The 141,616-nt window shown below is 40.9% G+C and overlaps 9 protein-coding genes across 18 annotated transcripts in view; 7 read left to right on the top strand and 2 right to left on the bottom strand.

Annotated features, from left to right (window-relative positions):
- Window positions 1-19,290, top strand: part of ubr5 (ubiquitin protein ligase E3 component n-recognin 5) — a 32,961-nt gene extending 13,671 nt beyond the window's left edge. For 2 of the 7 annotated variants that reach the window (XM_022753274.1, XM_022753272.1), the window contains exons 21-57: window positions 1-126; window positions 327-478; window positions 1,577-1,672; window positions 2,004-2,127; window positions 2,257-2,354; window positions 2,693-2,850; window positions 3,292-3,383; window positions 3,517-3,663; window positions 3,860-3,978; window positions 4,157-4,283; window positions 4,686-4,815; window positions 5,077-5,237; window positions 5,430-5,669; window positions 5,938-6,061; window positions 6,226-6,337; window positions 6,463-6,594; window positions 7,664-7,921; window positions 8,041-8,309; window positions 8,720-8,931; window positions 9,332-9,565; window positions 9,994-10,067; window positions 10,310-10,482; window positions 10,953-11,102; window positions 11,473-11,690; window positions 12,605-12,725; window positions 13,348-13,720; window positions 13,894-13,981; window positions 14,072-14,216; window positions 14,406-14,536; window positions 14,735-14,795; window positions 15,522-15,703; window positions 15,829-15,913; window positions 16,018-16,173; window positions 16,493-16,606; window positions 16,732-16,876; window positions 17,028-17,113; window positions 18,535-19,290. The exon at window positions 1-126 is cut by the window's left edge and continues 1 nt beyond it. In XM_022753274.1, coding sequence (XP_022608995.1) covers window positions 1-126; window positions 327-478; window positions 1,577-1,672; window positions 2,004-2,127; window positions 2,257-2,354; window positions 2,693-2,850; window positions 3,292-3,383; window positions 3,517-3,663; window positions 3,860-3,978; window positions 4,157-4,283; window positions 4,686-4,815; window positions 5,077-5,237; window positions 5,430-5,669; window positions 5,938-6,061; window positions 6,226-6,337; window positions 6,463-6,594; window positions 7,664-7,921; window positions 8,041-8,309; window positions 8,720-8,931; window positions 9,332-9,565; window positions 9,994-10,067; window positions 10,310-10,482; window positions 10,953-11,102; window positions 11,473-11,690; window positions 12,605-12,725; window positions 13,348-13,720; window positions 13,894-13,981; window positions 14,072-14,216; window positions 14,406-14,536; window positions 14,735-14,795; window positions 15,522-15,703; window positions 15,829-15,913; window positions 16,018-16,173; window positions 16,493-16,606; window positions 16,732-16,876; window positions 17,028-17,113; window positions 18,535-18,747 — 5,626 coding nt within the window. In that variant the 3' untranslated portion in view covers window positions 18,748-19,290. The remainder of the gene's footprint in view (window positions 127-326; window positions 479-1,576; window positions 1,673-2,003; window positions 2,128-2,256; window positions 2,355-2,692; window positions 2,851-3,291; window positions 3,384-3,516; window positions 3,664-3,859; window positions 3,979-4,156; window positions 4,284-4,685; window positions 4,816-5,076; window positions 5,238-5,429; window positions 5,670-5,937; window positions 6,062-6,225; window positions 6,338-6,462; window positions 6,595-7,663; window positions 7,922-8,040; window positions 8,310-8,719; window positions 8,932-9,331; window positions 9,566-9,993; window positions 10,068-10,309; window positions 10,483-10,952; window positions 11,103-11,472; window positions 11,691-12,604; window positions 12,726-13,347; window positions 13,721-13,893; window positions 13,982-14,071; window positions 14,217-14,405; window positions 14,537-14,734; window positions 14,796-15,521; window positions 15,704-15,828; window positions 15,914-16,017; window positions 16,174-16,492; window positions 16,607-16,731; window positions 16,877-17,027; window positions 17,114-18,534) is intronic. The other 5 variants (XM_022753279.1, XM_022753277.1, XM_022753276.1 and 2 more) reach the window with 5 other exon arrangements.
- A 1,125-nt stretch (window positions 19,291-20,415) lies between these two features.
- Window positions 20,416-27,984, top strand: LOC111227904 (protein LYRIC-like). 2 transcript variants are annotated; one of them, XM_022753648.1, is made up of 13 exons: window positions 20,416-21,062; window positions 21,295-21,414; window positions 22,125-22,206; window positions 22,621-22,794; window positions 23,178-23,228; window positions 24,103-24,243; window positions 24,447-24,527; window positions 24,643-24,711; window positions 24,811-24,956; window positions 25,543-25,659; window positions 25,763-25,870; window positions 26,093-26,219; window positions 26,968-27,984. In XM_022753648.1, the coding sequence occupies exons 1-13, from the start codon at window positions 20,727-20,729 to the stop codon at window positions 27,030-27,032; spliced, it is 1,617 nt and encodes a 538-aa protein (XP_022609369.1). In that variant the 5' UTR covers window positions 20,416-20,726; the 3' UTR covers window positions 27,033-27,984. The 2 variants fall into 2 exon arrangements, with proteins under 2 accessions (XP_022609369.1, XP_022609370.1); XM_022753649.1 differs by having other exon boundaries at window positions 20,418-21,062; window positions 24,811-24,932.
- Window positions 27,985-30,346: 2,362 nt separating this feature from the next.
- On the top strand, window positions 30,347-43,030 carry laptm4b (lysosomal protein transmembrane 4 beta). The gene is made up of 7 exons (XM_022753515.1): window positions 30,347-30,556; window positions 31,536-31,647; window positions 34,103-34,176; window positions 34,585-34,707; window positions 34,923-35,021; window positions 36,910-37,005; window positions 41,804-43,030. Exons 1-7 carry the CDS (start codon window positions 30,461-30,463, stop codon window positions 41,882-41,884), a joined length of 681 nt encoding a protein of 226 aa, XP_022609236.1. The 5' UTR covers window positions 30,347-30,460; the 3' UTR covers window positions 41,885-43,030.
- A 4,100-nt stretch (window positions 43,031-47,130) lies between these two features.
- On the top strand, window positions 47,131-56,334 carry matn2 (matrilin 2). The gene is made up of 13 exons (XM_022753524.1): window positions 47,131-47,257; window positions 47,388-47,960; window positions 48,067-48,189; window positions 50,337-50,459; window positions 50,632-50,754; window positions 51,298-51,420; window positions 51,971-52,093; window positions 53,435-53,557; window positions 54,440-54,562; window positions 54,653-55,063; window positions 55,163-55,315; window positions 55,741-55,833; window positions 56,279-56,334. The coding sequence occupies exons 1-13, from the start codon at window positions 47,131-47,133 to the stop codon at window positions 56,332-56,334; spliced, it is 2,274 nt and encodes a 757-aa protein (XP_022609245.1).
- A 569-nt stretch (window positions 56,335-56,903) lies between these two features.
- LOC111227748 (skin secretory protein xP2-like) lies at window positions 56,904-64,834 on the top strand. Of its 2 annotated transcripts, none has more exons than XM_022753441.1 (4): window positions 56,904-57,252; window positions 60,291-61,409; window positions 63,165-63,230; window positions 63,529-64,834. In XM_022753441.1, the coding sequence occupies exons 1-3, from the start codon at window positions 57,165-57,167 to the stop codon at window positions 63,224-63,226; spliced, it is 1,269 nt and encodes a 422-aa protein (XP_022609162.1). In that variant the 5' UTR covers window positions 56,904-57,164; the 3' UTR covers window positions 63,227-63,230; window positions 63,529-64,834. The 2 variants fall into 2 exon arrangements, with proteins under 2 accessions (XP_022609162.1, XP_022609161.1); XM_022753440.1 differs by having other exon boundaries at window positions 60,288-61,409.
- A 699-nt stretch (window positions 64,835-65,533) lies between these two features.
- rida (reactive intermediate imine deaminase A homolog) lies at window positions 65,534-70,236 on the bottom strand. Its single transcript, XM_022753491.1, has 6 exons — window positions 70,072-70,236; window positions 69,030-69,135; window positions 68,769-68,823; window positions 68,590-68,658; window positions 66,078-66,133; window positions 65,534-65,976 (listed from the first exon to the last, which is right to left on the bottom strand). The coding sequence occupies exons 1-6, from the start codon at window positions 70,134-70,136 to the stop codon at window positions 65,917-65,919; spliced, it is 411 nt and encodes a 136-aa protein (XP_022609212.1). The 5' UTR covers window positions 70,137-70,236; the 3' UTR covers window positions 65,534-65,916.
- Window positions 70,237-70,491: 255 nt separating this feature from the next.
- Window positions 70,492-80,549, top strand: pop1 (POP1 homolog, ribonuclease P/MRP subunit). 2 transcript variants are annotated; one of them, XM_022753399.1, is made up of 16 exons: window positions 70,492-70,577; window positions 70,814-70,943; window positions 72,645-72,785; window positions 73,085-73,260; window positions 73,384-73,644; window positions 73,765-73,852; window positions 74,073-74,251; window positions 74,458-74,732; window positions 74,857-74,950; window positions 75,053-75,161; window positions 75,258-75,377; window positions 76,904-77,025; window positions 77,136-77,327; window positions 78,104-78,258; window positions 78,900-79,130; window positions 79,833-80,549. In XM_022753399.1, exons 2-16 carry the CDS (start codon window positions 70,817-70,819, stop codon window positions 80,530-80,532), a joined length of 2,970 nt encoding a protein of 989 aa, XP_022609120.1. In that variant the 5' UTR covers window positions 70,492-70,577; window positions 70,814-70,816; the 3' UTR covers window positions 80,533-80,549. The 2 variants fall into 2 exon arrangements, with proteins under 2 accessions (XP_022609120.1, XP_022609121.1); XM_022753400.1 differs by lacking the exon at window positions 70,492-70,577 and adding an exon at window positions 70,583-70,592.
- A 31-nt stretch (window positions 80,550-80,580) lies between these two features.
- nipal2 (NIPA like domain containing 2) lies at window positions 80,581-108,778 on the bottom strand. The gene is made up of 11 exons (XM_022753401.1): window positions 108,524-108,778; window positions 97,822-97,890; window positions 96,629-96,797; window positions 89,010-89,069; window positions 87,606-87,727; window positions 85,441-85,537; window positions 85,017-85,152; window positions 84,650-84,738; window positions 82,768-82,831; window positions 82,580-82,677; window positions 80,581-82,392 (listed from the first exon to the last, which is right to left on the bottom strand). The coding sequence occupies exons 1-11, from the start codon at window positions 108,602-108,604 to the stop codon at window positions 82,286-82,288; spliced, it is 1,092 nt and encodes a 363-aa protein (XP_022609122.1). The 5' UTR covers window positions 108,605-108,778; the 3' UTR covers window positions 80,581-82,285.
- Window positions 108,779-117,687: 8,909 nt separating this feature from the next.
- Window positions 117,688-119,235, top strand: kcns2 (potassium voltage-gated channel modifier subfamily S member 2). The gene has a single exon (XM_022753578.1). The coding sequence runs from the start codon at window positions 117,688-117,690 to the stop codon at window positions 119,125-119,127; it is 1,440 nt and encodes a 479-aa protein (XP_022609299.1). The 3' UTR covers window positions 119,128-119,235.
- Window positions 119,236-141,616: the final 22,381 nt, after the last annotated feature.

The raw sequence follows: 141,616 nt of genomic DNA, 5'->3' as shown, positions 1-141,616 counted from the left end.
AGCTGAAAGGTCGGAGAGAAACACATTTGCAGAGCGGCTGTCTGCTGTGGAGGCGATTGCCAATGCCATCTCTGTGGTTTCAAGCAACAGCTCTGGAAATAGGACTGGCTCCTCCAGCAGCAGAGGGTAAATAACCATTCGCACTATTTTGCTGAATAGTCTGTACAGAAAACTACAAGTGTCATTTAATACACATACCAGCTCCTTAGAAGAAAGGAATATCTTTGCTTCATAGTTTCACTGAGCATGTTTTCCAGTGATATCAAAACACCAGCGCTGCTGATTGTAATTTCCCTGCCTTGCTTTACTTTGTGTGTCATCTTCAGGCTTCGTCTGAGGGAGATGATGCGGAGGTCTCTAAGAGCAGCAGGTCTTGGCCGCCACGAGTCCGGCCCGTCATCCAGTGACCATCAGGACCCTGTGTCGCCACCCATTGCCCCACCAAGTTGGGTCCCTGACCCCCCACCCATGGACCCTGGTCAGTGCATCTTAGCAAGACTGTAACATTAGTGGATTATCTATGTGGGTTACTTTTGTCATAGTGTAATGTAGTTTGGGCGATAGGACAAATATATCTGCTACTGGAGTTCATTTACGATCTTTGTTTTTTTTTTTTTTTTTTACAATTTAAAATAATTAAATTAATATTAATAATTAAAGCGCAATTCAAAGTGTGCACTAATAGTAACTGGCTTGAGTTGGGCTGTATTATGCACGTTCTTGTTGCACTTATTAAGTTGTATTTAGTGTTTGCTGTCCGATCGATAGGTGTTGAAAAGCAATGTCAATTCATAAATGATATTTGAGAACTTGATCAAAAAAATGTATGGAGGACTGAAACTGTCAAAGTCAAAAATAGATAAATAAATGACTCAATAATTAAATTAATATGGCACTAAATGGACCAAAAATAATATTCAAAATTATTAGAGGCAATAATTAAGTAATAACATGTGACAAACTGATGTTTCTGTTTCTAATTTCCTTCTGTGTTTATTGACCTTCGTATTAATTCCCCAATTTATTTACTTTCCTATTTAAATTGCCATTTACTTATTTGCTATTTATTAATCCAACCATTTGTTATTTCCTCTTTATAATATGTGAGCTTACACATATTATTAATTAATTTATCCACTAGCAATGGCTTGCCCTGGTCAATTAAATACGTGTAAGCTGACGCACCAGGTAGAAGCCTTAGTAGTGTGTACCTTGTTGCATTGTGCTGTTTTGCAAGCATCAAGCCACAGGGTGTGAAGGATTTCCAGAGCTGTACAGTCCTGACTCAGGAGTATAAACTGCCATGTAACTGGAGTCCTTGATTTCATCTTCTCACTGGTCACTGTAGCAGCCCACCCACAGCAGTGCAACCTTTTGTGTTGTTTTACCATAGTTGTCAGTCTGAAGGCTGCTTTACACAACTGTGTTGGAAAGTCTGCGCATGAACATGAAATTTAACTCTTTGCTTGCCTGAGTGAATTAATCTAAAACTTTGCAGTGAAATGTCTCATAAGGTCAGTGACATCTACAGTCAGTTTAAAGTTGTTTTTTTTTTTAATTTTTATTTTATCAACAGATGGTGACATTGACTTCATTCTAGCACCAGCTGTTGGCTCACTCACCACTGCATCCACTGGGACCAGCCAGGGACCCAGTACCTCCACCATACCAGGTAACGGCATCTTCACTGTGAGAGGACGAGTCTGGATGAGACCATATTTTTCCTGCTAGTCAAGATTTCTGGTGATAACAGGAAGTGCAGTTGTGGGTAGCACAATGTTACATTGATCTCAGATCACACTGCAAAATATGGTATTGTCTATATATGTAGCATTGATACATGAGAATTCTCAGTATGTTTGTATGGATAAATTGAGACGTGGTGCTTTCCAATATACATAATCTCAGCGTGATACGACTTCATCAGCTGGGTCTGGTATTCAGACATGTTTAAACACGCTTGGGGTCTGTCGTCTCATGGATTGTGTTCTCCATATAAACAGGGCCGTCCACTGAGCCATCTGTGGTTGAATCTAAAGACAGGAAGGCCAACGCCCACCTCATCCTAAAGCTGATGTGTGACAGTGTTGTTCTGAGGCCACACTTACGGGAGCTGCTCTCTGCAAAGTACGACTCTTTGTTTCTCTCTGCATGTTATTGTACATAAGCTTGTTCTGATTTATCTGCTGTTCGTTTTTTTTATTTGCCTGTCTTTCTAAAGTGCTCATGTGCATTGTTGTTGTGGTTATTCAACAGGGATGCCCGTGGAATGACCCCATTCATGCTGGCTGTCAGTGGGAGAGCCTACCCAGCAGCCATAACTGTTCTGGAGGCTGCACAGAAAATGGCCAAGGGTAAGTTGATATTTTAAGGGAGACTGTACTTAAATGTCTAGCATTGTGTACGTATACTCAATGCATGTGTTGTGATGTGGGGGGAGAAAGAAAGAAATTAAGTTTGCGTGACCAACCAGCCGCTGCCTCTGTGAATAAGTAGAAAGCAGCACAGTTATTGTGAATCTGATGTAATTTTAACTGGTTAGGTAACAGCTGGAACGTTTGGATCTTATCCATGAGTTATGTGAATCCTGACCTATTTTTCTTCACTGCTTACAACAGCCACCTATCATGTGGTAACTCGCATTTCTCTGTTTCCATGTTTCACTTTTGTTCCTCAAATGTCTTGTGCACAGTGGGTGACCCGGGAATTACAGAGAAGGAGGATGCAGACTCTGTGTTCATGGAAATGATTTGCCCCTCGGGGACCAACCCAGATGATTCGCCCCTGTATGTTCTTTGCTGCAATGACACCTGCAGTTTCACTTGGACTGGAGCTGAGCACATTAACCAGGTCAGACCTAGAGGATATCATTACACTGAAGAGTTTAGAGAAAAAGCGCCCGTCAGTTGAAAAGGTCAAATGTTGTAGACTTTGCTCAAGTCATGTACATGGGTGTCAGTTAGTAATGGCAATCTCATGTAATATATTACTATTTAGAAAGGCAGTTATGTAACTTGACAACCAACCAGCCCTAAAAAATTAATTTAGAAAGATGTGGCTTTTCGTACTTAATTAGTGCTGCTCACTAAGTGTAAGCAGCAGAATAAACTATTGCCAGCAAGCACCAAAGTAGAGAGCATGAATATATTACACACGTCAGGCCAGCTTCTGTGGCTTCAGGTGGTGTTCCTTCCTCTGCTTCAGTCATTTTAAAGACAGTTTTGTTTGTTAAACTCCTCAATATATAATGTTCACTTGAGAGTTGAGAAACTGACATGACTTTGTATTTAGGATATCTTTGAGTGTCGAACCTGTGGTCTGCTGGAGTCCCTCTGCTGCTGTACCGAGTGTGCGAGGGTGTGTCACAAAGGACATGACTGCAAGTAAGTCCTAGTTTTGAGTGTGACCTGATTCAATCTTTGTAACGGTTTCAATGTTTCTTTCTGTTGCTTTTCTTCACCTGCATTTAAACTAGGTCACATTTCTAATCATAAATGTGCCTCTGTTATTTCCCAGGCTGAAGAGGACCTCTCCCACAGCTTACTGTGACTGCTGGGAGAAATGTAAGTGCAAAACACTGATCGCCGGCCAGAAGGCTGCTCGTCTCGATCTGCTGTACAGGTTACTCACAGCCACTAATCTGGTCACAACACCAAACAGCAGGTAAGACCCCTGTGCTCTCTGTACTGGTCTATATCATTTGACTTCACATAGTAGGGTAGTTAGTAGTTAGTAAGCGTTTTAAATTAAATAAACATAACTTTATGATCTTGATATGCTACTATATAGCAGAAAAAGAAGGTACATATTTTGCGAGGTATATGTGATATTTGTGACTGATGTGTGTTTCCATCTGCAGGGGGGAGCATATATTACTGTTCCTGGTGCAGACTGTTGCCAGGCAGAGTGTTGAGCACTGTCAGTACAGACCACCACGCATCAGAGAAGACAGGAACCGCAAGGCTGCTAATGCAGAAGGTAGATTCACCATCATTCTCGCATTTCATCCACTCTAACCATCAGTACTGACAAATAATTTACACATTTCGAAAACATTAATTTGAGATAATCTTGTTCTTAACAGTACTGACTACTGACATTGTTTCCGGAAAGCATCTGGTGTATGAAAACATTCTTCTTCTTTCCTCTCTTTCAGACTCCGATATGCCGGACCATGATCTAGAACCTCCCCGCTTTGCTCAGCTGGCTCTGGAGAGAGTTCTGCAGGACTGGAATGCCCTCAAGTCTATGATCATGTTTGGTTCTCAGGAGAACAAAGACCCGTGAGTATCACAGCCAACAGCACCCCCAGCATTTACATTTGGTTTGTAATAAGAGCTTGAAAGACAGTGCTTAGTTTGAGATGCTTAAGTAACTGAAAATCCAACTGAAAAACAGCAATGTGTCTTTCCAGAAACAATATTTCAGGTCATTTGTCCACAGACGTCCATGTGAACAGTTTGCAGCTGCTTTTTTTATTTATTTATTTTTTTATACTACTCGTACACAAGTCCATTATAATTCATTCAATGTTGATACTGGCCTAATTGAATGGATTGGTATCATCCAAATGTGGCTGTGATGTCGTTACAGGCTCGTGTCATCAATCATTTCCGCACCGCCCCGTACAGATTAGTTCTCTGTAACAGACAATATTTAGAGTTTTGTATTTTCCTCTTTCCTAGACTCAGTGCCAGCAGCAGAATTGCCCACCTCCTGCCCGAAGAGCAGGTCTACTTGAACCAACAGAGTGGCACCATTCGCCTTGACTGTTTCACCCACTGCCTCATTGTCAAGTGTGCTCCTGACATCACTGTAAGTCCATTTAGTCTTTCCCCATGCTCTCTGGCTCGCTCTCTCCTATTTTGTTCCTTCAGTTTGTCTCTTTATTACACAGACTTCTAGTGTGCACACAATGTTAAATAAAATCCTAATTCACCAAACACCAAATGATAACGCTCTGAATGTTTCTAGTAATTATGTGTTTTCCTCACATTTTCTTTGCTGTTATCACACCCTTGCTCTTGGAAGTATTTTTGTCATGCGTGGGTATTTTTTTTCTCTCTCTTGTGTTAGTTCATAGACACTTTACTGGGCACACTGGTAAAGGAGCTGCAGAACAAGTACACTCCTGGCCGGAGAGAGGAGGCAGTCAACGTCACCAGGAGGTTCCTTCGCTCTGTAGCCCGGGTGTTTGTCATCCTCAGCGTGGAGATGGCTTCTTCCAAGAAGAAAAAGTACGAACATACAGCATGAAAGTTTTCATGTACAGTTTTGGACAAAGGCAATAGGAATTAATTGTAATCTGAGTTATCATTGGCCCCCCCTCTATTCTATACAGTCAGTCTACAGATGTTGGCTCCAGTTTTGACGTAATGTTTTGAATTGTTAAACACTGACTCCGTCTTCTCTTCATTTCCTCCACGTAGCAACTTCATCCCGCAGCCCATTGGGAAATGTCGGCGGGTTTTTCAGGCTCTCTTACCGTACGCTGTGGAGGAGCTGTGCAATGTAGCTGAGTCGCTGATTGTTCCAGTGCGAATGGGCATCGCGAGACCTACAGCTCCTTTCACTTTGGCCAGCACCAGCATTGATGCCGTTCAGGGCAGCGAGGAGCTCTTCTCTGTTGAACCTCTGCCCCCAAGACCCTCACCCGACCAGTCCAGCAGGTTGGTTGGTTTTAGTTCCTTCATTTTCCTGTCAGGTTGTTTTTTTTTTCTTTTTTTTTTTTGGTCTGTATTGAATCAGTGAGTTGAGATAAGAGTTAAGAGCCCATTTTACTGTGCTGCAGTAAAGAAATAACTTGAGGCTTCTCAAATCATCGAGTCATTCAGTAGAATTTTTCTTGGAGAGAAGAAACTAAAAGTAAAGAGGATGCTTGATTTTTCTCATTCACTAGAAATAAAGACTTGTGGGCTTGTGCTTCATTTTTTCCAGCTCCAGCCAGACAGCTGCCTCTTATATCATCAGGAACCCCCAGCCTCGACGCAGCAGCCAGTCTCAGCCTGTCAGAGGAAGAGACGAGGAGCAGGATGACATTGTATCAGCAGATGTGGAAGAGGTGGGGAGCCTCATTATAAAATCATTAAGGCCATAATGAGCTTTGTATTGCAAGCGATTCAGCAACCTAGAACTCAAACTGTTTATTTGAGATATTTAGATCGCATCTGTAATCTGCCTTGCTTCCAGGTTTTCTCTCTAAGGATATGATTGTTTGTCTCTCAGGTTGAAGTTGTAGAGGGAGTAGCAGGGGAGGAAGACCATCATGACGACCAAGAGGAACAAGGAGAGGAAAATGCTGAGGCAGAAGGACAGCATGACGAACACGATGAGGATGGTCAGACACGTCCTACTTTTTATGGAAATTAGTGAAGTTCATTAAGTTTGATGAATAATTATCTGAGCCTGAAAACGCAGCCAGCGATGAGTGAAGCTTCTGTATGTCGTTGTTTCTGATTTCAGGAAGTGACATGGAGCTCGATCTGCTGGCAGCAGCCGAGACAGAGAGCGACAGTGAAAGTAACCACAGCAATCAGGATAATGCCAGCGGCCGCAGGAGCGTCGTCACGGCAGCAACTGCTGGCTCTGAAGCAGGTTGGTCAACAGCTGTTTTTAATCTTTGACTTAAGATTTAATTTTGTATTTTCACTTAAATCCTCCATGAAACATTCTCCTCAGTTTCAAAGTACTGTTCCTTTGTTGAGTTTTTTAATTTTTTTATTTGTGGAAATGCGGTCACCTATCTCATTGACCTCCTTTAACTGAAATCTTTCCAAATGTTTGTAAGGCTCCAACTGCTTACTAAGTAGAAATTGGATTTCTGTCTCGCTGCACTGTGGTTTATTTTTTCCCTGAGTTACAGACTAATTCACTTCTTACAGAGTCACTAGTGCTTAACAGGCATTTTGGATTGTGGGGATTTATGTTTGGAGAGCTAATGATACAGCAGACAAAATGGTCCCTGGCTGAATACCCCATGTATTTCATTTGCAGGCAGTAGGGTGTCCTTGGCATTTCCTATTTTTGGTATGAGCTCCTCTTTACTTTAATGCATATACAGATGTCAGGGCAAGAGTGAATTTGCAAAGTGCATACACAGTTTCCTGCTGAGAGTTCCTTCAGTTCGTCCCCCTCTCACATTTCACTGTTGTTGTGTCAGTTTTGTGTCATTTTTAACCAATACTGTCCCTCATCACCAGCTTAGTCTTGTTCTTTCATCCCAATAACAAACTAATCAGATTGTAGCCTTTCCAAATGGTGTGGGTGTTTTTTTCTCCTTGGTCATTTAAAATGTGTAGTTCCTACTAATAATGTTGATGTTTCATTTTCTCTTAGAATATTCAGTACTGTTGAAATGTTGCTGTTCTGTTTCTCTAATGAAATTTCCAATAGTCTTAAAAAATGCAGAAGGCCAAACCATATATTATTTAGCACAAGTTGATGAACAGAGAGCAGCTGTTGTTTTGACTTGAAGCCTCATTGTTTTCACCGTCTATTAGTGTTTGGCCTTGTAGTGGTGTGATTCACTAACCCGCACTCCTGCCTGGAAAAATCTGATGTGAAAGACAAAAGAGAGAGAGATGAGATGAACACTCAAGCCCTGAACCTTTTCTCCCTTGTCTTTTTTCCTCATCCCTTCTCCTCCTCTCCCTCCTCTCTGAAGGTGCCAGCAGTGTCCCTGCGTTCTTTTCAGAGGATGACTCTCAGTCCAATGACTCCAGTGACTCTGACAGCAGCAGCAGTCAGAGCGACGATGTCGACCAGGAAACGTTCCTTTTGGATGAACCACTGGAAAGAACAACTAGTGCTTCACATGCCAACAGTGCGGCCCAGGCTCCTCGTTCCCTGCAGTGGGCTGTAAGAAACGCCCCCAGCCAGAGGGCCACTGGTAGTGCCCCCTCCAGCTCCTCCACACCAGCTGGTCAGTAAAGCTTTGTCCGTTTCTGCTGTTTTTATTTTTTAATGTTTATGTTTCTCTCTCCAGACTAGTGTCACAGAAAATGTGTATATTAATTGTAACCATTATGATCTTTTTCACAGCAAGCTCCACAGGCCTGATATATATTGACCCTACCAACCTGCGTCGCTCCAGTGCGATCAGCTCTAGTGCAGCAGCAGCAGCCGCCGCGCTGGAGGCCAGCAACTCCAGCAGTTATCTGACATCTGCCAGCAGCTTGGCCCGGGCCTACAGCATCGTCATCAGGCAGATCTCAGACCTCATGAGTCTAATCCCCAAGTACAACCATCTCGTCTACTCACAGTACCCTGCTGCAGTGAAGCTCACCTACCAGGATGCAGTCAGCCTGCAGGTAAGATACAGCGCCATCATGTGGTGATCAAAATAAACTCCACTCCTCCACCAAGGCACCAAAATACTGGTCTAAAATGTACAATATTTTTTAAAATGACTTTTCTGTTAAAAGTTGAAAATAATCACAAACCATTTACATAATGTATGTTTAGACATGAAGAAAAGCTAATCATGTTATGGTGAAACAAGGACATTGTTATTTAGTGTGACGTCATTTAGTAGAGAGACGACACAAATCAAATCTGCACATTCAGAATCATCATATGAGGAACTCCCTGCCTGTTCCCATCGTTATTAAATATTAAACCACAATATTATCCATTTCATTTGGCAACGGACAGCAGTGATTGTCTGATTATTGACACCTGTGCCCATGAATTGAGTGAGAGTAAATGTTTGTTGACACAGAACTACGTTGAAGAAAAGCTGATTCCCACCTGGAACTGGATGGTGTCCATCATGGATTCCACTGAAGCTCAGTTGCGATATGGCTCAGCCCTGTCATCTGCTGGAGACCCTGGTCACCCCAGTCACCCACTCCACGCCTCTCAGCACTCAGCTCGCAGGGAACGCATGACCGCTCGAGAAGAGGCCAGCCTCCGCACCCTGGAAGGGCGCAGGTAAAAGAAATAAACATTGGTTAACTTGTTAAGTTAATATTTGTAACGCTTCTTTTTTCACACTGCTTAGTTTGTGTAGTTGATTGATTTGTTTAAAAGAGCTATTTGTAAGTTTTGCTATTAATACATAGCTAACGTTAGCATTAACAGCTGTTTGCTTACCAGTCCAGAGGAAACGTTGCAAGTTCAGCATCAACTTTCATTCCTTTACTCACCAACAGCTGTCTCCAGTGGTGGAAAGCAACGCCAACCTTAACTCTTATCTCTATCACGTCTTTTCTTCTACTGAAGCTAGCATGCTAACCAGCTAGAACTAGCTAGCTTCATATTTGTGTGTTCCTGCATTTGTAAGGCAAGCAACGTTCTCACTCTTTCTGCATGTGTCGGGTATTTGTTGCAGGAGAGCAGCCACTCTGCTGACAGCTCGCCAAGGCATGATGTCGGCACGAGGCGATTTCCTGAACTACGCCTTATCACTGATGCGCTCCCACAACGATGAGCATTCTGACGTGCTTCCTGTGCTGGACGTGTGCTCACTGAAGCATGTGGCCTACGTCTTCCAGGCTCTCATCTACTGGATTAAGGCCATGAACCAGCAGACCACATTGGACACCCCACAGATAGATAGAAAGAGGTAAATACAGAAAATGAGGAAAAATCTTGTCTTTGTATTTAAAAACTGAGAATTTATGTCGAGGGAAGTGTAACTCTGGTTTGATTATAACCAAGGAGACACAAAATCCCACAACTGATGTTGCAACTGCCATTACTTGAGTTATGGATTTAATTACATTCCACTAGATCATTTAATTACTTACTACTATAGAATTTAATATCAATTCCACTGAACAAACCTCTAGAGACAGGTTTTCACTACTGTTAATGTTAATTTCATTGCACTTCAATTACTGGGGTTTTCCTATTAATTTATCTGGTATCCTGCTTGAGAGAGAAAATGGCAAGAATTACGGTTGCTAGGGTATTTGGTGAACCATTGCTTCAAATTGAAAACAGTGTTTGTGTACCTGTTGTTTAAACAGTATTCGTTATCCATATTTGTAGGAATCGAGAGATCTTGGAACTGGGTTTGGACAATGAAGATTCTGAACATGAGAATGATGAAGATACTAATCAAAGTAAGTCGGATAATTAATTGATAATATTCAATGCATAATAATATTTTTAAAAAAATAACAGTTGAGGCATCTGAAAACAGCCATAGAAGATGGGCAAATGTAGACAAAGGGTTTGTTAGAATAAGGCAGCTTGTTCACATTTAATATTGAATACTATTAATATTGAGTATCTGTCTTTCCACTATCAACCTATGATTTAGTGTTTTTGTGCTGAAAGTTGTTTTGTTTCTGCTTTACCTCAGGTTCAACTCTACAGGACAAAGATGAAGACCCGGTACCAGCTGAAACGGGTCAGAACCATCCCTTCTTCCGTCGCTCTGACTCTATGACCTTCCTGGGCTGCATCCCACCCAACCCCTTTGATGTTCCCCTGGCTGAGGCCATTCCACTGGCAGACCAGCCCCACCTGCTGCAGGTCAGACCTTGTCTCTCTGTGCCATCGACAGCATCCTCCTAAAAAAAAAAAAGCTAATGTGGAAAGAATAAAAGATACAAGGCCCACATTTTTCATTCATATCACTGAATGCTGTAATGTTGCTGACAGTGATGCAAGGGAAAGTATGTATGATGGGATGAAGGATATTTATCATTGGCAATGATTCATCTTTTGCCCCTATAAACATAGCCGTAGCCATAGCTGGTGCTGTCATTTGTTGGCATGAAGGTTTATCCACAAGCCAGTGAACCAAGCATGGACAAAACACATTGAAATCTGAATGCCAAAGCACCTTCAAGTTCTTTGCCATGTTTGTTTGTGCTGAACAGTTTGTAGTTTGTTTAGGTTTGTTGTGGAGATGATAGTGCTGGCAGGAAAGACTTAAGCACCTGTTCACGGCCTCTGTGGCGTCAACCTTAATTTACTCTCATTGTTACTACTTCTCACAGCCTAATGCCAGGAAGGAGGATCTGTTTGGTCGTCCCTCTCAGGGCTTGTACTCCTCCTCCTACATGGCAACCAAAGGCCTGGCTGAGGCAAGCATGGACAGGAACTGCCTGGAGGTAAACATGGGCTCCTCTCTACCCTCCCCCTCTCAGGTATACCACCCCTCTTCACTGAACAAACACTCTGGCAGCTGTGTACTAATATCCACACATAACAAGCACCATTGAAATGTTGAAGTAACTGCACTTTGAAATAGAAATCTATCCAGAATATCCAAATTCATAATTTCCTATTTATTATTTCCACTGCCTTTGCAGTCATGGGAAATGATAGATAGCAAATGATAATGGAAATGTTGGATAGTCTTTTTGCTTACAGTCACTTAAGTATGGATATTGGAACATAGCCTGCGTTCTGTGTCCCATTTCCATATTTCCATTCTTTCATCATCACACTGTCATCATCTGAAGACACACATCTGTTCACATTACTGAAGAACTACTCTGAACCCCACTAAAACAGATCCTGCCCACTAAGATGTCTTACTCAGCCAACCTGAAGAATGTGATGAGTATGGAAACTAGCCAGAGGAGCACTGAGAACCAGTCACTGGCAGAGCAGGAGCTGGAGGCTTCAAAACCAGGCCCTTCCCCCCACGACCTTGCTGCCCAGCTGAAGAGCAGCCTGCTTGCTGAGATTGGCCTCACTGAGAGCGATGGACCGCCTCTCCCATCATTCAGGTAAACATCTGGTCTGTGGCTCAGGCTACGTAGACACTAGTATGTTTTCATTTTTCAGCTCCATCCAGATGAGCGTTTTAGCTCCGTATCAGAAATAATTAACTAACACATACTGAAAACGCACATCACATGACCAATCACGTACACTGGGTATGCGATGTAAACAGGAAGCAGGTTGTTCACTCTGCAGTTTATTAGTTGCAGAGACTACGAACAAGGAACAGCAAAGACAGTTGTAATTATAAGATGCAGAATTAAACTGCACAACAGCTGCTAGCAAAGACAAGAAGGTCAGCTTGTAATTTGTTATCCATGTTGCGTTCACCACCACAACTGATGAGACCCAGTCAGGGAGCGAAAGTCTGTCATTATTTTCAAAAGTCTCAATTTTTACCCATTCAGACCACATTGCAAGCCTGGAGCTTTCAAACTAAAAGGGGCCAGCAGTGTTTCTAAAAGTCTCTGTTTTAGGTTCTCGTAAACTCTGGAGTAGTGTGGACACCAGGTGCAAAAGTGATGTGTCTTAAAACTAGAAAGTATTAGTGTGGATGTGGCCTTACACTTGATTTGAGGTTGCAGCAGAAATTGTCCTCAGAGATAAATAATTGTCAATGAAATTGTCAAAGGAAATGTTGTTTCTGGGTCTGTTTTTTTTTTTTTTTTAAGGACAATGATACTGAAGAGCAATACTTACTGTCTGAATTACCATATACCATTCACATTCTAACACTGTGCAGGGAGATGACTACTAATATAGTCAGAGTTAGATAATAAATGAATTACTATATTGTACCCCATGCCCTCAAGAGAGCCTAAAACACTATCTTCAATATGATATAATATTGTTTTAACATATTATTTCTTAAATACCATTAAACTGGATTTTAAAATATGTTGTACTTCCTTCTCTCCAGACCTCACTGTAGTTTCATGGGGATGATGATCTCACATGACATGCTACTCGGCCGCTGGCGTCTATCACTGGAGCTCTTTGGTCGTGTCTTCATGGAAGATGTGGGAGCTGAGCCTGGATCAGTACGTATCTATATACTTTCCAAACTGAATGTGACAAAGTTCATAAATACTGAATTAAGCTTTATTAAGATGTTTGACTGTTGAGGTGCAGAAAATGACTCAAATCTGACAGAAATGATCTGTATTAGCTCGTCCAAGTCTTATTGCTTATGTGTTTAACACTGTTAGCATTGTATGCATACCCAGCAGAAGTGGAGTAAAATGGATCAGTTCTGTCTCTTGCTACCTTTGGAATGAATGTCCAACATCTACTGGTGTTTTTATGCTGTTTGTTTGCAAACTCAGGGGAGGGGGTGGATATTTCTTTTCTCTGTACTTTGCTATAGATGTAACAATACTCACTAATAATTTCTCGGTGCCATTATGTGTTGGGCAGTTGGACTAAAAGTAACTTGTGTGGGCTTGTAAGTGGCACGTGGTGGCCTGCAGTTGGTGTCAATATTGGTGCCACATAAACCGGGGGGACTCAGTCACACAGACTTGCAAACCAGAACATGCGTCTTTTGCTTGTCTAGAAACTTAGTTAATTTGTTCAGTGTTCATAATGCGAAATGTTTTGCACTAACAATGGTGTTTTAATCAATGATGGAGGTTTAGAATAATATGTCTTTTTTCAACCCAGATCCTCACGGAGCTCGGTGGCTTTGAGGTAAAGGAATCCAAGTTCCGTCGGGAGATGGAGAAGCTGAGGAACCTGCAGTCCCGTGACCTGGCTCTGGAGGTGGACCGGGATCGAGACCAGCTAATACAGCAAACCATGCGTCAGCTAAATACTCACTTTGGCAGGCGCTGCACAACCACACCCATGGCTGTGCACAGGGTGAAGGTCACCTTCAAAGACGAGCCGGGCGAGGGCAGCGGTGTGGCGCGCAGCTTCTACACGGCCATCGCCCTGGCCCTCCTCTCCAATGATAAGCTGCCCAACCTGGACTGTGTTCAGAGTGTCAGCAAGGGCATGCAGGCCAGCAGTACGTGTCATCACGATTACAATTCAAGTATGACAATACATAGAAACTATACTGCATTATGGAACTTGATTTCATTGTTACATTCAGTCATGCTTTTGTTATGCTGAAAGCAGTTATTATATGAGTAAAGAAGAATTTTTTTTACATTAAAAACTGCCACTGAAAAGTTAACCTGCTCTATTCATTGTGGATCTGTGTAGATCTAATGCAGCGTTTGAGGAACAGAGACCGAGAGAGAGAGAGGAGAAGTGGAGGGCTTCGAGCGGGATCTCGGAGAGACCGAGACAGGTAAACTTCAGCTTTAACGCATTACCCTTTTATCATAAACCAAAATAGTCTATGCTGCGTGAGGCAAACCTGCGTGTTTGTCTTGTACAGAGACTCAAGGAGGCAGCTGTCCATAGACACAAGACCTTTCAGGCCTTCATCAGAGGGCAACCCCAGTGATGAGCCCGACCCTCTGCCTGCACACAGACAAGCCTTGGGGGAAAGGCTGTACCCACGTGTTCACGCAATGCAACCGGTAATGAAACAAATGCAGCTGTTAAAGCTCTGTTACCAAAACTGAGTTTCTCAACAACTAATGGGCAGATTTGCATGATACTTGCTTTGCACATTGACAAACCTGCTCAGAGCTTTGCATTCTGTTGAATACTTTGGATTTATTATGTTTCCTTGACTGGACTTTGACCAGCTGTGTTTGTCTCCTCAGGCGTTTGCCAGTAAAATCACAGGCATGTTGCTGGAGCTGTCTCCAGCACAGCTGCTGCTGCTGCTGGCCAGTGAGGATTCTCTCAGAGCCAGAGTTGAAGAGGCTATGGAGCTTCTCATTGCACATGGAAGGTGAAATAACCCAATCAGTCACACATCCATAGATGCCAGAATACAGTGGCCATTATTAGTACTTTACTCTGTAGTAAAACACATAAATGGTGTACAGGCATGCATTATGAAGAGTATTGCTTGTTAGTAAACAGAAAGAATTGAAGTTCCCACACTGCAGTTTGACAAACTAAATTCTCCTGTCTGTTGTCTTCCCAGGGAAAATGGAGCTGACAGTATATTGGACCTGGGTCTCCTGGAGACTCCGGAGAAAACACAAGTAAATTCAATTCTCTGTGTATTGTACTCTCCCAGCATGTAGAGTCATTCTTTTAATTTCTAACTGTTAGTTGTATCCTGAAACATCTGGGGCCTGTTTCTCTTCAAACTTAAGTAATTCAGGTTTATATGCTGATAAATAAATAATTCCTTTAATTCTCATCCAGCTTATTTGGTTCTTTGAAAGCATCTTTTTAATGTGAAAAATCTTTTATTTTGTTTAATATTCATCATGCATAAGTACGGGTAGTTAAATTGTGATAACTGCATCAACAGATCATAATGATTTCTCAATGACCTGAATGCTCTCATCGAAAATCATAATTATAACCACATTCTCTGGTCACATCACTATATTATGTCTAAGAAGTTAATTATTTAATTACTTCATCTATGGGATTCACCCTAGAACCTTTGGTCAATAAGCTAACTGTCAATAAGCCTGCACATGTTCAGGTTTGGGCCTAAGGACTTGTTGCTCTGACAACAACTCCAGATAAATTTTAAACCAGCTTCAAACCAAAACATCCGGACTTCAATCAATCAAATCGTCAACATTCTCATCTGGATAACTCCCTTATCCACGTAGGAAGAATGGGGCCTGGGCTGGTTTGGCATACTAATCCTTGAGACATATGATAACAATGAAAAAATAAACAGCCCTACATAACAGCTACTTTGCCATACTTAACACAGCCCTACCCTCTTCTTTTTTGTGTGGTTGTAGCAGCAGGAGAACCGTAAGCGTCATGGTTCAACCCGCAGTGTGGTGGACATGGAGCTGGATGACCCAGACGACGGGGACGACAACGCTCCTCTCTTCTACCAACCTGGAAAACGAGGCTTCTACTCCCCACGGCCTGGCAAGAACACAGAGGCCAGACTCAACTGCTTCCGTAACATTGGCAGGTAATGAACTGTGGTTGTTGTTGTTGTGTCACATGAAAGAACTGGACAAAGTTTGGGTAAATATATTCAAGCTGGAGTTAAAAGGGAAACAAAAAGTTGAATATTGTATTTTCTTCTCTGTCCAGAATACTGGGGTTGTGTCTGCTGCAGAATGAGCTCTGTCCCATCACGTTGAACAGACATGTCATCAAAGTGCTGCTTGGGAGGAAGGTAGGTTTTATAATATATTTCTGCACCTGTAGCTGAACCCTGCTCCATGTTGTTGGTTCTTTTCAGACTGAAGTTGCTAAACATACTTATGTTTGTTACTGCAGGTGAACTGGCATGACTTTGCATTCTTTGACCCAGTCATGTATGAGAGCCTGCGGCAGCTGATCCGCCATTCGCAAGCTGGCGAAGCAGATGCAGTATTTGCTGCCATGGACTTGGCCTTTGCCATTGACCTCTGTAAAGAGGAAGGGGCTGGACAGGTGATGGACTACATTGTTATTGTGCCCCCAATTATAGATTTTAGCCGCAAATGTTAAGAAAAAAGATTGAGCAGAAGACTGCATTTGCATATGGCCCATAATGCAGTAATTTATGAGGGAACTCGACCTCTGTGATTTGTTTTGATTTTTCTGTTTCAGTCATATATCTTAAATGCATAACTGAATCTGTTGAGGTTCAGATTTTGATAGCAGAATCTGAATAGTCTCAATACCACACTGGAAGAATTTCCGATGGATATGTTTGTCATTAACAATGTGATTGTTTGACGCCTCATTCTTCTGCCTTCTTCTGGTTCAGGTGGAGCTTCTGTCAGGTGGGGTTAATATGCCAGTAACTCCCCTCAACGTGTACGAGTATGTGAGGAAGTACGCAGAGCACAGAATGCTGGTGGTAGCTGAGCAGCCTCTCCATGTAAGTAAAACACCAAACTGAGAACTCAGTGTCTGTTTTATTTAATTTATTTTAATAAACACAGACAAATGTTTTGTCAGTTACCAAAATGTGTCTTAACTCGGATTCTGGGTCGTGTCTGTTAGGCAATGAGGAAGGGTTTGCTGGATGTTCTTCCTAAGAACGCCCTTGAGGACCTGACGGCTGAGGACTTCAGGCTGCTGGTCAATGGCTGTGGAGAAGTCAATGTCCAGATGCTCATCAGCTTCACCTCTTTCAATGATGAATCTGGTATGGTTGCTCTGTCTGGAACTTCTCTGCTCTATTTGAATCTGTCCCATTTTCCTGTCCTGTCTCTGTTTCCTGTGTTTTCTCAGTAATGAAAGATTTATTTTGTTTTTGATGCAATAAAGTGAGCAATGATTTGTTCTTCATCCAACAGGGGAAAATGCAGACAAACTACTGCAGTTTAAACGCTGGTTTTGGTCCATAGTGGAGAAGATGAGCATGACTGAGAGGCAAGATCTGGTAAGTCTCTTTTTCATTGTAAATGAAAAACACCTGAAAAATTAGTAGAGAAACAGAATGACAGTGCCCACATCCATAGGGCACGAGGGGTCACTGAATGGTTTGTATGTATGAAAAGGAAGATCATATGCCGTGACCACCACAGTCATCAGATGTCATCCCAACTGAACACCTATGGGAGATTTTAGACCGATGTGTTGGACAGCGCTCTCCACCACTATCATTAAAACACCAAATGACAGAATATGTTTTGGAAGAATGGTGTTCATCCCACCAGTAAAGTTTAGAGACTTATAGAATCAAGGTCATGGAGTATTGAAACTGTGGCCTAAAACTTTACTAAGACACTATGTTGTTTTTTTTTTATCACCTGTCACCTGTCTGTACTTCAAAAACAAAAACTGGCCAATTCAATATTCAACATGGTCAGTTACAAATGTTTGGCACATTACAATGGGCTCAAAATAGACTTAAAGGGATAGTTTGAGTGTTTGAGGGCTGTGTGAGGTAGTCATATATAGTCAGAACATTACCTACAGCAGATTATGATGAGCGCAGTCCCAGTCAGGAAAGCTGACCGGGGGGGAAAAGTTTTAAAAGATGTCCACTGAAACAATCCAATATCCGTTTAAATGTACATTTCGTGTAGAATATTTTCAGTGCTTTATGTCCCTGTGAAAACAAACCTTTCCTTGGCACCACATTTTTTCAACCACTGAATTACTGTATTCCTACACACAAGCGCACTACGGAGCGCACTGTATTACGCTGCTTTCTGATTCCCTCAGCTGACCTGCGGCTGCAGCTAAACAGTGAAGACCACTTTGGTCTGGTTTGGTGACTTTGAGGAACCCCTACCGCAGTTTTAAGACTTTTCCAAGTCCGGGTACATTGGCAGCATGTTAATGCATAGCCATCTTACACAAGACCCCCACTACAGTATGTAATGGTTGCACCTTTTGTAGCTTTAAATTCAGGATGTTAAAATTGAGAGCAGTACAGGAGCAGTTTGGTATTTGTAATTTAAGTTTCAGTTCTCTGTTTAATTTCTCTTCTCATTCTTTCTTCAGGCTCTGTCTTTCTTGCCTTTGCTCTCAGTGTCACCTAAATTTATTGAGTGCTAAAGACTGATGATAGAAGTGAATTCAATGTCTTTTTATAGGCTCCAACATCATTTTTATGTAGTAAAATATACTTGATACAAAAATATGGTGACATAAATGTGACGGAGTGGGAGCATGGTCTTGTACAGAGTCTGTGAATTTTTTAAGTGATGCATTTCTCTTTCAATGGAAAGATGAGTAGTAGAGTTGTGGCAGCATTGAACACCAAAGAGCGAGAACATATTCAATAATATCAGTCAAATGTTTCTGAAATCAAATAGAGCAGTAACTAATGTGACTAATTATGTTCCTCCTCAGGTGTACTTCTGGACGTCCAGCCCGTCTCTTCCAGCCAGCGAGGAAGGCTTCCAGCCAATGCCCTCCATCACCATCCGGCCTCCAGATGACCAGCACCTCCCCACAGCCAATACTTGCATTTCACGTCTCTACGTGCCACTCTATTCTTCAAAACAGATACTCAAACAGAAACTCCTGCTAGCCATTAAGACCAAGAATTTTGGTTTTGTGTAGAGGTTCAACAGAAGAGTTTAAAAAAGGAAAAAAAACATGTTTACTGTTGTGTAATATTTACCTAGCTCCATTTTTGTAGATTTATTTTTTGTCTATACAATTTTATGAAATTCGACATACTGTCGCTATCTCCCCAGGCGGTAATATTTGTTTGTGTTGTAAACACAAACAGCTTGTTATTTTTATTTCAATTTTTATTGCTTTCTTTCTTTTGTGTTAATGAAGAGGTATACAGTCCAGAACATTCCTGCATTGGCACTGTAAAATGTAAAGCCCACAGCTCTGCTCTATTGGCTTAAACCTTTGCTTCCCAGGAATTTGGTTTGACAGAAAGCTGTCTGCCGAAACCCAGCCAAAGATGACAGCAGTAGAAGTATTTAAAAGAAGAAAAGAAGACACACTGTGATTATAAGTTTTTTCCTTCCCTAGAAAAGTACTATCACTGACAGTTCACTGCTGCCTTTGTGGAAAGTCCTTTTTTTCTTGTACAGGGGGAGTAGGGAATTTCAAAATAAACTTGGATGCAAATAAATTGATCCAGTCTTTTTTTTTTTTTTTTTTTTTTTTTTTTCAATTGGTGTGTGAGGAAGGTGGTGTAATGAAAATTCTTGACTCAATGTTTTTATTTATGCTTTGAATAAAATCACAGAATATCTTGTGAATCTCACCATACATCTTTGTCAAATCTATTCCGCCCTTGTATACCAAAACAGACCTTCAGAATCAAGTGTAAGTGCAATAAATAATGAAGTAGAAGTTGTGTATATTTTCAGAAAATATATTACAAGTATAAACTTTTCAGATTAAACTTTATAGATTAATCAACAGAACCACACCTTGAAATTCAGCATCAATGCCACACACTGGCTTTGTTTTGCTGAGTTTTATAAATTCCCATTCTACAAGTTTGATCTCCAAATATAGATGTTAAAGGCTAATTTTGACCTGCTACACACCTGCCCTCCATAGGCAACTGGATAATAACTACTGTACTATCATTATTATTAGTAGTAGTATTTTGTTAATAGTGTTTCCTATTTTGCTGTGGATTTGTAGATCAAGGAAGTTTTTGTAATTTGCACTATATAGACAAAAAATATCAAATGTAGAAGAAAAATCTTACAGAGTAAATGATACAGTTGGAAAATAGAGCAAATGTCATACTCTGACAAAATAGACTGGAACATTTTTTGAACCGAGGATTTTGGCCAATCAGAATGGGACAAATAGTTTCCCCGCCCATCTCATTGGAGCTGTCACGGCCCGTTTTTGTTGCCTTCACAACTATTTGTGAAGAACGGAATTTAGTTAACCCGGCTAAGTTGATAGTTAGTTATAAATTGATAACTTTTTAATATTGATAGTAATGAATTTGTTGGGCTTATGGCACTTTGGAAACAACTGATAAGAAATGTGGACCAACAAATATAAGTAAATAAAAGCACTGCTTTATCTTGAGCATAGTCCTCCTTAATATATCAATGAGACAAATAGTAAATATGTTGCCTTCAAAAATGCAATAGGTATGAAAATAATACATAGTGTATAAAATGTTCTTTGGTGATTAGCCATAGACTGCTACGATACGCAATTGTGACTTACACGCTCGATTTTCCGATTTACAACCGACAGTGAAGGCAGCGTTTCTCCTCCAGTCAGACGGAGCCATATGAGGTGAACCTGCCTTATTCGCGGTCACAGTAGATGCATTGTGGTGGTCAGTTAACGGTGGCATACTATCTTGCGATGATATCAGCTAGCCTGCTGGCTAGTTAGCTAACTTGTTTTATTGCTGCAGCCTTTACAGGATTTAGCTAGCTAGCTGCCTGACAAGGCCGATGTTTCTGGTGGAGGAGGGGGTGAATATAGTGTTTTCCATCATGTCGAAGTCGTTCCGTTATTTTTAGCTAGCACTGCAGGCTAGCGCAGCTAATAGCGGCAAGCAAAGCGTGACTAATCTGTCTGTTGTTTGAAAATCAATGCAAATGGAGCAGTGGCAGGACGCGGCCTCTCAGCAGGTCAAGCTGCTTACAACTCGTCTGAATGAACTGTTGTCCAAAGGCCTGCAGCTGCTCCGCTCCGAGTTCGGCGTGGATTTGGGACTGAAGCCTGAGCTTATTCCGCCATGGGTGATCCTCTTAGCGGCATGTACCGGACTGGTGCTGATGGTCGTTCTGTGGGCCTCAGTCTGCCGGACTCTTTTCAAGAAACGACCCACTGTAAGCCCTGTGGACGACGGCATTGAAATAAAGCGCGGTGTCAGTAAACCTGTCAAATCTGAGGAGCCGAAGAAAAAGAAGAAGAAAGCAGAAAAGGTACGTAAACGAAACCAGTCTACACCCTCTCCCAGCTTGAAAACCATACCGTTAGCAAGGCTAGCTGTCATGCTAGCATCTCATTGACAACTGAAGCTAGCTTGCATACTTGCACCTCAGGCTGGTGTCCAAGTTGGCTATGCTAGCCTTTGGTGGCGTTAAATATATTGACTGTAACATAACTGGAGGTTGTAACGGCCCTCTACATTTTATCTTTACATGTTCTTTACAGAAAGCCCAGCCAAATGGGAGAGCTGTTGCTGAACCACAGGAAGAAGCCATAGTATCGGAAGAGATAGTGCCACATCACCAGCCGCTGCCACCAGAAGTCAAGGCTGAAAAGGTTGCAGAGGTAATTTGCTCTCCCAAAGACACATGGTAGCACATTCACCACAATATGGTGGTGTGACCTAAACATATTTTTTGTGTCCATTGTGATGCATGTTCCTTGGTTGTGTTTGTAAATGGTTGCACCTAAATGCCATTGCTTGAGTTATATCATTATCTTTGGCATCTCCTTCATTAAAACGCTGCTGAGAAAACGCCACGTTTTCTCACTGTCACCCTGCAATGATGTTACCGGGCCAGCTGCGAGTGTTAGGTTACAGTTTTTAACTTGCAGATGCAGCAAAATCCTTGAGGATGGCTCCTGACTTAGAACAACAGTACAGAACAGAACAGAACAGCCTTTCATCTGTATACCACAAAATAACCCAAACTGTGGTCCTAAAGATGCTGGAATCAGAATATGTAATTGTGCAGACATCAAGAGATTGAAATGGTGCTTACAAAAGAGGCATGTAACCGATTTAGAGAGAGTCTTGGGTGTAGTTTCACTTATAAATAGATGAGGCTTGAGCATGCTGATTTGATTGACTGGCCACGGTTCAGTGAGCGTGGGGTCCCTTGCCCAGTTGCTGTTCTTGGAGGTGAAGACATTTGTGGTGCATAGTATCTCCACAGTAGCACTTCCCTTATTTAAATAAACACAGTTCCAAGTGCTTTTTTTCAGGTACATTGGCTTTCATTTCTACTCTATGCCCACTATGTATCCTCTTCCAGGTAAAGAAGTCCAAGAAGAAGGCCAAACAGGCTGTAAAGGAGGCCAAGACCGTGACTGCAGATGGCAAAGAACCAGAAGAAGGTGAAATAATATTATGACTCTGTGTCATAATTAAGTTGTTTGGTCAAGGTGATGACAGAGTATAACCTCAATTATTTTAGGAGGTCTATTTTGATTAATTTTTCTTTGTTATTAAGCCACCATTTTCAGTAACAAGACCATTGCACCACATAGCAAGTGACTAACTTCTGCACTAATGTTGTAATGAATTTGAATGTGGCTTTGGTTAAAACTTGATTTATTCTGCCAGTCTCAGGCTGGTAGATTAGGACCACCCCGAAGCTCTTTTTCTCAGCAAAGTATATTTGGTGTTTGTTTGAACAGTTTCTGCATGTATTCCTTCATCCTGCCTAATCCATACCATATTTCCTCACTAATCCCACAATGAAGCCTTGCAGTGTTATGAAACTAATTCCTTACAATGTTACTTTTCAGGCACATGGGAGACCAAGGTCAGCAACAAGGAGAGGCGTGAACAACGCAAGAAGGACAAAAGTTCTAGTGATGGCTCAGCCAGTCCTGGCGGAGGGGACACACCCGTGAGCACTCCCCCTGAGCAGCCCAAGGCCTCTGCAGCCCCCGCAACTGCAAACCAGAAGAAGAAAAAAGGTGGTTGCTTTAATCTTGTATATTTTCAAATTTAGGTTGTGATTTGCTTGTTTTGAGGAGTTTTGAAATTGAGAAGAGGGAGGGATTTTGCAACTGTCTTGTCTTTTTTACTTGTAGACATGCACACAAGGCACAAAATCTCCCGACCATCTTGGATAAACAGCCTAATTTGGCATCTAGAGAGAGAGAGATCTGTATAGGCTGTTGTTGCATTCACACGGTCTCTTGTTGACAGGACAGGCTATATAAACGAGCATTAAGGGAATTGAATTGAGTCTCGAGTGAGCTTTCCTTTAAGTGTTAGAGCTGAGGTGTATGTGCTCTCTTCTCCCATGTGGATGGTGTTCTTGGCATAGTTTGACCTTCTCATCCTTTGTTCTCAGGAGAATCTGCCAAAGTGAAGGCGGAGAAGGTGGAGGCTGCTGTATCTCAAGGTAATTATCAGCGGAAAATGCTTCAGCCTTTGACTGATTACCAATTCAGAAAGATTACCCAACTACTGATATCATCTTTGTAGTCGTAGTAAATCAAAGGTTCACATGCTTCACTGGAAACTCCGGTATAAGATGTTAATTAGTTTTGAGACTCACTTCAGTAAGATAGTACAATCCTCCTTCTATCTGTTAATATCTGAGATTCAGAGACACAGAAACCGTCATACATGCTTTTATTTCCTCACAATTAGATTACTGTAATGGTCTCGTAACTGCCATAAATCAATTCATAGACTTCAAATAGTACAAAATACAGCAGCCTACTAACAAGAACTAAGAAAAGAGATCATATTACTCCCCTCCTAAGGTCTCTACACTGGCTACCAGTCCATTACAGAATCAATTTTTAAAGCACTTCATGGCCCCAGACTGTATTTCTGAATGAATTGCCTCTCATCAACCTGCATGTAGTCTGAGGTCCTCAGACAGGAACCTGTTGCTAGTTCCTATGTCAAGATGTAAGACTAAAGGGGAGAGAGCTTTTTCTGTCAGGGCACCACAACTCCAGAACAACCTGCTTAGACTTGAAAAATAGGTATCTTCTTTTAAATCACTTCTAAAAACAAATTTCTTTTACACAGTTTAAAGTAAAAGTCTCCTTTAAATATTTCACACATTTTTACATTTTCTCATTTGTGTGTTTTCATTTTGAGTAAAGTGTTTGCTTGTTTTGTTTTATCCTTGTGAAGCACTTTGTAATCTCTGATTTTTGATAAGTGCTACATGAATAAACTCTATCATTATTTATTATGTGTTGCCAACCTGAACTGTGTTTATTCTGGCTTAGTGTCAAATGTTTCTCTCTTGGTTTTAGTTAACAACAGAGAGGTGGCAGCAAAGACTGCTGGTGTGACTGATATGGCAGTCAAGGTTCCTGCTCATAGTGTTGCTCCGAAGTCAGGCCCGTGGACTACCAGCAGAGAACCAGTGTCACTGTGGAGAGCAGACATCGATGGTAAAAACTTTTATCTCTATTACTTAACTGCTTAGTTGTTGAACCCTACACACACTTGTGTAATATTTTAAAACTTTATGGCATAAAACAGTTAATGCCTGTTAACCCCTCTGTCAGCTGCAGTGTTAGAACTAGAGATACACTGATTAATACATTGATACCAGTAAAAGTTTCTAAGTCACTGTTATAAAACTATGTTTCAGAGTCGTGGACTGTGATTGACAGGGCGATGCCCACAACAGAGCTGAATCTGTCTTTTACTGGACTGGGAGTTGGTGCTGCTGGTAAGTGTACAGTAAACGGATCATGTGACAAGTAGCTCTCACCACTAGATGGCATAGTTTCCCAAAGGATCACATGTGCCAAGCCGGTTGAGTCACTGTCTCTTGTCTCTTGTAGAGCCCCACCCTGTCAGCGAGCTGCCCTGGCTCAGTCAGCCCAGAGTGGATGATGAGTGGTCTGGGCTCAGTAAGGAATTTTTTTTCAAACTGTCATTTAATGTTTATGTAACTTCATAATTATGACACTCCTTTACACTTCTGACTATTTTCTGGTGGTCTTTTCCAGATGGTGGTTCTGTTGACCCCAGCTCTGACTGGAATGCCCCCTCTGAAGCCTGGGGTAACTATGAAGAGCCCACTCCTGTGGCCCCTCCTGCTCCGGAGCAGCCGCTCCCTGAGCCTGCCAAGGTTAATCTGCTGATCAGAGCTGCTGTAAATATATCCAGGCTTGAGGCAAAAATAAGCATTATGGGAGTTACCTGGAAGTTTTAAAAATAACAACCTACTAGTTGATGACTCCTCAGGGCTCAGGCCCCAGGGCAGCTGTCCTGGTTCTTCGCCTGACTGTCAACCTGTGTCTCATAATAGTGACTCAAAAGAGTGAATACACAGGCATTTTTGTTGTTTTGCTCTTTATTTAACAATATTACAACCCCTACACATGCACAATACACTCACACAGTTCATTAACAGTTGCTGATTTGACTCTTCCCAGGACTATGGTTGTGTACAAACCATGCTTAATAAACTCATTTGATGGCAGACATTTTGACTTGATACAGCATAGAAAACACAGATATCACTGCTATAATTCATAATCATTAATGTAAATGTAGGTCTAGCACCATGCATTGCGGTCCTCCATTGTTATATTTTATATTACCACCAGATGGCGCCAAGTAAGTAGGAAATTCTATAAATCTGAATTGTTAAGACTTAAAATGTTGTGATTTGTTCACTGCTCTGTTTTGTCCTGCTTTCTCTCTGAGTATTTATTTCATACATTTATCTTCCTCAGGACAATGATGAGGATGAAAAGGACAAGGGAGAGACTGCTTCTGATGGAACATCTAAAACTAAAAAGAAGAAGAAAAAGAAGAAGAAGGCTGCAGAGGAGGGAGGAGCAACAGGCCAGGTAACTGCTAGTGAGGAGAAAAACACAAACACAATTTTCTACTATCTTCATGTTTGAATATTGGACATTTCTAAGATGTAAACTCAGCTTGTGTCCTGTGAAGGGCGAGGAGCCAGAGAAGGAGGCAGCACCTGCAGCCTCAGTGAAGAAGCAGCCACCTGGTCAGGAGAACGTTGCTGCCATCCAGCCTGTCAAAGCAGCTGCTGTTGAGGTCAGTGGAACTAATATTTAATGCAAATGATTTAATCAAAGTGTTTCTCTTCATGAACCACAGAACTCTTGCTGTCTAGTCATATTAAACATTAAGCAGTCTAGTTTAATGATGAAAGCATACATTTTCCTTGTTCAGTTTTAGCATTATTTGTGCTGATTTGTTTTTTTAAACTCCTTCTCTTAGCTGCAGTCATCAAAACTGTTTTGCTCTTTCTTTTAGGCGAGGGTGGAGCGACAAGTGAAGGACAACATATCCTCAAAACCCCCCGTCACACAAGTGCCACAGAAGCCCGTTGATGGAGAGCCCACTGCCAAGCAGAATAGCCTTCCTGCTCCAGTCCAACAAAGTGAGCACATTAGACAGTCAGTTGTAAAAAGCTGCCTGAGCACTGCACTGAACCATCTGGTGGAAATTAATTGTTACTATTCTGACTGAAATAGTAATTGTAATTTATATTGTGAATATTTTCTATTTATTAAAAGTCCAGCATAAGTGGTATATGTTGTCTATCAGGTATTACAGTGCAAAACTATGTCGGTCGATTCAGATGAAAAGTTGCTGTTACTTGTTGCCTTGTGGGATTGACAGTGGTTCCAACAGTTTTCATTTTCATGGCAGCCAGCGACTTAAACTAGCAAAAGTTTAGTGTATATTTAATAAGATATCACATCACTGACTCTCCTTCATTGTTGCCAGATATGTCAGTCTCAGAGGTGAATGGCCTTCTTTTTATCTGGTTAAATTTGTGTTTAACTTTTATGTGGTGAATGTTGTTACCATATCTCCAACCTATGTTTGTGTGCTGGGAGCAGGTTTATTACATTTCTCAAAGGTGTGTTTATTTGTTAACTGTGCATCATCTTGTCAGCTGTCATGCAAGGTTTAGATGTAAGTGAAAGAATACATAGGACAGACATTACCTCTCAACACTCATCACACTACCTAACATTTATATTAAGACTTGCACCCAGTTAAAATCATTAAATCTATTCTTAGCAGTAATCCCAAGTGAGATGTGACCTTTCTAATGAAAACAATGAATCACATTTAGACTTGTATGACTGACCTCCTTCTACCTCTTTGTGTTTCTACAGAAAAACCTGAGGAGAGCCAAGCGCCCAAACCAGCAAAGAAGAAGAAGGCAAGGAGAGAGACATGAGATCGAGTCCACTCTGCAGATTTCTGTATGCAAAAGACTTCATATCCTGTTTATGCAACACCTTTTGTGACAAGAACTTTGAACTAAGGTCTTCATGACGAACTTACCTTAAAACCTGTCTGGAAAATGAAAACAACTTTTATACACGTCGAGTGTCAGTTGGTGGATCGTTGAAAACTGAACCTAGATGCAGTGCAATCTAATGTGATGCGGTGTTAATGATTTTTAAGTATGCATTTGATACTTTGATTCTGTCTTCTAATTCTACTGAATCAAATAACTGAAGGAGCTGTATTGTAGTAATTAGACATGTAGAAAATACTGATCATGTTTAGAGACTTGATGTTGGGGTGGCTAACAGCTGGAGTTTTTAAAGGTGTAGAGAGTGAGAACTGTCGACATGCATCAGGTCACTGCACTGGGCCATAATGTTGAACTGGCCTTCGCTTTGCAGTCTTTTATTTTTGCTCTGACATTTGTGAGCCGTGATGGCACAGCGAGCACTGATGGGTGAGGAGTGCAGAGATCAAACGTTTATTTCACGTCAATGGTTATAGCTCAGTAGAGTGTAAACATTTGTGACATAAATGAGACATGAGCATCATTATGTGCAGAAAAGGGAATCATGTCTGCTCTGTATTTTTGCATTATAATGTGTGACTACAACATTTCATTAACTCAGTCCATCTGGTTTGTCCCCTTGTCTGACATTGTACTGCAGTGTGTCAACAACTGTGTCCTTGCTGTTTTTACTATCTGTGACTGCTTTGTGGCTGGAGCCGTGTGGGAGCCTCTGATCATAGGTGTACAATTGCAGTGTCATCAACCTCTCCACGATTTTCCACCTGTGGTTGAATTGGAAGTCTTCAGAACCTTTTGTAAAACCTGTTTGTAATAAAAGAAAAGCTAAAGCCATATGTAAAAAGACTAAATAAAGGCCAGTTTTTCTATATTTGGGCTTCTTTATATAACTGTTTTTTGCTCAACAAACCACCACCGTGTGATATCGTGTCTGCTAGCGCCAGATTAGTTGATACTAATAAGCAACAGCAGATTGTGATTTTTTTTTATTTCATTATTATTCATGTTGGACAATACCAACCATTCCACAACATTCTGGCAGGACAGAAGCAGTTACAGCTGCAGCAAATGTCTCATCTCACTACGCTGCAGAACAGAGAGGTTCAGGAGATCCTTTGTGCCCACTGCCATCAGGCTATACAACACCTCAGCCAAAGAAAGTGAATTAATCTAATTATTATTGTTTATTTGTTAACTGTTTTTATTATTATCAACAATGAGCTAATGGACGCATTAATTTCCCCTAGGGGATAAACTATCTATCTATCTATCTATCTATCTATCTATCTATCTATCTATCTATCTATCTATCTATCTATCTATCTATCTATCTATCTATCTATCTCATTTATTTGGCTACGCCAAAACAAATAGTTCCACGACTGTACTGGACTGTTGCTAAGCAACTGATAAACATTTTCCTGACCTGACGATGTCATACAAGTATCCAGGCTTCTTTCCTTCCCTTTATCATCTTCTGATGACCATATGCCATTTAATTCAAGTGTTATTTCTGAAAATATATTCATCGAATCTAAGCTGGGTAACGACTGTTCATGTAACGCTAATCAACGGCTAATAGAACACCTGCAAAGCGGAACGATACATGTAGTTAAAAGTCCCAGTCTCTCTCTCTCTCATTCTCATATATATGGAATGCCTCTCGTTCAATCAAATTCACTGTGGTGGAAATTACAAAACAAAATTCACTCAGGGTGTTTTATATTGGGACTAAAAGCAGGGAGTACTGTGGCAAAATACCTTGAGAAGAAGTTACTGTTTTTTTCAGAGGGAAAAACAACACCACAATGCTGTGAAAAGACACTACCTGTAATTTCTAATGTATTTAATCCTCTTCTCAATAACTTTCTAGAAATGACAGGTTACGTCATCAGATTTGATCCTATCTATTCCGTCACATGCTCCGGTGTTTATAATCAGCAGGACGACTGCCAAGTTGGCAGGGGTACTAGAATAAGACCGGAAGCAGGAACTTTTAGTCATCAAAATAATAGCGTAGTATCGAGCAGTTAGGGTTTTCATTGTGTATAGAGGGTTGAGGTTTATCTATCTATTTTTTTTTTTACAGATGCACAGAGCCTTTGATGGCCTGGTGTGACATTTTGCATTTTGCAACCAGTTAAAAAGAAAAGAAATGAGATAGATTTTAATAGGTCGATAAAAACATCTTCAATGAAGCTTCTCATTATTTACACATTTTCTGTCACATAAATACCTTATTTACACCTTTCAAAATGACTTTATTGAACAAATTGCACCAGATGTGTCCTGTTGCTGTGATGCCATCTACAGGAGAAATCATAATTTTGCAGGATTGATTGATTGATTGCACCTGTCTTCTTGAAGTGTATATTTATGAGTTGTCATAATTTGAATGGTGTCCACTAAGACATCCAGATATTTTATGTTTCAATTTATTAGAATGTTAGTGGAACAACAATATATAAACAATACATAAACTGTCACATGTATGACTGAATAAATGAAATAAAATTAAAAGGAAAAACATTCTGTTGAGTGAGGTAAACATTGGCAGAGGAAATAGAGATACCAAGACAAAAGGACAGTTACAGCAATACAGCCACAAGGAAATATACATCTAGTGTAGGCTACAAAATATTTTAGTTGGCATAACTAATATTAATATTCCTACAGGGATTTACAGTGTGTGGTGCTCAGCAGTGAGATTGCATAGTGACTTAATGACAGTTAGTTCCCGACCAAGTAATTTGATTGGACGAGAGACATTCCATGAGTGTTGATATACAGAGCCCTTGTATAGAGACTGTCTGCTGATATAGAGTATAACAGCACTGGGACTTTTAACTACATGTATCACTCCGCTTTAAAGGTGTTCTATTAACCGTTAATTAGCGTTACATTAACGATCGTTATATATATTATTTTATACATGCACTGCTTCAATGTTGGGTGAACGGAAAACGAACTTGTATCATCCATTTTGTGCTGGAAATCGGAAATAACTGAGGTAAGAGACAGTGCTTTTTGCTTAAAATATTCCCCTTAAAACTTAATTGTTATACTTCATACTAAAAAAACGTCAGAAAAAAATTCAGTATTAGTGATTTATTTTGAAACCGGACGTTACACTTTTACCTGACTCTGTCTTGACGCTGGCCGCTCGGTTGCATTAAGCTGCTGTCAGTGATAAGAAACGGTCAGGTCAGAGACAGTCGGTTCCCGTTCGTCATTCCTCGGCAAGCACCGACGCTCAGCGGACGTTCCCTGGAGAATCGGGGTCTCCCCCTGTACAAACACCGCCGTTGTTTCTAGATGGTCGAGCATTTGTGATAAAGCAAGACAAGATGATGATCTCCCCGTGGGACCGCTGGTACTCCACAAGCTGCTGTCTGTGCTGCCATGTCCGCACAGGAACCATCATCCTGGGGGTCTGGTACATGGTGAGCACCGCCTATAGTTTGTCACTCACTGGATCCAGGTAGACATCCAGAAACATCATCACTAGGGAAAACATGACCTCATCATCATGTATGGGGGATTTTATGATAATGCTGGGTTTTATTTTATTACATTATTTATTTTATTTAATTCCATTAATATCCAAATTCTTACTTTCAGTAAAGAACTGAATTACTTTACGTAAGGACCATACTCTAGCAGACTTTATCAGTTTGTTATACTTGAAGTATTGAGGTATACTTGACTTGTAGAGGTCTCTATACAAGGGATCTGTGAATAAATATCAACATTATAAGTTTTAGGTAGGTTTTTCCTCCTCCACATTGATTTTCAAAATATTGAGCTAAATGAAAACCAGAAAATGTATGTACCCTTTTTTTCCACTATTAAATCTTCATGAATTGTCAGCTGTGCTCATTGCACCAGTTTGTTGAACTGAATGTACAGGAAGGGGTTAATTAAACCAAACACCACATGTGGAAAAATCCTCTCTCTGCTCCCTATGAATAAATTAGCAGTGGGCCTCTTCAGGTAGCAGGTTTTTGTGTTATGCTGCCTATTGACTGCAAAGAATTTTCCATTGCATTCACCTGATCAGTGGGGATGTATGAGTCATCTGCATAATGAGTTGCGCCAGCCAGACCAAAACAAAGGCATATGTATGTGCCTGGACTTAAAAGTTTTACTGTAGCTTTGTAATTAAATCTATATAGCTGCACTCTTTTTAGGGATAAAGTTTAATTTATCATTTATAGATTTCTACAGTCACTGTTTATAGAAACGTGTTTCCTTTTTTACTCTGCAGCTTATTAAGGTGAATCCATTATATACCAGGTGACAGGTTTAGAGAGTTTAACATGTCAGATTACGGTCAGTATCTGCCCTTTTTCTTTCTCCTGCTCCACTATCCGTCTGTCCATATTGTTGCCTTTATCTGCCCATATGTCCTCTCTCCCTAAGCTCATCAATGCCGTGGTGTTACTCATCCTGCTCACAGCACTCAGTGATCCTGAACAGTATCACCTGACCAGTGCTGAGTTGGCTAATGACCTGGACGTCATGGATGATGCCAGTAAGTAGCCCAGAAGGCTGGTGCTTAACAACTTTACAGTAAATGTCCCGCAGGTAGTCTCACAGAGCTATAAACCGGTTTAGGGAGAGCAGAATACCAGAGACACTGTCAGTGGAGTTGTTATGATTTTAGTATGAGGATATACTTTATGATTATGTTGTACATATTTAAATTTAGTCAGCTTGTTTGTGTTCTCTAAGATAACCCCATTGGCCTCTGTGTTGTTTCCATTCTACCTGCATGTCTTAAAATTGACTGTGACAGATGACTTAATCTCTGCTTGTGTGGTGATAGGCTCAATAAGCTTGTCAGCTGACTAATAGAATGATTTATTGTGTTGTTGGAGGGACCTCACACGTTTGTCTAGACGGCAGTCAGCACGTCTTTTTAAATCAAACACCCAAAGCCACAGACATGCAAGCCTAATGTCCATCTGTGCAGGGCATTTGAAAAGCCTTCTTAACAGACCAGGTGTACACTGGAACAGTCTGACTGGAGGTTCAGTGTATGCTGCTCGTAACCTCCGATTGGGAATGACTGTATTGTCCCAGCTCCAGGGGATTAAGGCGTCCTATGATCCATAATAGCAGGCTTGGCCAGCTGCTGTCATTAACACACACACACACACACACACACACACACACACACACACACATTAGGAGCAAAAAAGACTTCTCATGGTGATGAAGAACACTGTAATGTTGTTGAGCAGTTTTGAATGGTCAGATCTGACAACAAGCTGAAGTGACAGCTGCTGTGGGGTTTTGAAATTTCTAAACTTCTGTTAGTCCATATGGGTTGGAAATATGCTGCTAATTTAATTGAAAAATAAATCTAATAACGAACTAAAAGTGTTTTTAGGCCTCGTATTATAGACATCTTCCCTGCCAAATAACTTAGCATATCTTTGATACTGGGTCTTTGTTGACAAAGGCACTAGTTATTATTTTTGGTGCATTGGCTCAAAAATAAAATTCAGAGCAGCATCAAAGCCTGTGCTGCAGCTAGTTAGGGCATCAAATCTTCAAAGCAGGACAGTGAGCTGTGAGATAGAGAGGATGAAAAGATAAGCCCACCAGGCAATTTCTACTTTATTATGTTACTCTGAACACTGAAAGAACAAAATGTTCAGTTATAAAACAACAGTTTGACATTTTAGGAAATATATTTGTGCTGAGGTAAATGAGAAGATCAATATCACTCTCATCTTCGTCTTCGTGTTAAATACAGAACTGAAGTTGGGAGTCAATTAGCTTAGCTTAGCTAGCATAAAGACTGGAAACAGGAGCTAACAGCTAGCATGTCTCTCACAAAAATTCATAAATACACCAATTAACATTTATAAAACTCACTAATAAACAGGTTCCATTTGAAAAGAAATAGTTACAGTGCATAACTCCCCATAAAACTACAAATTGTTATTGTTATATTTCTTTTTGTGTCCAAATAGGTGTTATGTGATAATAAGTTATCTTTGTGCAGAGCCAAGCTAGCTGTTTCCCCTGCTTCCAGTCTTTATACTTAAATAAACTAATCTCGCAACGTTTTGTAAACCCTCTGCACACTACCTGCTCAGCACCAAACAGCAAAGTTAGTAACTAGCTCACTAGCATTTGGCAGCAAAAGTGAACTCCCTCTGGATTTAGCGGAGACTAAAAACAGAGCTAAAAGGAGAATTAATATCGGACTTACTCTCAACTGGTGACCAGAAACATAATTCAAAATGAATGCTAATGTTGTATCTGGTGGATGTGTATATTTTGCTACCAAGTTTGCCTTATTAACTTAAGAGTTAAAAGGTATTTAAATGTTGTGTTTACACCTTATTTCTTTTAGCTTTTAATGGATTTTGGGGCTTGCTGTTTGTTTAAGTAATTGCTGTTTGATTTGCCATAGGTGTGATTCCCTTTGCCCTCATCATATTCTGCTAAATTAAACTAAATATATTGCCTCTCTATACACTTTCAAATGCCTTCATGAGCAAATGTGATTCATACTATGACTCAAAGCTGCAAAATATTCACTGTCAGTTTAAATAGAACTGTTTATGGCAGTTTAATGTGTCAGAGGACAGAGAAATGTTCTTCTATTAAATTCCCTGTTTTTCCTGGTACAGCCACATGTATTTTGGTTTAGCCTGGTGCTATCCTTATGTAACTGAATGATTAGTTCTGTTATGTTATGTTGAGTTGATATGAGGTCAGGCTGACATGAAGCGAATCACAGAGCAGAGGTTAATTCCTTGTCTGGCTGACAGATGCAGCATGTCATTTATCTTCTGCTCACAGTTTGGTTTCCCCAGATCAGCTGGACTTGATGTTGTAAACATTTTCAGAAATTTGATTTGGAATTGAATGTGTCTCAACCAAAGTGACCTTACACCGGCTGAAATAAACAGTGACAATAAAAACCAGTGTAGTTTGTATTTCTAACTTTGCTTTTCTTGCTGCTTCAGACATGTGCATTGCCTCAGCCATCTCTCTGCTGATGATTCTTATATGTGGGATGGCAACATATGGTGCATACAAGGTAAACTCATGATTTATTTGATTTTCTGTTCATACTTAAACAATGCTGCATATTAAAACAAATGTACTGTACAATTAGACACTGATTGTATTAGAGTGGAAATCAGAGAACCTTCAAATATTCGTGTTGTGAAACATTAATGACTTTTAAAACTTTTTTTTTTTAATGTTGTTAGTCTATTGCCATACACACTTCCACACACAACTATTTTTGCAGTCTTTGAAAACATAAAAAAAATCCAAGTGCCGTCCCTCCTGTTTCATCATTTTAAACACACCGTAATCTCCTTGTGACCCAGTTTGAGGATTGATGTCCACAGTGTTGGTTAAAGAGCTCAGCTTGATTCTCTGTTCTCAGATAAATATATCAGCCTATCCTAAATGCCTACAATAAATATCTCTGTTTCAGCTGCGTGCTGCTTGGATCATCCCATTTTTCTGCTACCAAATATTTGACTTTGCTCTCAACACCCTGGTTGCTGTGAGCATTGTGGTTTACCCAAACACGATACAGGACTACCTGCAGCAACTGGTGAGAAACCTCAAGTGTTTTCCTCTTAAAGTGAAGTTAGTGACATGTAACAGCAGGATATTGACTCTTTTGTGATTCACAAAGCTATTTATCATTTCACATATCATCATCAATGTATGGCTGCAGCTGCCTGTACTGTCTGAGGAGACAGTACAGGACTCTGCAGTAATGAACTCTGCTGCTCATTGGTTGTGCTTTTTCTGACTCCTGTGCAGCCTGATAACTTCCCCTACAAAGAGGAGATTGCCGCCCTCAGTAATGTGTGCTTGGTCCTCATGGTGTTGCTCTTCATTGGCTGTATTCTCAGCTTCAAGGTAATGTTTTCTAACCTTGATTTACATATGTTCTCCATATATTAAGTACTCATAGTTTTTTTCAGTTCTGCCAGGCAAGTTTTACAATAGAAAACATGCATTATGCAATTTAGCGACACAGGTTGGTGCTTTTTTATGTATCTTTCTGTCTAGTCGATCTACATTCCAACCCTCACTTTTACAGACTTTCCTCTGTGGGATGGATGGATGAATGGATGGATGGATGAATGGATGGATGGATGGATGGATGGATGGATGGATGGATGGATGGATGAATGATGTGACTTCATGATGATTTCAGTGGGGTGGAAATAGATTTGCTTTCTCCAATTCTGACCCATACACAAATGTAATATATGCACATATACTGAATTTCTATATATGACATATATGTACATATAGAATAAAAAATATTTGTAAAAATTGTATGTGAAACCTATTAGAAGTTGGAACCATTTCATATAATGACATATATTTCTAGCCGATACAAATGAGTATGTTTATGTACGTATGCTTGTATTGTATTGTATTGTTGACTGATATATTATGTAACTATATATCCATACCAAAGCCTCTCGCTATATGTTGATAGTAGGCAACCTGCAAAGGTGATGACAATCCCATCAGATTTAGCTACACTTTGTGTGTAGGTTAGCATGCAAACATGCTAAAGAAAAATGTGGCAAACATACCTGCTAAATATCAGCTTGTAACATTATCACTGTGAGAATGTAGAGCCTCACAGACCTGCTAGCATTGCTGTAGGCTTAGTCCTGCTGATTTCTAAGGGGTTTGTGTTGTGTAAATACAGAGGATCCATGTCAGATACTGTCTGTTGTGGTCGTGATGAAACTCTGCTGACACCCAAAAACATTCTGTATTAACCAGTGCTGTGAGATCATAAGGCAAACTGCAGCAGTTGACAATAATATTTTATTATTATGTTTATGTCTATTGTCGTAGATAGGTGAGGTTTCAAATGTGCAAACATCATGTAGTGCACTCAGAATCTGTGGATCAGCAGTGGTGTTTGGGGTCATTTTGGACTCAGGGAATGATTCATTTTGAGCAATGAGCATCATCAGCACACGTAGAGTCAGTGATCTGTCTCTAGGTTCCTGAGGAGGCAGTTAAAATAACTGAGCTGTCAGAGCTTTAAAGCAGCTTCTTAATTGGGTTATTAGAGAAGTTAGAGAGCTCAGTCTGGCTTTGGTTCGTGCTAATGGATGGATGAAATGGTTGTGATTGGCTGGGGAGTTCCAGTAGCAAACTGCCTGCTGAGAGCCAGATGATTGCTGGATGACAGATGACACTCTAAAGCAATGTATAATCCTGAGATAGACCCTGAAAACAGAGTGTGAATACAACAAGTGAAAGAATGAATTATAATTTACATTTGATGTGAGTTTCCTCAGTGTTAGTGTCTTTGAATAGCACACTGCTCGTGTTGGGATAGGACAGCCTCTTATGAGACGATGATGTGCATGTTATCATGGTGCCATCTGTGTTTGTCTGTATGCGAAAATACACTGCAGAGCTGCAACACTTGCACCACAGCTTCCCAGGGGACAAGATGACCTAATTATATTTTGGAACACAGTAATTTCCATAATAATGTGGAAAATATGTTTTTCATGAAACTACAATACAAAATACAAAACTGTGCTTGAAAAATGAATGCTTTGAAGTACACAGTTCACATACTGTAAACACCAGCCATCTGTTAGGTGAAGACACAAGTATTGAAATAGAAATATTGGAAAACTAATTAATTACTTTAATTAATTAAAATAAACAGTGAGTATCATTGATAGATGATATTAGATTTTTATGATATGCAGTTCAATCTTGTAATCTGTTGTCTTGTTTTCTTCCTGTCTGATATCAGGCTTACCTCATAGCATGTGTGTGGAACTGCTACAGATATGTGAATGGCCGGGGTACTTCTGAAATCCTGCTCTATGTTACAACCAATGACACCACGGTAAGTGACCTCTGATGATCTTCACTGTACCATAAGACCCATATTACCAGAGTTTAAAATCAGGTTTTAAAGGTTAAGGCTATTATCAAATAATTGTCATAAATAGGACTGCACAATTAATCGAAATATAATCAAAATTGCAATATGGCCAAGTGCAATATCCAAATCACTGGAGCTGCAATTTTTTTCATAAAGGGACTATTTTCAGAAGTGGATTAATACACATTTTGTGCACTACTGAGCATTTACAGCAGCAGGAAGGCGTATATGAAACTGAGTCAAAATAAATCACAATCATTGGACTTATCCTTTAGAAAGAGGTGGCATTGCACTGAGTCTATATTCCATGTAGTTGTTCAGTTTACTGGGAAGTTGCACAACAGTTAAACAAACACTGTAGACCACCTGAGAGTGAGCTGTTACTGACGTCTTTGTGAAAAAATCAACAATAGTCTGACACCTCTCACCTCATCAACATGTACAGTCCTCACGTGCAGTTTACAGTTTGTCAGCATTAACGGAAAGAGAAATATTTTCACAACAAATTCAAATGTCTGACAAGCAAATCAAACAATTTACAAGTCAGCAGATATTAATGAAACATAGACGTGAAGAGGAGCATATCAGAAATAAAATCATCACTGTGTATTTGTGCATTTTAACACACACTGTTTCCATATACACTGTCCTTTAAACTATCCTTTATGTCTATATTGTCGTCAAGAGATTCGACATAAAACAGTGTCTGATCTTGATTTGCTGCTTCTTCACTTCTTAAGGCAACAAAACAACTCCTGTGGAAAAATGATTTCCTTTTTCAATCCAGACCGCAAGTCACGTTTTTATCATCTGCGTAGGTTTCCTCTGTTCAGGCCAGTCTGGCAGCTGTAAAGTCATCATGTTGATGGGGGGGTGGGGGAGAGGAAGTGTAATGCTGGGCTGTCGTAGCAGGTCGTTTCATATAGGCTACATAAGCACGGATGAATGAACAGAGTTGGACGGAGAGATGAAGCTCCATCCTGGCAAAGCCATTATGATGGTGATTGAGACACAACAGTAGTACAGTGAGCTCTGTGTGTGATTGTGCTGGGGTCTCCTGTCGGTGTCCTGTTGCCCAGGTCTGGCCCTCGGACCGTGACTACGCTGCTGCCCACACATGTATTATAACTGCTTATACTCTGACAGAAGGGAGAAGAAAAATGAGATGGTAAAAACACTAATGACATCTCATGAAACGCAGAGCAGTTAAGATGTGAGCTGTGAGCAGCTGGCTCCATTAAGACTGATATCTGACCTTGCAGTACGCTGGGTTTCACAGGTATTTTGAGAAAAGACTCCTCTGAGTGTAACATTCCACACAGTTTCACACAATCCACTTCGCTCAACAGCTTTATACACTGCTTGGCTTTATGTGATGTTTTGGGGTTTTTAAAGAAACAGAAATGTCCACAGGCTCCTGATGCGTAAAACACCTGAGCTGTAAAGAGAGAAACAGGCAGGAGGGGGGGGGGGGAGACTCGTCCAACATACTGACATCATAAATGAGAAGTGCCAGAAGAACAGGAGTCTGGCCCTTTATTTCCTCACATCTGCCTCACCTCTGTAGGTGTGCTTTTGCAGTTAGAGCCAGGCGTATTTAATTAGAGCTCCCCACAGATCACAGGCAGCTTTGTGGCTTTTGGATAGCAGCATGCACGGCTGCATATCAACTATACAGTGGTTAGGTTAAAGGTCAACTAATGCCTTCCATATGAGCCAAACTCCTGCACATATGGAGAAGTGACTCACTCTCACACAGTCAGGTGCTTTATTTGGTATTAAAGGAGCAACATTAAGTTAAGTTAATAACCGAAATACCTCGTAGAACAATCATTTCTCTCTATGTCTGAAGGCCTGTAAAGGTGTGTCAACAGATTTATCGCAGCAAACCTGAGAAAAATGCAACAGCAAAAACGTTCTGTAGGAAATGTAATTGCGACTAGATTATTGTCTGTTTATGAGACTGAGGAGTTGTTGTGAATGTATGTATTTGGAATGTCACAAATACGTTGATACTGAACATAGAAGTAAAATGTTCAGGGAGAAATTATTTGTTTTCCGCCAAAATATCCGACAGGATAGCAGGATAGCATCCACTTGTTGTGACTACAGCATTGTTAGATTGTTACGGTTCTGTTTAAGAACTCACAGCAGTACGTGGGTTTGGTTAAATGTAGAAAAACATTTGTCTGAAGTCACTGTCAACTTATCTGTATATGAAACCAGACCATGATCTTTTCCTAACCCTTAACCAAACTGCTTTTGTTGCCTAAACCACCCACCAACCACCTCCTGGTGACTCCACTGCCGTTAAGAAATGTAGCACTACGTTCATTCAAAACATCTGAATATAATCCAGCCAGAGATTATGTTTCCCACAAAACTCATTAGCTGTTGCGGTTTAGTTGTATAGGAACGTAAGAAGGAGACAGGAATGACATCTGAGATCTTGAGAAATATGTTGTCAGTTTATAATTGTGTTTCCTCACAGTGGGACACAGCTCTAGATCTGTCATCTATCAGAGAACAGGGATCTGAGCAACACAAAGTGAGACTTATCTGTGATGCAGATGGAGATTCATTAACCAAATTTAGCAGCAGTGACCACTTAACCTACTTTTACTTTCAGTGTCCGGGATAAATAATGGAAATCTGCCCTCTCTAGTTAGATAATCTGTGTACAGCCTTTTAACTAAATCTGGACGCCTGCTTTGTTCTTTAACATGGCACAGTGTCTCATATCTCATTCATCACCCACTTTCTCTCCATGTATTACTTTTCCTTTTTGTTTTGAAACAGTTTATACCTGCAGACAACACACCCACAGATCCCTCATTGAATGGCTGAGGACCTAAAATACATCTCTGACCACTGATCATAATGGACTGTTTATTTCTGCTCTTGTCGCTCGGCACTGACCTGGTCATTGTTCCCAGAATTAAACCCAAATATAGTGATGGTGCCTTAGGCTACCATGCTGTGCAAACCTGGAATCAGCTCCCAGAAGACCTGACTTTTCTATTACTTTTAAATTAATAATAGAAAACAGTTTGGCTCTGGGGATGATAATGTCAGTTGGTTGGTCTACCTGACTGAAATACCTCAACAACTATTAGATGGATTACTATTAAATTATGTACAGACATTCATGCTCCTCAGGCAATGAAGTCCAATGACTAACAATCGTCTGACCTCCCCTCAAGGGCAGCCATGAGGTTTTGACATTTGTGGTTTTGGGTTAAATGTCTTTCCATTTTTTGGATGAATTTGCTATGAAATTTGGTAGACAACTTCATATATACCTTATATCTACCATTCTACTCCAGAATCAGCTGACTTTTCATATAGTGTCATCAGCAGATCAAAATGTCAGTATATCCACTACTTTGAGTTACTACTCTGAAAAATAACTGAAAAGTATTATATTTTGTCCTTGTTGGTTTGATCAATCATAAATATGCCACATTCAAATAACTCAAGTTTATTTGTATATGATTGGTTGGTCTGGTCGTATAAAAACTGGATACAGCAGGTCGAGCAGTTACTTCACTATCATTTCGATCGCGATCCCCGACCCAGTTGCACAAACAGTGCACCCCCAGTTTACCCCCAAGTTCAAAACTGACATTGTCAATTCAATTGAAGTGTCCCATTTAATAGAAAATATATTAGTAGACTAGAAAAATATACTGGATTAAGGCAGATAGCTCTGGCTTTAGTTTTAGATAAGATAAAACAATGCATGTTATAGCTTTCACTCCTAAAGAACGCTAGAGGACCTCAGTAATGAGTCCTGAAGTCAGGCAGTTAGTGACCAGTCAACATCTCTTAACTACTGCTGATTATTAACCTGTATGTGTAAGCAGCATCTTAATATTCTCATGATGGAGCTAATGTCTACCAACTTATACTGTTGGGAAGTAATCTATAAGAATACATATTTTATAAACAGATCATATAATATAGACATGAATCTTGATCTGGAAAGTATCTGGTAAATGTAGCTGTCAGATAAATATGGTGCAGTAAACAGGACAGTATTCCCCTCTGAGATGTGGAGTAGAAGTAAAAAGTAGCATGAAATGGAAATATTAACGTAAAGTAGAAGTATTTTTAAGGTCAATACTACAATACTGGTGCGCTAATTAGACAAAAATAGCATGCTAACACACTGAGATGGTGAACATGGTGAACATTATACTTACTTAGCATCAGTATCTTAGCATTATTTTGAGCATGTTAGCTCACTGAAGTTAGCATTTAGTTCAAAACACTACTGTACTTCAGTACAGTCTCATAGAGCTGCTAGCATGTCTGTAGACTCTTAGTCTTACTAATGCTACACTATCAGATTTACTGTTTTAGGCTCAAAGTGCCTCCTGTTTGACTGTGTATGAAATGTGGCATGCAAATAAGGTTGCCTTGCCTAACATACTTAGGTTGTACATATTACGTAATGGTATTTGGTCGAAATCCTGCAGTTTAGCCTGTTAGGAATCACGAGGGTTTCTGTGCCATTTGTTTTCTCTGAGCTTACATATTTCATTTAATCCAAAAGGCTGTTTAAACAATTTAATTCTTCTGTTTGGAGTTGCACCAAAGCCGGTGTAATATTACGCAACTTTAACAAAAGCAGATTCAGAGATTGACAGAGCTATCATAATATTATCATATATTGAATTATACCTGCTTGTTTGCAAAAGAGCAACTCATACTAACCACAAGCTGTTTTTTCCTCTTCTTCCCTCTTTACCTTCAGGTTCTGCTACCTCCATACGATGACAGTCTCAGTGTCCCTCCCAAGCACCCTCCTCCACCCTACACCACTGCCACAGCATGAAAACATTGCCAGGATGCTGCCGACTGGAACCTGTTGTCAATGAAACCCCAGCAGAATTTATGCACCTCACTGCCTCTCCGGTGTACAGTATATTCATGGATATATTGGAGCTACACACACATTACAGTACATCCATGCATGCACACATATGCACGTGCACACACAACAATCACCACCGTGACCTCTCGCCCCTCCCTGTTATTTATTGGTGAACTTGTATTCTTCCTATAACTCTCCCATGTATCCTCTCTGTCTCTGTCGGTATAACTCCAGAAATGATTCATGCATTTGAAACTGGGTGAAGTAACATATGAAAGCACTAGAAAGTTTGATAGATAGATTACATATATTTTTATGCTCTGTGTGTACTTGTGATAATATTTTGTGAGTCCTAACTTTGATATTCATATTTAACTTATGCAGAAATGTTATTCTTGCCCTCAGTAATGAGTGAAGAGTCATCATGTGTTTCCTGTTTGTCGTGTCTCTGCTCGTGATCAGGGTTGAATTGCCTTCATTCATAACTTTCTCTCTGATGGGGTGCACTTTATAGACCTGAGTGTAAAGTGTTACCTTGACTGGAAGTTCTCCCAAAGAAATGAATCTGCCTGTATTTTGACATGGTCCTAGAGCAGCCTAGTCTATATCGAACATATCACCTTCTTTTACTGTTTTATTCACCTGCGGACTGAGTTGTCGTCTGTTGTGAAAATCAGGAGTGTTGGGCTGTGCTGGTTGGCCCTCCTAACTTTTAAATGTAACTGTGTGTTTCTACTGACTGACAAGAAATGTCTTGAGCTGCTATTTATCTATTTTGACAGCACAGAAGTAACACTGATCCGGAATCAGTTTGCTCTTTGAAGTTACTATGAGTGAGTTGCTCGAGGGAACGTGTTGCAATGACTCTAGATCGGGCCTCTCTACATTTAGGGGCTCAGTAAATATGGACCCTGGTTGTGTTTTTTCAATTAAGCCAATGGGAGCGTCTGGTCTGTGTAAACACATGAGTCTATTCCACCAGATGCACTTATATTGGCGAGCTGCTCTCTGGACACAAAATGCCCTGCAAGGACACAGAAGTCAAAGTTGAAGACTGCTGCTGAATGAAAAATAAAGATGTGACATTTATTTGTCTATTAAAATCCAATTTCACCAACAAATGTTTGTGTTTTATTTTGAGCTTATGTGTGATGAAGTTGAGGCCAATTTCAGGTATATTATTTGAATTATACGTCCCACAACCCATTAACAAATGATTTAGCAGGAAAATGTGATTGTTTCTGCCACTGACTGTCCTCCACCCTGTGCCTGGAAACTGTTTCTAAGAGGTATATAAATGGGCTCATTGTGTGGTACGCAAGTACCACCAGAGTGGCTGGAATTGTGATGGCTGTACTTACTAGGTCTTTCCATAACCTGCTGCTTCATGCCTCCTTGACAGGGGATACAGAGAGTTCAACCAAGCTTCACTTGTAAACCTTACAATACACCTCTTTCACAGTTGCTGTGACATATTACACCAGAGGACAAATGGTTTGAAGACTTCAAACATGTAAACCCTCAAATACCCCAGCTTCACAACACAATTTCTTGTCAGAGATATAAGAGAACACAATCTAACACAAATGCAGATTCTGATCTTTTAAATGTTATCTTAACCCTTTACACTTAGTAGAATCAATGAATTCATCTCAAACCCAATTCATTTAATACAATACATTAAATAAACACATTGAATAAACAGCAATACACTACAAAGAACACGCAACTAGTGTGAGACAACTGTACACATTAAGAAAAGGAAAGGAAGGGGTGCAAAACAACTACTGTACCATATGTAACTATAATGAGAAGGACGATAACAGGACAACATGGACAACACTAGTGCAAATAAATAGTGTACACACAAATAAATAACTGACTACTCATTATGATAAAGAATCGGGTGTATGACAGATAGTCCTAGTGCAATAAACAAAACTTTTACATAATTATACAAACTTGCAAAAAAGATAAAACCATCATTGCATGATTTGTACACACACCCTATAATATGCATAAAGGATGTCAAAACGCTCTGAATATTTGAATTTAATGCCTCCAATGTCCCTGAATCTGAAATGATAAAGGACAAAAAACAAAAGTTTTTGTAATGTCATTAAACTCTTTAACATTCTTTAATGTAAGAACAAACTGTGGCGCCTCATGCTGACTCCACTTAGATATCAGTATGAAATGTTTCAGGGCTTTGAAGTTGTAAAATAAAGAGATTCAGTCCCAGCTACATGTTAGTAAAAGTATCTGAATGTGAACGAAATCCACAGTGACTTTTTTTTTTACCAATAGACGCAGCTGAACAAGAGGCGTCCCCGTGGTTGAAGTCAGAGTGGGAGTACACAGAAACAGAGAGTGGATGGAGTAAAGAGCAGAGCAATGAAAGAGCCTGCACACTTTGAAAAAGACAGCGCTGGGATATATGCATGATTACAGTTTGGAGCTACTGCACAGATTTTTCCTGCTGGAACTCCTCTTGACTCAGTGCTGGGATTTCTTCAGAGACTTTTATTGCAGGAATTGAGAAACAGTTAGCTTTCATAAAAAGGTAAGAGGTTTGATTTATCTTCCTGAAAACATGAGTCTGTTTAGTTGAAGATACCTGCAATATCTTTTTGGGGGCCTAATACTTTTTATTTAGCTTTTTCTAAACCATGGTAAGAAGAGGAATCACCAGCTGTCATCTGTTCTGTGTTTAGTTCAGATATAGGTTAGGAAACAACTTACTTTCCATCACTGCATCATGAAAAACCATCACAGTGAATGTGCATAACAGATCGGGTCCCATAAACCACAGGTACATGCTGTTTTTGTATTCCATCGTAAACACACCGCCTCGGCTTTAATTCATGAGGAAACGTGAGAGGGTTTGATTTGCGCTCAACCATTTCAGTCACACACACAACTGACAACAGTGGATTTACTGTAATTATTCATATTTATTTTAAAGAAAATGTAAAAGTTAACTTCATGTTCCTGCGCTGATGTATCAGTTGTTTATCATGATCACTTTTCATCTTAGGTTTAATGTTTTGGAAGATATTTTTTTTTCTCCAGCTGATATACATATAAAATGAATCATCTGCTGAGACATGCCAGTGAATGACGGACACCGTGGCACTGCACACATGTTGTACTGACTTGTACTGATAGTTGTTAATGAAGAAAACACTGTCAGACCTGTCTGTGGTACAACGGCATCAAACACATGTGAGGTCAAAGGTCAAAAGCTCCATGTGGGATGCAACATGGATATGTGACCCCTGCAGGTCTCAGGTCAGCAGCTACCATACACATAGTATATCCGTGTGGGACTGTTCATCCAGCAGAGCTGCAAACAGACCGAGCTCTGAGTCAGTGTCATCACATTGGACGGAGCTGATGGAGCTGTTCACAACTCCATCTAGAAATCCACAGAATCCAGTAACCTACATGTTGCTTCAGAACAAGACTAGACTAATGCCACGTCATTCTGGTTTTGAACATGGATTGAAAGACAGGTTTCAGACGGCAGCTCAGCCTGTAGTCTGAATATGACAGAATGGCTCTCCTGGGGACTGAATAGGGAAACAGTCTGTAGTACTTGTAGTAAATCACGTTACACCACCTGTGCAGCAAAACATCCAGAAACCCATGCATATGGAGTTTTGTCAACTTCATATGATGGTAGATGGGAAAACATGCCTCTCCTGTGTAACTAACACGTGTTCAGGAACACAGTCCAGGTGGAATGCTGCTTTAAATTAAAGAGGAAATATGATCCATTTATAAACACAATATCATATCTGGAATTTGTCTTTTCCCGTGGCTTTCCAAGTCCTGTGCCGTACTGAGTGTAATACAATTATACACACTAAAGTGTGAAATCTGAAGCTGGCAAGGTCAAATATGCAAGAGGTGAAAGTTCTTCCTATTTATATCCCTCTTCATCATTAACTTGTACGTCGCACTTCACTAGTCAACTTCCTGACACTGTCACTATATTTGTTTCCTAGGCTACACCAAGGAGGTGTTTTAGTCTTGTATGGTTATTTGTTTGTCTTATAATTAGCAAGATATCTCGAACAATAGTCAACAGATTTCAGTAAAATTTGGTGTTAAGTTAGATAATAGGAATAGGCAAAAGAATACTATATGCAGTAATATGGTCCATGATTTACAGTGTAATTTGTTATATGAATAAACTGAATGACTAAAATGAATAAACTGTGTCTGCAAAGGAGTAACAAATGGGGATTTTAGAATCAAGTTTTGATTCAGTTTTGTTTCCCAGTACTGTAACAGATCTAGCATTTACAAAAATGTTTTTCTCCTTTTCTCTACAATGCCCAGTTGTAACTCTCTTGTTCTCCATGGTCTTGTTTTCTTTCACTGCAGTTACATTAAGGACCCAGTAGGAACCAGAAACGTTTTATTGGTACCTGCTTCATACAACAAAATTACACGGTAAATCCCAGGCTGTGAGCCACAGCTAAAGTTATTAAAATTAGCCGCACCATGTGGCCCATAGTAAAGCATGTAACATTTTCATCCACAAATCTTGAACTGTGAGACACAGATGTAAAAGTGACTTAAAAGTTCACTTAAAAAACTGAAAACCTTTTTTTTCTCAACCAGCTTCTAATAAGTTGAACATGAAAACACAAATTCCCACCAGAGCTTGGAGTTTTAGTTGTTTTATATGAGAGATTTCAGTATTTTGTGATTATGTCTGTTCTCATCTCTCTGGTTTGTAGGGGCTGGGAAAAGGTGATTTATTCCTGTGATTACTTTTAACATATTCATCAAAATGTTATGATGGTGTTCTTATGTTGCCATCACTTCAACTCTGATCAAACCTCACCCTGATGACACAGATTATCTGAGTTTACAACTGAACTTCTAATTAACAATAACTTTATTTCTATTTATCTGAACTTTAACTTTGATTGTTGCTTATTTAGTCATGAATCTTTACAGTTCTTCTCCATTTTGAATGACAAAACTGTTCTTTCTAACATTACACCTGCGAAATCAGGCACCTAACTGGTACATGAAATATTTTTGATTAACCCAAATTAGTTGGTTTATTAGACAACTTGACATAAATACTCTCGTACTTTAACTGTGCACTTGCAGACAAATTTAGTCTCTACCAGTTCTTGTTTTTGTGACTTTATCTCTCTGTAAATGCTGCAGTTGTCACCGTCAGGATGAGGTTCCTGGCCTTTGGCTTCTTCTGCCTGTTGTGCTGTAATGCAGTTCAGCTGGACAAACGCCGTCCCAGACCCATCAGAGCCAGGAGGCAAAATTTGACTTCTGTCCAAATCAAAGCAGGGGGTAAGTGATTAGTTATTGTTTGTTTCATCAGTTGCATTTTTGTCTAAAATACAAAGTCAAAGAGATCTTCAAATCTGGTTCAGATTATGTCTTGAATTTGGTTCCCTGATCACAAACTCTTTCATCACAGAGAACCCCTGCAAAGCCGTCCCGCTGGATTTCTACTTTGTCATCGACAGCTCCAGAAGCATCCGTCCCAATGACTACGAGAAGGTCAAGACCTTCATCATCAACCTGATTCAGTTCCTCAAGATTGGCCCTGATGCCACACGGGTCGGTCTGCTCCAGTACGGCAGCGTGGTCCAGCCTGAGTTCTCCCTCAAGACGTACAACAATAAGGCTGAGGTGGAGCAGGCGGTGAGGAACATGGAGCACCTCGCCACAGGGACCATGACCGGTCTGGCCATCCAGTACACCATGGAGACTGCCTTCACAGAGGAGGAGGGAGCACGGCCAGCGAACCTGCACATCCCACGAATCGCTATGATTGTGACTGATGGGAGGCCTCAGGACACGGTGGAGGAGGTAGCAGCTCAGGCGAGGCAGGCTGGCATCCAGATCTTTGCTATCGGAGTGGGCCGGGTGGATATGAACACCCTGAAGGCCATAGGCAGCGAGCCGCACTCGGAGCATGTGCACCTGGTGGCCAACTTCAGCCAGATAGAAACCCTCATCTCCGTGTTCCAGTCCAAACTGTGTGGAGGTGATGAATCCCATCCACTTCTCTTTTGATTCTAGTCATTTATGCAAGCATGTGTGTTTCCATTTGTTTGAGCCTGTGTGTTGGTGTGTGTCCCTGCATGCATTAGGTTCAGAGATGTGTGAGGTTGTGGATCATCAGTGCCAACATATCTGTGTGAGCAGCCCTGCTTCGTACAGGTGCAAGTGTAGGAAAGGCTTCACCCTCAACCCTGATGGCAAGACATGTAAAGGTGAAGGAACTGTTTTTTTCTTTATTTTAAAGGCAAGTTTTTTTCAGCTAAAATCTTTTTTCTTCTTTTTACATTTGCACAGTCATCATCCTCTGAGCCTGTTCAGTGCAACCACAGTCTTCTTTTTACATAGCAGCTTCACTTTCTTTGACAACATGATAAAAACATGGCTATCAGGATTTGCAAAATTACACTTTGAACTGATTCATATATGGTAGAAGAGACAGTGAAGGTCTCCTGTTTTTACTTTAAAGGAGCTAAGCTTCAGACATGTCGCATTTACAAGACAGTAGGTCACAACACTTGCTCTGAGCAGCGTTACATCTTCAAGGCAGCCTGAACGACAGCAACTCAGTAACAGAAAGTGACAAGACGGGCTGGCTGGACTGGGGCTTGCTGGTTATCATGCTAACTTCAGTAGAAGAAAAGTGATGGAAATAAAAGAAAAACAAGAGTTAACATTGGTGTTGCTTTCCACTGCTGGAGACAACTCTAGTTGAGTAAAGGAATGAAGTCTGATGCTGAATTCGAAATGTTTTTCTAGACTGGTAAGTAAACAGCTATTAATACTAACGTTGGCTATGTAGCAATAGCAAAAACTTACATATAGCACCTTTAAATCTAGTATAATCAATGGAAACATGACATGACAAGAGGTCACTTGTAGCGACAAATCTCTGTAGTGACAGAGTTTGAATGTCCTTCAGCTCATTGTTTTGATTTTATCACCCACAACTTTACTGTTTAGCTTCACTCTCACGGCTCTCATCAACTGCAGAAGACTGGCAACAAAAAAGTCCACTGTACACTGGATGTAGCACCAAAGAGCAGACACAGTTAGAGCAATAGCTAAAGAGCCGAACAGCTGGTGGAGAACAAAACAGAGCTGATAGGAGAGAAAATATTGGAATTATCTTCATCCAGTGGGTGCAAACTCAAAACACATACTTCTCTGTATCTGCTGGACATGTAAATAAGCATCTGTTTGCTAAGAAATTATAATATGTCAGTGTTACAGTTTGTTTTGGCCGACGAAACAATCAGTTGTTGCAGGTTTAATTCTGTTAATTCCACAGTAGATGACAGAGGTTATGGATTTCTCTCCATGTTGTCGCTCTGTAGCTGAGGATATGTGTGCTGAGGTGGATCATGGCTGTCAGCACATCTGCGCCAACCTGCATGACGGCTATGAGTGTCGCTGCCGGCCGGGGTATCAACTCACCATAGACCTGAAGACGTGCAACAGTAAAAATACATTTTTTACGTTACCAGGAACTCTTCTCTTTCTTCTTCATCACTAGTGGCCTTAACCTCTGTCTTTACGTCCTCTTTTTTTTTTTTTTACTTCATTTTAATATGATTGTGTGTGTGGCAATAATCCAAACTAACCCTAACAAAAATGTTACTCAGTTTCATAGACATGAGAATATTTTTAGTATCATTGTATTTCTAATTCTGACAATGCACACACAGTGAGACGTAGACCAGTGGAAGCTGTAATGCAAGTCCATCAAAATGAGACACGTTGGACCAATCTTCTCTAGTAGACCACGATTTACTGTGCAGGTCTTACTCGTATCTACTTCCATACGTGACTTAAATCATCATGAAAACACAAAAAATTACAATTATCTTTTTAGAATAGTCTTTATGTGACATCATGGACTCCACCTTGAAGGCAAAATAGTGTAGAAAATGTTAGGTGAGTAACAATGCGTGTAATTTTGATGGACCTCCAATCCAAATGAGAGCCAGCATTCCTCCTACTAGTGATGTCCCTCCACCCACGGCTGGAAAACGTCCCTGTTGCTCCTCTGGTGGATATTAACTGATATTAAGTGTGGGAGATTTCCTGCAGGAAGTGTGCTTTTGCAATCATCAGAGCAGCTGGTGAAATGTGGAGGCGTATTCAGGGTGTCACAGTTTTGCCAAATCAAAACAAGAAGGGCTGTTTGATCTTGAGTTCACAGCGCTGCACCTTTACCAGAGTGACTATTGATTTTGAGTGAAAGAATGATAGATTTCTCAATGAAAGACTCTATTGTCTGTTGTGTTTGTGTATACTATGTGCGTTTATATATTTATATATTCTAGTTACTGCAGTAGCAGTAGAAGAAGTAGAATAATTGAGATTTATCCCCCTTCAGAAATAGACTTCTGTGACCTGGGGAACCACGGCTGTGAGCACGACTGTGTCAGCGTTCCAGAGTCCTACATCTGCAGGTGTAAGAAGGGCTACGTCCTCAACCTGGATGGCAAGACCTGCAGCAGTAAGTGACTGAACACACACCGTCACTCTACAGCATCGGCTGAGCAGAGAGAAGCAGGTCGCCTCAGTTTCTGAGAACAGACGAATACTAAATAGGACAAAGTCCAAGTCTGGCCACATTCTCATTCTCAATCTCTCTGCCCTTTTTTCTGTTTTTGTCTGATGTCACCCAGAGATTGATCACTGTGCTGATGGCACCCATGGGTGTGAACAGGAGTTTATTAATACAGAAGACTCCTGTGTGTGTAAATGCAGAAAAGGCTTCACACTCAGACCTGATGGGAAAACTTGCAAGAGTAAGTGTCGACAACTGCTGCTGTATACATTCATATCTGTAGATGTTCCACTGACCTAGTTTGCACACAGGATCTCTACCGTTTGTCTCTGAAGTGGAGTAAGAGCGCAGCATTAATACGGATAGAATACTGAAGTGTATATGAGGAAATGTGATGAATTGATGACTCGTGGAAAGACTTGCCTCAGATGCTCTTAAGGACTAGTATTGGGGCTGTACATGAAAACTAGTCATGCTGATCCAGATATTCAGTCTGGTGTTAGATTTCCTCTGTTTGTACTGATGCAATAGAATAATAGGAAGAATAGAAGAAGGGTGGAGTTCATCCTCTTAATAGATTTCATATAATCTATCCATAATATTTTGATATGTCCAATGCACGAATGAAAATCTTGGCCTGAGTTATAGCTCCACAGCGTCTAAGTAATTCCTCCTTAATCGCAGTAAAGTGACTACTCCCTGCAGAGATTGATTCATCCATTCACAGTGTAAACAAAGCGACAATCTCTCTGCTCTTTTTCTATTTTTGTCTAATGTCATCCAGAGATTGATCACTGTGCTGATGGCACCCATGGGTGTGAACAGGAGTTTATTAATACAGAAGACTCCTGTGTGTGCAAATGCAGAAAAGGCTTCACACTCAGGCCTGATGGGAAAACTTGCAAAAGTAAGTGTCAAATGCTTTTTTTTTTTTTTTTTGGCTTCCTTGCTGTTATTTCATAAAAGAGGTTCAAGGATTTCTTTACACTTTGAGACAAGACAACACTTTAAACCAGTGGTTATCAAACTTTTTCATCTCAAGGACCTAAACTGACACAAAGTAAACCACAGACCACCATCTGATAAGATTTTTGTTTTTAGATGTTTTATTACAGAAGGCGTTTGAAACCCAACATACTCATAATCATCATCATAACTTATGGATGGAATTATAATGAAAATAAATGATTCCCCTTTTTGCTGGGGACCCCCAGGAGCCCCCTCAAGGACCCCACTTTGAAAACTACTGCTTTAAACAATAATGGGTTTTTAATTTACATGATATGTAATGCTCTATACATTCAATACAATAGCTCAACAAGTTTTCTAAGTAATTCCTCCTTAATTGCAGTAAAGTGACTACTCCCTGCAGAGATTGATTCATCCATTCATAGTGTAAACAAAGCAACAATCTCTCTGCTCTTTTTTTTAAATTATTATTGTCTAATTTCATCCAGAGATTGATCACTGTGCTGATGGCACCCATGGGTGTGAACAGGAGTTTATTAATACAGAAGACTCCTGTGTGTGTAAATGCAGAAAAGGCTTCACACTCAGACCTGATGGGAAAACTTGCAAGAGTAAGTACCCTGTGCTTCTCTCCTTTTATTGCTGTTAATTCAATGAAGAAAGAAAGATTTTCATCAACACTTCTTTCACCATGAAGTTAGTGATTCACATAATCAATGCAACATGGATTAATATCTGTTGTAGATGTCCTTGAACCTATGTTTGTGCTACAGCACTGTCGGAACAATTAGCCCTTGTGGTTGAGTACAACATGACTGCAAACATGACCCTAAACCTAATTTACTTGTTGTTGATGTTGTGAAGTTTTAAAGTGGGTATGGATTATGACTGTACTAAATGTTATATCATCTCTCCATTAGATTTATATATACAGTATATATATACACATATACAAATAGAAATTTGGTCTGATGGTACAACAGAAAATTGCAGGAGGTCACCGAAAACATTATGATTCATCATTTGGGGGCAATGATAGAGTAGATCAGTGGTTGTTGAGATATCTGAACTTTGGACCAAAGTTTTTGCTGACACGATATTTAATTGTGGGAAGTATTTGTTGTTTATAAACTCTTGTACATTCATCGGTCACAAAAAGACAGATGCAACACACCATCACCATCTTCCTCTGCTAAAAATGATTCATTGCAGAGCTCGACTGCTGTGCCCTTGATGTATGGATGTAAAGAGGAGGATGAAAACACAGCTGACTCATGCATGTGTAGAAGTAGAACTGGCTCAGATGTAAATGGAAAACAAGAATGATGCCATTCATCTGTTTTTGACTGATATTATTAGGATGTAGACATGATGCATTTAAGCACCACAGGGGATAAATCCTTTGCATGGGTCCCCCTATAGAAATGTAATATATGACATATACGTCCCTATATGTCTCTATTTGAAATAGCTATAGTAAAATCTATATATTTAAAAAATCTTTATATGAGGAATTTTAATCATATATGACATGTTGCAACCATATTTGTTAACAGTATATATTCAATTTACATATGCAGGTTTATTAAAACAACATCAACATATAAAAAAATCTATATGCTTATGTATGTTTTTCTTAATTTCTTATACAATTTTAAACATATTTATCTTCCCATTCTGGGAAAGTTGTCTATGACTTTTGGATGCTACTGAATATAATATCAATGTATACTGACAGGCTTTGGGATGGATATATACTGTATTTATGTACATAAGTTAATATATGAAATTATTCCAATTTCGAATAGGTTTCATTTTTACATATGTGCTTTTATTTTATATGTACATATGTCATATATGGAAATTGAATATATGTTCATATATTAGAGAAGCAGTAAAGAGTTATTTTATTTTCTCAGTATTTACTCCTTTAATCTGACTGTTTGCTGCAGAGACTGATCACTGTGCTGATGGGAATCATGGCTGTGAGCAGGACTTCATGAGCACAGAAGATTCATGTGTGTGTAAATGCAGAGAAGGATACACACTGCGACCTGATGGCAAAACATGTCAGAGTGAGTCCGAGCGCTGGGATACTACTAAAGAGAATGATGTCATGTTGTAAAACCGACTAGCCTGACTTCAGTCTTCATATTCCAGTCAAAAGTATAAAAAGAAAGAGATAATATTTGTGTGAGGGAGAAGGAAGTATCAGCATGTTGCTCTGACTGCTTCTCTGCCCAGTTACAGTGTCTGCATGTTACATAATTTTGAATGAATTCTGACCCGGATGGGAGGTCAATGTTAATCCCACTGCTCACAAAAAATAAAAAAATAAAAATCCCCTCCCCCCAGATTTAGGCAATATTCTGTGTTCACCATGATGAAGCGTTCATAGCTTCAGATATTTACAACTATGATGTGTGTGTTTGCAGCCTTTTCCATGAATTACCCCTAGGGGATAAATAAAGTATCTATCTATCTATCTAGACATCTCTAACACTGATGACCATGACAGAGGAATCACAACATACAACAGGCAGACAAACCTCCATTTTAAAAATTGAAGGATAGAATAGTAAGAACTATATAGTATAGTAAGAATAAATAAGTAAAATGGTGTCAGTAATGCACATTAATAGTTCAGGTTTCAGTTTAAAATTCAGATTATGGCATGTAGTGCAATCATAATGTGAAGTTTGTTTAGTGTTCTTGTCTGGGTTTATGTAGGAGGTGGTGGGAAGGGGGGTGCAGGCGGGATTGGTGTGTGTTTGTGTGTATGTGTGTGTGTTTGGGCTGGAGAGGTTCATGTAGCAGAATGACTGCTTGGGGAAAACCTGATGGTGGTTCTTGATGATTACAACATCATCATCATCATCATCATCATGTTTTACAAATGTTTCACACTGAGTCAGATAAATAATTCATCAACATACTACTGATCCCGCTCTCTGTAGGTCTGGATCTGTGTCAGACGGTGGACCACCGCTGTGAGCATCAGTGTGTCAGCACCACTGACTCCTACATCTGCAGATGTTTTGAAGGATTTTTGTTGGCTGAAGATGGGAAGAGCTGCAAAAGTAAGATCTCAGAATTCTTTGATATAGACCATTGCCTTCAATGATTCATTTATATAAATAGATATAAAACATGTTTTTAATGTCTGGCAGAACCAGAGTGTGGCGATGGAGTCATGGATCTGGTTTTTGTGATCGACGGCTCTAAGAGTCTGGGGCCTACCAACTTTGAGCTGGTCAAACAGTTTGTAAACGGCATCGTGGACTCGCTGGACATTTCCAAGAAAGGAACGCACGTTGGCCTTCTTCAGTATTCCACCAAGGTCCGCACAGAGTTCACCCTGGGCCAGTACACTACAGCGCAGGGCGTCAAACAGGCCGTGAGCCGGATGCAGTACATGGGGAGAGGCTCTATGACCGGATCAGCCTTACGTCACATGTTTGAGTTCAGCTTCTCAGCCAAAGAAGGCGCCAGGCCGAACATCCCACGTGTCAGCGTTGTGTTCACTGACGGAAGATCACAGGACGATGTTTCTGAATGGGCAACTAAAGCAAAGAACTCTGGTACACTTCATTATGTAGCCTTGCCACCCACATTTGTTGCATTAGAGATTTTAATCAAATGAACTTTGATTTAGCTGTTTTCCGTTCTTTTTTTCACAGGGATCACCATGTACGTTTTGGGTATTGGCAAAGCCATCGAACAGGAGCTGAGAGAAATAGCCTCAGAGCCTGATGAGAAGCATCTTTATTATGCTGAGGACTTTGAAAAAATGGGAGAAATTACAAAGAAGCTCAAGTCCAGGATATGTACAGGTACTCAACTCACTCCGTCAAACAAGAAGTCTGTCACCAGAACAACACAACAAACAGAGTCTCCAAAGTTCTGTTAAACTGCTCTTAGTTTAAATAAAAATCAGATTACTAATAGCCCTGTTCACTGCCAATGTTCAGTAAATAAAATGGTGCATCACTGCCACCTACTGCTGCCATTATGATCACTGATTTTCTTTCTGCAGCAGCGCTATGCGGTTCTCCATATCATATAACTCATTTTCTACTCTGCAGCCACGTGCACTCCTGACTGTATCTTTTCTGCAGACAGAGACAGGGAGGGAAACCCACAGGGAGAGATTTAAAAGACAGGGTGAGGAAAAGGGTGAGAGCGAGAAGGTGAGAGAAGATAAAAACAGACCCAAGGACAAGAGGATTTTCTCATCTCATTTCTTCTTTCCCCACAGACAAACCGTCTGATGTCAACATGTGTCAGTGTGAGAACGTGATGATGTTTCAAAACCAGGTCACTGAGAAGCTGAAGAACCTGGTGCAGAATAATATCCTTTTCTGAATAGCTGTCGGCTCCAGATTAACCTGACATTCAGTGTGTTTTTTTTTTATTGATCTTGGGCAGATCTGCCAATGCTAAATATCTGTGCAGATGGATAGACAGCTACCTGTGGTTACAGTTTTAAGTCTGGGATGCTTTTCCAGGGCAGACTATACAGCAGCTGCAGCAAGTTATCTTTATAAGTGCAAAAATGATCCATATGTCATTTGTGTGCTGTGTTGTGCCTTTTTAAACTTTGAATCACACTGGAAAATAATACAGTATGGAACTATGATCGATTATTAGGTCCAATATAGGTTCAGCAGGGGTCACACACTGTACAATAATTTTTCTTTTCCTTGTGATTTTAGAGACAAACGTGGTGGGAGACATTTCCTAACCTGGTAGATTGTGTTTTCATTGGGATCCACATCTTTCCTTAACATGCCTACTTGAAGCCATGTCAAAGAAGCTGGAGACACTCGAGAGTCAACTTGTGCACAAATAAAAGGACTAGACTTGTCCGTCTGAGTCCGTCCTCTAACCTGCGGTGAAACGTTCACAGGATCCCTTTAATCGTCCGCAACAAACTATGCAAATGCAATGCTTTCTACGGAAGCTATTTATACACTTTTGTATCTAAGACAATGTATTCAGTGTCTTTTTGTCTGTAATGTTCTTTGTTATGTAATGCAAAGTCAAATAAATACATTTTTGAACAGGAAACTCACAGATTAACTCTTTACATCATGTTTTTTATCAGGTTTTGTGATGATATCGGAGACTTCTAAACTATTTCCAAGTCTTCTCATTGTCACAACAAGAATTTACACAGAATTTAATGAAAGCTGTTCAGTCAATATCCAAACAACATCCCTTCACTGACGCTATAAGAAGAAGAGGAGAAAAGATAAACTGTGCATGTGCTACTCTGGACATTGCCACAAGGTGGTGGATCTCCTCCAGAGGGGATCCTCCTCTGTAAAGGGGAGGACACACACTTCATGCACACGTTTGCCTCCTCCTCCTGTATGAATAGAGTGACTGTGAGCAGGAAGCAGTCAAGGAACATTCAGCTGTAGTGGCTGCACTGCTTAGCTGTGTGCTCACAACAGATCGTTGTCTGGGGCAAGAGGGCAGCAGGCCATGCATGAACACACAAACAGGGAGATAATGGTGTTCAGCTTCTCTTAGGAACTAAAGAGAGTTCAGCTGTCCATGTTTTCACTGCTAGGCGCTCTCTGTCTTTGCTAAAACAGAGCACTGGGACTTGTGTCTGCTCCTCAATAGGTTCCAAGTTTTTTTTTGTTGGTGCATCGCAGCTCGCTTTTGTCAAACATGGGGTGCTCCTCATCCAGTGCACAGACTGTGGATCAAGAGAAAAGACCAGGTACAAAGCCAGAGGAGAGCAATGGAGACACAGTAGGTAAGTAGTGATCAAACCTTTGTGGAGGTTAAATGTTTAAAAGTGTCATTAATCTTTGCTCTTTGTGTGTTTTCTGACTGGTGGATGAGCACGAAATATGATATATACATTTTCTCAAGATATGTACAGTAGTTTCTCTGTGACTCTGAGAGAGGTCTTGCTGAGGGGTGTGTGAGTGCTGCTGGTAGGTCTGGTACACCGTGTGCTTTTTCACTTACCCTGCAGCACAGGACACTGCAGTGCACAGAATTATTCATGCTGAGCCATTTTTTCATCAATGCACAGAAGTGGTTGACATTTACTTGTTAGTGAGTCATTTTATGCATGACATCCTCTGACAAAAACTGTAAACTCCACTGCACGATTTACTGATGAAATAGGACCTGAGGACGAAACTGACTTTCATGATGTTTTATTCTCTGCCTCATTCCGTAAAACACACCGGAGATTTAGATTAAACTACATTGGTAGAATTTATCTAGGACTTCAAGCAGCTCCTTCAGTAGCACTGTGTGAAAGCCGGCTGGGCATGTTTAGCAGTCGATTTACACCTGAGGCAAGAGTTGCTACCTGACTTGTTTGCTGCCTCTTCTGCAGTGGTCTGATTTTGAGACTTAAGATATTTTTCACACACACGAAATTGTTTATTCTCCACAAGATCAAAAGGATGAGATCCAGCAGACAATCTGCTTCATGCTTCCAAAGTTTGTGTGCAGAAACAAAAAGTCAGTCAGATTATCATCTGTGTATGCATGATAATGTGTGCTGGAAACTTGCTTCAGGAATTCAGAGCTCTCACACACAATAGATGCATGATAACAAAGGCAAAAGAGGAGAGGCCAGAAGATTGATGGCCCCAAATGTTTTCAGGCTGCTCTGGAATTCCTCTGCCTGTGACAGTAAAGTCTGTCCTGAGACAGTCCTGCGTCCAAACATGCTGGCAGGCTCTGTTGGTTTGTCTGACTTTACATATTTACTCTGTGTTTGAGCCTGTGCAGTCGCCCACCAAGAGGCCTGACACAGACCATGATTGTCCATTCATAGGTCCAACACCCTACTGGCACATGGCTGTGTCATACCAGGCACGGCTGCATGTACAGTATGCTGTCACTGAACCCCCCCCCCCACACACACACACAAACACACACACACACACACTCACACGCACATACGAACAACATGATAGTTGTTAGAAAATGTTTTCCTTTAGTTCCAGTCAAGTTAAAGATTTCATTTGAATAACTGTTAGAGACAGTAGCCTAAAGTGTTCTGTAGTTCTTACACCTGGCATAGTTTCCTCTGTGTCCATACAGCATTTCCATCTTCCACTATGTCTCTGTGTGATGTTTGTGTCAGGGCATTGTCTCTCCAGCCAGCTGTTGTCACCTGGAGAAGCTCGGGTCTCTTTCCAGGCCCTTACATCACCCAACAACAGAGAAACCACTTATTGTAGTCTTCTCTAAAAGTGGTTTAAATCATACAGTACACAGTCTGTTTAACAAACCAACTGTTTGCCATCCAAGTCACCACTGGTCCCATCCCCCCTCCGGGCCCCTTCCCCGTCCCCCCCCCCCCTCTTGTGCTTCTGGCCAGCCATGCCACTGTTTTGACTGGGATCTCTGTCATCTTTGGCTGCTAAATCATGTTGACACACAAGTCATCCATGTCTGGGGACGCTGTCTCTGTCTCGACCCAAACACATTCAGACCTTTCAGCAGCAGCTCTGGCCCAGTGTTCAGACAACAGCTTTCTATTCTGTGAGACGTTTGGCTGATTACAGGACAGGACACTGATGGAGAACATGTTGGAAATCTTTTAAAGACAGTCCACAAACTTTACAATGATTTAAAGGTTGTTTAAAACACCTCTACCTCAACATTGATACACTTTTAGCTCGAATGTGATATTGTATAAAGTGTATTTCACTTTACCTAAATACTGTTCTGTTTTTGCGTGTTCTTCCACTGGCTCATTTTCATTGGAGTTGCCAGGCCGTCACATTCCCTTCCACCCATCACTCTCAGCTCCTTTTACTCGTTCTGACGCACAAATAAAATCAGGAAGCTGCAGCGTCCAAACTGTCCACCCAGTCAGCCAACTGAACCCTCTGGTTTGTCTCATTTGTGAACAATGTGCCCCCAGTTATCCGTAAAGTGATAATACACACCAAAAGCTTCTGTTAGGTTGTTGCGATTCTTGTAAGTGAGATGTGCGCTGACATTTGAGTTAAAGTATCCAAGCCCACTATTTTTCCTCATCTACTATAGTTTTTCCCAAAGCCTGTTCACGCGCAAACCTATAAGAACAGGCATCAGGGGACGTAAACAAAAGTACAGTCATCTCTACAAAGGCAGCAGAGACACGGTCACGTGTATTTTATTTCCTTAGAGAGTGACTGTTTTGTCCTCAGGGCTTTAACCAAACACAGGTTTCAATAAACCATATTTTCAGCCACGGAAATGAAAGGATGTTTTCCTCAGCACGCTCCCTCTGTGCCCCTTATTGCTTATTTCCTATCTCCTGCATGCCAGGTTGAGTCAATATTCATGGGTTAGGGGGTTAAAGTAATCCACACTGATAAATGATTGTCCACGTGCATATAAAATGCATTGTTTCTGTTTAATGAAATACTTCTTTTTATTAGTGTATGATTTTAACAGCTTTTCAGGACATTTATTTTGAAATTAGTTTAATAAACGTATTTATTCAAGAAAGTAGTATACAGGAATATACATAACACCTTGTCATGTAGCACTTAATTATTGATAATTCAGCTGATGTTAAACTGATGAATTAATGACAAGTGTGGTCATTTGTTAATGAAACCATTCAGGTCAGTTCAAGGACTGACCCCGACCCCCCACCAAGTTTCCCATTAATTCAAATAAGTAAACTTCCTGAAGACTTTTTGTTGCTCAGTGTTGTCATGTGTTACAGATTAACAGGACATCAGCAGCTGAAAGGACTGATGGAGATTGATTAGTGTCACACGGTCATAAATCCTAATCAAGCTTTTGTTGTGCCTGTGTTGACAGCAGTCAGAAATGGTATCATCGCAGAAGATGCACAAACCATCGAGGACCAGATGCAGCTGCCTGTGCAGACTGCCTTACCAGATGATCTTCAACCAGGAGCTGATGATGAGACGGAGGCCGTGTTAGTGGCCCTGGAGGCCCAGGAGGATCTGGGCTCTGGAGAAGACCTTCTGGCGGCTCCTGAGCCGCAGCCAGAGCCTGCTGCCCCTGAAGAGCCAGCTCCAGAGGCTCCTGCTGCTGCTCCGGCCGAAGTCTCTGCTGAACCCGAGGCTGCTGTGGAGGCGGTGGAGGCTCCGCCCCCTGTGGAGGAAGTCGCCCCTGTAGAAACTGTAGTAGCCGAGGCCACGTCTGAAGTCGAAGCCGTCGCTGAGGCTACAGAAGAGGCCCCTGTTGTTGAAGTTGTTGCAGCGGTGCAGGCAGAGGCCCCTGCTGTTGTTGAGGAGGTCACTGCTGTGCCAACTGAGGCCTCACCTGAAGTTGCCCCCCCTGCTGTTGAACCTGTTATATCTGAGCCAGCAGAGGCCCCAGTGGTTGTGGAAGAGGCAGTAAGTGTGGCCGCTGAGGCCCCTGCAGAAGTGGCTGCTCCTGTGGAGGCAGAGGCTCCAGAGACTGCTTCAGCAACACCAGCTGAATCCTCAGAAGCAGAACCAGCGCCAAGCGAGGCTGTGGCACCAGCTGAAGCCGTAGTACCAGATGAGGCTTCAGCACCAAGTGAATCCTCAGCACCCGTAGAGGCTGCAGAGCCTGTAATAGATACTCAGATTGCTGCAGCAACTATTCCAGAGATGCCCGCATTATCTTCAGCCACAGTTGAGGCAAACACTGAGACTCAGCCTGCTGCTGAAGAGGCCACAGAACCTCCTGCAGCCCCCACTGACGCCGCCCCACCAGCAGAGACACAAGCTGAATCTGCTGCTGCCGAGCCGGTCCAGATGGCAGAGGCTACAGCATCCACTCCGGCCGTTTCAGAGACCCCTGCAGAAGTAGCCCCAGAAGCAACACCAGCAACTGTGACCTCAGAGCCCGTGGTGGACAATACAGCCCCAGCTGAGGCTCCTGTGGTTGAGCCCACCTCAGCACCAGCCCCTGCTGCTGACCCAGCCCCTGACCCCTCACCCAAAGGTATGAAACACCTCAAGATTACTCTCTGTCTTATCAGATCATACATTTTACATGGCTTCTTGTGGCAGGTTCAGATAAAGAAACAACTCATAGCCCCGTTTTCACTTGATCCTTCGACAACAAATATTGAAAAGTACAAAGATTCCAAGAACACAATCTATATTTAGAAGTGTAGTCAGCCATTTAAAGCTGTTCATCTTTCTTCATAGTCTACACACGACAGTGGACAAACTGCAATGCTATTAAGTCAGAGTAAAACTATTAATGAATGGTGACAATAGGATTCCAGTGGATGACGGCTGCCATTGTTCTGTATGTCTTGAGGGAGTTTATAAGTCAGTAATTTACTTAATTAAACACAGAATGGTTTCCCCGACAACTAGGTGTCACAGCCCATATTAACGTGCTTGTTAAAGCATGAATGACAAACTCTGACAGTTTTTGGGTGGAGGTCAAACTGTGCAGCTGAAATATTTGGGAAATCTATGCAAACATGCGTTAGGCACTGAGCATGTGCAAACAAGCAGAAAGAGGTGAGAGGGGAGGAAAAAGGGAAAACGTGAGCAAAGACAGACTCAGCGATGTGCAGCAGAAACATAAGATCCTGTTCACCTCTAGGTAAACAGTTAATAGACCTTCACATGTGCAAACAGCTGATCCATCTTCATATATAGCCGAAGTAAGAAAGAGTTTACAACCTCACCCCCTTAAAGGTGCTGCCATTGGTAACTAAGCAGATATCCAACACATACATAATTAGCAACTCCAAACTCTCAGTAAATCATTCAACTGTCTTTATTCTAAACAATCCCTCTTGGGGTCGGTTGGGGCAGGATGAACTGGACATTGTTAGGCCTGTGAGGCTGAACTGATAACATAGTGTGAGGCGCAGAAAGCAGCCATACACACTGTGGGTAGCTCGTCTTGAGTATGTCGATTATAGCAGGAACATATTGTCAGCACAACAGCTCCAGTCACGCAACACTCACTCATTGTGCTCTATTGTGAGCTGCCTACAGAATGATCAGGCTCTGCAGCTTCTAATTACAAGATACAATTAAAATACAATACAGGCCTGACTGGATTTCAATGATCAGGCAAAATTTGGAATTAAAACAAATTCAGCTGATTGCTCTGCAAGATTCTGACCTATTTTATCATCTGCATTTATTATATTTCCTTTATAACTTGGCTTTGTTGTGGAAGAAAACTCTGCTCAATGAAATGCTACTATTTTCACATTTTCACAAGAGCATGTTAACTCACTAAATGTACCTCCAGTGGTGCAGCACTGGATCTCAGTTCAGCCTGCACCCCACTCTTGACTGTCAGAGAACATGTTGTACTTTTAGGGCAGAGACGCCCCTCCAGGCAGCACGTGTGGAATACTGGTCCGGTGTGAAGAGACCTTGCGTAACTTTTATGAGACTTTCTCTCTGGAGGCTATGCAATGTGCACGCTAGACCAATTACCATACAGCAAAGTGTGTGTATATGTGTGTGTGTATGAGTGTTGAGAGGGCAGGTCAATCACTAGTAAACCAGTTCAGCAGAAGCAGATGTGGTTAAGGAGGAATGGTAGCTCCTCACTTCTCTCTCCTCTGTGGGCTGTTGTGACAGCACCCTATGTCTTCCTTTTGATGATGGTGAAGTCGTACGTCCAGCGAGCTCGTCGTGCCCTCAGCATGAAAGATGAGAATGTGGCTTGTGTTGAATGAAAATCTTACGTATTGATTTCCTCTCACTGTGTGTGCAGTGGTGTCTGCAACAGAAGCCTCTCAGGATACAGAGAGCAGCAAAACCAAAAAGGAGGACTGAGGTGGTAAGAGCACAACCATAAACCACACGAAATCCAGTGCAAACACTGCGGGATCAGACTCACTTACTTACTGTTGGAGGGGAGCCACTGCATGCATTACAACCCAGTAGAACTTTGTGTACCGTATAATACACAGTATATATATTTTTTGTTAAAACTAGGTGCATAGAGTACACAAATAATGTCAATTATTTGATATTTGCTAAGTCTGACGTCACATGGAATTCATATTTGAATATGAATAATAATAAGATCTGTATGTCAGATGTCTCAAGACTCTTATTCTCTTATTCTCTTTCAGGTGGAAGAAATCTAGCAACATAATGAAAACTCCTAAAACTACAAATGCAACGTGTACTGGAAGAAAAACATGACAAAGTGACCAAACAAACACTACATTTACAGAATTGTCTCATCAGCTCTCACCAAACCAAATTACACCAGATACATTAATATGCAAGGTGCCTTAATATCTTGTCTTGTAGGAGAGATCAGGATTTTTCCTACATTTGTAAATATAAACCTTTTACGATGAGTTTTCCTACTGAGACCGTGAAGTGCCTGGAGCCACATGTTGGCTTCTGTATGCAACGTGCTATGAAAACACTTAGGACGGGTTACATGAGACAAGAAGGTGCAATACTCTGTGAAATCTGTGAACTCTCGCTTTAGAGATTGTTAACTCATCAGTGACTAGAGTGGCAGTGTGTTGAAGTGTAGAGAACGATGCTTACAGGAAATCCTTGACTATTAAAAGTAGCTGCTTCTGAGGAATACAAGCCAAACACAACTGTGAATACAACTATGCAAAGAGATGGAAGTGACACCAAACTGTATAAGAACACCTATATGAAACTCACTTTAAAAACGATTCACAGATTTAATTTTTAATACAATTTTATGAAATGCATATTCTGCCGTAAATCCAGACTTTGATTGGTTATTACACATTATTTAATTGCTGCCTTGGGTTAATTGGTTCACTTAATCAAAAGGAATGACAGTACTAAGTGTTGAGTGCACAGTGTAATACTGATAAACACTACTGTAAGTCAAATCCATGCATTCTTAAAAAAAAAAACTTTTTTTGATATCACTTTAATGGTTTACATTGAAAAATCATGAGTAAAATGTGATTTGTGTAAGTGACATCATTGCCAGGTAGTACTGATAGTACTGATTTGTCATCTAGCTGTTTCATGAAGCCATGTTTTTGCAGTTGTACTATACCTGGTAGATGTTAATTAGTTCTCTTCCTGGAAATTAGGGAATTTCCAACTACAATTAAATGCATCATGAGGCCGGGCAACATTGGTTTTGCCTTGAGTGAATTACATACATGTGCAGTGCAGTAAGAGATCACCTAGTGGATGTGATATTTAAATTGTTATTGATTCTACATGCTGAGTTAAGAAGAGTCAAGGTCTTAGAAAATGATTTAATTGCATAAGATGTGAATGGGAACAAAAATCTGTTTTGATGTCTGATGTCCTTTTTTTCCATCTGTTTCTTTCTCTGTAATATATTCATCCTCTGTTCTATGATTCTGCTAACCTTTTAGTGTACAGAATAAAGTTTTACTCACTAATACATGTGCCCCTTCTTAATTGAAATTGGACTATGTTTTATTATTTGCAATACATGGTTTATACTTAAAAGAACAACACAAACAGACAGTTACAGTACAGGACTGACCTTTAAAGAGTTGTGTTTTTCATCATATGTTCTCTAGATCCACAACTTGTTAAGGTGAAATATTAACAGAACTGATAGATTCATTTTTAGAACAATTTAACTTGAACAACTACATGTCTATCCACCACACTATGACATGTCTCACAGAGTGAGATGAGACTACTGGGAAAGTAGTCAGCGCAATTCAAGTAGTGATGATATTATGTGCACATTACATGCCCAGGCTCGACTCCGTCATTTAAAATGAATTAATACTTTGCATAAAAGCTCAGCTTCCCCTTTTTCCTTTTCTTTTTTTTTTTTTTAAACAAATGGATGAAATAATCTGATGAACTCCATATGCTCCCAGTGAATGTTAAACAGGATTAGAACAATGGTTACAGAAGGATTTCTGTAATCTATAATCTATTTTAAACCATGTTCTGGGACATATCCTACACTGTACTCATGTACAAATGGTTTTCCATCCTGTGAAAATCTCCAATATATAAGAAGTAATATAAGGACCAAACACCAACTGAGGAAAATGAAAAAAAATATCACAAAGTGAATTTCCACTGATGATCAACAAGTGGTTTTGTTGTAATGAAGGTCACAAATCACCATTAAAGTAGATTAAAAACATTTATTATTGAGTTATATTATGAGAGGATACAGTCATGACAACACAGGTTGGTAGAGTAATTTAACACAATTACAAGCTTACTTACTTTTTAGCTATTGTAAGAGAAATATGAGCAGTGTTGTGTCCAAACATGTCTTATCAATGTTAATGATACAGGAGACAGCGCTCTGGGCTGGACTGCTGTTGGTCTCCAAAGTGACCCTTGACATATTTGTGACAGTGCCAGAGCCCTTGATGCACAAAAGATGATACAGCTATAATAAAAATAATTAGTACTATGTTTAATCAATTCTTGCTTGGTCTACAAAACAAGGCTCATGTGTTTTTCAGTGATCGTGGGTTTTCCAGTTTTTATTCTTTGATAGATTGTTAGGAAACATCGGTCAGAGGGCCCAAAACTGCAACTGCTTCGATCTCAACCAGTCCACCCTACAAAGAGAAACAGAGAGAGGACACGGCTTTCAGTTTGGTTAAATCCACCGACAGAACCAATGGAAAAGAGAAAAAAAAAGTCATCAAAGAATACATACTCTGGGAAGAGCAGCGACCTGGTAGGCAGCTCTGGCCGGGTAGTTAGTGCTGAAGACTAGAGAGAGCAGCAGATTAAATGTCATCAAGTTACAACAGACACATTTAAACACGTTGACATTAAGTGAAACATGAGGCTGGATCTTAGTCTTTCATTAGCCAGCCAGTCAGTGTCGCCCACCTCTGATTAGAGGTGATCAATCAGCAACATGTTAATATGAATTTCACACAGTGGATGAAAAAGCACAGGTGAAACTAATAACACCAATTAGAGGCTCCCAGTCAGTCTGCTCAGGCAATCATTAGTCTGATTAGTTACACCTGTGCTTTTCCCCTCACCACATGTCACCATGTCTGCTGGGCTTTTCTAACTGAACACATCCAGTTTATGAAGTCTTAAGTTATTGTTGTTCTAAATAAATACTGTATAGTATAGTATAGTATAGTAATACTGTAGCAGGTGGGTCTTTATTTAAATCCTCTTGTGTGTTATGTGTATGTGTGAAACTGTGTTTTTTAGGCAACACTAACAGCATGGGTGAACAGACAAGCAAAAACATAACTGCCAGAAGTATCCACTGATTTCTCTGCAAACACAGTCTAATAGTCACAGTCAGCTAATACTATATAAAAAATATAAAATAAATACTGTACACAATTGGGTAGCTAACTTGAATTTCACGCCTGATACACCCACACAGGTGTTTTCACTTATATCATTTGATTAGTTCTCCTCAGTGGACGGGGAAGGCGTGAACAGACGACGCCTGATCGGAATGTCTCTGATCCTTTTATTAGCTTTGCAGAACCTGCTGGGGTGGGAGAATTCACTGCTTTGTTATTCTTATTGGTAAATAAAGTTTGGTGAGCTTGTGTGATTCCAGCATAGCTCCACCCAGCATCAACCTGAAGTGAAAACACCTGTGTGGGTGCAGAGAAAAAAAAAAATAGGGGAATATAACTTTATGATTTTTTCTGCACAAATTTTCCAGCTGGAAACACAGTTTGACTCATCACCACTCAAAACAGCACACAACTGTGTCACCAGTCAAGTGCCGGTAGATTATGAGCTTTAGCAACAGGTGTGTGCTAGAAAAGTACTAAAACACAAATTACAAAAACACTAGCACTGGACCTGGGGCCTGTACTACAAAGCAAGTTCACCATACTCAACACATCTTTTCATTAACTGGCTTCACTGAATCTAACATTTGCCATCCTCGATAACCTGTATCACAAAGCTGGTTATAAACTGGCTCAGTTGACTCTGGGTTTTTGTGTGTGTGACTACGAGTGCGTTCATGAGAAAGAGGCAGAGTTGTTCATTATAACCAACACTGTCAGAATAAAGTACTTATAATATGATATGAGAAGAAACAGTGACACCTACAGACACATTTGGTTATAGTAACATCCAAAAGTGATATTCAATAAGGAGAAACCATAAAAAAAGTAATGTTTATAATATAATAATTATAGTTATTACGTAGTTATTTAGTGTGATAAACTCTCCCTCCCTTTGTTAGAAGGTCTGTGTTAAAACCAGAGTGGACACACGCAAGGTCTGAAACAGCAATATGATTCGACTGATTTAGAAAAATATCTGTTGCTCTTTATTACTTGAAACTTTATTGTAAACTCGTTTGTTCCTGTCAGGATCCTATAGGAATGATTACTTCATTTTTCCAGTTATCTGATTGGTCAGTATTTGGGCTGTTGACAGTCTTTGATCTGATCCGCTGAACACAACCTGCTCCGGATCAGGTAGGATTCAGCATAAGTTACCATGGCAATGTACCCCGGTAAAAAGTGAACCACTGTCGTAACCCTGAAAACAAGGGTTTAAACCTTAAGTTAACTTTCTAATCACAAATCCTGTTTCCTAGTACAGGCCTCAGGGTCTTTTGTGAAGGCCAAGCAATACAACACTACTTAAAACTGCACTGAAAAGAATCTGGTGCATTTGGAGCAATATCATATTCTTTCTTAATCCACTGGTGGCAGCAGCTCAGGTTTCAGGAGTGACTCAGCACATTTCAGCAGCCTGATGACATCTTCACCTTCACCTATTTCTTAAAATGTGGTTCATACTTCTAAGCTCACTATCTGGATAAAGAAAACAAATCAAGGATGACAATTATCTGAAAGATGTATCCTGAAAAATATAGTGCTTATAAATAGATTTGTTTGTTTTCTACAGAGAAACTTAAAGTCTCTGTCATCATAGATAAGCACCCAGAAAAAAAATAAGTGAATAATCCTTCCCATTATGGATGATAATATGTCGAGTATGTACAAAGGCAATGACCAGCAGGGTCTGTATGCATAAATTGATCATGAATAGATTGTGCTGACACCCAGTGGCAAAAACTAGACTGCACAATTCAAGTGATGGACCTTTGCTCAGAGAGTCACATGAAGGCCTGTTGTGATACGTTTTTGATCATGACAGATGAGCATGGTCAAAAACCGCAAAGAGAAAATCATAATATTAAGTAAATCAATCAAACTTACACTGCTTGTAGACATCGTTGACATTAGTGAAGTCGTTCATGTCAGCTAAGAGCACTGTGGTTTTGACAACTGCAGGACACAATGACAAAATGATTAGATGTGCAATAAAAGATGTCTAGCGATCTTCTTAGTGATCTGTTCAAAATGTAAAACTTTTCAGATACTAAAGTTTTTCTCACCATTCTCATAACTGCAGCCAGCAGCTTTCAGGATTTCACCCATGTTTACAAGAGCCTGGGGAGACAGTTTTTTTTAATATTAGGTGCTCTGCTGTTAAATTCTAATGATACACTGCATTTATTCAGATTGTAGCATCATCTGAATGGATAAGATATGTAAAACTTAACCTAACTTAATGATAATAAAGTGAAGCAACACAAAATTGCATAACATAATAATATGTTGGACAGTTGCTCCTGGTTGGTTGTGTGAGGGGTCACCTGTCTGGTCTGAGCCTGAACGCCACCTTCCACCAACTGTCCACTGGCAGGATCCATCCCCAGCTGTCCTGAGATGTACATTGTCCGATCTACCACCACTGCTTGGCTGGAGACACACAAACGAGAACAGTTATCTTCATTAGACTGGAGGCTGGATTCAAATAGTTTTGTCAAGTCTTCTGTATTACCAGCGGTGCAGAACCAACAGGAATTTCAGAAAAGTTTCTGAATATACCAACAGGTGCAGAAAATTTGTTTGAGAAATAGTATTTGTATTTAACTTTGTATTGTATTCTCTGTGCCTATACCTGCATTTGCTTTTATGTTTTATCAACTCCCGCAGTTCATTAAGTAAATGATGAATATGTCACATACTGTCAACCAGTGTTCACACAGAAGCTGACCAAACTTTATAATGCATTGTCATAATAACTTAATAATTCAATTCAATTCAATTCAATAAACTTTATTTTTCCCCAGGGGGCAATTTAAAAGGCACATAGTGTAGACATGAAATAAACACAGAGATACACTACAAAGAACAACTCGTGCAAGACAACTGTACACATTAAAAAAAAGTAAGGAAGTGGTGCAAAACAAATATTATACTATAGGCCTACTATATGTAACTGTAATGAGAAGGACAGTAACAAGACAACATGGGAAAATACCATCACTAGTGCATATACATTCTGTACACCTGTGTAAGGAGGAAACTGTGCTGAGAAATAATTGGATGCAAAGTTATGACCGTAGTTTGCTGTTATAAACTTTAAAGTACAATCCAAAAGCCTGTACTTTGACCCTTAAAGCACATCTGAGTGACCACTGCTCCACCTCCAGCCACAACCACTGAGCAGAACAGTGACCTCTTCGGTGCAATTAAACACAAGTGTGTGATCACGTTGAGAAAAATATCAATAGTCATTACTGTTTCAACGTTTTAACACCGATCTTTGCTTTCAACATGTTATTTTGTTTGCTACTTCGTCCGTTATGTACCATCTGTAACTTGACAATCAGAGGTTTCAGCTGCTCTCACCTGTACGGGCCGATAGCAGCAGGAGCTTTCGTTGTGCTGACAATCCTCCTGATTAAAGAAGCCATTTTTCTGAGAATAAATCAAGTCAAGTGAATGAAATAAGCGCTGTAGCTGTGTAACTGTAAAGCTGCGTGGAGAAGAGAGTAGAGCACTCGAGGACGTAAGAACGTCAGAGCTGCTTTACCGTAAATTACATTTTAGACGCGCGAAAATGTTTTCTTATTTTACATTTTAGTAGTAGTGCAGGTATACAGACAAATTTTATACGCAAATATAAAATAAACAAATGAGAAAATAGAACATAACCTGAATAGACAGTATGTTGAGATTAGTCTATATTTTTTGTTGCGCCGATACACTACAAATCCCCTGAACACCTCATACCCGGAAGCAAACATGCGTCAACCAGCGTGAGGGAAACTCACATGGTAGTGAACTGTTAATAGAGAGAGGGCATACATTTGGACCAAAGCTTCTGACATACCGTCACACCCGGGAATGTAAAGGTGAACATACGCAATGTAATTATTCTGCATTTAATTTTAATACATGTTTTATTTGTGTTGTCGTCAGTTAAACAAAGAGCTGAACTTTACGTGGAGTAACGTAACGTGGCTAGCTAGCTGACGTTAGCAGTAGGCATAGTGACAAGTCATGTAGCTGCTTGGAGTGCCAGCTTTGCGTTTAGCAAACAGTAATTATGTCAGCTGGCGTGACAAACTTGCCTTCTCGTTTCCCGTAGAAAATGTCTGCTGCTAAAGTGAAGATGCGGGAGAAGAAGATGAGGAACCAGCCCACTAGTGTGCAGTATCCATCTTCTCCCCTGAGTGTGGAGAGCAGCACACAGAACGGAGGAGACACCCCGGTCACTGGTACTCTGCCTTCTCTGTTTATATGTCATGTCATGTCATTGTCTCTGGTTTCTGCTCTTGTGATGCAGTATGTGCCCTTCTCACTACATCTCACTCTACAAGACTGGGGCTGCGGTCGAAAAGTCAAAATAATCTCCTTTCCTAGCCATTCATTCTTGACCACGATGGAAAACGTCATGAGGTCAAGTAAAGATGTAAAGGAGAATTCATAAGGACTTAGGGTAAGACAATCGCGGTGCGGAGAGTCTGGCTGCACTAACACGAAGCTTTTTTTTTTTTTTTTTTTAAAGTTAACTTTATTTATAACACATGGAGGATAATTACTCCTTTCCTAACCACAAAAACAAAGCAAACAGAATTGAAATGTTGAAATAAGATGACTTTAAAGGAATATACAAATAGAGAAAGCTAGGCCATAAAATAATGATTGAACAGAAATAAGGAACTGAGCAAGAGTTCAGAGTAAATTATATTCAGACATGTATTTAGTTTCATAACATAGGTGCTTTTGACATTTCTATATGATTAAGTAGAGAAAATTAATTTTTAGTGCTTTAGTTAAATGACATTTATCTAAAGACTATAGCATTTTTTTATGATGATGATATTGTTAACTAGAAATTCAATATATTTGTTCTTCATGATGACTCCTAACTGGATTTGTAAGAGAAGAGATCTACATTTATGGATTTGGGCTTCAGTCAATCAGACAAGGATTTACATCAGTTCTGGATTGTGTCACAAACATAAAACATTTTCTCTGTTGTTTTACATTTATGTGGGTCTGCCAAGGTGAAACTACAATGAGCAATGGGCAAAGAATTGTGGGACAGGCATTTCTCCTTTCCTTTCATAAAGGCAGGTCCAGTGTTTCCTATGCTAAAGGAGACAAGATAGGAAGCATTGAAGCCCCTTTCCTTATCATTTAGAGTAATATTCCCAGATACTTCTGGGTCATTTCACTTAGTTAGGAACCTTCCTAAGCAGAAAATACTTTTCGACTGCAGCCCTCGCCTCCTCTGGCTGCTGTGTGGTCAGCAGATTTCAGTCCGCATCCGGCCCGTCACTACTGTTTATCACTGACTGTGCATGTCTCTGTGATTTAATCAAATGTATCAGAGGGTTGTTAAAGGTTCAGGGTTACAGAGGACACACAGTCCATGTCAGCTCCAAGGCTACTGTCCTTCAACTTCAACTATCCAAACCTCCCCGTGGAGGCCGGGCAAGCAAGAGTTTATCTAAAGAGAAAACAATACACCACATTCAGGGTTGGATTAACTCCTGGGGGCCCCTGGGCAAAAATAAACTGCAGGTCCCTTGGTAGTGCAGTATTACCATGCTGTAATACTACCCTATCCAGGTTTATTGAGTGCTAGTTCCCTAGAAATAATTTAACTGAGCACATATTTATTTAGCAGTGTGCAAAGAGGAACATTAAAAAGCTACTCTTAAAGACAGGGCCACATGATTATGGAAATATACAGTGCAAATATACAGGCGCCAATTTAAGACCCTTACCATTTCCACTACTATTTTTCTTTATTATCAAACATTTTTTAAATCATTAAACCACAAAGTAATTGCCATAGAGATCACCACCCCTGATGATTTGGAGCCCCAGGGCAGTTGTTTATTATGCCCAGGTGGTAATCCAGCCTTGGACACATTCTCATCTCTAATGACAAAATGATTTTCACAAAGGTGGAGATGTTGGTGATGGTCCATCTGACACCCATCCATCTACAGAGAGGCAGAAGAGCTCTCACCACCAGAGTGGATGGGTCCGTGGACACCAGAAAGATGGAGGAAGCTACGCCAAAGAAATGCCCAAGTACATCACTGGTAAAGACATTGTCCTGCTTCTACAAGTTCACACTGGCCTGTATCATGAGGTGTTTTTGGTAGAGGGATTGCCCAATGAACAATTCTTTCATGTGGTGCAGTTTTACTGTTTTTTTTCTGTTTGTCAAATAAACATGATGTTTAGTTCAACTGAGGATGATAAAAGTCACAAAATGGTAGAAACTAATCTTGAAAATGCTTAGAAACTGCAAATACAGTGTCACAGTCAGATGAGATGAATGACAGTTAAAACTCAGTGCCTTGTTCCACCGTTCTCTTCTGCTACCATCCCTACCCAGCTGGTGGTTTTGCAAGAGCCAGGGCAGCAGAGGTGAGCGCCATGTTGAAAGCCGTCACCAAGACAACAGGCAGCTGCCATGTGTCTGCAGCCCTGCCCAAACACATGAGGAGACGGGCCATGAGCCACAACACCAAGCGGCTCCCTTACAGACTGAGAGAAGTGGCCAACAGAATGGTAACGTTCAAGACATGTTTATGTTTAGCATCTCACTTAACACTTTGTCTCTTGTTTCACATACAAACTCTCCTTCTCTGCCCTGACATATTCATTGACATCTCTGTTCCCTTCCTCCCCTAGCGGCAGAAGAGCCTCCAGGCTGGCTCAAAGAAGAAGAAGGAACAGGCAAAGAACAAGAGCCGTAAGGCCCGCCGCCGGCATGGAAACCTGCTGCTGGAGTTCAACCGACGTCAGAGGAAGAACGTATGGCTGGAGACGCACATTTGGCACGCCAAGCGCTTCCACATGGTTAAAAAGTGGGGCTACTGCCTCGGGGACAGACCCACATACAAATGTTACCGGCCCTGCTACAGAGCCATGAGCACCCACTGTTTGCTGCAGGTGAACACACAGCCTGGGAATGTGTTTCTTGCCTCATTTACTTCACAAGTTTAGGATTGTATTTAAGGGGATTTCAGCACCAGTGAAATTAGCTTAAATCTTCTGGTTCTGTCCCCTCAGGATCTTTCATACTATTGCTGCATAGAGCTACAGGGAGAGGAAGACAAGCTGCTGGCTGCTCTGTCACAACTGACCAACAAGGAAACTGGTAGTGTATATTCCCTAACCCAATAACAAGTACATAGGTTTGATTTTGATTTCTTTGATTTCTGATTTTCAGATAACATTTTTAACTTTCACAATAACTGTTTTAGCTTGTTTGAGTTTTTAAAGATTCACACAGTCTTACTCAAACTTCTCATTGCACATATTCAGACTAGTTTAGTTTCAGTAGTCAGGAAAATATGCATGTTGGTTTGTGTTTTCAGGTCCTACATTTGCTGCGGCACTCTGTATATCAGGGCGAAGACAGGGCAGTGTGGTGATGTACAGAGCGGGACATTACCCCTTGCAGCCCCTGGGCCCTGTCACCTTTCTCTGGAGACCCCGTACACAGGGCTCAAGTCACAGACAGCTGTGGATCTGGGCTCATCCCACTATTAAACAGGTATGAGGAGTTTTAAAGGTCAAAATGGTTGTTGTTGACTAATGCAGAACTATACATTATTGAAATTAAAACATCAGCATTTAGTATTCTGACAAAAAAAATGTAAATTAATTTTGCGGTGAAAGTTTGAATTTTAGTTGATATGACTTAATAGAGAGACAAGGTCTGCAAATGTTTTAAATCAAGTTACTGTATCCTCCCTCCAGGATCTTCTCCCTGAATTACAAAGAGTGTGCCAGTGTTGTGAAGCTGTAGTTCCTCCAGTTGTGCCAGTGGTAACACCTGCAGAGGTTGCTCCCACCCCAGAACCAGAACTTAAACCTCCAAAGACACATGGGGCCATACAAATCTCCCGGACCAAGAGAAAGCGGAACTGTAAGGATGCCAGTGGACCTCCTGCCAAGAAGATCCTGGGAGATGGTAGCAGATCTCCCACCACCCCGGTCACATGGAGGTCCAGCTCAACTGGAATAGTTATAAAGTCAGTGTACTTTACAGGCTTGATTCAGGCAAACTAAGTAAACGTGGTTTGAAAATTTCCAGTGCAAATGCTGGTGATTGTTTTATTTTGCAGTGTTTGTATTTCACCTGTGAATCTGTTGCAGTGATCTCACGATGGAGATTGTACGCTATCGCCTGATTGGACCACAGTCCCATTCTGTTCTGGCTGAAACTTTGGAAGCTGCTACAGACTGTGAGGTAAGGTTCAAAGTGTTGTAAACATGAAAAGCAAAGAGCCTGTGAGATGTATTTGCATTTCACACCAAATAACTGTGTATTTCTTTCTTTTCTTTTTTTAAGGAAATGAATAAATCCCAGCCATCCCCCCTTTGGTGGCCTGAGCACTGCAAAGATGAGAGCAAGATGAAACTGCATCAACAACAAGCTGATATCTTTCACATACTGAAAGGTTTATTGATAATTCTCAACGTAAATTAAAATACTGTTATGTTATTTTTTTGTGGTACGCACATTTATCTAACAATGAATGTTATAATTCATCCAGACATCTATTCGACTGGAGAGCTCCCCTCGGGCGCAGTGCTGGGTCTGGCCGTAGATGACCCCAGGCTGACTTTACCAACAAAGAAGGTTAAAGCTTTGCCCTGTGTAAAGCAGGCACAAGGTAAAATCTGACCTACCGAACAGACAGAGGAGTGGGCAGTTTGTGAACAGATACAGAAGATTAAAGGGGCATGAAAACCACAAATCATCATTTTTATGATCTCATATTCATATATTTCCTAATGTGGACTTGTATGTCATACAGTGTGCAGATGGACAATATATTCTTTTTCATACAGTATGTGCCAGCAGAAACATGACCATTGAAAAAGACATATGCATTGTTAAGCACAGAATCAGTCTGTTGTGTCTGGTCCTGAGGTTGTTTCAGTGAGTACACATCTGGTTCTGTGCTCCTGGGGGCCTCTGCCTGGCCATGCAGATGTTCCAGGTTCGAATCCTGGCAGGACCCTGTACTCCAAACACACCCTCAGTGACCGACAACAGCTGATTCACTGACTATGAGGAGATGCATCAAAGATGGAGAGGGTTGATTTCAACCGGTGCCTTTATTTTGCTAGTTTTCATAATAATCAGTTCTAGTGATAATAGTTTGCAGATTTTTATTACATAATAAAACTGGGCCAAAGAAAATCCTGTCAAACCCATAATGAAAGAAACTTACATTTCAGTGATAATAACAGAGGCAGTATTGTCTGTTGCCATGTGTCACTGCTCACATACACTCTTGTTTACTTTGCTGGTTGTTAGTACTTTACTGTGTTCACATTGTAATAAGGGTGCCGGGAGGAGGAACAGGATTTAATCGCTTCCCTTGAAAGCGTCCTCAGTATTCACAAGGACCTTGATCAGCATCTACAGCCATAACAAGGCTAATAAGGCCCAGTCTTAAAATAACCAAGATTATTCTTCAAGTCATGTCATAGTGACATTTAATCACAAGATATTGTTTTAAACCAATGCTCTGTCTCGTCCTCAGTTTTGTTCTAATCTGTGGATTAGAACAGAAGGTGACACTAGTTCTGTGAGAGATATTCGCAGTGCCACAGATCTGCTCACTGGCTGACATACAGCATGACTTAATAACTTTACAATCTCAAGCTTTCCCTCTGCCCAAATGGCTTTGCAAACTCATTAGCCAGTAGGGCTTTATTCTAAGTATGGGAAGAGGAGATCCAGGTCTTGGAGGCCTGTTCCAAGAAGGAGGTTACTGAGTTATCTGGTTAAATTTAATCTGTTATGGTTTTTTTTTTTGTTTGTTTTTTTTTAGTAAAACCTGGTCATTTCAAGGAGTTGCAATATTATATCAAAAAATAGAATTATAATATCAAATATATTTATTGTCCTCATACTATTCCTACTTTGTAATTGTAATTATTTGTAATGTCATATTTAGTATTAATTGTGAAATTCAATATGCATTTGAAAGCTCTATTCTTTGAGCTCTATTCTGTATTGTATTTAGCACGTTCTTGTTTCCACAGCTGAATGAGTTTTATTAATCAGTGATCAGGTCATTTAGGTTTTGGGTTATAAATCGGACGTAGAGAGCTTCATATGTCACAGAGGCTGGTGATGCTGGTTATACAGGAGCGTGCCATGTGTTTGTGCTGTGTGTCTCTTCAGAGGTGGACGAGGAGAAGAGGAGGGAGCTGATGCTGCGAGGAGTACCAGAACACTGCTGTCAGAGCTTCCTGTGGGAGCAGTCTGTACGGGACAATGTCACTGATAACAAGATATCAGAGCAGGTATCTTTCCGTCTCTTTCTTACTACCTGAAATGTCATACAGTCAGCAATCGTTATTGACATGTATTAGATGTAAGTGTAACCTCTAGCGATTTCTGTGTGTGGCCACAGGAGCTGAACCGTATGAGGAGCGACGTGCTGGTGCCGGGCTCCAGGCTGAGCCCCACTCCCCTGCAGGGACGAGTCCCCATCCTGCTGGTTCACCAGCCTGGCAAGCAGGTGGGACATGAGATGAGCTCCTGGGGTGCTGGATGGGACCTGCTGCTTCCTAAAGGCTGGGGCATGGCCTTCTGGATCCCACTGGTAGGTGGTGTTTTTATTTGTTTCTGCCACAATGTAGCAGTTTTGGAACAATTTTGTTTTCCCTACAGCAGTAATAAATGTGGTTTAACTTGGATTAAAACACTGTTGAAATATCCATGCCATTCTCATAAGCTGCTGTCTATCTTACAGTCTCATGTAGTGTTGAAACAGGACTTTTTCACATATTCTAATACTAAGCTGTTGTAGACATTAAGATATATTGGTTCTATAATAACAGGCAGAGTGATAAGGCCAACTTGGTTTAATGGAAAAGGTGATGGTTGTCTGCACACTGGAATTTGCAACCTCTCAAAAAATGCAATGATGCTACATCAATGAAAAGTTGCATGAATAATTTTTGGGGAGGTTTTAAATTTCAGTGTGCAGATGAGATTTTTTTTTTTTTTCTTTGGATGTGCATACTATCAAAATTCTTGTGTTTGATATATTGTCCAGGACATGTCTTCCAAATATTGAAACAAGTCAAATGAAGATATGAGTAACGAGGATTTTATTAAAACCAAAAATGTGTATGTTTCCAATTCCCTTTTGTAGAGTTTTGTTAGAGCGTGGAAGTCAGTATGGAAAGCTCTGAACGTTGTTTTCATTACTTGGAAGCCTTGTTCATGTTTTGGAGCAGTTCCATTTTGTTTGGACAAACACTGTGAAAATGTTAACTGTACCTTGAAATTTAAAGGTGGACTGGAAGCCCCCAGGTTTGCTTTATTTGTCAAGTTGCCTAAAATCCAATGTTTACTTATTTCGCCCTCTGCCAGGTGTACAGAGGAGTCCGCATCGGTGGGCTGAATATGAGTCTAAAACACTCTCAGAATAAAGGAGCCCCCAACTTCCCCCATGATTACCCAGACTGCCCCGCAGGCATCGGTTTTCAGGAGGAGCAGGAGGCCGAGCTCCTGGACAAGTTCAAAAGGTCAGATAAAGACTGAAGCTGAGCACAGGAACCAATATAGTAATGTTGTGTATGATGGGAAACATGTTAAGAGCTGTATTCATTGTACTGCCAAACCTTTTGTTTTATCTTGTAATATTATTCTGGCATACAACTAGAAAGTCATCCTGCTGATAGAAAACAGAATCTTAATTACTTGCCCAGAATATAAAAGTCTATTTCACCGATGGACATGTTTCAACAGTATATTTTAATTAACCATTAGCAAACTTTAAATTACCCATTAAACTGCAAAGAGCATGTAAACACAAAGTAAGATGATGATGACGACGCTCTGTTGGAAAGATGCGTCGTCAGGGTCTGTTACTGTGTGACTGTACAATCATCTGCATGGAAAAGATAATATTTATGAGCGTGCAGCCTAAGTAAGTGGTGAGATTGTTAGTGGATTAGAAGTTTTGATAGAGGGAAGCACTCCACAGCTCTGACCCCAGTTAATTTCCATTATGCAGATCTTTCCCACCATGCAGATGAGATGGTAATAAGGCTGCGTGCTGCTTATCCCCTACTACCCACCGCTCAGCGGTCATGATTGGTTGCATAAATTGGCAGGGTTGCCCCAGCAGTTTGACAAGGGTTTGACCTTTCGACCTCTCCTGTAGGCGTCCACCCGCCAAAAGGACCAATTACATTAAACATGGCTGTCTGGCTCCGTTCCGTTGCCCATGGCAACAGCTGGCTGAGGAGTGGGAGCTTATCACGAGTGAAGGAGGAGAGGAGCAGAAAAGAGACAGCCAGACCCAAACCACAACTGACGCTGACACAGTTATGGAGGAGGAGATGACATCACATACCGCTGTAACAAAGCCTCAGAGCCGCTTCACCGTGCTCAGGTGAATGTTTTGTTTTACTTCTTTAATAATCTTATTTGTGATTTATACTGAAGATTTATTCTTTTTGTTTTTATCCTCCTCTTTCACTTATTGTGAAAATAAAGTAATCAGTGTTGACTCAAAACACACACACCCACTGCAGGCGAAGCTGAGGTTCCTTCAGACACTAAACATGCTGCACATCTAAATCACAGCTCTAACAATATTAATACAGTTGACTTTTAAAGGTCTCTTGAGCAGAAACGGGCAGTGTTTTTGCAGCTTTGGTCTCATGTCATCACTTACTTCTTTCCTCTTTTTTTTCTTTTTTTTTTTTAAAGAGACCTCAGTGCAGCGTTTGACAAGCTTGATGCATGGCACTTCTCCAGTCTACCTCCCTTTCATCATAATGTCCCTGATGAGAATCCCCAAAGTACATCCAGCCTTAAATTGCTGCAATACATCACATAGATTAGTAGAGGGGAAGAGTTGCATCTGTTCTCATAAAGCCATCACCCAAGCTTTGAGTAATGACTGACTTTATGAGAAAAAAATTGGATTGATTTTCACTGTCCATCGGCTGCCTTTTTGTTTTCAGCATTAGGAATTTAAAAATGTTTTATGTTTTTCGGGACACCTAAAGGGGCCAATGAGAATGCAACTATTCCTTTGACTGTTAATCAATTGTAATAAATGGATATTGTTTGTTTCTTTGCTCTCTAGGAGCAGAAAGTCTCTGAGGCTGCTCTCTGGTTGGTGCAGACCCACGACATCTAAAGGTCAGAGGCCGTGCCGTGCTGGGGAGGTGCCCCCTCTCGACTCCTCAGCGATGACGTCGTTTCTCACAGAGCACGGGATGAGTCTGGTGTGGGTGCGTCTGTCGCTGCTGTCAAAGGGCAAACCGGAGCTCCATGCCATGGTGTTTGTGCCAAGCACAGAGGACCTGAAGCTGCTGAGCAACAAGTCTGACAGCAGTGGCCCCCAGGAGCTTGCACACAAAAACCACTTTAAAAGCAGAATGAAACGCAGAAAGAAGGGCTCCAAGAAAACGGCTACATCCTCCTTGTCCTCTGATAAGACCGAGGGTAAAGGGTCAGACCTCCCCTCTGCCTCTGAACCAAACCTCACCACGTCTTCTGAAGACCCCAAATCATCCTCTGAGTCATCCACAGACCTGATCTTTGGGCTGTGGCCGGATCCTCTGCCGAGCATCACCTCTCACTGCTCCCGAGTGACTCTAGGCTGGGTTACTCAGGGTGACTTCTCCCTGTCTGCAGGCTGTGGGGAGGCTCTGGGGTTTGTCAGCGTTGCTGGTCTCGTCAACACCCTCCTCAACCAGCCAAAAGAACACAGAGGAATATTGCTGTTGCGCAACCCCACCTCCCTGCATTACCGCTTTGCTAAAATCAACATTGAGGTCTGATTGAAACATCTGATCCTCTGCAGAACTTGATTTACAAAAAGCAATGAATTCTGCATTAATGGAGAAACATAAACACCACCTTTTTTGTCCTGCAGAGGCCTAAGGTTATAAGTTGCATGATGGTTCATTAACTAATCTCACAGAATCCCTGTGCCTTCATAATTGCTTTCATGTATTGTGCCATAATCCAGTGTTGGCTGATGACTTAATGGCATGCATGTGGAATGATTACAAGCTACCAGGTGCCAGTGTTGAAAAGAGAATTTTTAGTTGTGTATATTTTACTCTGGGGAAGAGACATCCTCACTGTTTCAGTTGAATAAGTTTGGTTGTTTTTGGATATTTGTTTTTATACCAGTTCCTTTATCAGATTAATGCTCCACAGAGGGATCAGTTAAGTACAGGATTGAATGAAAAGCTTTGTTTCAGTTAGAAAGATTAGTTCAGCCTTTTATCAACTGGGTTTCCAAAAGGTATTAATTTATGGTTTATTGTACATCCTTTTATATCCAGACTTAACGGTGCTGAGAGTATTTATGTTGGTGGCATCCTATTGTTTTTAAAAAGTCAAATTAATGGGTTTGGATTTCAGAAACGTGTCACTTTCTATTTGAAAATGCCACAGCACTGAAAAGGTTTTGTTCAAACGTTAGGCAATAAAATACTGCACTTCACAGAATATGCCATGCATGTGTAATTACTGTCACCTTCACCTGTGTAAAAACAGCACATGTACTAATTTAACCTCCACACAGTAAAGTCTGGCCCCTTTAAAAGTAAATGCATGAAACAACTGATACTTTAATGTTCATTCTTTTTATAGGTGCACTGGCATGAACAGTGGTTTTCCACACATCCCATAATGTGTAGGTGGCAGATAAGAGTTTTGTTGCTTGGCAACACTAAAGTTTGGTAGCAGTTGAATTGAGTATGTAGTCTGAGGTTTATTTGAGGTAAGGATGGGCGGCCAGGCCCTGCATTAGTGCTTTTTAGACCAGTTATATTAGAATATCTTGGAAAAGGATTTCAGAATGACGTGTGCTCAAGTGCTTCACTCACAAATTAAAACCAGAGACATAAATGTGAGCAATTTTAACTGATGAGCCATGAAAGACTGTTTATATAACTAATGCTGTAATGCTTTTCTCTTTGTCATTTCAAATGTACTCAGATTAACACAAAACCTACAAAGTCATCTGGTCATCTTTGAGCTTCCTTCACCATTAGAGGGCAGTAGTGCACTTATTTTGCTCTATGTGAGGAAATCTTCAGACCATTCATGTATCAGATTTTGCCCTTGTTTGTTGACAACTGATCACACACAGACCAATTTATTCAGATGGTTAACATAATTCATATGTTTTATTGGGAGGCATTTGTCACAGTGGCCTCCTAGACATTTTCAAATTAAAAGTTGCTGCTAATAAGGCATCTGATGTTGGTCTTTTTTCTGAGGTGTTTTATCTCAGTCTTTCTTCTCAGGTGTTACCGACCACCCTGCTGAAAATACTGTTAACACAAGAGAAACAGAAAGTTCTCTAGGATAAATACAGCTCTTTTGAGAGGTACTCCACATTTCTGGCGTAGAAATTTAACACCAATATGGCCACTGATGCTGGTGCTCAGCTGGCACTGGTTTGAATCACTGCCTACCATTTATTTCTACAAATAGAGATATTATTGAAGTACCCAGGAAGAGGCACGCACACACACAAATCTACCAAAATTACTGTCCCGACAGATGGAGCTGGTCCTAAGAATCGTCTGTTTGGCCAGCTCTGTTGCACATGAGTTTGGCTGCCAGCGATCCGTATGTCGGAGTCTTTGCCTCAGGCTGCACTTTGACTGTGTTTCTTCTGCCTGTGAACACAGACAGCACAGCTCATTAGATGGACCCTGCTGCCAGGGCTGCAGACATTAGCAGCCAGATAAATCTAGGGTCACTTTTGGCAGAGTCATATTATCACTGCTGGCTAGTCACTGCATCATACTCAATATAAATAGTTAGTTGTGAAGAGAACTGATTAATAGTTGATTGAAAAGTTACCAGGGATCCTGTCCATTGCGATAAAATTGCGATCTTGTTGCTTTATCTTCGGCCTGTTTCGTGCTATCAGGAAAACTCCAAGGAAAGACAGAAGACAACTGGAAAAGAGAATAAGGTTCTGACATCATTTTACAGTAAATATCTCAGTTCAATAAGATGCAGTTTCTTGCGTGTTCATGAATGCTTACCCAAACAGGAACATAAAAATGTTCAGTAAAGCCAAGCCTTCAAACTCCTGGTAAAATACTATCCCTGCGAAATGAAAAAAAAAAAAAAAAAAACGTTAAAATGCATTTCAAAGAATAACAGAATATGTAGCTCAGATCTCTAGTGCTTTGTTTATTTGTGAAATGTAGCCCTGAAAATCCTGAGCACATTTTACAATGGGATGAGCATGAGAGTTTTATTATTAACTGAAGGATGTAGTTCTTACAGAGGATGAGCAACACAGAAAATGTTCATATTTTCCCCTAAGTGACAGTTTCAGTAGCTGAAAGTTGGCAAAGAACAGTTTGTATCTTCACTTTCACATTTTCACAGTTCACTGTTCCCAAGTCTGCTGCTGTGACCGCCACTGGGTTAGGACCAAACTAATAACTTCATTAGTTTGGAACAAAACTCATTTTAAAGAAGTCCACCCACTGGCTCCTTATAGATATAATACATCAGCAGTTTGTTGTTAGGTGATGTCAGTTTTTGGATCATATGTGTAGGCAGAGAGAGCAATAGTAAAACTAAGAGCAATATCAGAGCAGGAGATTTTCAGGGAAGGTAAGTGACTCAAAACACCACACACCATGTGGCTTTACTGCCTCTATGATGGATGTCTCCCTGTATGATTATGGGACATCAGGGCAAAGTGGTGGAAAGAAGCTGTTGTTCTCTTGGTCTAAGAGACTGACACCAAAAGTTGTTGTTTACAGTTGATGTTTTTTGAACTGCTGGAACATTTTCTCTTTACTACACTCCACTGAAGAAGGACTGGAAATAGCTTGAAATGAAGTCATGTCAGTGGCATATGGACAATTTGTCCACAAGAAGAATAACAAGTGAGGAAATGGATTTAGTAATGTGAGGGCCATTGTAAAAAATGATTTTAAATTATAATAAAGTGTTTTCGGTGTTTTCCCTTCAAGACAAAATTGCTTTTGAAAAACCCTTGATTTGTTCAGATTGAACAAAGAACACTTACTGACAAGATAATAAAGACCTGACCTGGCAGAATACACATGCTATAAATACTGCAGAACAAGGACTCCTAAGTGGTTCACATATATAGGAGTGAATCACCATCTTGACTGTGTATTATGGTGCACTGTGTTGTGTCATGAATTGATTTCAACTATTGCAGGGACTGTTGGAGCACACATATAATTCTTAAAGGATAAGGCTGATGTTATGCTGTTTTTCCTTTTGCCAACAAATCTAATCAAAAGACCAAAACCAACAATGTGTTAGTCCATCTCTTATTACTGACTAATGACTTCCATACTCTCTCTTTGGCTGTCATGGCAGAGTTTTGCTGAAATCACAAGCTATAGCTATAAGCTATAACAAAACCAAAGATCCTCTATACAGTCACAACTTCACAGAACAGCTAGCATGACTGACTCTTGTGAAAGGCTCAGTGATTTCCTAAAACCACTTAGCACTATAGTTGTCAAACACTTCTCATGAATGAATTACAATATACATTTGTTGGAGGCCATTTCCAGTGGCAGATTAATACATATTTGGTTTGCTAATATTTGAGCAAGACAATGATGGAAGTTCAACTCAAAATGAACTACATACAGCAGCGTTCAAAGGAAGATGTCACCCAGTGACATTGTGTGTCTCTGTGGCTCAGTAAGATGCTGTATATCAAGCTGTGCAGGAGACACCTGAATCAATTTCATTGTTGGTTTTGGTCTTTTTGTGGGATTTGTTGACAATAAGAAAAATAGTATTCAAATTAGTAGTAAAAAAAAAAAGTATCAGTATAAGTATCATTTGTCTCATCCTTTAAATGTGAAAATGCAATAAGTAAAGTTTAAGCCACAGGAAGTGACAGATGTGTTATTGACAAACCTGCAACAATGGCACTGGCGGTGAAAAACACAAAGTTGATGGGAACCACCTCTGTGGCATCGAACATTTTCATTGCCTGATTGAGAAATCTGAGAGAGAAGAGAAAAAGATTTAAGATGCAGTGAATACAATGACCTTGGTTACAGAGACACTGTGAAACAGCCTATTCATCCATCATAATACTGGAGGTGTGCTGCAGGTACAATGTCACCATGTCCAATATATTATTTTCTTTAGTTTGTTCAGGTACTGGAAAGTGAAAATTGAATCTAGACTGTGGCGAACAGAGATTTCAGGAATTAAAAGAAAGCGCATGAAAGAGAGAAAAGAAGGTGCACATAAACAGAGAGAGAAAACCTTGACTAACTTGATCTGGAAGGCACAGGAGGCGACCATGACGACAAGCATTACGTAGAAGATGGGGTAGATGAGCTGCAGCTGGCCTTTTATCGACTCTGTGATCATCCCTGACACGGCTTTGACTGAGATGACAGTCAGAGAGGCTGCAGAAACACAGAGGCAACAGATCACTTCAGCGCTCAGTCGTACAACTTGTAACAATGAAGAACTTCCTGACTGGTTGGTGCTGATTTGTGGGGATGGTTAATTATCTCTCAGTGAGTTGTAGTGAATTATTTTTCTTCCATCGTTCTCTACTCTGCTCTTCACAGAAATGATGACAGAGCATGGGTCCATTTTTCGTAGCCAGGCAACAAAGCCACCTCTGACTACCTAAAATGGTTGAATCCATAGCCTCTGCCCTCAAACAGACAGCTTCCACTTGTTCATACCGAGCAGAGCCACCAGCAACATCACAATGACAATGTGCTTCAGGTTCCTCCTCTTGTACAGATAGAGCAGGATGCAAAAGACGATGACCTCTATAAACTGTTGAGAGAGCGTGAGAGAGGGAGAGGGGTTACACAAATCATTAATGCAGATGCCATTTCCTCAGAAAATGAAAATCTGAATTGCTCTCCAGTTGTACTTTTCCTGAGCATTTTATCTATATAACAAAGCGTTGTATGCAGGCAGAGAGCAGCGTCTTTTAATTCAAACAAATGACCACGGCGGAAAAATGAAATGAATTGCCGGTCTTTAATGACAAGGGCCCAGGGCTGCCCATGTGAGCCCAATGCCATTCAGCGGTTCAAGGACCTCTGATGTAACACTACAGAGCTCTAACAGATACAGAACAAAAGTAGGATTGAGGAAAAAAGGGCAAGCTCACCTCTAAATGTCTGAAAAATCGTCAGTGTGTTTCGATAATATGCTAAACAGAGGGATTATTTCAAGATTTAATTAGTCTTTTTAGGAAGACCTGAGCCATTCATGATGGTATACCATTTAACACTGTGCACAATGTGAATGAATAATAGCCTGAGTCCTTCCAGATGAAATCGTCTGATAATAGTATGACCTCTGGAAATAATGGGAAGACAGTGATGGATATTTCACTTTCCTCTGATTAATCACCACCTACAGTTAATCCCATTCTTGATGGAGGTTGTTCTCTGCAGGCTGATGAGTATTCACAATGCATTGCCAGAGGTGGTAAACAGCGTACCCTTTTTCACATCATCAATCACTGCAGCCGCAGGCAGCAGGACTATCTCAATTTGAAAGCATGTGTTTGTCTATCCATCCATCTGTGTTTTCTTAATGTCTGGTTGAATATTTTTCTTTTGTTTTTCATGCAATAGATGCTTCTTTTTTTTTTTGCCTCTGAGTGTGTTTGCACCAGTTCGGTAAATAGGACTAGATTCAGGGGTGGAATGTGAAATATGGTTGAGGGAAATGTTGTGCCCTGAATAATGATGACACCGCTGGCTAGCACACCTGATGAGCTGCTAGCTGTTGTCCTTTTAGGTTGATCTCTGCCTGGTTTGATGGATTATGTGCAGCTAATCAGCTGTTCCAAAAACAGTAAATGGAATATTTAGGATTTGAAAAGAGATTTGGTGTGACTATATTCTAGTGTTTAGTTTGTGGTAAACATTATTTTAGTAGATTATTTTTTCAGAGTTATTTTGTACATATAATGTTTATAAAAGTAAATACAGGACAAAAATGTATATATGTCAGACATGCAACAGACTACAGATAGTAGTTTCATGACTAACAGATCACAGGTGTTACACTTCTCTTTAGTACTCACTCTTGAAATACACAAAGCACTGTATTTCTACCAGAGAAGTTTAACCTGGTTCAGCTTCCTTGTCTCAGTCTGCTGCTATCATGGGAGTCCTGGCAGTGATGGAGAAGCAGCAGGATAGATACAGCCTTCTGCTGCTGAAATCCTCCTTCAGATATGTCTACGGTGTGTTTTCGACAAAGACTAGTGTTCACATTCGGAGCTAACATTTACATTTTTGTGATGTGTAGGATTTGAGGAAAGCACTTTGTTTCAGCTCTGTACTTTGTTCCAGATCGGTCGCTATGGTAACGGCTATGTTTATGCCATCCCTGCCTGAGGCAAAATTGGAGTAGGAGAGCACATGGTGAGTGTTAATGCACTTGCAGACCATGAGGTGGGGGCAGTTTTTTTTTTTGGCGAAAAAAACAGACAATCTTAGTTTTAACGGACAGAGGACTGAGCTCAACCATATGAGGTAGAATACCAAGACATACCCGAGCTCTGTCATGGGTGCAAGGATTGATTACATCATTCTCTGAGTTCATCAACTGTATTTCAACTCTTTTACTGAAGATATATAGTTAAGAATGGTCCTTCTCTTGCTCCTCTCTACAGGGAAGCTAAAGGCGGGGATGGGGCTTCCTAACTGCAGCACACGAGCTGCAGTGACGCATTTGACAGCATTTCAGTGGTGAGCTGCTAAAAGCCTAATACAGTTACGCATTTGGACTCAGAAACAGTAGTTCCAAGAAAACATGCTTACACATACTAGACACAGTATTACTGGACTCAGACTGAGAGCGTTATGGAATTACATACAAGGTAAAGCAGGAAGTGCCAGCTGACGATATAGTACTGGACCAGATGGGCTGTGATGTGTGTGGAAGTGTGGGGGGCAAAGGTCACCAGGAGATATGTTCCTGTTATTGCCAGGGTTCCACCTATAGAAGAAAGCAGGAGAGCAGGAGTGGTGAGACTGTAGTGAAATGGTTTTTGTATTAGTTTCCCTCTGGCTCATCTTACATTGTAACTATTGGTGCTGGTAAATGTGACCATCCTGTTTCTACCTTATAAGTTTCACATGATTTTAACTTGCCTATTTTTTTCTATTTTACAGCTCTGGACAGTAAATATATAGATAAATAATCATAAAGAAGGTGATTGTTTAAAGTGGCTTTCTAGTCTTTTTTTTAATTTCAAGAAATGTCTGGCTATATTATTAATTAAATGAGAAAGAAATAAAATACAATTTAAAATTAAATGTTTTTTAGAAATATAAAGTGTTTAATTGAAAAAGGTCAAAAAACTACTTTATTACTACATTTCTGCCACTTATGACTGTCATGTCCATGACTGTCATGTCCCTGACATTCCCCCTATATCAAAGTAACATTGATTTCATTATTAGTGATATCACACCATATGTTAGAGGAACATATTCACTGGACATCATGTAGATGTCCTTTCTACAGGCATGAACAACGTACAACATTTACTACTTCAAAGTCAGTCTTTAGAAACTCTGATTTAAGAATGAACAGCTTGTAGTTTCTTTGCACTGCAGAAAAATGTGAGATACTCTTGGACTCGCATTTTACCTTATTCATTGAAAGTCGGCAACAAGCTGTGGTGTGTAGTTTTCATCTTTTCTTTGTCATTTTGATTCTTAATTCTGTTGCTGGTTTGAATAAACCTTTACAACCAGGGAACTGCCTGCTCGCAGCAATCCCCCCCTTTATAAATAAAACATTCATACAATTAAATGTTTCCAATATGTGGTTGATAATGTCACCCAGCAATTACAAGACAATAACAAAACTGGCAGAACATGTTGATGATTTATCCCGGAAACCAACAATATGCAGCGATGTGTGTGATGCTGATATGAATTTCCAGTCTAGCAGTTGTAATTATCATCATTGTAGCGACCATCACAATCGTGCCATTTAGCAGCAGACTCTACAAATTGTTTTGACAAACAATAGCTTTTCATAAAACAATATAATGAGATAGGTCTGTTGAATAGATTGTGCCTTTTCTTCCACTGCCAGATACAAGGAAGTTAAGACAAACTGAGATTGGAGTCAAACAGGATTTTTTTTTTTTTTCCGTACAGAATCAGTTTGATATCTCTAAACTGAGGATGTAACTTCTCAAGTCAAAGCAGCAAAGTGAGAGGACACCTAAGGTCCTCGGGTGCTATGATCCTGAGTGTTTACTTACCCACAATGTCAGAGGCCCGCAACGTCTCCTTGAGGAAGATCACAGAGATGACAGCACTGGCTGCAAAGTGAAAATATATTCCTGTTAATTTCACTGACAATCAAGACATGCTGCAGTCCATCTTAATAAAATCTGAACTCTAACACAGTTATACAGTTCAGAAAGTATTCAGACCCCTTCAATTTACATCATCAATCTACACTCAACACCCCATAATGACAAAGCCTAAACAGAATTTTAGATTTTTTTTTCAAATTTATTAAAAAGGAAAAACTGAAATATCACATTGACATAAGTATTCAGACACTTGTCTATATAACGTCTCACAGCTGACAATACATGTCAGAACCAAGCCATGAGGAGGGAGGGACTGATGTGAGGATCTGTGGAAGGATACAAAAACAATTCCCCAAAAGCACCTCCATAATTCTTAAATGGAAGACCTTATACAGACAGGTGCCTTTTCAAATCATGTCCAATCAGCCGTATTTACCGCAGGTGGACGAGAGTGTAGAAACATCTCAAAAATGATCAACAGAAATAGGAGGCACTTGAGCTAAATTTCAATGTCATAGCAAAGGGTCTGAATACTTATGTCTATGTAATATTTCAGTTTTTCCTTTTTAATATATTTGCAAAAAATTATAAAATTCCGTTTTCAACATATCAAAATGTGAAAAAAAAATTCAAGTGGTCTGAATACTTTCTGAATCCACTGTAAGAAGGTTCATTTAAAACAGTCCTGATGTAATATAATTTGAATTGCAGAGTAAAAGCAATTTGCTCTCTGTTCATCACAGTAACAACAGAATCAATGCTCATCTCCTGATGATAAAAAACATAATTAGTGTTCAGCCATGTTTTGTAACCTGATATTCTGGTTTAATCAGAAGCAAGGTCTGAGTCTTGACTTGATGAAAATAAAAATGACATCTATAATGTTGCAAACACAAAGACACGGTGCTGGCTCTATACATGTTCACTTTGATTGGATGAGGAGTCATCAGATTTTACCGATGTGAGAACATCATATTGAAGGTACACACAAATTATATGCAGCTACACACACACACACAAACACACGCACACACACACACACACACACACACACACACACACACACACACACACACACACACACACTCTGTCACTCACATGTGCACACAGTCATATATAGTCACATAAATGTATGTCCGCATAAATAAACTTGACACACACACAAAGCTTGACATGTATATATTGATCAGTATAATATAATCTGTCAGCGTGCTAAGATAAATGGAGCTCATTAGGACTTCATAACATCAGCATCAAATTACAGCAAAATGCTATTCCATGCCACATTTTTCATGAACCAATTCATCAATATCATTGTCAAAAACTGTGACGCTGAAAAGCAATCAGCTTCACATGAGCTAAGCCTCAGATTAGTCTTCTTAATGTTTCCCTGGGATATGCGCCGAACCGAGGGAGACGAATAAACATGCAGCATTTGGCTGTCACAGAGACGGATGGCGACACAGGCAGATATGCGACGCAGACATGCAGACATGCAGACATGCTGATAAACAGGCCGATACACAGATGGATGGCCACACAGGTGGACTAACTGCCTGAGACAGAACAACAAACGAGAAGACAACAGGCAGCAGACAGACTGATGGGGCGGCAAACACACATGCAAGTGGCTGCAGCCTGTCACAGAGAGGAGGCCAGTTTACACTGAGGCTGCCATGTTGGACGTCGTTAATACTTAACAACATCACAGAGAAGCAAATTTTGCATCATTTTTGGAGCTATGTTGTCATACAGTCCCACCAGTATCTCAGCAGAGCCAGATGTAGCAGCTGTGCTTGCTGGGAGATACTGGACTCGACTGCCAGACAGACTGAGAGACAGACAGGTGTGCAGGCGATGGCACTCAGACACAGGCAGGTCTAACTGAACAGAGAAATCGCTGGAAATTACTAAAAAGAAACAGACAGGCAGTTTGAGTTTGTGTGGAGACTCTGGCATCATCATAAGGAGATTAGCCGCAGAGCATAAACAGCTCGATATGTCAGAGACACACAGAGTCACAGCGCCGAGGTGGCATGACAGACAGGCTCTCAGGATGTTGAACACTGACTCTAAAGCTAATAAAGCCAAGCCGTGAAAAGCTTTACTATAAACCATTATGCTCAGTGACTGTGACTATATACAACATGATGCTGCTGGAGAGTCTTTCAGAGGACAGAGGACACATGGATGTGCATGATGCCGCAGGGATGTTACAGTCAAACTGGAAGTTTATAAAGACTCTCGTTGGTATTCTGATGAAACAGGAGTCGTTAAATATTTCATACTGCGAGCATGTTCGTATACACACTTAGGACTCGCCTTCGCCTCTGGGACCGGCTGGATCTAACAAGTAACCATAGCAACTTCATACAAAGTCATATTCACACGGCTTGATAAAATGAGAAATGTGGCAACAGGAACCTCTGGGGTACGCAGCTCTGTCACTGCCCCTGCGTGTTTATGGAGGTGTGTGTGTGTGTGTGTGTGTGTGTGTGTGTGTGTGTGTGTGTGTGTGTGTGTGTGCAGAAGATCAGCGCTGCCCCTCTACGTGCTCTTTGTCAGTTGTGTAGTAATGGGCACTTCTCTGTGGGGAAACACACCGTGTCAAACATTCTTTCAGACATGAACAGATCAAAGCAGAGAGTCTGGTTGTCATCTCCCAGAGAAACTCAAAAGTAAGAACCATTATCATGTTGCACATATTGTATGTTCACAATGTCACAACTGACAAGCTGTAGTGACGTGCTGTACAGGAGCTTTGAGATGTATTAGATGTTTAAAATTTATAGTCCTAGTCTGCTTTGTGAAATTCAACCATAACCACCACGGTATGGCTTCTTGTTTTAAGGATTTTCCAATTTACCTATTTGAATTAAAACCTAAGATGTATTGGAACTGGCTTCACACAGGTCTGACATCTGCGAGTGATGCTGATGCAGTGTGTGAATCTAGTTTGTCTGTTTTTTTTCACCATGCCAGCCTCCATCCTCTTTTGCATGTGATGACATGGTATCTAATGGGAGAGGTGATTCTCTGCTCTATACAACAGCATCTGGGATGATGCTGTCATCCCTAATAGAGGCCGATGTGCTCTGTGGACGGGGACAGTAGTAATTGCTCTCCACGGAGCGTCGGGGTGCCAGCGTGACATGCAGGGACAGGGGGACGGCAGCATCATCGTCAGCTCTCCCCGATCCTGTCCCTTCCCTCCTCTGCTCCTGCTTTCCACTCTGTATATGTCTCTCCCCGTTGTCTCATTTCATTCAGATCCTCTCTCCTCTCCTCTCCTCTCACCTCAACCTCTTGTCCTTTCAGCATCCAACCTCCTTTTTCCTCCTCTCTTCACACCACCCTACCACTTCAACCCACATCATATTTACTCACCCAAGGCCTCCTGCTGTCTACCCACCCACCATCGCCCCCACCCCCACCCGAAGAGCCTTCACACAGCTCTTGGAAAACAGGCACAACAACGCCGCAGGAGGGGTGTGTGTGTGTGTGTGTGTGTGTGTGTGTTCGACACGGCTGTTTTTGCACACCACTACTACGTTATGCACTCTTTGTGTGTGCGCGTTGTGTTTTCACATTTGCGTACAATGTGACTCAGCATGAGGTGAGAGGTGGAGTCTCGATGACAGACAGCAACCTGCACATTTCCCCCCTCAACTCCACTTATTAGCTCGGAGGATGACAGACCGTGTCATGGCCGCAGACATCTTCCTCTCCTTTACCTTCCTCTCCCGCCCTATCACCTCTTCATCTCTGGCTTCATTAATTCTTCAAGACTCTCCTTCAGCACATTTGAGCTGCATATTATTCTTGCACACTCCAATTCAACACAAGCCTCTAGCTGTCAGTGGTTTTTATAAGGATAATAATGATAGTAAAATGGAAATGAGCGGAGTAATTGTTAATACCTGTGGCTTTAAAGAGAGTCATTATAATGTCAGCCTTAGACACACTGACACAGCGTTGAGAGGTTACTGCTTTCAATAGAACACAGTGCTGAATCCTGTTATTGTGATAGAAGCGTTTTATAAAGTAAACTGCTCACTGAAACAAGTACAACAACAGAGGCGCAGCCTTCTTAACATGATTTGCAGTTTGGTTCACTGCTTTATTCGAACCATTCATCCACTTAAGAGACATCACTATAGGAAAATCGTTTAAAGCGTTGGGGTAATAGCTCTCATTAATATCCATGACTCACCACCACCTCCAGCGCAGTGAGTGATGTGTGGCGGGAGGTTAGAAGTAAACCTGTTCAATATTTAACCTGTGTTTAGAGTGTTTGCACTGAGCAGCTGCCAGCTGTAGCAACCAGGCAGGCTTTGTTTTGATTGGCTAATGAATCCAGCTTAGTTCACGGCAGCTTTAATTCCGACTGACTGTTGTATTCACAATGTCAGGAGGAAGTGGACCTCGTGAATCAACTATAAAATTTGAAGAACAGAGATGGAGATCATCCTCTGGGTCCACGAAACTAGGAATTGGAAGAATAGATGAAAACACTTCCTGCACTGGCACTGACCCGCTGTGATCATAAGGTCTTCGTCTGGTATCAGATTTGTTTACCGTATTCTCAAAGCAACAGTGGGAAATCTTTTTTAAAGCATGTTTCTGCGAGCGTGAGAGACTCCACTGAATAAGGTGAAGACCTGTCAGCGGGTAGATGTGTAGCTGTGATGCACGGGATGGAAACAGTATTACCAGATACAGAACTTCATTAATGTAGTCCATTCCCACGTCCCTGTGCTTTTAAACCCGTGTTGTGTCCATATCTTTAAACAACATCTGAGGGCAGAGTTACACCAAAAACAGACAGAGGCGTTGTTGCAGTGTCAAGCTTTCAGTTTCATTTAATTCAGGAGCAGGCAGAGGTGTCAGGGAGACACAGCTAATAGCAGGTGTGCCAGGGGATTACTCAACTGCATCACTGAGGCTGCTGTTGTGACAGAGATAGAACATGAACACATCACGTCAACACCTAATGCTCCCAACGTCATGTAAACAATTTCAGGTCCTGTTCAAGGAGGGCTTCTATTTGCTGATGGCAAATTCGCCTTTAAGAAGTAGGATGTCCCAATATCTATTTTGATCATATATATATATATATATAATAATATATCTTATATATAATATATATGTATATGTATTATATATATATATATATATATATATTGTTGTACATTGTATATTGTTCAGTGGTTCCTAATCTGCGGGTCAGCACCTTTCTAAGGGCCATAAAATGATTAACATTTATAACATTACTTAACATTATTTCTTTAGGTGTTCCTTTAAAATTTGCTTTTAAATTACTAAATGGTTTTACATATTTGGGCCTCTAAATATGTCTTTGTTCAATCTGGTAAACATATTCAACTGGAAGACTCAAGATCAACAGAGGTAGACAATTTGTTGGTTTAGGGGTCACAAGCCAAAAAGGTAGCATTCAATTTGAAATAAAATAATGGATACAACATCAAAATGTCAATTCTCAACTTTAATTTGATCCAATACACCAACAGAGTAAGAACTGCGCAGGAGATTGTGCCCAGAGTTTCGGGGTTCAAAAGTAACAGATACACATGAAATTGAACTAAATCATCATATTTTAGATTCTGTGGAAAAGCCTTTGCAGTCAGTGACTTGACCCATTGTCATTGTCCACACTTTGTATCTTCCCTGGTGATGCTCTCTAGCCAGTCAAGGATGTTGCAGCTCTTCACCCTGAAAAACTCTTTGGTTGATTGCTGGTTGATTCATGTGTCAGATCGTTGTTCTGCTGAATGATAAAATGTTCGATGTCTAACGAGTTTGGATGCATTTGGCTGAATCTGGACACACACACGCACTTCTCCTGTATACCTCTGCATTCATCCTGCTGCTTCTGTATGTGATTAATAAATGCCAGTGTGCCAGTTCCACCTGAGCCACAACAGAACCACCACCGTGTTTGACAGATGAGGTGCGGTAGTTTGGGTCATTAACTATTTGTTTGTTTTTTTCTCCAAACTTTCGTCTTTCCATCATTTTGATAGAGGTTGATTTTTGTTTCCATTAAACTTTGTTGCAGAACTCCACCAGTTTCTTTTTGTAAATTTTTGCAACCTGCAACCAGGCCTCAGTGTTGTTGCTTACCAGGAGTTTGCAACTTGTGTTGAAGTCTTCTCTTTAACATTGACAAAGAAACATGTCTGCCCATGTCCTGGAAAACATCTTAACTTGCTGTACAGTCATAAAGAGGTTTTTCTTCACCAGGCAAATGATTTTCTAGCCAAACCTGCTTTTTTATTAGAATGTACCCAACTGTTGATTTTGGCAAATCAACTACCATTAATAATAACTTTATTCCAGAAGTCTAATTCAACAGCATGCTTCATTTTATCAGTTTCACTTAATTCACTTATGTTCACTTAATCTGGACATGAACTCATTAGTAGGATATCTTTTTGCAATCCCATATTGTTATAAACCAATCCAGTCACATGGCAGTTCTTCAATGCAATGTATTGAATTGTGTACACGGACACACATGTTCCTTTTCTTTTCCTTTTCCGTCAGTAAAATATCGACTTGTTGTGACTACAGCATCATTAAACTTCTTTATGGTTGTGTTTAACCCCTCACAGCACTTGGTTAAGGCCAGGGAAAGATCCTAGTCTGGTTTAATACAGAAAATGTTCACGGTGACTTCAAACACAACGTGTTTGTTTCAATTTAACCAAAACCACCATCTTTTCCCAACTTTAACCAAAGTGCTTTTGTTGCCTAAACCTGAACACAGGATCTGGATGCGACTCTGGGTGTGAAACCCGGGTCCTGTGGTTTGTGCGCCCGCCAGTACTATACGTGTGAAAATCGAGTGTCATGAAAAAATTGAAAAATTTGTGTCCATGTACACAAATCAATAGATTCCATTTTGTGACTAACAAACCTGTTGGGTTAGAGCCTTCCTGATTTTGAGAGATCTTTTCAGGATTTATTTTTCCAGTAAACTGTAGATATAGATATCAGTATGTATTTTTATGGCATTGATACGGAATACATTTCCAATAAAGATTACAGAAAGGATCATTACAAAACTGTATTCAGAAAATCTCCCAATAACACCAAGACAGACTGCTGCCTCAAATATGAAAGGAATATGATTGAAACCCTGATGAGAGTTTTAAGTGAAACTGAAAGCTTCAGACCGCAACAACGCCCCCTGCTACTCTTAGGAGTAACAATATCTATAAAAACCTGTTACTGTCATTTCCTGATCTTAAGAAATGTATAGTATCTGCACTGTACAACTCCCATTCTGCAGTTGCACCCATAACACATTTGAGTGAGAGTTTCTTTTTTTTTTCAGATCTCACACTCCAAAGTAAAACCAGTCAGTTTTTCAGCACTTAAATTAAACACCTGGCATGAAGAGGCCTGTTTATGACAGGATCAGGAGAAAAAGAGCACACTTCACATGGCAACACCGTCTGTCATTCCCCAAGGAAACAACCTTTCATCCTGCCTTCATGCAGGGATAATGTATGAGAGAAAAGAGGGGTAGCCCTTACCTATGACAGACACACAGCCCAGAGGGGCTATGAGCGATGCTGGGGCAAAGCCATAGGCAGCAAAGTTCCCCAGTTCCCCGATGCCCATGAGAACCACACCGCACCACCACGTCAGGGAGGTGTAGTAGGGCTTGGAGCCACGCTGAGACTGACGGACGTGGGCATATTTCTGTCAGGGAGACAAATACACAGAGCTGGAAAAATAAGCAATTTAAAAGATAATAAAGCATTACAATGGCTGTTGCACAATTTTAAACACACCATAACACTCTGCTGATTAGCATTTAATCTCAGAAGAGGCGTGGCTCCACTTAAGCAAATCAATGAGGTGGGAAGCTGTACAAGGCAAACGCAAATGTATACTTCCTAATCGTTACCAGTTCCATGTCTGTGAGCTCACACAGCCTCGTAAAACATCAGTATTTTCCAACACGTTTTCACATTTGCTTGAGGCTGTCTCGCCCTCTCAGTCTGTCTGCATGTTGCTGCCACTAAAGCCCCAGTTACTGCACCTGCTGCTGCGTTTTCTGACAGTGTAATTTAGCTCCACACATAATTCTGGTGAATCACTGATGCTCATGTTAGGCAGGTATGTTTTTAGACCACAGTCTCTAAAGCCTCTCAGGCTGGTAAATGCAAGAGAGTATGTGTATGCTGGTGGTTAATGAATTACACACATTCTCTTAATGACTCGGATTGATTATTTAACAGCATGTAGCTCAAACACTCCACTTGAAATAGCGCTCGTACGGCATCTGGGGTGTATATACACTGATAGACCATAATTAGTATGATAAACAGGTGCAGATACAAAGTGCTAAAAATGTGTTGTTTGAATTTATAATTGGACAAGTGTATTGTGTTAAATTGAAATATATTCATGATGTTTAAACATTCACTTTTGTTCATTTGAATTAAAATAGGCTTTATTAGAATGAAAGGCAGAGCACATTTCTGCCATCTGCTGCGTAAAGCCTGCTGTGAATGTGTCAGCAGATCACACAGTCAGTGCCTCAGTGTACATTCACTAAAGTCCTGATGAACACATCCAGAGTTTGCTAAAGAGAGAGCAAACTGTCAGGAGAAAAGCAGTGTAGCAAAACTCCGAGAGCGTAAAACTGAGTCTTTATAGGCGTCAAGTGCCCGCTGTGTGCTGAGCGCCTGCTGCACACCTGGATACCAGCGCCTCTTACCTGTATGTTGAGTGAGATGCTGATGAGGACATTCCCACATATAGCGATGATGATTCCCAGGACGTAGGTCTGAAGAAACAAACAGTAAACAGACGGAAGATTAGGTGACGCTCTACTTGTCACACAACAATTATAAACACCCCATAATACTCCCTGAAAGTCCTCCCTCCAGCTGTCACATCTGTCACTGCCATGACAACCACAGAGAGCATTGTTCCATTGGTGCTCTGTTCAAAGGCACTATATTGTGTGTGTGTGTGTGTGTGTGTGTGTGTGTGTGTGTGTGTGTGTGTGGACCAGAAGCTTTAAAGATTTATAACATATATAAAGGAGTATCAAACTCTCAGTTCTCACACACTCACAGTAAATTGCAGAAAACACTGACGTTTAACACACATACACAAAAGCACAAACACTCCGTCACCACGTCTCTCCCACGATATACGACACCTCACAAAGTTCTGGATGCAGGTTGGTTCACACCTTTGGACACACAAACATACACATATGCAAGTTTTGGTAGTGTAGCCTGCATTGTTGTAGGAGCTGGTAATGTGGGAAAGACTGAGGTCAGCCTACAGTCATGCTTGCAGCTGTGTAAGGTTGTACAAAGACCCAGCTAAATGCTAACGTCAGCATGCTCACATGCTCACAGTGACAACACTAGGATATTGATGGTTGGCAGGAAAATCTTTAAAATGTTCACCATCTTGCTTTAGTGTGCTAGCATGCTAACATTTCAACAAGTGCAAGAGAGGCTGGTGGGAATCTGGTCATGAACCACAGTATGGGGTTTATTTGGTGAGGGTGCAACTTGGAAAAGTTTTACAGAACATAACCTAGCATATTATAGCATGACATGACATAACGTAACAGACATGCAATACTACAGAAGGACAAAACAACTGACTGCTTTTTCTTATTGTTACAGATTCATATTTTGATTTATTGAGAGGGAGAGAGAGGTATTGATGGTTTTTTAGGGCGTAGGCAAAAACAGGTTGGTTGGGGGTGGGGCAGTACTGGGGAGGTGGAAGTGTGTGTTTGGTTTGTTTCTTTGTTTTGTTATAGTCCAGTGATACATATGCGCAGCACTGGGTAGATGGGATGCGTTTGGTTTGGCTTGGTTTGGTTTTGCATTGTTACTGTGCAGTAATACAGTGGTCATGCTCCAGACCCTTAGGAGGAGGCTGACCACCAGGAGACAAGAATGCTACATGGAAAGTTAAAGGATCACCAAAGTCAGTAGGGCTTCTTAATCTGGGGACCATAAATGTCTGTACAAATTTAGATGACAATCCATCCAGTAGCTGTTAAGACAATTCAGTCTGAATGGTGGTGAGTGGTGGACTCACTGACGTTCCTATAGAGCCACAAAAATGCCTTGTATCATATCATTAAAACTTACATAATGTCATAATACCACCGAAAGATAATAGATATGTTTTCGTAGCCAACAGCACACATGTATAATTGGTGTTTAACTGATGGAAGGAGAAACAGGATCCATTTGGTCTAAGTGTTTCAAGAATACACAGGGCTGCTTCCCCCCATATGCTTGGAAAATTACTGCCAAGAGGAAATTTAATTTTAGGTTATAAACATACCGGCGGCTGTGGGCGGACAAAGTTTACAAAGAAATGAAAGCACACAGTGGGGGTGGAACGTGAATAATGAAAATCTAAAGAAAGACACTCAATCACTGTAAAAGAAGTAACAACAGCCAAGCACATCCAAGTGTTTATCCCTTGAAAGAGCATCAGGAGAGAGATGGAGGGTGGGGAGAAGAAGAAAGGGGATGAACAGTGACGAGAGGTAAAACAAAAGGATAAGAGGCGAAGCATCGGAGAGGAGTGCGCCAGAGGATGAGTGTGAGGGATTAGAGTTTAAAAGAAAGATGGAAAAGAGGAAACAGCAACAATAGATTAAAAAAAAGTCAAGGAGAGTAGAGAGAGTGAGCGACAGTGTTGACATGTGGAGTGTGCTCTCCTCAGGTTCAGCGGTCCATTCTGTGAGATAAAGCAGGCAGTGGGTTATTGTCAATAACATCCATCTGATATTGTTGACAATGAGATAACAGCACTGTGGTCAAATGATGCCAGAATGAATGGAGCGTAAATGAATTCCTCTGGTCTCCAAACACCACAGATGATCACTGTCACACAATCCAGAGGTCTCCTATCACTCTGTCAGAGCACGTTACTGAACATCATCAGTGGAAACATGAGAGAACATCTCTTCACAGCAGCGAAGGGGAAGCGCTGTTGTTAGAGCTCGCTCTTAGAGTCATTCACCAAAAACCAAAAAAACAGTCTCTGGACAAGAGAAACCCTCTGCTCAGCCTCAGAAAGTGCGGTGAAGTGAACAGAGGATCACCAGACAAAATGATGATGGTACATTTCTACAGTTTAATAAGCTGTCTTTTGATGAGAACAACAGTATAACAGGGTCTCACCTGCAGGTGTTTTATCAGGCCGGAAAATATGAGATTGGAACTGTGTGCATGGAGCATCACACATCTCACATCGCAACTACATGTACTTTGTAATTGTCTAATATGTACTTTGTACTGATTTTCATAGGCAACACAGACTATCAGTTATTTCCTTACTTACTATAGACTACTACTTCAGACACTTGGGTCTTTGAACAAACCTTTATTTTCATTGGTCCTTTTCAAATATTAAGATACACTAAAATAACCTCATTTATACTCACTGATGGCTTTGGATCATCTAAATCAACATTTGCACTTTATGAATATCTCCAGTTTCCCCGGGCTGCTGCCCTTCACCATCTTCATGTGATATCTATGTAGTTTTACATCAGTTCATAGCAGCACATTATCAGTTCCCTACATGTACACGTATTTCCCCTCAAAAAAATCAGTGTAAACATAAGTGAAACTAATGTGGCAACACAATACTACATTGACTGATATTGTACATAAATTTACTCAGACGTGATTGTAAGATCCACATTTGCATTTTTAGGCTCAATAAATGTCCAATTTACAATCTGTCATCAATGTCAATGTTACATTGTCGCCTCCCTTAGGAGAAAAAATGTCCTGGAAATGTCTTAGACTAAAGGATTTAGTTGCTAAAAGACATTTAACAATAAAGACACAATAAATAACAGGACTCAGAGTTTACAGCAGCAGCTCTGAGAGGCATACGCAGGCCCAGTGATGCTTTTTAAATAAATACTAATGCCAGGATGCTGACATGCTATCAATGCTAACATGCTGATGTTTAGCACGGTAATGTTCATCATGTTAGTTTAACCTCTTAGCATGCAAACATTTGCTAATTAGCACTGAAAATGAAAGTACAGCTGAGGCTGATAGGAATTTTGTTGGTTCAGTTTTGCAAGTATTTGGTCACAAACCAAACAAAAAGATATTGTAAATCTGAGTTGATGATGCCAAGAGAGGAAAATCAGGGTTCACCAGAGTTATTACAAGTCATCCTGAGAGGGGGCGTGAGTGTGTGTACAATGTTTCAGACCAATCTATTTAATAGTTGCTGAGTTATTTCATTGATATTCCTAGAGACACATACTGCTTGTGTAACTGAAAATAGTGCAACCACAAAAAATCTAAATGAAACAAAAACATAAAGTTTAACATAAGGTTTAATAAAACCCAAAGTGGTTGGCCGTTGTTGTCCAGAAAATTTCTATGACCCACATTTGCATCTTACTTTGGAGGTCAATTATAGTCCATTTGCAGTCATTCTTCGCTGACATGCAAATCATAATAAAACCAAATTGATAGCACCCATCGCTCAAAACCGATTGTCTACATTTCTCATCCTGACATCCTGGCTACCTCAGGGTGGCCTGAGGCTGGATGCTTGGTGATACAGTGATGGAAGCAAAACATGCACAAAAGAAAAGAGAGACGGACGTCCCCCTCCTCTCTCCTAAACACACAGCAGAAGTGAAAAAGTAGCTGCTGCTTTCTTTAAACCAGCAGCCCATTTTCAAGTAGTTTTGACTTATCTGATCATCACACAGCATAATTCTATCCAACAGCCCACTTTAAAGTAAATCCACTCCTCTTTATTGCATAACACAACTCATCATCTCCTCACCAGCCTTATAAAGAATTTAAGCCAAGTGGATTTATGGGTGATTTTAAATCCAAAGTCACCACATACAGTCCAGTCCTCTCCTCTATTTCACAGTCCACCTCTATCTCCTCTTCACATTTAGCTTGACACCAAGTCTGATGAGTCCACTGACCTGTAGCACACTGCAGCAGGGAGGACACCGCACCAGAGGTAAACAGGGTTTCGACTCCAGTGTGTGTGTGTGTGTGTGTGTTTGTCTATATATGTGTGACGACTGCAGTGTATGAGAGGTAAACAGGATTTAGGAGAAGCTGGGGAGCAGATGTGCGGCTTGATGCGGAGATTCCTTGGGGACTGATATCACATGAAGGTAAAAAGTGCATGTTTGTGTGTGTGGGTGTGAGATGATGGACTCCATCCTCAAAGGTGGAAACAGACAGACAGAGAGAGAGAGAGAGAGAGAGAGAGAGAGAGAGAGAGAGAGAGGGAGAGAGAGAGAGAGAGAGAGTGTGGTGGGCCCGACTGTATAAGAGATGACTACAGCTCAGCGGTAATTCATGATCAGACAGATGGCGTCATCCTTCAGGCCAGCTGTGGTCTGTTCACTAAACCAAGATCAATAAACTTGTCAAGCTTTATAGGACAGAGTGTAAGTGGCCTGTTGCGTTGCTGTTACTGAGCTGACACGAGGAGGCTGCTGGTTAATACTGAGAGGGGCCAGGGGGCAGAAAGAGGTGTTTGACTGTGTGTGTTTGTCTGTGTGTGAGAAACAGTGTATTAGGAGTACGAGGTGGTGGATGTACAGCCTGAGGACAGTTTATTCCACACACTTCACACAGGAGATGTAGAAATTTGGAGTGTGAGGAGGGATTCATCTCACCTTTTATTGGATTCATTCATTTCAGAATAAGCTGCCAGCAAATGAATTCAGCCTAATTACAGTAAAAATTATTCTTTTTTTTTTGTTTGTTTCTTTGTTTCTTTGTTTGTTGTGTCAGAGCTGGTGAAAAGAGAGAGCGCAAGCATTGTCAGAATATGTGGTCACAGCAGGAATCAAGCACCTCACACTGACAGCAGGAGCCTAATGCTGTACCCAGCGAGGGAGAGAAATCCACTCAGCAGTGTGAGAGAAAGGAAGCAGGAGAGAGGGAGAGAGAGAGAGAGAGAGAGAGAGAGAGAGTTTTCCTGTCACAGGAAGAGCAAACAAGGCCAGTACAGGCGAGGCCGGTACACTGGGAGTGCCTTTGGCTTGTCAGCTTACTTAGCAAACATTACACACTTTACCCAGGGAAAGCAAGAGGCGTCACAACACAAGGCTCCCTGTGTTGCACTGTACTGTGGCCTTCACTACTCTGATGATGTTTTACATTACTGACGATTTTTAATCTATTAAACCTCACCATGCAGTGATGGGACGTCCTGATACAGCGAGAGACGCTCCATCACAGAATCAACAGGGTCTTAGTTCCTGCTACATATTGAGCTGGAACTAGTAAGTTGACCAGCTTGATTCAAACTTCATTCAACAGTTGTGTAAGATCGCAGATATAGACAGCTGACCTAACACAGCATTACCTCCTGCTGTAGAGTTGCATCTAGTGGTGAATTAACTGTGACCCAATGCTCTTGCTGGAGGAAGTGTGGATCAGCACTATAGTGCCGTGCCCACATATTTTGGTACTGTCCATATATTCAGTTTAATATCAGTGATTTGGGGTTTAGTATTGATGTTTTGATATCCCTCTTTATTTTGTGTAAAGGTTTCTATATATTTATCTTCTGAAGATTATTATGGCTTCATGTAAAAACAGAAAAAGATTGTTATCAAATGCTGACTTCAGAGAAACCCATCTGATCTGGACTTTTTCACAGACACTGTCATCTATCTATGTACGAAAAAAATGACTTACACACAGTGAGAAATACTGAACATATGAAATGGGATTGTTAAAAAGACACTGATTAATGTCTTGTCCTTCTTGTTCTTATTTGGGGTAAATGCACTTAAGTAAATCACAATGTACAGAACTGTACCTGTGTAAGATCTATGTGCGTCCTCCACCACTACATCTGTGTTTGGCCGGTTATCCGGATGATTTAAAGTGGACTTTTCCTTCAACTCTCTCACTCTTGCATTTGATGAAGTCTTCTGTAATTGAAAGGTTGTTCCAGGCCAGACACAGAGGGAAGCTGATTACACTCCAGCTTTCTTTTAGCTTTTTCAAAATGTAATTAATTTGATACAAAGGAGGGATTCAGTTCTACAAAATGTCACCAGAGAACAATTGAGACCAAAGAACCGACAGTCTAACTGGCAAACGGCACAGGACACGGTGATAGAGACTCTGAACAGCTTGGATCGTTTTTTTTTTTTTAGTCTTAACAAACAGCAAAATTACAGTGAAAATCTGAGGTCATTGGATTATTTAACCTGACACTGATACTGATTGTGAAGAAACTATAGACGACAGATCAAAGAAAGTTCCTCGTGTTCTTTTACTCGGCACATAAAAGGCTGCAGGAGTTGAATGAGTTTGAAAATCAGTATCAACAAACACAAAAAGTGAGCACAAACTCTGTGCACTGTGAGCACATTCATCATCAAGGCACAATAAAGGCTGCGGTTTCTCTAAGTTTACCATCCTGTGGTGGAATTCCTGCAGTTCTGCCTCTTCCACATTAAACTGCAGACAGTCTATTCAGAAAAATCCTTTAAATAAATGTCAGAGATAAAGTCGATTTGATTTCCTTTTCTTGTTATTCGGTGTATCAAAGGACCGCGCTGAGCATCAAACCCTGAACGCACACAAAGATTCATGCTCACACACAAATTACTACTGTACTATTAGAGTTGTGTTTTACCTGAAACCAAACTGATATTCTGACTGTGAGCTTACATGTTGAACTTACATGAGACCTGTTCCCTACAGCTGACCTCACATCACCCTCATGAAGGCAAATGTACATCTCTGCGCACACACAACTCTTCTGAGAAATTTGTCACAGTGTGTACTTGCACAAAGCGAACTGTAATCAAAACTTTAATGCACGCTTAGCTGCTACAAACGGCAAGTGTACATCTCCAGCCTGAATGAATTCATACTAGAGCTGAAGTAATAAAAGTTGAATGGGCCTGAGAGCTGACGGGGAGACTGACAGCACTGATCCTCCTCCTCACTGGGACACTGACCAACAGGAGGACAGACAGACAGACAGCGTGGCCCTTTGTGTCCACTGACAATGGGGATCTGTCCCTCCCGGGGATGGGCTGATCTCTGGATGAAGCCCTTGACTTTCAGCTCAGGGGTGGTGCGTACAGGAGAAGCATGGGTATGAGGAGGAGTCAGCTCAGGGACAAAGATGGAGGAGAAAGAAAGAAGGACAAGGATGGACAGACAGACACAAAACATATGGACTATTTATGTTGAGATCCCAATTTCAGCTACATAAAATAATGTTAATTATTAGCTAACCAGTGAATTTCAGCAAGAAGAACATTCCCAAATAATCATCTATGTGGCCGCAGCAGATTGTCACATTTGACCTCAAACCACATGTTGACTGAAGCAGAGCCATGACCATGATCCAGGTCAAGACCTACAACAGCCTGCAATGTTTAATGTACTGTCAGTGAGCAGGAAGGATAAACAGCATCCTTTGCTATTCTAGAGTCTCACAAGTCGTACGGTAAAGAAGAGGAAAGGCCATGGTATCATTATAATGTACTCAGCAAATTATATTTACATTAATATTTCATATATCTTGTATAAAACATAAAGATTTTGGCCTGATGATGGCACTATGAGAGCGATCAGGGGGCTCACCAAACGTACTTGCTGTCGTCCTCTGGGTACCATGAATATCCTCGGGCGTTTACATGGAGATCTGGTCAGTAGCTGTGGAAATGACTTACTCTGGGCCAAAGTGTTGGACTGTCATATGAAGGGACTGACTAACATAATCTTCCTCAGCCCCCTCTGCTATCAGGAGAAATCTGATGTATTAACTCAGCGTAGTTCAGTGGCCAAGTTTGTTGCTGCTAAACAGTTATTTTTAGCCGCGCAGCCTCTCATCACCCACCTCCTTCACCTCCTATGGAAACAGCAAATTCTGCACAAATATAAACAGAGTGCTACAAAACTGTTTAAGACTTAACTACATACCACAGTGAAATCATGTACCAGCTTTAGTTACTAATGGACAGTAACTAAGTACATTTACTCAGGTATTCTACTTGATTTTAAGATACTTGCGCTTTAACTCATATTTCACTACATTCAATTTCTGAGGGAAATGTTTTACTTAGAACTCTGCTACATTTATTTGACAGCAAGATTAAAATCTTAAATTAAATACGTATATGATAATATCATGAAATGCAATGCTTTTTTTAAAAAAAATTAAAGATTAAACCAAATGCCTAAAATAAAAATACCTTCTACCTGACTACATTTCAGAGACAATTCTGCACACTATGTTTATTTGACAGCTAATTTCCTTTGAGGCTAAGATTAAAACATTAAAAAACATAATAAGCTTAATACATAATAAGGCACTGGTTAGGTAAGGTCCCTTGTCATGTTTCAGTTAAGATTTCAGCAGTTCTGCAAAAGAGACATGTCATCTTTTAACTGTCTCAGGGGATATCCAAAAATGTTCGCAGAGAGGTCAGATCATCCAATATTTGACAAAAGCAGCAAAGACTAGAGAAAAGTCAACAAATGTAAACAGATCTGTGTAGAACATTGTTTTTTTTTCTGTCCCGTCCCATTTATGACCTAACAATCCCTCAGACTGCCTGAGCCGGTGGTTGGGAACAACTAGACTAAACTACCTAAATGTATATAAGCTACAGCATTAAAATGCTACTTAAACATTCATATATTATTATTAACACTTACATATTACAGTGTATAATGATGTAACTCTCACAGTGCCATTTTTTCTGCAAGTATATTTTGTTGACAACACTTCTTTACTTTTACTCGAGTAAGATTTTGAAGGCAGCGAGACTTGTAATGAGGTATTTTTACATTGCTGTATTTGCAGCTCATTTACTTGAGTAAAAGATCTCAATACTTTCTCCACCACTGACTTTAGAGCTGCTTCAAGTCTTCGTTTGGGCTCATTTTGTCACATTTTAAGATAGTTGACGAGGGGTTTACGGTGTGAAACCTCCCCAGTTTAAATCAGCCGAGGGACCTTTGATGGAAGTATCTGCCTTTATTCCCCGTCATCTCTCTACTGTACTCTCTCAAATAACTGCATGCAGTGGCCAAAAAATGCTTATACTTAAAATAAATACTGTTACCAAACATAGTACATGATAAACTGTGTGCGTGGATCCACCATGAACCAGTTATCTAATGGGCAACCGATGGGATACGCTGTCAAAACATGGACTACTGCTGTAACATCCACATTCACAGTCGCACCAATGCAAACACTTTCAACTGTGGAAGGCAGTAAAGTGCGAGACAGACAGATATTGTCCCCTGGATGTCGGGATGTTCTCTGGGATGGTGGGTAGCTTTGGACAGAGGGGGAGCTGGGACCATTAGCCAGTTGTTCAGGACTCTTACAGTAGATCTATTCTCTCACAGCCCACCCATGAGCCATTACTCATTACTCACGCCTCTCATTCCTCCGGAGATACACTCTCTCTCTCTCTCTCTCTCTCTCTCTCTCTGACCCATCACTGGTAATGTCACACAGAGGAAACATGGCAGAAAGAGAGAAACACACCGACAGGGGAGGATGAGCATGAGGAGAATGTGTCTCTAGCATAAGAGTGGGAGGGCAGAGGACTGGCGCGCACACACAGCAGGAAACGAGTAAACACACACACTCAGTCAAAAAGGAGAGACTTTACATTATCATACACCAACACACACGCACACACTCAACTTGATGCACAGATTCAGACGGTGCACTTTACAAAGTCAAAAGTTCAAAAGAAGTAAAAGTCCTTTCAACACAATGATTTAGCCATGATCGCTTTGGAAAGTAGTTCTGACAGGTGCCAACACCCATACATCTCTGTGCTGTCTGGCTTCCTCATCCGCACTGAGTGCTCATTACCCAAAGAGCTTTAGAGGCTGGGCTTACATTTTGATTCCCAATATGTTTTCAGACACTAACTTAATCTCGTCTCGGGCATTAGTGTGTAACTTCTTGCTCTTGATGGAGTTCAAGGAAGGAAGTTCCTCAAAGTTCAAAAAGAGAGAGAGAGAGAGAGAAACCCTCATCTCTCCTCAGTGTTGGCTCAGTGTTCAGTGAAGCTGAACAACGGAAACAGGTTCAACATGATTTATATCACATAGAGTAAGCAAGAAATACAAAATAGACCTACTGACATGTTTTCATATTAAAGTTTAAGGATGAATTATATTCTTAACATGGTGGGCCAAATGTTAGACTTTTATCATATGAATTTACATCTGAAATAACTGTAACGCTTTGATGATGTAAGTCTCATCAAATAAGAAGTATGTGGTCGAAGTTGTCAACAACAGTGGTCTTAACATGATTATGCATTGACACATCTTCCACATATCTCTGAAATGACTGAACTGCATACACCGTGTACGTCCCGCACTCTGATCCACAAACTTAAACAAACTTACCCGCAGTGGGGTTTCCAGGATCTCCGCCCGGTGAGCGGAGGTCAAATCAGGAGCCTCGTGCGGAGAACTTGAGTTCGCCATGTTTTCCTTCTCATGAAAGCAGGAAATAATATTCTTCTGGATCACAGCTCCCACTCTCTTCACATCTTTGTCCGCTGTCGTTCACCTCACCCCATCCCATGCCCCCCACGTCCCCGCCGCTTCAGTGGAAACTCGGAGGGGAACAAGTTCCTCAATGTCGCGAAGTGGATCAGGAGTTTGTGATGACTTCACTTGCGGTCGGGAAAACGGACTTTCAATTAACGAAGTTGTAAACACGCACGGGGGACTGTATGTCCTATAGTTACTTATTGTCCGTGTTCATTACTTTATTTGGGAAATTATTTACAATTATATGATTAAAATATCAAGGTACCTTCTATGATGAGAAAAAGGTTTCAATCCACCGCATCAACACATCGGGACTTTGTTTCAAGACCCACTTTGTTTACATTCAGTGAGGATCAGCTACTGTGATGTACGACATTACGAGGTGCACTTGAAGGAGCCATGTGAGAACAGGTGCCATTCAGCTGCTTTCACAGTGAGCGACACAGTGTTGCACTGGGTGCAAACTTAAGCACATACATGGTGCAACTTTACTAAACTAGTCATTTATTTTGATGCAGCACGTGTCGTTTGTTATTGATCGATGTAAAATAGAAAAAGAACAGGAACCAGTTGTTTGAAATGCAGAGTCATATCATAAGGATCTGTTCCCCACATGTTGAGCCTCCTGCTTGTGAATTCTGTATCAAGGTCGGATGAAATGGCCACAATGGCCACAAGATTTATAGTGTTTGGGTTGGAATGGAAAATGAATTTAATTTTCTGCTTGGCAGGAGTGTTGAACCTCCCGGGTCTGATACAGTAGCTGGAATAAGCTTTATGGACAGAAATTTGACAAGTGCAAACGCCAAGGCCATTTTATCTAGTATCTAGTAGAAAGCGTGTAGCCTATTTAGCACTGTCATGGAGTACGTGTGTGTTTAGTCAAGATCCTAATGGAGAGTAAATCCTACTATTAAAATATCCAGGAATTAGTTTAAATTAATAAATTCAATGATGGGGAAATAAAACCATTTCTCATTTTTGGTGATTCCCCAAGAAACCATGTCAGGGCGCCCTTAACTGGACCAGATGATGTTAAACAAGTTGCCACCTGCTGGGCACATTTAGGATGGCAGAGAAATATGGATGGCAGTCTCCAGATGTCTGGACAACACGTGTGATTGAAGAGAGTCACTTGATGTCCCACCACTTGTTAGACTGAGGATGTGCTCACCTACAAACAGGTGCTTCATTTGTTTGAATCTGCAAATTTATTCCCATCCACTCCTCATCATTGCTTTTGGAAACCTCATCAGCAGCTGAAAGGGAGATGAAAAACAGGTCATCCTAACAAGCAACGACAAACAAGGCCTGCCACATGAGGAGGACAGAACCTGATCTCCATTCAGCATGGGTCCAGCTGTGTGAACGTCCCCGGTCAAAGGGATGAAGTGAGACCGGCTTCCTCACTGTGAATACATGAATGATGAAAGCTTGTTTGTGTTCAACATAAACAAAATTATCTTGTACAGATGGCGCTGCCTCTTTCTTTTAAATGCTTGCAACGCTTTTTGCATTTCTCTTAGAGACTATTTGGACCAGACCAACCAAACATTTATATATTAAACTTACAGCTGTCTGCTAATTACCCATACCATTTAAAGATGATTACATATGACATATCATTCACTATATTTACTTGAATGGAAAAATTCAGATGTTGCAACTGACGCCAACCCTGATCAACACTGATCAGGGACAGTTGCAACATATTAAAAATATATACAATTTCACAAATTTTGCTTTTTGTCTCAGTAAGCATAGTATTATGAAAATAATCATTGTTTTAAAATAATATTATAGCCCACTATTATTTACTTATTTTGAAGAACAGTTACTAAGTTTTCTTTAGAACAAAGGTCTGCATCAAAATAGACACAGTTTATCTATTTTATTGTTTATGATGAACAGAGCAGGCAAATATTATAAGACCACCAACTAGAACTGATTTATCGATTGGGCTCTCTTCCCCACATAACTTGTTAGTATTCTCTTATACTTGAAAATAAACAATTATTGTTGCATCTGTTGAGCTATGGAACAAACTTAGCTGTATATTTTGCCTGTCTTGCAGTAAAAATGTTGAAGAATACTGATGTGTGGCCTGTTCTGATTTGGCTACTTAGCTTTAGGACAATCAACATAACTTGCAACTGTCATCAGCCATGACAGAACATCCTGTGCTAGCTAGACACACTGACCTTGACACATGCTAAGCATGTCATTAGCAGTCAACAAAACAATGATTCAAACTGTGTAAGTTTTGCAACCTTGTTGCGACTGTCGTATGTATGCATATATATAATGTATATTATATCTGCATATAAAAAATGTCTTCAGACTTTAAAAATCTGGTTCGATTAGATTAATATTGACTCAGTCTTGAGGTATACTATAGTATATTCTCTACATGACTAGCCTCTCAGAAATCATTCAGAATTAGATTGTTTTATGTCTCTTTGTGCTCGTTTTGCATCTGTAGTTGTTTTGCATCTCTTTGTGGTCATTTGATTGACTTTCCATAAAGAAATGTTAACAGTCACTTACAGAGGTTCTGGTATCAGCAAACCATGGCCAATCAGATTCCAGGAGGGGGCCTGTACCACCCTGTGCTTGTGCGTACAGCTGCAGTTTATTGAAGCTCTGGAGAAACTGCACAACCTTGATGAACAGCATCAATTCAAAATAAAAAGAAGACAGAGAGAAAGAGAGGTCAACAATGTCTCACTGCTAGAAGTCCTTTCATCCTCAGAGGGTAGAGGACAGACAGCTCTGCGTGTTAACACTAACACTGAATCTGAAGGACACCGCGGTCCAGCTGTCAAAACTGACTGTCAGAACTAGATGAAGCTGAAGCACAGAAATAAATTGCAAGTAGCCATGCAATGCTGTGCCATTTTCTTTGTGTGGGCAGACCGAGCACAAGATCTTATTGTTCCAATTATTGTCAGGGAGCTGCGTCTGTATTTAGGTCATCGCTGCTGTTACATGACATCAGAGCCAATTAGTGCTCATCATGCCGAGCACGTAGACTACAGTCAGATGGACATAGGTGTGATAATTTGTTAATTTGTTAATATGCTATATGTTCAATTACTACACAGAAGTTCACACTTTTTTTAACTCTGAAAGCTGGCAGCAGGAGAATCAGCGTCTGCAGCTTCTATCTGTATTCATCCTACTCCTTCTGCGTCTGTGCTTTGTCCTGAGTCAGCCTGCTTTCACTGCCATAATAATCAAGGCCCATTTGATATGATTATTGTGGTGTGAAGGGGAAGAGCAGAGATGAATGAAAGCATATTTAATCTCACATGTCAGAATAGCACGACTAAACAGATTCCCCCTTTTTCTTTACTATTTCTATAAATCTGTGAGGAGACTGCTTCATCCATCATTGCTGGCAGGCATTCGGAGAGAGCTTTGACTGACAGCTTTTGTCATGCACAGAAGGCCGTGGCATTTTCCCCAGCGGTTATGGAGCCCCTCAGAGATGCATCAGATGACACCCTGATGTTTTCAGTCAGGGATGTTGAACCTTGACCTCCAGAGGAGAAAGATGTTGGAGCACTGAAGCAAGGAACGACGAGGAAAGAATGAAAGAAACTGGAGAGAGGAAAAAGAGGTGGATATAAAATGTTTAGAGACACATTAAGATATCGAGGGAGTGGGAAAGAAAATGAAGGAAGGAGAGAGAACGATAAAGGCAGCTGAGCAAAAGAGGGGGAGCAGCAGATTTAGTCGACACAAAAAACTCCTACACACTCTCACTTGAGCCTGCACCTCAGGCTTTGAAGGAGAGAGGAGATAGAGAGATATCCACATCCTCTTTTTTACTGTCTCTCTTCTTTTCTGTGTCTTTCTCATCCTGTCCTCTCCATCCACTCCTTATCTACCCCTTCACCTACCTCTGTCATTGTCACTGATTTACTAAAAGTCTTGCTTAATAGGATAAATAATGGTTGTCTCCTCTTGACCGTGTGGGTATGATTATACAATATGAGATCTGAATATTAAGATTTCAAACTGGTGCCTTTAGAGCTGTGAGCAGTTTCTCATTGTGAAACCTTTTACTACATATTCCAGTCTCAACACACCCACTGACAATAAGATGTTTTAAAGGATCACCTAATTGAAATATATCAAATCATGCAATCAATTTAATATCTACATTGTTTGATATCAAATAAATTTTATCCCATTGGCAAACGCAGTAGTTTGTTTCTTATGATTTAAGGCCAGAGCTGGAAATTCAAGCCATACATCATTTTATTACCGAGCGCATTTCTTTTCCTTTAACTAATCTTCAGCTGCCGGGGCTGAGACATAGCAATAAGACTTACACTGAAAAGTCTCCATCAAAAGATATGAGACGTGAATGAAAGCCTGCCAAGAATGTGCAGAATCTAAATGATGATGATTTAAAATGCGGGAGATTCTCAGTACATATTTTGCTCTTACAGGATTTGCTCCTCAAAACCAGCCAGCACTGTAAAATCCTAATCACTGACTTCAGCTGTAGATTGAACAGCAGTAGAAAAACTCATACTTAACATGAGAGTATTTACATTTTATGTGACTCCATGCTTCTGCTTTTTGCTCCACTTCATTTATTTGACAACTGGAGTTTCTAGTTACTTTTAAACTTAATATTTAACATAAAAACTGAAATTTATGAAATACAATGTACAATGTAAATCCCAACATTTTTGGCTTGGGGTGTTTACAAAAGCGCAATGTCTGGTTGGGGCCTCTTGTCACATTAGCAGTTCCAACAAAGAGACATTTCTCTTTTAAATGTTCTCAAGACCTTAAGAGGCCAAATTATCCAACATTTTACAAAAAAAACAAAAAAAAAAACAGGAAATATAAGAGAATGGTCCAACAGATGATACTACATTTGAGAAATAGTGCATTGTTTTTCTCCTTTCATGTCCCATTAATCATCCCATAACCCGTCAGATTTATCCTGTGGCCCTGGGAGGGGCCCTGACCCCTAGGTTGCCAATAACTGGACTAAACCGCTTTAATGTATAAAATAGCTAAAACTAACTAGACCTAGATTAGCTAGACCAGTTAAATGCTACTTGGGCATCAGTACTAACAGTCTAATCATGTCATATATAATAGGCCTAATATGTCATCTCTGTATTTTTTCTGAAGTAGGATTTTACTTGTAAAGGAGTATTTTTACATTAATGTATTGAAAATCAAGGCAGGTTTGCAAGAAGAAAGCAGATCTAAGGTGACTTGTTGAGGAAGAAGAAGCTTTGAGGAATATTTCCTCCTCCACAAAGCAGCACATTAAACTCAACCATGTAGGAGAAGAATGAATCAAAAGCAACCCGCTTCAATGAAGAGGAGAAAGTGAATAATCAGCAGATGATAGTCTGGATAGCACAAATACTTCAGAACAGACCACCTCACTAATCCTGAACAAAGTCCTGATGGCATTCACTGAAACGAAAATCAAGCTCCTTCACCTACGCTAATGAAATGTGCGGAGGTGTGTGTGTGTGTGTGTGTGTGTGTGTGTGTGTGTGTGCACCGTCAGAGATACCATTCAGGACTGATGGAGCTTTCAGAATGAGAAGGAACCCATTATTTTCTCCTAAATCAGATATCCTGCTCAGAAAATGAGCATCTCTCTGCAGGTAAAGAATAAACGCTGCCTGTCACCTACTCCTCAGAGCTGTGTCATCTGAACACTGCCACGTGCCGTAGTAAGGCATGTTATTGCCTACATGGGATTATATGACACTATTGTTGCACAGTGAGCAGAAATATGAGGAGAAATAATCAGAATGATACAGATCACAAACATCAAGGAATCGCACTGAGCAGAGGATGATGATACCCAGGCACTCAACCCTGCTGGATGAGGATAATGAGAGACTAAATAGGATTATAATTGTACCACAACATTCCCACACAACCACAGATGGATCCCACAAGTGAGGAGCATTAATAGGAAAAAGTCTGTAATTTCACAACATTGTAATCAGCAGAGAGTGGCTGTGTGTGTTTTCAAGGCTCTTTGTTAAGCTTCCCAAATCCTACAAATCTGCTGTGTGAGGGTGTAGTGGATCTGTAGAGGCGTAAGAGATGATCTATAGCGCTGTCATACTGGGAATACCTGAAGAGGTATTAAACGCTCAGAAGCATTCAGAAAGAGGATATATTGTGTTTGAATACAATTTTAAAGACCCAATCCGCACAGGCAATCCCATGGGTTTACATGCTCATGTTAGCTCCAGTTGTTGGAAGAAAAAAAATGAGATGAAATATTAATGTGCTGGCTGCCTATTCAGGGGTAAAGAGTTCCAGTGCTGCCTGGAGCCTGTGGTTATATTTCCAGAAAAGTTTTGTAATACAATACACAAGTATGGAATTGCTTCCAATGATCCTGAATGTCTTTTCAAATGCAGCGAAAGCCGTTGTCTTAAACAGGTTGTAAGTAGCCTAGCATATTTACAGACTTCCCAGCATGCATTGCTTGGGAGTTAATACTCTCCAGAGACTGATGTAAACTTGCTGCGTGTCTTTAATACATGCAAAGTCAGGGCTGTTTCTTATAAGGAATATAATAATTAAGAATATAAGTCCACTTCATTAAAGTAAAATGTAAAATGTCCAAACAAAAATCCCAAGAAGGGAATAAATTTGATATGCCCTATAACATTGGAAGACATTGCAATTATACCCTTGGCTCTGCTCTGTGCGAGTGTGCCTGAAGTAACCCCAGCAGCTTCCTTGTGTCTAATTTACAAATGTTCCCTGAATGCCTCACATGCAGGCAGTTTGGAGATGCTAGCTTCAGCACACATCATCAGGTGCCCCACTAAGAGGGTTTTGGGGTAGGAGTGATATATCATCCATGAACTCATATTTCTTGATGTAATCAACCATTTACCTACATGACACCTTTTTGGCTGACATAGAGCTGATTGGTGGTACACTAACAACAACAACAACAACAACAACAAAAAACAACAACTAGGCCTAACAAACACAAGGGAATTCCTGTGAGCCGGCTTTAGTCTGCAGCCGCCTGCTATCACCTTCATCAGACACACTGGGATGTGTGAAAGTAAAACCCTCAGCACTTAATCAGTAAAAGCAAGGCTGCTCTTCAAGGCCGCCGCTTTAACAATGGCTTTATGGTCTGCCAGACAGGGCTGTTAATGACATCGCCGCTGTACTGATGAAAGGAGATGCAGGTGGTGATGTTGAAAAAGCTCATATGGTTTTTCTTCCTTGGATCAAACATCATAGTTTTCCACAGACTCTGTAGTGAGGATTAACGACCAACATTTCGAGTGAGGAGACGTTGGCTTGGGTTGAATGTCATAATTCTATTGATCCAAGCTGCATGAGAGTAAATGTGTTTGATCAATGACCATGGACTCATTAATCAATTGTGACCTTTACATGAAAGCATCGATCCACCAATGTAAGTCCTTTAAAACAACAGCAGCATTTTGACTGTAATACCTTTGAGACAGGAGAGCTATGCTGCTTCTCTGGTACCAAATTTAGTTTTATGTGTGATGTAGACATTTTATGTAGCTATGACATCTTGTGTAGCTCCTGAGGAGATTTGTGAAGTTTAACTAAATAACCCCTGATGGAGTGATCGGAGTTATCTAGGCTTGAGATTCAGATTTGTAAAGGTAATAAAGTGGGGGAGTCAGTTTGAAGGTGTGGCTGTTTACCAGGCAGGGAGGGTCTGATGAAAGATGCAGCTGCAATTACATCGTTTGAAATGTAGGATCCAGTATTTTTGGAGCTTGACCCATACAAGGGAATAAAATTTTCAATCTCTTGTGAGTCCTTGGACTTTATGGAAGTGCAACACTAAATTACTGCAGTACACCTGTGGCTGTTATACTCTCTCATGGTTTCTTGTAATATTCTTATGGTGTCTCTGCCATTAATTTATATCAAATAATGTTTAATCTCCCATGGCAGGACTGTAATGTACAGCGGGTTTAGTTTATTTTAACTTGATATCGTGTCAGCACAGCTCTTCTCTCTCTCCCTCCCTCCCTCCCTCTCTCTCTCTCTCTCTCTCTCTCTCTCTCTCTCTCTCTCTGTGGATGCTGCCCGCGCGTTCGTTACTTGGTGACTCCCTCTCCTCGAGGAGCTGCGCCTCGCCCCTCAGCACCATGATGCTGAGATCACTTCAGGAGGAGGAGGGCGGTGCAGAGGGAGAGCTACGTGTTGCTGCGCAGCAACAGATAGAAAGAACTGAGAGAGAGAGAGAGAGAGAGAGAGAGAGAGAGAGAGAGAGGAATTCCCTCGCACAAACAAAAGCCACTACCTAGGCGTGTATCAGCTCTTATGGCTCCCATAATTCGCGGCTGATACCTGACGCTGAATAAGTAAAACGCGCTGAATGGATGATGTGAGGACCACCAGCTTCAACAAGCCATCGGATATATTTGAGGAAGGGACTCTAAATTTCTTTCTTTCTGAAAGCAACATCACATTTGACACCGCGCCAAGTCCAGGAGGCTTCTTTCTCCTCTGCTCAAGCTGTGAGGTTCAACCTGACAGAGACGCGCCTGTCTGGACCCCAGGGGACAGAGGTCTCAGCTTCACGGTGAGGCCACAGCGTGTCCCCCAGTGGAGGGACAACCATCAGTGGAGTCCACATGCGGAGTCTTCTTGTAGGAGGATCCAGAGAACTGGCCGCGCTTTAAAGTAAGTTCCTCCATGTGTCTTTGTTTCCGTGAAAGCGAGGCTGAAAATAACTGCTCTTCCTGTAACTGTAAAAACACATGGTGTAATTCAGCTCAGTCTTTCACTTTTAAAGCATGTGTCATAAACTCAAAGGATACAATCTGTCTCTTGGCCTCAGTTCACAACATCTCCCCTTCTTCTTTTCTTTCTTCTCTCTGACTGTGTGCATCTCTTTGTCTCTTCCTTTTTTTCTCTTCGTGACAGTGTGATTTGGTCTGTCACTCTTTCTCTCTGTGTGCGCCGTGCGTCTATGTGTGTCCCTCTCTGCAGACATGACAGGTCACGTCCTGAGGGAACCGGCCGGCGGGGTTCACATGGATGACAACGCGGCCATCCGCATCAACGTGGGCGGCTTCAAGAAGCGTCTCCAGTCCGACACTCTCTCCCGGTTCCCCGAGACGAGGCTTGCGCGTCTACTCCGCTGTCAGTCCAAAGAGTCCATCCTGGAACTGTGCGACGACTACGACGACACAGAGAAGGAGTTTTACTTCGACAGAAACCCCGCTCTCTTCCCCTACGTGTTGAATTTCTACAACACAGGGCGGCTGCATGTCATGGCCGAGCTGTGCATCTTCTCCTTCAGCCAGGAGATCGAATACTGGGGCATCAACGAGTTCTTCATCGACTCCTGCTGCAGCAGCGCCTACCACTGTAGGAAAATGGACCAGGACCGGGAGGACTGGGATGAGCGGAGCGACGAGGGCAGCACCACCTCATCCTTTGACGAGCTGTTGGAGTTCTACAACGACGCCACCAAGTTCGACAAACAGCTGCTCGGGAGCGCACGGAGGCGCATCTGGCTAATGCTGGATAACCCCGGCTACTCCGTGGCCAGCCGCATCATCAGCATCCTCTCCATCCTGGTGGTGCTTGGCTCCATCGCTACTATGTGCATGAACAGCATGAGCGAGTTCAGCCTGCTGGACAGCGAGGGGCAACCCAGAGAGGACCCCCGTTTCGAGACTGTGGAGCACATTGGCATCGGCTGGTTCACTCTGGAGCTGGTCGCCAGGTTCGTTGTGGCGCCAGATCTCCTGCATTTCTTCGAGCACCCGTTAAACGTTATAGACCTGGTGTCCATACTTCCGTTTTACCTGACGCTCCTTATAAACCTGGTGGTGGAGAGCAGCCCGGCGCTGGCCAACCTGGGACGCGTTGCGCAAGTGCTGAGGCTGATGAGGATTTTCCGCATCCTGAAACTGGCCCGTCACTCCACGGGGCTGCGCTCCCTGGGGGCCACCCTCAGGAACAGCTACAAAGAAGTGGGCCTGCTGCTTCTCTACCTGGCGGTCGGGGTATCGTTTTTCTCCGTCATGGCCTACACAGTGGAGAAAGAGGACAGCGAGGATCTCTCCACCATTCCGGCGTGCTGGTGGTGGGCCACCGTCAGCATGACCACCGTCGGGTACGGAGACGTGGTTCCGGTGTCCATAGCGGGCAAGCTGACCGCCTCGGCGTGTATCCTGGCAGGGATCTTAGTAGTTGTGCTTCCGATTACTCTCATTTTCAATAAATTCTCCCTCTTCTATAAGAGACAAAAGCAGCTGGAGATAGCGATGAGAAGCTGTGATTTCGACGAGGAGATAAAAGAGGTGCCCTCGGTCAACCTGCGGAACTATTACGCACACAAAGTCAAATCCCTCATGGCGAGCTTATCAAACATGAGTCGGAGTTCACCCAGTGAGCACAGTCTGAACGAATCAATACACTGAAGCAGTCTCATGGAGGACACCCGGTCAGGTTGGGTGACGCTGCGTATTCAGTGCGGCTGCATGAGGAGCTGTCCAGGGTGCTGAGGCCTCTGGACTAAAAAGCTCACTTCCTTCCACTGATGTCTGACCGTTTGCCTCTCTGTAGCTCAGTGCAATAATGTGTTAACCAGTGCGTCAGTGGCAATGAGAAAGTAAAGCAAATGTACAGGACAGCCTGAATATAATATCTTACTGTGCATTGTCATGGCACCTCACCAAAACAGGCCTAACTAAATTTGACCGCATCAGATTAAAAAGGCAGAGAATGCTGTAGTTGTTTACAGTAGACGGTGTCACACTGTTGTCCACCCTCCAGCTATACTTGTCGTGATCAAATCTGTCTGAAAGTAACTCCAGCTGTATCCTTCTTGAAAGAGTGTTGATGTGTAAATTGTGGTGTTGCAACAAGATTACTTGAGATGTGTGGTTAAAGCAAACTGTATTAAACAAGAAATACACAACACACTTCCTTGTTTTTTTAATGTGCAGAGGGAGGGTCTCACTGTCTTCATAAGAGTCTCTCACTGATTGAGATCGTACATTTAAGCCTGAGGGGGGAGAGAGGGAATTAGCCTCTTCCATTGACTGACACAATATCTAAAACAGCCTGACAGGCAGAGCAACAACCATTCAGAGATGACATGTTGAATAAATTTTTTTCTCTGAGGATTTTATTTTCTGGCTGCATCAACATTTCAGTTGGCAGAAAGAGCTTTTTAATTAATCAATAAACTTCACTTATAAACTGTAGGGTATTTTCGCAGTTAATTGACAGCCGCAGACATGGTCTCATATATCACTATAGATGTATCACCTACAGTTAAACATTTGCTGCATTCTTTAAACCTTTCCCTTGTTTGACAGGAGTAAATATAGACGTAATGTGTGGCTACGAATGCCAGCTGAGAATACAGTGGACACAGTCCCAGTTTTTCTTGCCTCAATGTTATATTTAATTTAAATCCTCCACTCTACAAGCAATTTGTCTCTTTGTCTCCTTTCTGTGAAGAGGCAGAGGCAACCTGCACATGTCTCCTTTTTTCTATCAAGTCTCCAGGTGTCTGGATGAAACAGGTTTTGTTATTCCACTGGGGCGGAGTGGAGTTGTTGTACCCTTCTCCCTGCTTCTGGTCACTGGCATAACAAACTGCTCTGTCAGTGGAGGCAGTAGCACTTGCAGGAATTCAACAGAAAGCACTCACTTAGTGGCATTGATTTCAGTTTAAAGAATGAGGAGCCATTTGATACGAGCAGGCTCCAGCTCTCAGAAGTCAATTATTTTGTCATCTCATATTTTGGTACAGTCAGCAACAGTGATTTCAGGTTTTCATTTAAAGAGCATTTTATTTTGAAATGAAAATGACCTGGTTGTGACTGGACAAACAGCAGAGCAGCTTCTTCATCACTGTCAGCACTTTATTTCTCTCAAGTTGCAGATTATTTGTACATTTATGCACATTTCAGTGACTAGAGCAGTGAAACTAATCTGCCTCAGAGGTCAAGGGATAATTGAAAATGAAACTCACTGTCTCCAGTTTAATATGTGTGGACAGGCAGAAGTGTCACATATAGCCTGCTGGTTCTAACAGCGAGTAAGTTTGGCCATAAAAAACCACAGACTGTGATCCAGTGGCTGTCAGCTGCACAGTGACTCCCACAGCGATCCCAGAGACAAAAATAAAAAATGCTTGTTTTTTTTTCTTTTTAATTTTAGTAAAAAAAAAGCACCAGAAAAAATATTATGATGAAGCCTAAAATTGAATGTACATGTAGGCTACATCATAACAGTATTAGATTACTGACTTTTGATTCATTCCAGTGATGAGGGGAGAATAACCGAGCGGCACAGAGGTAATTTAAATGCACATCAGCAACAAGGTCACGCTCACTTGGAAAATCCTAATGAGAAATCCACAAAATGCCGGTTGTTTTCCAAGTATTTCTTTTGAGCTCATTTGAAATAATATTTACCCGGAGGCCAATTACATCAGTCTCCTTTTGTTTACTCCTAAACGTGTAAAGGCTTTTCCCCCAGGAGCAGAGCCAAAACCCCCGCGGCCATACCAAACTAGCATGGAAAAATCAGTAAATGAGTTCACAGTGACTACGGGTGACATTTTAACATATCAAGGGAGGCCAAAAGACACAGACACAAAAACAGAACAGTTGTCAATCTTTTTCCATGTCAGAAAGAGGAAAGTAATTAATTATAGAATGTGCTTTAGGATTGCATAGGGACTGGAGAAGCAGTAACAGGATTTGTATATGTCAACCAAATCCAAAAGTCAGGACTTTCTATGTGTGTGTAGGTCACTGTGACTCCTGAGGAGGAAGACATTGATGTCTTGCCCCCTCCCCTGCCTCTCCTTGGCTCGCTTGTATCATTACCCTCTGACTGTGGTGATAGATGTAAGGAAGGCCCAGGGCCTGCCTGGCACACAGCTGAGTGCAGATGGCAGCTCAGATCATTAGAGAAAGGCCATGGCAAAAGTCTGCTTTCCTCCTTACCTGTAACCAGCAGAGCTTAAACCCAGTCAAACCATTTCTTTTAATCATCGAGACCTAAAAGTGTGAGTCATCGTGTGGAAAGAAAAAGGCACATAGGGTTTCTTTTTTTTAAAATCAGTCTCACATGTAATCATCAAAGCTTTTAGTGGTCTACTTGATAATCAAAGTTGCTTTAGTGATTTTATTTGAATGATTAATTACTAAATCAAAAGAGTGCGCTTTGATCAAATGTTTTATCACAGAAAATCGGCCTCCTGTAAAGTTAACTGAACCTCTGTTAATTTGGTTCCTTTCACATTTACTGTGAACAAAGACAAGAGAGATGAAGAACATGGAAATCTGCTGTAAATGTGGGAAAAAAAACACTGAGCTTATTAATGCAGAGCTGACAGGGAATAAAGACTAGGTGGTTGTGCCTCTGTGTGTGTATTGTTGTGTGTGAGCAGACGTACTGTACACAAACATACCAGACAGCGTGTCTAATGGGGAACTTATTGAAGCTGGCAGCACAGGCGTCATCTCCAGTCTGCTCTATATTGGTGATATAAAACTCTGTTACTAAGCAGGCGTTCCGTGTTGTTGCACATTACCATCTGCTACTATCCCTTTGCTTTAAACAGTGTGGGAAGACTTGATCTTTTCAATGTGCTCGTTTCTTCCTCTCCCCCCACTTTCTACCTCTTCCCACCACGTCTGATCTGTGAGCATCTCCAAAAATAATCTCTCATTACATGGATCATGGCATAGCTAATTATCACCTACAGATCTGATGCAAATGCAGATTGCAGGTAATGCTGAACAAAGATGGCTGATCAGATCTCTTTACACCGCCATTAGGAAGTCTCAGTCAAACTCATGTTAGATTTTTATGGTTTGTTGAAGGAAAATACTTGTTTTGTTTTTTTTTTGTTTTTTTTTTTTTTTACAAATGGCTTTTGCATTATTTACCATTCTGGCATGTTTATTCAGATTTAATACATTAGTTCTAATGGGTATCTCTTTCTTTTATTAAGAGTAAGTAGACTTGTGTGCTGAACTACAACAACCAAAACTGCAAGGAATATTATGTTGAAAGAAGAAAAGCTATCTTGCACTGGTGTAGCTGGTGCTTTGAGCTAAATGCTAATGTCAACATATTAACATGCCTGTACTGACAATGCTAACACGCTAATGTTTTGCAGGTATAATGTTCACCATCTTTAGTTAGCATGGTGATATTTGCTAATTAATTAAAGTTCAGATAAAGCTCCCGGGAATATCACTACACGAAAAGTTAACAAATCACCAAACTGATCATTCATCCTGAGTTTAACGGGAATGTCTGTGCCAACATATTTCAGTCACAGTCATGAGGAGGAAACCATGAATGTCTGTACATAATTTAATGGCTATGAGATTTTCAGTCTGGACCGACAGGGTAGACCAATAAACAGACTGACATTGCCATATCTATTACTATTCAATACAATTTCAATTCATTTAAATTTTATTTGTATAGCGCCAAATCATAACAAACATTATCTCAAGGCACTTAAGAAGGTAAGGTCAAGACCTTACAATATTATGGAGAAAAACACAACAGTTCCCACCGTGTGCAAGCACTTGGCAACAGTGGGGAGGAAAAACTCTTGCTGCACAGCTAGGGTGGCTCATTTCAAATCTCATTTTGTAAGCTACAATGTGAGCATTACTCATTTCTTTTAAAGCATATTTTTTGGGGCTTTTTATGCCTTTATTGGATAGCACAGTAGAGAGAGACAGGAAATGGGGAGGCAGACAGAGGAGGAATGACATGCAATAAAGGGCTGTCCGATGAGGGACTCAAACCGGGGCCGACTGCAGGGAGGACTGTAGCTTCTACATATGGGGCGCCTGCTCAACCCACTGCGCCACTCGACGCCCCACATTGCTCATTTCTTAAGCCTGTTTTATATAAAATCTACCAATATCACAACATTTCAGTTCATCAAATATCAAATCAAATTGTAGCTCAGACTGAAACCACAGCACAAAACCAGGTCTCCCTGCAAGAAACCTCCAGTATGTGCCAGAAAACCTCCTCAGGCATTTGATCAGACCATTAAGATATACTACTATTAAGTGGCTCATGCACAGAGACAGATGTTTTTGTATCTAAATCACAATAGTCTTCCCACAGAACTTTAATGGATTGCACAAAATGACCCGATACAACAGCTCTATTCTACTTTTCATCATTGACTTTTATGAAAATCATTTCCCAGACTTCATATTGAAATTCTACATCTCGTCCTGTTTAAAAGGCCTAAAAGGCTGGGAATGCATTTTTGTTCTCTCAACAGCCAAGAAGTGTAATGATGTACTTTAGCAGTTTTGTTTGGATGGAGCAGAGGCAGCAGTAAGAGCAAAACACTTTAATTATTCCAGCAATTGCGAGCAGAGGAGCTGAGCTGAATGCAAATCTGACGCCTCAGTGTTTTCACTAAACTTTACATTTAGGATGGCTTTGTTAACCCTTACTGCGCCTTTTGAGTTTTATACTTGAATGGTCCAGAAAATGAAACACGTTTGCTGGAGTTTCAGTAACATCTCTTAGGTTTTAGTGCCTTACTCGAGGGTAGTTTGACAATTCAGGCAAGAAAATATTTTTTAGTACCACTTTACAATAGACTACCCTTATAAAGGATTTATCAATGGTTTATAATTAGGTTATTAATTCGGCCTTTAACACTTCATAATCATAAATAAACAATTATAAACAAGTTATATCACAGTTTTCATACATTGATGCAGACTCATCAAGAAGATCAAGATCAAGTTAATGCTTACTACATCAATCTTACTAATTTATTTACCATTTATAACTGGTAAAAGGAGCCTTATTGTAAAGTGTAAATCCCATCATCATTTGTTGAGTTACTATTATTCATAAGTGGTAAATGATGATAAATAATGATAGGTTTTACACTTTACAATAACAAAAGGCTCCCAATAAGATAGTAACTCATAAGTAAGATTAATACTGTAAAGTGGTACCAAATATTAGTTAATCTACTCTCGATGTGCTCAGACCATCAACGCCTAACCATGCTTTCCCAGTAATCAGGCTCAGGATTCTCTGACAATATCTTATCACACATCTCTAGATCTAGGACTGCATAGGAGGCCACTTGGTGCTGTGTGCGGAGCGAAATTAGCTGTTGGAGAAAAACCTCCAGTATACTGAGAATAATTTTTCCAACAGATCATCTGGAATGAGGGGTATGTATAATTTCCCCAAAGCCTTAAAGAACCACAGTATTAGGCTGCACACATACATCAACATAATTTTTCTTATTATTTTATGCATGAACGCACACACGCGCACACACGCGCGCACACACACACACACACACACACACACACACACACACACACACACACACACACACACACACACACACACACACACACACACACACACTTTATCTCACTGAGCTGTTAATTCACACGTGTCACAATACTCTACTCTGTACCTGGATCTTGACTCACTGCATTTCAGTAGCAGTGCAGCTAAATCAGCGGTCCTGCTAGAAACAGAAAGAACCAATGGTTACATCATGAGAGCTGAGAAGGAGACAGCATCTCTATTTGTGGCGACCCCGTAACCCCGACTGGCTACTCAGAGGAGAGGGAAGTTTTTGGGTTATTCTCTGGCACAAGGTCAAATAAGGGAAAGTCTCCAAAAGTCCAGAATCAGTTTGTGAAGCATGCATGCCAACACACGCACACCACCACACATGCACAGATTACAGTAAATTGAGCTATATATATTTCTCCCTGCACTGCTGCTCCCGCAGGTGATACACAGAGTCAGACAGACTCAGATTGGATCCATTATTACGCTTGGATTGGTGGTTGGGGGTCAAGTCAAGAGGACAGACACAATCAGACTTTTCCCAACTTCAAACTGAGAGGAGAAATCTGTCGGTCTACGTGTGTGATGTGTTTGTGCGGCCATGTATTTGCATGCACTTTGTGCATGCTTGTGCGCGTGCACGTGTACGAGTGTGTCATTACTTCCCCCTGGAATCAATTTCCTCTAGGATGTGCCAAGGACAGCAGTGCAGACAGTTTGATTTGTAAAGCTCCAGCAGGAGTGTGTCCACCTGACGCCTGATGGGATGACGTCAATAATACCTCGAAAAACCCTGATATCTCAAGGTGTGTACTCTTAGAAGAATTAATATTGTGTGTTCTGCAGCAATAATACAAGAAATATGAGAGAAGGCGGAGGACTATCGAGCTGTCTGCAGCTGGAGGCTCATGACACTGCCGAGAGTGATGAAACATTTCTACAAGATGCACAGAGGCAATGATGATATTCTTGTGCAAGAAAGACACGCATGTTCTGATTCTGTGCAGTTGTTAGACGATAACACACACAACATGTGAGAAACTGTGGGTATAGATTCCATGAAAGTAGCGGGGGCTGTGATCACATATTGTGAGACATGATGTGAACATAATAGTTTAACAAGCCTATTTCTGTTTCTTAGAACAGCAGCCCCACTGCCTTTCCTCTCTCTCCCCTTTACTCCATTGATCTTCTGGATCATCAACTCACTGAATAGTGAGGGCTACATTCATCCCCCTATAGTGCTGGGGAATGGTGATAATTGCCTAATTTGTTATAATTGCAGTGCTGTATCTTGTCTGGTATGGTTAAGTGTCTCCGAAATCCACCTGGTGTTAGAATTACACTGTGCAAAATGCTGCAGCCGCTCCAGGGGGACCACACGGTCTAAATGAAACTGATTATGGAAACAAACTGAGCTTTGGCCAGGCTCTCTGCACTCACTTATTTGGCCCTGTGGTTTTCATTTTAGTTAATCTCAGGTTAGTTTCTGGTGGAGGAAAATTGTGTGCTACAGTAAAGGTGGAGGTGCCTGCTGTTCCCTCTGACAGATACTTGTTGGTTGACAGTTTGTGTGCTTGTCTGCCGGTTTAAAAAACGGACAACCTCTCGATAAACAGCATCAGCCTGCTAATGTTTGTTGCAGTTTTAGGCAGAAAGCTACACAATTGTAACGGTCATAAAAAGTTTAACTCCTGCAAGAGTCCACTTGATTTAATAAATGTAATCATTTATACTGTCCCATTGAGTGAGCTGAGTAAATATGGACATTAACACATGCCTCTAGTCATTTGGTGTCCCTAAACTGAATGCCAGTAACTACACAGGGCTGACTGGAAGTAAATGTGATTACCAGGTAAAAGTTATTGCACTGAAATGATTGGTAGAGCAGAATATCTGTAATTACATTATATTCAATTATACCAAATATCGTTAATTAGAGAATAAGTAATTAGAGTGTAAGTATGACAGTTTTCACAAGTAACTGGTAATAATTTAAAGGTGATTACTAAGTGATAATAATAATAACCTTGAAACAAAATACTTATAATCACCTTAAGGTAATGGCAAATGTGTCGAGCAGTGACCTATTTACACATCCAGCAGACCCGGTACAACATTAACAGTCGTCTGGAGACGTGCGCCTGGCCACCTGTATAATGTAAGGAAAATACTCACTCTCCTTTTAGCAGACTCCTGTGGAAAATATCTGGCTCTTTAGCTGCTGGATGTGCCACACTATCTTCGCCAACTTTGTCTGCAATTTAGTACTGGGCAGGTGTCCAGTATGTTTATCAAAGCTTTTTTTTTTTTTGCTAAAACCAAAATTCTGTTGCAGCTAGAAACAATGTTGGTGAGAGCAGTGAGAGTGAACTAACACTCATGGGTCATTTGTTGGTCATTTGGGCTTTTTTTATTTTAGGTGAAAGAAGCTGCAATGCTCTGTAGACCTGAGGCAATCTGCTCATTATCACTGAGTGCAGTGATAATTCTCTGTGGGTTCCTAACTACTGGTGGCATGTTTTACATTAGTCTTTTTTAATAGTTACTATGAAAACACTGAGTAATGCAGCTTTATGTAATATGTGTCATGTGTATGTTGAGAGAAGCCAGGCTACTCGACAATGTTGTAACAGTTGTAATCGTTATAAAATTGGAATTTTTACCCCTTAATGAAAGTGAAAGCATGGTTTATATATTTTTGCGTATTTTTTGAAAAACAAAAAGCTGAAATGTCTCATTTACAAAAGTATTCAGACCCTTTGCTGTGGCAGTTGTCATCAGGTGGATCCTGTTTGTTAAAATTTTTCATGAGATGTGTCTACAGCTTGACTGGAGCCCACATGTGGCAAACTGAAGGTCTGTGACCTGTGTATAAAAGGTCCTCCATGTCAGGACAAAAGCCGATCCATTAAACTCTCTATTGACCTGTGTGATAGAATTGTGGCGAGGCATAAATCAGGGCAAGGGTATAAAATAATTTCTAAAGCTTTCAGTGTTCACCGGAGCACAGTGGCCTCAATAATTAAGGACTGGCAGCAGTCCGGAACCACCAGGACTCTTCCTAGATTTGGCTGTCCAGCCAAATTGAGTTACCAGGCAAGTAGGGCCTTGATCAGGGAGGTGACCAAGAACCCAACAGTCACTCTAACAGAGCTTCAGAAGTCCTCTGCAGAGATGGGAAATCCTGGCAGAAGGATGGCCGCCTCAGCAGGACTCCATCAATCAGGCCTTTATGGTAGGTGGAAGCTGGTTTGAGTAAAAGGCAAATGGCAGCCTGCTTGGAGCCAAACGGCATTTAAAGGAGGAAAAAGATGCTCTGGTCTGATGAAACAAAAATGAAACCCTTTGGGCAAAACTCCGAACATGATGTCAGGTGAACAGCATTCCTGTGTTACCACTTCCACTAACAATAATTTCTTACAGTATATATATATGAGTGAATATGTTTTTTACTTGCATCTTATTAGTTAATTAATTACTAACTACAAATCATTCTATTTTTTTATGACATTTGTGTTTGAAAGGGTCAAAGGACCAAATGCCCAGAATGTGCAGGTGCTAGTCACACAGAGGGATGTGAGAACAGAGAGACGGAGAAAGTGATTCTGTTTATAGTGATAAAAGATGAAAAGCCATTCTCTATTCAAGTAATGGAAATCGCTCACTGGGAACATTCTTGAGGGGACTGTAGGTGATTCAACAACCCAAGATGAAAGAGGGACCAGCTGGGAGATGCTGCCTGTTGTTCATCATCATCCCACTGGAGGCAACCAGGGTGTGAATCTGAGAAAACAACTGAAGTATACAGATGGATGTCTTCCCATTATGGATCATTATAGCCTCCTTAGGGCCAAATATCTGCTAATGAGAGTGTGGAACAGTGCTGTGTATCTTTATTGCATTTATTATCTTTTGGTGGATTAATGTGGTTGTTCATAAACATTATCTATGTCTGTTTAATATCAAGAAAAACTTACCCCACAAATCATCATCAACTGGTATGTCACTGTGCGTGTGCAGTTGATCATAGGGCTAACAATCATACTATTAGCTGGAAAACAGCGGCCTAGGCAGGGAAGACACGGTCACATCTAAGTGTAAAATCCCAACTTCCAAGCTCTGTCACATCAAATAGAATCAGTGGTGAGGAAGAGAAAGGAGCAATGGAGGGAAAGAGGCAGAGGAATTTGCTCACCCCAGACACTTCTAATCTATTAGTCTGGGCTACATGTCAAGTCCTATTGAGCAAACAACCTAAGCAAGACTCAGTTGTGTCCCGTAGAGACCGACACCGCTCAGCTGCTGCGTTGGTGTGCACACATCTGAATATGCATTTTCTGAGGTGTCTCCCCTAAACAACCCATCTGGATTCCTGTCACATACAGTATGTTTGTGCCGCTATGCAGAGAAACAGGCACCTTTACCCCGGACTGTGCCCGGGCTTATGGTGAATGCAGTGGAGTGAGGACACGACAACAGGACCTTTGCGCTCCTTTAAGCAAGCCACCTTCAGGGGGAATCCCATGACGCTCTCGCCTACGCTCTTGGAACGGCAGGAGGAAGCGACACTGCCTCTGTGAAGCAGATGGTGGCGATTGCTTTCTGGTGAAATGTCACACCAATATTCCTTGCGTAAAAGATTGGTTTCCCCTGTATCTCTCAGAGTCACTGGGGACTGATGCATCATTTGGAAGAGCTCATTACTCTTTCATGGACAGTTCTTAGCACTCAGCACATGCACACACACACACACACACACACACACACACACACACACACACACACATTTACCCAGTGCAAGAGAGGACACATTCACTCATAAGGTCACCATTAATTAAGCTTCTCACAGTTGCAGAAATGGTGATGGATGGTTAATATTTCCTGAAAAGACACACTCTGATGTTGACGCGTTTACTACATCAATCAGCCAGGAGTCAGACTTGCTTTTATCCAGAGGTATGAATCTATTTGCTTCTGTCTGGTGGTGCTACAGCACTCTTAAGACAACAAAGAGAGCGGAGTGGAGTTAATGACATCCTGTCACTGCTGATGTTGTGTAGAAGATGCCAAGGACTCATCTCCCCCTACAGACGTGATTGGAAAGAAGCATAGTCGGTAACAATACAAGGGATATTCCTCTATCACCGTCATTCTGTCTTTCCCTTTTTGTCAAACACTGTCCTCTCTGTCTGTCCCTCATACACACACAAATGAACAATTTATCATTTTTCCCTAAGAAACATGTTTCTGTGAAGAAATTAAATAAATCAATAAAAAACCGACCCTGTGTTATTTACCCAAATTGAAAATTGTCCATAACACACCAATATCTGTTCCACTGGGTCTTACTTCAAAAACAGCTCGCATCATGTTGAACAGCACTGTACTGCATTGGTTTTAAAGACATTACCATGCAACTAATTATCTACTTAAAGAAATCTAATGTCATTTGTTATTTATCTATTTTTGATCATTTATGATCTCCTTGTGGCACTGAGGAAGCAAAACAGCTTCAGGCAGAGCGGGAGTCCCTGTGGAGACATGCATTGATCTTTTCACATTTATTTCAGGCAGAAGAACTGCGTCTGATTAGGCTGCATTGTTGTGTCATAAAATTATATTGAGAAAAAATGCTATACACATATAATTTAAAGGATTCGTGATTTTAAAGGATGCAAAACTAAAACAAATGGATGTCAGCAGATGGAAGGGAGAGGACAAGTGAGCACATGGGCCAGCTTTTATGCTCTGGAAGGCCCAAGTGAACGGCATCAGCTGACGACCCTCCCATGCCAACCAATTGCCTGCGGATGTGGGCAAGGACAACCTCCAAGACAATGGGAGGGGCATCACAGTGTAGAGTGCTATAACTGTGGCAGAAAGAACACTGATGTTATTTCCTTTCAGGCCAAGAGAAAGCAAATAACCTGCAGATGATAAAAGTATTTAAACCTAAATGTAAAACAGTTATTAACTAACAGGCACTAAAAGTTGTGTAATTTCACCAAACTGCAGCAGCGAATTTCTCCACACTCTGAAGGCAGCAGGGATAAGTAATACGGCTAACAGTCTAACCGGCTAACAGGCTAACAGGCTAACAGGCTAACAAGCACTGAGTCTACTGTCTGACTCTGGTATATAGATAAATCTGATGAGCTGTCAAAGCGCTTTACATTACTTGCCACATTCATGCATTCACTCACACATTCATACATCACACTCCTACGCACAGTCATACTCTGATGGAACAGCCATCAGGAGCAATGTGGGGTTCAGTATGTTGCCCAAGGACACTTCGACATGTTGCCTGGAGGAGCCGGGGAACGAACCACTGACCTTCTAATTAGCTGCCCTACTAGAAATGTACAGGAAATGTCGAGGATAGCAAGTGTATCAAGGCGAGTGGAGTTGATTGGGTATACGTGTTTGTATGGGTTTGTAGCACTGAACGGTCTCACATGGAGCACATAGAAGTACAGTCAGGCCGGAGGGGAAAACATGTGAGTCACCTACCACTCTGTCCTGGAGGCAGCACCAGTGTATTCTTGATTCATGTCAAATTCACAAAAATACCAGTGGAAACTAGAATGGCACTCCTGGTAGAGCACAGTCCTCTGCCAAGGAGAGATATTGATGAAAATGTAGAAAAACTCCCTATCTCACTATGTTGAGGAAAGTGATAAAAAAAAAATATCTGAATCCGTCGATTTAACCAAAATTGAATGTCTTTTTCTCATCTCTCCAACAAGCTTGGTGCAAATCCATTCCTGCTGACAAATGAACAGCCACAAGTGAAAACATAACCTCCTTGGCGGAGGTAAATATAGAGCCATTCATTTTGGGCCAGCACTGTCACCATGTTCACCATCTTAGTTTACATGCTAGTATACTACAAACGGCACCCAGCTGAGGCAGACAAGAGTTACATTAGATTTGCAGGCAGTAGTCATAAACCAAAATATTGTACAAATTTAAAATTTAGATGATGGTGCTGCATGAAATGAGATTCAGACTCTGAGCACCACGGATGCCTGTACCAAATGTCACGGCAATCCATTCATCAGTTTTTGAGACACTACTAAGAAAAGAAACAATATTTGAGGCCAGACCAAAGGACCAAGCTGAATGACAATGCCATTGGGAGAGAAATGTCATTAGTTTTAGCTAGAAAGTGATACCTGCTTTGCTCAGGAGGTAGCCCTAATCATATATACACATCCAGCCCAGGGACAACAATGCCTTTACTGTCTTTATATGTGAGGCTTCTTTCTTTATCAAGTCATGTCTCTTTTGTTATGGATGACAAACCATTTATCTCACTTTTCATGCATGAAGAAGCAGCTTCCATTTTACGGCTGCCCATGCTTGCCTTTGATTTTCAACTTTAAATTTAAAGTCCATGTCCATGCAATTATTCATTACAAAGCTGTGAAATTACCCATGAAAGCTTGATGTCAGAGTTTAAAGCATAATATATTTTTCTGAATCAGTGGTGTGCAAGTGTCTGCTGTTGAGCTCTGATCAGAGGAAGAACAAGACTAGACTTCCAACACTGCAGCTGTAATAAAATTCAGAAATCTGTCAGGTTAATAATATCACCTCTTAATGGTGGCACATGACAGAAGTGTACTGGAAAACTAATTTAGCTCTGTAAGATTAGAATAATACCAGTTACATTTAGTAACAACTATTTATTTTCCCAGGAATAGAGTTGTAATTAAGAGGTGGAGGCTCTGGACAAGTTTGCACGCAACATTTCTAACCAGCACTATATCACTGTCAAATTAACTGTGATGCCTTTGCTGTAGAATAATTACACAAACAAATAAGTTGACGGCTGAAAGGACTGTCGGCCCCTCTCACAGTGATACTGTTAGTTCTGGGATTTCTCTAAATTACTATAAGGTCACGTTTCCCTTAAATCCTGCTGCTTCTTGTGACAAAGAAGATTCAGGGCTTTAGAGAAGAGGCTAATTGTGTCTGAGGTGATTATTCTGGCAGCTTTTATCTCCTTCCACCACCTAAGCTTTAAACCCTGATTGTACTGATAAAGCAGTGCACTGCTGAAATTTTGTGCCATAAAAGCTGTCAAGGCTGGTAAATGGTTTTTAATATTATGCTATTGGCTTACTGTCTCCTAGTGTTGTCATCATCAGGTGGTCACATCAACTTCTGTTGCTTTCTGCAGATTTTGAAGTAAATGCCTCTGCAGTAATTACAACTTTAAAGACCGCCTCCAATGAAAATCATGTTTTTAACCTTGTTAACATCCATATGATGTTTTTTTATATAATACAAGACATATAATGAGGGAAATAATCAGTCAACACCATGACTGAGTATTTCCATGGTACTGCAGTGAACCAATGACTCATGAAAACAGATTCAGGGTTTCATACATCACAAACCTCAGCAACCAATCCTGTTAACTTGTGGGGACGAAGGGCGGGGCTAAATAAACCTGAAACCATGTCAGTACAGAGAGAGAGAGAGTTAGGGCTGAGTCTCTCTGATGTTTCCTGCTCTAACCATCTTGATACTCTCTGCTCTTTCACCTCTTAACATAGTGCACACGATGGGCAGGGCACAAGGCCTGATACAGAAAGGAAATAAGTGTACATGTGCTCACAGCAATTTTATTTTTCACTTTTTATGTGGGAAAACCAAGTTAAACAAAATATTACTCATAGCAGAGTATTTTTACAACATGTCTGAGGGGAACTTTAAATACTGCAGGGAAGAAACACAAAACTTACAAAGTGCCAGGAACTTTATTGCAATCTTCCTTATTTGGAGCACAGTGGTTCTTGCTGTGGAACGACTTGTCTACAATCATTAACTAAAGAGGAAATTAACTGTGTGCGATTTGTTATAATTTGACGTAAAGGCAACCTGGATGCTCAGAAAAGTGCTTTGTCCCAGAGTCCCAGCACAGATTTGGAAATATGCTCTGGTTTGTTTGGGGATCAGTATTTATGGTTTCTGTATGAGTATGTGGCAGAGTAAAAATAAGGAGATTAATAAATAAAAACAGCCTGTACAGTCCCTCTAGACAATAGAGTCATTAAAGGGGAGTCATAGTGAGTCACACTGTCAATGCTAATTTTTGTGTGAGGGGCACTGGGAATCATTGGATTTCTATCATGCAAGACACAGAGACAATATCCACTCTCTGTAATCGATACAGACAATTACAAACTACTCTACATGCTCTTTAGATGGAGGTAAGAAAGAGCCAAGAACAGATCAAAGTCAGCCAGGGTCAGAGGGTCAAACCACTAAAGCATGTCATGAATGAAAATAATGCCACCTTGAGCCACAATGCACCAGTGAGTCTGACAGGACAGACTGCTATCAGGGGCATCCCAGACTTCTGAAGCTGCAGGGTGGGGTCACCTTGAGGTTTGGAGGACTCATACTAAACAGAGGCAGTAGTTTAACTACATTTTGCAGTAGCTTGCTGGTACTTCAGCTACATTCATATGTGCATGGTGATTGAAATAGTTAAACTACTGGAACTACAAACAATTTTGGGCCATAAAAGGAATTATTTTTGTTTGTCTGCTGTAATTGAAGGCTTTCTCAGGCAATGCATTTATCAGGCAGTCACCACCACACACTTGACCTTTGTGTAGAGCATATGCATTTAAGCCAGGAGTGGGCGTTGCTCAGTGGTCACACAGCTACAAAGTCCTCATGGATAAACCTCCTGAATCTCAGCCTGAGGAAGAATCACCATGACCGTACTTGAGCAATTATTGTTAACTAAACCGAAGCTGACGTTCCAGGACTTTCCTGTGAATACTGGGGTGTTTTAGTTTTTTTGTTTGTCAGAATTTTGACTGCTCTTGTTAAATACACTGCAGGATTTGGCTGTGAGTTGATGTATGCTGCCTGTGTGTTCAGCCTTTTTATACCCAGGTAGTGAGGGTTGGTACGAGGTATCATATCCATTGTAGGGTTGCGCTGGTTTTCCATCTCTTTTGTCAGACTGAGACTCTGACCCAACATCCCCAGAAAACTGCTACAAGGCAACTGGTAGCTTGCAAAGCTATAAGTAGCTTCCCCAACACAGTCAGCAGGCTATGGTGAAAGCTACTATATGGGCTCAGCATTCACATGACTGAAGTTATGATTCATGAAATCCATGTTTTATGATCATGGTGAAACATTTTGTGTTAGGTAGTCATTGCTGTTATTTTCTGCTCTGCACCTTGTAGACATCGCTGTAACCAGATCTGTGGTGTGTGTTTTCCTTTGTCTTTGACTTTGGCTCGTCTTCATATTTATCATTGCTCACACTAACTATTTACTTTTTCCATATATATTTCAAGCAATTTGGTGTTGTTCTTGCAAGACATACTTGGTATTTCAGTAGAAATCAGTGTGTAGAGTTTCTTAACTTTGAGGTCAAGACCCCACTTGGGGTCAGCTGATATGCAGACGGGGTCATCGGAGATGTCTGAAACCGATGACGTGTGGTCTATAAGGTTTTGAGATATTTTTCAAGCTTCCTTTGTGCCTTTGAAAATAGGATAGTAGTAGTAGTTTAGAATATTAAAATATTAAAATACACAAGACAACTTGACAACTCATTAATTGCTGGGGTCATGAGAATATTTTGAACTTGGTGATGGGGGTCAGGGGCCAGAAAAGGTTATTAACTTGTTTCTAAAGGGTCCAGAATGTGTACAAAGATTTGTATTAGCAGAAGTGTAAGACACACGAAACTGAGAACACACATACTGTATGTGAGATCACACAGCACATGATTACAAACAGTCAGACATCACAGACCCTCACACGCAGACATGGAAACAGACAGATACCCCCCACCCAAGCCCAGTGAGCCCACCCTACACACACACACACATGCACACACACACAAACACAAACACAGAGGCTCATTAAGAGAGAAATGTGGAGCAGCTGATCACAGGGAGTCCATGCAGATCTAAAGCATTATCGACCTAAAAATGGCACAGTCTGTCACTGCGCTGCCTTGGCTATCGACACGCTGTCTGCAGCTGGATGGATGTCTGCTCCCTGACTTTAATGGGCTGCTCTGATCGCCACAGAAAAAAAAAAAAGGCTTTTGGAGATTGATTGGTGGTTTCAGCTGTCTGCCTGGTCAGCCATTCACAGCTTACAAATGAATCACACAGGAAGTCACAGGATCAGTCACTTGTTGTCCAACATTTCCTCTACACTGAGACTTTTCCAGCACCTTGAGTGGGATTACATCCCAGCTGTTGTTGACTTAACTAAAGCTAATGAGCATAAGGTTCAATAAAAACACCAAGACAATTAGGCTTGGTAAGTATTTTAACAGCAATAAACTTGTTTCAGATCAATATGCAATGATCATTTAGAGTTCTGCCACTGTGATGTATCCTTCATCTGCGCTGCACGATACATTTGACGACTGTGATATTTAAAAAAAATCTCTTTTCTAATCTGAAGCTGTCATCAATGAGGTCTTTAAATTATTAGGGAGAGAAACTAAGTACACAAGTGCTGTAACTAAGTACATCCCTTTATTTTACTTTATTTATACTCCATTGCTGCATTTCAGAGGGAAATACTTACTTTTCACTCCACTCCATTCAGCTGACAGTTATAATAATAGATTAAGATTTTATATTAAAAAAATGTATAAAATAAAATGCCCCATTAAAGATTAAACTACTGTCTCCAAACCTTTTTGGCTTGTGACCCCTTATGAACAAGCAGTTTCTACTTTTGGCCCCATTTCCTCTTTAAACTTGTCAGATAGGATATTTTTTAAGTGTCTGAGACCCAAAGAGGTGAAACTATTCAGTATTTCACAAACAACAGCAACGATCAAAGAAGAACAAAACATGAATACAAATCTGTGTGGCAGAGCTTTGTGTTTTTTATTCTTTTCTACCACACTAATCCTCTCACAAGCCCCCCCCACAAGATTCATGTTGTGACATCGGGGACTGAACTCTTAGGCTGGAAAAATAACCAAACTGCTGAAGCATTGATACATCAGAACAATCAATCTCATAATGCAATACATCAACATTTACCAGTTACAGGGATCATTTTTATGCATTTTGCTAGCTGATAATTTTGCTGAATATTACTTGTTATGGAGTATTGTAACATTAATGTATTTGTACTTTTAGTTAAGCAAAGGATCTGAGTAGTCCTACCACCCGTGCTGACCGCGCAGTATCAGACAAAATCCGAGAGAGCCAGAGTCTTTGAAGAGTCACACCAAGGCAAAGCCAAGTGCAGTGAAGCAGACGTTGACCTGACACCGTCTGCAGGGTTGAGTAGGTAAATTACACCAAAGAATTTCATGTAAAAAGCTACTGAAGACACCATCTGTTTGAAGGAAGCAATTATTTTACAGCTCACAGTGAAGGGGACACCACTTGTTGTTTAGGCTGTATATAACTGACCTGATGTGGTGTAACTGTCCTTTTTACCTTACAGCTCTTTAGGTGATTGATGTTTGTGTTGCAGTGGCCTCAATCTAACAAGGTCACTTCAAAAGAAAATGCAATTTACAGGCATTTTCTGCCACACTGGCAGCCGCCATGCTGATGATGCCATTAATAATATTGTCTAAATCTTCCTAATAATGTGTTTTATGATGACCCTGATGAATGCCATGAGCAAAAACACGTTGGTCTGACTATAAAGTTGTTCTTTATACTGCAAATGTTGCTGGAGTTTCTACCTTTTTGATGCACCTTGAAAGCAGGTGAAGTTGTGCCAGAATTCCTGCTTCTGATATGTCAGTAAGCAGTATGTGCTCTGTTTGGGTCAAGTTATCAAACCAGACCAGGGACAAAAAATTAAGAATTATAATTTCTTGTTGATACACATGCCATTTCAAATGGATAGTTATTTCCCCTTAGCATTTACTCCCTCTCTTACTTTCTTTGAGCTTTGCGATCAAAAACATTTAAAAGGCAGTAAACATGATAAACATATATTTGTTGTCATCTCATTACAGATTGGTAAAACCAAGCCCCCGATGACTGAGAGCTCCGTTGGCTTCCAAAACACAACAAAGTCAAAGAAGTGATGCATGATTCACCATCGAAAGAGTCTCCAATGTTTACATCCCCTCGTGTGTGTGGGGGGAGGAACAGGAGGTGGTGGGGAGCACAGGAAGGTGCAGCTCAGAAAACAAATCAGCCCTGAGGGGGAAAAGCAAAATGATTAGTGTTAAAAGCTGACATCTGAGAAGGATACAACACATTCAGTAGATTAAAGAAAACACGGTGTCACAAGCACAATGGTTCTGTATCCGAGAGAGCTGTATGTGTTTCTCTTTATGTATTTATGTGTATAGAAGGGTGTTAATGTACAGCACCATGGTATGTGCGCTCGCTACCATGAGTGTATCAAAAGAAAGCTTTGTCTGTCGAACACTTGAGGTTGGAACACAAAGTGCTTCACAGGGCATACAGCATGAAACAACCAGAACCATTAACGACATGACATAATAATAAATCATATGAAAACCTGTGGTAAAACAGAGAGCTAAAGAGACTGAACTGCAAAAGAAAATAAGATTGCAAATGAAACGGCTCATCGCCTCAGGCAAATTTCCTCAAAATACTAAGAAGGCCTGATTATCTTTGCTATTAATGCAGAGTGTGTGAAAACATAATATCTCTTGTAGTAGATGATTTTTAGGGTGCAAGAAAGAACATGACAAAATATACTGTGTCACTACTGGAGCTTCTGAAGCTGTTTAACCCTTCAGCAAGCCGTTCTCTTGAAGTTACTGGCTCCTCAAAACTGCACTCCAAAGCTTTCAATAACCACAAATCAAAAATAACACGTACTGACTGGAGGCTACACTGTCCATGCACAAAGGCAGGTTTTAATGCTTACATATTTCACTGCATCACCGCCTCAAACCTCGAGGAACACCTGACACAAGGTGTGGATTATGTGTTAATAAAAACCACTGGAGAAGACCTGCAATTTAGATATGACTGGAGATTGAGAATGTTCTTGCATGAAAGTGCTAGCAGCCATTTTTCAGAGAGGCTGTGTAACAGTAATGTGGCTAACAGTGTCAAAGAGAGGTGCTGCTGTGTGGCTAAGAGGGAACCACTTTCATTATAACCTTGGATAAAAGTGAAAAAGAGACGGATGTGAAACTGTTTAAAACAAGAAAGAAAAAAGTGACTCAACCACATTTAGGTTTAACTGTGTGTGACAGAGTGCACACTTCGCCTCTGCAGTTATACTTACATTTGAGTACGCAGTGTGTGGTGCTGTATACAAATGCAGCATATACAAGTCATGTGCGCTTGTGTCTGGCAGTGGGGGCAGAGAGGCAATTAATCAGCCACCGCTCTCTTCTCACAGGTTTGTGCCAAGAGGCAACCACAGAGAGTGAGAGACAGTATCTTGATTAGATTTTTCATCAAAACAATAGGCTCCTTCTAAGACCAGCAGTCGGCAGCAGCCCAACCATATAATTGAGAAGATTTAATATTGCCAGGTGGAGAAACCTGTTTCCCCGAGGGCTTAGAAGAGCATGCAGATAACGAGAATATGAGCATGAAAGGCCAATTTTCAGGCACAAAGGACATGAGCCTAATCATTGATAATTATTTTTATTTTTTCGAAAAGGGCTGCTTTTTCTTGTGGTCACGTAATACTGAAATGAATAAAGAAGGTGATCTAAATTCATGTACTGATTAATATTTTAAAAAATCTATAAATAGGAAAATTTGAGTAAAATCACAAATACGGACAATGATGAAAACTGTGGTATTGAATAGAAGATATATTTATATGTATTGTTATATATATATATATATATATATATATGTATATATATTGTTCTTAATGCAGAGTTTAGGGAGAGGAGGGAATGAGCAGATAAGGGTTGAAATAAATGGACATTAATGGTGGTGGTGGTGAGGGCTGAGACTCTCTGCACCCAGATGGTGAAGGCTGTCTGTCGGGATGAGTCACTCTCTGAGCCCGTATTTCCAAACAAATTAGACTGAAAAAAAAAGCACTGGAGGAGAACAGCCTGATGAGGTCTGTGGAATCAATATGCTATTAAAACCTGTCCTGTCTTTGCCCGCCTCTGCCCATCTGTGCCCCCTGCTCGACCTAACACTGCCTGCTACAACTTGTTGTTTCCTGGGCCAGAGCTGGCTCGCTCAGGGGCTGGCAGGACCTGCTGTGGCTGTATGAGTGGTCGACTGACACACCTTCATCTGCTGCATCTGGCCAGTTTGTGGCAGGCGGGCATCTGCTGCTGTTAGCGAAAGTATTGTTTTGGCACCAAATCATGGCACAAACAAAATACAATAATTATATGACCTTTCCCTCATTTTCTTTCAAGTCATGGTGGGCTGAAGTTTAACACAGTAAAAATACAACTTCACAAGATCACACTGCTGTTCCAAGATTTTAATGTAACAGTAATGTATAGCAGGTCAAGTCGCTGACTGGCTGCTCTGTGTACTCTGACTGTCTGGCATGCAGACAGAGCAGCAGGATTATACATGCATGTCTTATCTGACTTTGGCAGAGCTCTTATGACAGACTCCATCTCTCTCTCTCTCTCTCTCTCTCTCTCTCTGTTCTTTGTCTCTCTCTCTTTCTCCAGGCACAGAAAGAAAATCCATCACACTAGTGACCATATTACAGCTTTAATTGATTTGACACTTTCCTCCAAACTAAATTTGATGTTTTCAAAATGGACAGAAACAGCAGACCTTTTTCAACAAATGGAATGTAGTCCTTAATATTATTAAATACACCTGTCCTAATGTGAAAAAGGACAAATACATACAAAGAAAAAAAGCATGAACATGAACTTGTGTTTTCACTTTTGTGTGTGCTTTCGTATTTGATGCATTTATTTGATTTGGAGGTCATTTATTTAAATGCTTGAGTTCACTGTTGTATCTGTTTTACACTTTGTAGCATTATTGGATTTGTAGTCTGTTTCCTTAATGTTTGTGTTTGGGTCTTTCTGTATTTTTTTTTGACAGCCACCGTAATTAAGGACTTTAGCCATTTGATTAGTGTTTCTTCGTTGACTTAATACATCACAACAAACTGAAGTTAACATGCACTTCATATACTACATATAGCTGCAAAAATGGCTTAACAAAAATGTGAGAGCTGGTGAGGAATAGTCGGTTGCAGCAACACAGGTGTTTTCAGCTGTATTCATATTGATAATTTATTGAACTGATGTAAATCCTTCTAATTTATGATATAAATTGAAATTTAAGTATTATTTTTGGATTTATCTTTGGATTTATTATCTATTGTGATTATTCAGATGATCAGCTGTGATAGAAGGAAGAGGTGGGACTGAGTTTGGTCTCTGTCTTGGTGAACATGTTGGAACGCGTGAGAGACGGGGAATCGGTACCATCTTCGACCTCAACATTAGACTAGAGATGTTTGATGTTTTGTTTGAAGCATAAATAAACCAGCCAAATGAAGGCAACAGAATGAGCGACTGAAGCGTTGTGACTTGGACTGTTTAATGTGTGAGTCCAGAAGCGAGAGCCCCATCAAGGTGACACA

The sequence above is a fragment of the Seriola dumerili genome, unplaced genomic scaffold, assembly GCF_002260705.1.
Source record: "Seriola dumerili isolate Sdu_G_001 unplaced genomic scaffold, Sdu_1.0 BDQW01000191.1, whole genome shotgun sequence".
Classification (NCBI taxonomy): Eukaryota; Metazoa; Chordata; class Actinopteri; order Carangiformes; family Carangidae; genus Seriola; species Seriola dumerili.
The sequence above is the reverse complement of the archived record's forward strand: the minus strand, read 5'-3'. Positions and strand labels throughout refer to the sequence as shown.

Excerpts from the sequence above, each read along its gene's own strand:
- LOC111227904 (XM_022753648.1), top strand. The coding sequence starts at position 20,727 with ATGCAAATGGAGCAGTGGCAGGACGCGGCCTCTCAGCAGGTCAAGCTG. Across the intron at positions 24,528-24,642 it reads ACTGGGAGTTGGTGCTGCTG|AGCCCCACCCTGTCAGCGAG; the intron begins GTAAGTGTACAG and ends TGTCTCTTGTAG. Across the intron at positions 25,660-25,762 it reads AGGGAGGAGCAACAGGCCAG|GGCGAGGAGCCAGAGAAGGA; the intron begins GTAACTGCTAGT and ends TGTCCTGTGAAG.
- laptm4b (XM_022753515.1), top strand. The coding sequence starts at position 30,461 with ATGATGATCTCCCCGTGGGACCGCTGGTACTCCACAAGCTGCTGTCTG. Across the intron at positions 30,557-31,535 it reads TCCTGGGGGTCTGGTACATG|CTCATCAATGCCGTGGTGTT; the intron begins GTGAGCACCGCC and ends TCTCTCCCTAAG. Across the intron at positions 37,006-41,803 it reads TTACAACCAATGACACCACG|GTTCTGCTACCTCCATACGA; the intron begins GTAAGTGACCTC and ends CTTTACCTTCAG.
- matn2 (XM_022753524.1), top strand. The coding sequence starts at position 47,131 with ATGAGGTTCCTGGCCTTTGGCTTCTTCTGCCTGTTGTGCTGTAATGCA. Across the intron at positions 50,460-50,631 it reads GGATGGCAAGACCTGCAGCA|AGATTGATCACTGTGCTGAT; the intron begins GTAAGTGACTGA and ends GATGTCACCCAG. Across the intron at positions 52,094-53,434 it reads TGATGGGAAAACTTGCAAGA|AGACTGATCACTGTGCTGAT; the intron begins GTAAGTACCCTG and ends TGTTTGCTGCAG.
- LOC111227748 (XM_022753440.1), top strand. The coding sequence starts at position 57,165 with ATGGGGTGCTCCTCATCCAGTGCACAGACTGTGGATCAAGAGAAAAGA. Across the intron at positions 57,253-60,287 it reads GAGCAATGGAGACACAGTAG|CAGTCAGAAATGGTATCATC; the intron begins GTAAGTAGTGAT and ends CTGTGTTGACAG. Across the intron at positions 61,410-63,164 it reads CCCTGACCCCTCACCCAAAG|TGGTGTCTGCAACAGAAGCC; the intron begins GTATGAAACACC and ends CTGTGTGTGCAG.
- rida (XM_022753491.1), bottom strand. The coding sequence starts at position 70,136 with ATGGCTTCTTTAATCAGGAGGATTGTCAGCACAACGAAAGCTCCTGCT. Across the intron at positions 68,659-68,768 it reads TGGCTGCAGTTATGAGAATG|TTGTCAAAACCACAGTGCTC; the intron begins GTGAGAAAAACT and ends TGTGTCCTGCAG. Across the intron at positions 65,977-66,077 it reads AGGTCGCTGCTCTTCCCAGA|GGTGGACTGGTTGAGATCGA; the intron begins GTATGTATTCTT and ends TTCTCTTTGTAG.
- pop1 (XM_022753399.1), top strand. The coding sequence starts at position 70,817 with ATGTCTGCTGCTAAAGTGAAGATGCGGGAGAAGAAGATGAGGAACCAG. Across the intron at positions 70,944-72,644 it reads AGGAGACACCCCGGTCACTG|GTGGAGATGTTGGTGATGGT; the intron begins GTACTCTGCCTT and ends ATTTTCACAAAG. Across the intron at positions 73,853-74,072 it reads ACTGACCAACAAGGAAACTG|GTCCTACATTTGCTGCGGCA; the intron begins GTAGTGTATATT and ends TTGTGTTTTCAG.
- nipal2 (XM_022753401.1), bottom strand. The coding sequence starts at position 108,604 with ATGGCGAACTCAAGTTCTCCGCACGAGGCTCCTGATTTGACCTCCGCT. Across the intron at positions 87,728-89,009 it reads GCGGGCCTCTGACATTGTGG|GTGGAACCCTGGCAATAACA; the intron begins GTAAGTAAACAC and ends TTTCTTCTATAG. Across the intron at positions 84,739-85,016 it reads TCCTGTGCCTTCCAGATCAA|ATTTCTCAATCAGGCAATGA; the intron begins GTTAGTCAAGGT and ends CTTCTCTCTCAG.
- kcns2 (XM_022753578.1), top strand. The coding sequence starts at position 117,688 with ATGACAGGTCACGTCCTGAGGGAACCGGCCGGCGGGGTTCACATGGAT.